Source organism: Lepidochelys olivacea (assembly GCF_965140295.1).
Source record: "Lepidochelys olivacea isolate rLepOli2 genome assembly, chromosome: 17".
Taxonomy (NCBI): Eukaryota; Metazoa; Chordata; order Testudines; family Cheloniidae; genus Lepidochelys; species Lepidochelys olivacea.
Genome location: NC_140427.1, coordinates 4,193,492 through 4,336,875, shown reverse-complemented (window position 1 = coordinate 4,336,875; position 143,384 = coordinate 4,193,492). Strand labels below are relative to the sequence as shown.

At 46.8% G+C, this 143,384-nt stretch overlaps 5 protein-coding genes and 1 long non-coding RNA gene across 9 annotated transcripts in view; 3 read left to right on the top strand and 3 right to left on the bottom strand.

The window, feature by feature from the left end:
• The window catches only part of TLCD3A (TLC domain containing 3A), a 21,135-nt gene extending 1,765 nt beyond the window's left edge, over nt 1-19,370 (top strand). For 2 of the 3 annotated variants that reach the window (XM_084650915.1, XM_084650917.1), the window contains exons 2-5: nt 750-833; nt 3,288-3,495; nt 4,494-4,589; nt 5,297-7,359. In XM_084650915.1, coding sequence (XP_084507041.1) covers nt 750-833; nt 3,288-3,495; nt 4,494-4,589; nt 5,297-5,566 — 658 coding nt within the window. In that variant the 3' untranslated portion in view covers nt 5,567-7,359. Of the gene's footprint in view, nt 1-749; nt 834-3,287; nt 3,496-4,493; nt 4,590-5,296; nt 7,360-19,287 lie in introns of those variants that run through there. The other variant, XM_084650916.1, reaches the window with a different exon arrangement.
• GEMIN4 (gem nuclear organelle associated protein 4) lies at nt 7,861-14,569 on the bottom strand. Its single transcript, XM_084650911.1, has 2 exons — nt 14,314-14,569; nt 7,861-11,244 (listed from the first exon to the last, which is right to left on the bottom strand). The coding sequence occupies exons 1-2, from the start codon at nt 14,321-14,323 to the stop codon at nt 8,057-8,059; spliced, it is 3,198 nt and encodes a 1,065-aa protein (XP_084507037.1). The 5' UTR covers nt 14,324-14,569; the 3' UTR covers nt 7,861-8,056.
• Nucleotides 19,371-23,693: 4,323 nt separating the features above from the next.
• GLOD4 (glyoxalase domain containing 4) lies at nt 23,694-32,410 on the bottom strand. Its single transcript, XM_084650914.1, has 9 exons — nt 32,273-32,410; nt 31,610-31,659; nt 29,890-30,010; nt 28,782-28,926; nt 28,436-28,572; nt 27,597-27,683; nt 27,229-27,342; nt 27,051-27,137; nt 23,694-25,685 (listed from the first exon to the last, which is right to left on the bottom strand). The coding sequence occupies exons 1-9, from the start codon at nt 32,360-32,362 to the stop codon at nt 25,620-25,622; spliced, it is 897 nt and encodes a 298-aa protein (XP_084507040.1). The 5' UTR covers nt 32,363-32,410; the 3' UTR covers nt 23,694-25,619.
• A 22-nt stretch (nt 32,411-32,432) lies between these two features.
• Nucleotides 32,433-36,795, top strand: MRM3 (mitochondrial rRNA methyltransferase 3). Of its 2 annotated transcripts, XM_084650913.1 has the most exons (5): nt 32,433-32,766; nt 34,633-34,877; nt 35,506-35,673; nt 36,126-36,310; nt 36,579-36,795. In XM_084650913.1, the coding sequence occupies exons 1-5, from the start codon at nt 32,498-32,500 to the stop codon at nt 36,591-36,593; spliced, it is 882 nt and encodes a 293-aa protein (XP_084507039.1). In that variant the 5' UTR covers nt 32,433-32,497; the 3' UTR covers nt 36,594-36,795. The 2 variants fall into 2 exon arrangements, with proteins under 2 accessions (XP_084507039.1, XP_084507038.1); XM_084650912.1 differs by having other exon boundaries at nt 32,451-32,766; nt 36,126-36,795.
• Nucleotides 36,796-42,627: 5,832 nt separating this feature from the next.
• Nucleotides 42,628-142,090, bottom strand: NXN (nucleoredoxin). Its single transcript, XM_084650984.1, has 8 exons — nt 141,681-142,090; nt 76,234-76,351; nt 74,052-74,185; nt 73,497-73,597; nt 72,564-72,670; nt 57,833-58,012; nt 53,838-53,962; nt 42,628-43,797 (listed from the first exon to the last, which is right to left on the bottom strand). Exons 1-8 carry the CDS (start codon nt 141,996-141,998, stop codon nt 43,615-43,617), a joined length of 1,266 nt encoding a protein of 421 aa, XP_084507110.1. The 5' UTR covers nt 141,999-142,090; the 3' UTR covers nt 42,628-43,614.
• On the top strand, nt 80,158-85,750 carry LOC311532581. Its single transcript, XR_014714412.1, has 4 exons — nt 80,158-80,976; nt 81,679-81,813; nt 83,720-83,764; nt 85,366-85,750. It is a non-coding gene; the product is annotated as an uncharacterized lncRNA (long non-coding RNA).
• Nucleotides 142,091-143,384: the final 1,294 nt, after the last annotated feature.

The following is a 143,384-nucleotide window of genomic DNA, read 5'->3' as shown; positions in this document are numbered from 1 at the left end:
GTTCAAAGGCAGAGTGTGCGTGTCCACAGGATGGGCACCGAGAAGAGAAGAGCTTGTTCCTGAGTGGGTGAGACCGTGTGATGCTGTGCAACATCCATCTAGAACGGCACAATAGCGTATCATTTCTGACTTGTGCAGAGCGTCTGTTACGTACATCTAGAAGAGAATGGCACATTTCTGGTAACCCCTGTGTTTGCGGTCTGTGCATCTAAAACATCCCAGCATGGGTCTCGGATACACCGTGTGTATGAATGCAAGAGACATCCAGAAGCAAACAGCGTGTTTCAGCTCTGTTTTGTTTGTCTGTGTTGTGCTGTTTCATACCTACTTGTACCTTTAGAATGCAAACTCTTTGGAGAAGGGACAGTTTAACATAGTTCAGCTACTGGGCAAGACCATGTATATTTTAGGAACTATGCATTATTATTTCCAGGGAATGTGTTTAATAGGGCTAGGCCTTGAAAAAAACTGCAGGCCATATCCTCAGCTGATAATAAACCAATGCAACTAGACTGATTTCAATAGAGCGGTGTCCGTTTACATCACACAAGGATCGGCATGTTTCAGACACAAACACTGTGTGTGGGAGGAGGGAGGTGCTATCGCCTTTGAGGCTAGAAGGGTGTAGAGTGGGTATCAAGTAAATATGCACCTTTTTGTCAGTGATCCCTCCAACCACTGAGGCGCTTTCATTCTAGTCATAGCAAGATTAGCAGGGGTATGATTTTTTTCTTATTTGTCAATTTCAGGATGGTGTCTTCTGTTCAAGCTACCATGGCTACTGTTTCTGGGATCATTGTTGTCCTTAATTGCAAGGATGTGGTACATGACAGGTAATTAAACCTCAAATCACAGCCAGGCTGCAATTTTGCAAAGGCTTTACAAGAATCACTAAAGGGGGTGCTGGTCAGGCCGCTCGTAAATAGGTTTTTATGATAAAGAGGAAGGGTGTAAAGAGTAGCTAGGAACAAACTTCCTGTGTTCTCCTTCCCTCACATTTCAATTGCTGGAGGAAATGCGCCAGTAATGCCATTCTTTGAAAAGCGGTGGCTTTTGGAGTGCTCTCAGACACTGTTATACCATTCTCTTTGAAATCTAAATGGGGTAAGGGAATCTCCCCCATCACCGATGCATTTTAGATTTTAATTTGCTCAGCTGGACAAAAAGGAAAAATGAGGACAACATCATTTTCCCAACAGATATTAAGCCGGGGGTCTCAAACTCAAATGACCACGAGGGCCACATGAGGCCTAGTACATTGGCCCGAGGGCTGCACCACTGACCCCCACCCTGACTGCTGCCTTTCCCGCCACCACTCCACCCCTTCCATGAGGCCCCGCCCCTGCCCCACCTCTTCCCACCCCTTCCCTGAAATCCCCACCCCAACTCCGCCCCCTGCCTGCCCCCAGGGGGTGCAGGAGGGGTGCAGGGTGCAGCAGGGGGCTCAGGGCAGAGGGTTGGGGTGCAGGAGGGGTGCAGCAGGGGGCTCAGGGCAGGGGGTTTGGCTGCAGGAGGGGTGTAGCAGGGGGCTCAGGGCAGGGGGTTTGGCTGCAGGAGGGATGTCGCAGGGGGCGGGTCCAGCCTGGTGTGCACCGGGGACAAGGCAGGCTCCCTGCCTGCCCGCCCGGCTCCCGTGCCGCTCTAGGAAGTGGCCGGAACCTGGGGGGGGCACAGGGGTCTGTGTGTTGCCCTGGCTACTCCTCCAGGTACCTCCCCCGAAGCTCCCATTGTCCATGGTTCCCCGTTCCCGGCCAATGGGAGCTTCGGGGGAGGTACCTGGAAGAGCAGCCAGGGCAACATACAGACCCCCGTGCCCCCCCAGGTCCTGGACGCTTCCCTGAGCGGCGCAGGGGCAGGGCAGGCAGCCTGCCCTGACTCTGGTGCGTGCCAGGTCGGAGCCGCTCTAGGTAAATGCTGGGGGGGCAGCGGTGCCACAGGGAGCTGGCGGGTCGCAGAAAATAACCATGCGGCCCGCGGGCCACGTGTTTGAGACCCCTGATCTATAGGCAAAGAATGATTATTTCATTACTGGTACCGTGGCCCTTCTCAGAAGCCCTGACCAGGACTGGGGTCGCATAGTGCAAAGTGTTGTACAAATACAGAGTTACCGTGGACTGTAATGCTTTAGTCTAATTTTGGTTGTCGCGTTACTGTAGGGGGGCTGGGCAGTGTTGGTGGCCTGCTGTGATGCACAGGAGGAAGTAGATGAGCTGATGATCCCTTCTGGCCTGTGCCACTCCTCCTCTGAAATAGGAATGGAAGGAAAACATTTCTTTAGACATCCAGACACTAGAGGCTGTTCAGGCCTTGGAACACAGTCCTGCACAGAAGTTATCGACCAGTAACATGCCAGCAGTTCTTTGCAAGGCATCGGTTACAGTTATTCTACGTTGTGCAATTGTGACACCACGATACACTGAGAACAGGCTGCAACATGTGGCTGTTTCCCCAATAACCACACATCCTGGGGGATTTTATTGCCTAACTAAAATACTCTGCAGCTCTCTCAAACCTGGCAGGCAGAGATCTCAAAAGTAACTCCCAGGGATTAACTCAGGGATCCCAAAGTGCTTTCCAAACAGTAATGAAGGGGGACTAGGTAAGCACTCTTATCCTCATTTTACTGATTGAGAAACCAAGGCACAGCAATGTTACAAGCCCATTTCTACAAGCCACACTAGGGAACATTTACTAGTGCCCCATCTGAATTTGTGAGACTGCTTCTGAGTGTAAGTGCCTCTCCCTTCAAGCAAGGGCTGACGAGCTCAATCCTGTAAGGTGCTGCATCAGGACCAGAGCACTCAGAACCTGGCAGGACACTGGAGCTGCCTGCTAACCTGCGGCAATGCTGAGGTAGCTTCTCAGCTCGTTAGAGCTCAGGACTCCTGGGTTCTGTTCCTGGCTATGGCACTGAAGTGACTTGGGTAAGCAGCTTTGTCTCTGAAGGCCTCAGTTTCTCTGTCTGTACAGCAGGAGGGTGGTACTTTCCTACCTTTGGGGAAGTGCTGTGAAACCCTCTGACGGGATGTTCTGCAGGCACAGCCTAGCTTTTGAAGTAAAGGTCGAACAAAACTGTCATGGAAATGTGAGCAACAGGGTAAAGTGGGTGCTCGCAGCAGGGGTTGGCCTATTAGAGGCAAGTTTTCCTTTGGGCCTTGCAGACAATGGAGATAAACCAGCCTAAAACTGGAGTATCACGCTGGTGAGCCAGGCGTCTCGATCTCCTCCATCTTCCAGCCTTCCACTTGTGCACGAGGCTATAATGCGAGATCACTTCCTCCCCTTAGGTACTGGCTCGCAGTAGAGTACGTTTGGGTCATCGTCCCTTACATGATCTATGACGTGTGTGTCATGTACCTCTGCCACTGGCATAAAAGCAGAGACACCTTGGAGAAGAAGCATTCGCTGGCCAGTGTGAGGAGCTTCCTGGAGAAGGATCGCCTCATGGTGACGCACCATCTCTTCATTCTTGTTGTCCTCACGCCCGTCGCGCAGGTAGGGGAAGCAATCGGGATTACCACTCTAACCACACATAAGACAGACAGTGAAGCGCTCACCTGGTCCCAGACTGGGAGCAACACCTGGGCACACGGTGCCCTCAGTTGTGGTCTTTGTTGATTCCCATTACCTCCTGGGTGGTCTCTAAACACCGGAGTGAAATCCTGGCTCGAAAGACATCCATGGGAGTTTTGCCCTGGATTTCACCCTGGATTGTCCCCCACTGCAGTAGCCGGATTCCCCACACCCAGCTCCACCTCATCATCCACTTCACTCTGCTCTTGAACCCTCCGTGCAGCCCCATGATCTCCCCCCATCAACCATTGCTCCAGGGCACCTTCTTCCACCTGGGAACAGGGGGGCTGGAAGAGTTTGTATAATGGGGATTCTGAGAGCCACTGACCCAAACTATAAACCCTGCATATAATAGAAACCACAATCAGGGGGTACCGCAGCACCCCCTGCACCCCTAGTTCCAGCACCTACGCCTGGGAACACAGGGGACACCACATCTCTCCCATTTAGGACATTTCACAGACTGACTAGTAGGCAAGACTCTAAAGATGGGACAGCCAAAGTCCTCCACCTCCTTTCCCAGAGTCTACAAGCAGCACATGCCAAGCTCTGCTCCTAGACTTATTCTGAACTTATCAGGACTGAAACCAGTTTAGTCTGAACATAAAATTTAGTTTCAATCAGTCTGTGTACCTTGGATCTGTATCTGTCACCATCGATTAGTATCCTCTTCAACGAGCTTAGAAATCTTTGCTTCCAAGTCCACCTCCTGGGGGGAGCCATCTGGACCCAATAGAGAAGCTGCGATCCCCATGGTAATCCATAAAGTTACCTTCCTTCCAGCTTTGTTCAGGAGGGGCATGAGCCAACACCACTGAAAGTACTGGGAAGCCTCCAGTTGGCATCAGTGGGAGTTGGACTGGGCCCCACTTGGCCACGAAGGAGAAGGTCCCTGCACTAATCACTCTGGTTATTTCTAGTACCTCAGAGGAGAGCTTGGAGATTTCTTCGTCGGTTGCATCTTTGTGGCAGAACTGAGCACTCCGTTCGTGTCACTGGGCAAAATCCTGATGCAGGTAGGCCTGGCCCACATGTATCTTTAAAAAGAATGGGGTGGGGTGTATTGTTTTACCCATGTTGCTCTCCTAAATATTGGGATCAAAAAAGCCTTAATAATAAGAGCAAGGTTACCTGGGAAATCCAGCAGTGGTTCTCAACCTTTACCACCCCGGGACCCACCTGGAACTGCTTTCCATCGAACTAGGAGCCCTCTTTCATTTAACATTGTGGGAAACGCAGGTGGTCAGGATGCCCACAGCAGCTGTTTGGGATCCACACATCCGAAAACCCCGGTTTTAAGACCACACTGGCTTCCTAGTTCCCACTTGCTTCCATCATACTGTAGTCAAAGATGGATGGACTAAGTCCTCACTAACGAGTCACCAGCCAAAGAGCAGCAGCTCTCCTCACCAATCCTCTTTATTTAGGAAACCCTTTGTCATCAGTCACCCTGACCACCTTCCTCCCCTCACAGGCCATCCTGTCTTTGTCTCGTCCATCGGCTTCATCCAAAGCTCTCTGGAGCCAATGAGAGTCTTTCCATTGTCTTCTCTGTGTACTAACTCAGGCCCATAGATTGTAACCTCTTTGAAGCAAGGACTGTTTCCCTCCATGCCTGTACATCTCCATGCATTACAATACTGCAGGGATAATAATCAGTTACATAGACATGGACATTCACTCTTTATATGCAGCGTTTACCCCCCCCTTGTTTCTTTTGCAGCTAAAAATGCAGGACACGCTCCTGCACAAGGTGAATGGGATTCTCATCCTGGTGACGTTCTTCCTCTGCCGGATTGTCCTCTTCCCGTTCATGTACAGGGCCTATGCCAGGCACACGGGGATCCCCATCTACATGGTGCCTTTCCACATCCCCATGCACTGCAACGTGGCCAACGCCTCTCTCATCGCCCCACAGCTCTACTGGTTCATGCTGATCTGTAAGAAGGCTGTCCGACTATACAGCAGTTCACCGTCTGACAAGAATAGATAATTGCCGGCAGAGGCTGCAGACCACAAGGTTTGAGACTAAGCCAGCATCCTGGCTCTTCTCCCAGCTGCCTTGCCATTAAAATCAGTGTTGTCGGTACCAGGTTGGGACCGGAACATCATTGCCCATTAGTATTAGGAGGCCCTTTTACTTTAAAGCAGCTGTGTTGTCTCCGCTGCAGTTCAGGGAAGCAGCACCAGCCTGTTACAGAAGGACTGTCTTTCTGTAACACTCAAGTGTCCTGTGTCCTTCTGTCTGGGGGGGAACCCGGCTAGTGGGAGCGTTATGTAGGTGAAGTGCTAAAGAGCCTCGCTGTGGTCAGACTCTCTAGCTATTGGTCAATGAAATGCTAAAGAGGAGAGAGGGGAGCCAAGAGGGTTTGTTATAAATATTCTGGTCAATTTAATAGGTGACATTGGCATTGAAAGACTACGGCACAGACCCAGACCTGGCAGCAGTGGGTGCAACGCCCCCAGAAGACACTGGGCCAAATTCAGTGGTGTGTGTAACCTGTGGGCTGTCACTGGTGTGATTTAGCATTTAGTGGTTGTGGAAAACCAGGGTGTCATACACACTGAGGGGCAGGTTCACCTCGTTCAGGTTCGGAGTTATTCTGATTTACAGCCTTCCAGCTCAGAGCAGAATCTTGCCCTGGGGGAACAGAAAAGGGGGTGATATTCTGAACAGTCTGCTCCCCTTATGCTGCCCTTGTGCCATGGCTGAATTTGGTCCATTGCCTCTGGGGAAGTTTCTAGTTGCTGCTAAGCACGAGTTTGTCCCTTGGCCACACTCCATGCAGACCTAAGTGCCATGTTTCCCCAGGTCTGGGATTACACAACCACTAACTCAGCCCTGGTGAAAAGAACCAGAGAGAAGAAACTGGAGCTAGGAATTATAGGTGAAATGCAACAAGCTGCTGGAGGTGGCAACACCAAAACAGTGGTCACTGACTGACACCCCTAGTCTAGTCCTACACCAACGCTGACTTGGGCCCACAGTATCTGCTGCACTGACTGACTGTTTCCCCTGACCCTGCTTAGTACCACACCCCCTGCAAGACTGGCCCCAGACTGCAGCACTTTGCTTAATGCCGAGAACCAGATCTTTCTGTGGACTAAAGACCCTAGCAGGTGCAGAAGCAAAACACCAACCGCTCTGAGCACAGACCTCTGATGGACAATCACCATATGCACAAGAAACACCAGGATAGTCACTGGCTCTTTGTAACCTTTGGTGCTAGCACCAACGGGCTGCATTCATCCCTGGAGAATAACTCCACAGAAGCGAGTAACTCCACCAGGGGCAAATCTGGACCTTACTTATCTGTGGAGCAGGGAGTTTACAAAAGGATAGGCTGCCTTGTAGCTTTCATTCAGCCGCTGCACAAGAGCTGAAGACTGTGTTTGAAAGCACTTAGCTCTCCAAACCCCAGTTCCTTCAGGCATCAGGTCTTACGCTGGACATAGTCACATGTTCCTGGAAGATTAAGGGAATTGGTTCTTTCCAAGCTTAGCTCTAACAATGTGTCACTGCAATGACTGATGGATTAGTACTGTGTTTTGTTTTTATTATTATTATTAACTACAAAGGCCAGTCAGATGGGTGGGTTTCCACTTTGTCACATGCTCTCAGAGTTGCAGGCATTCTTATCATGCTGTTTTTGTTACAAATAATTTGCCTTATGTAACGGAAAGGAAAAAAGCCCTTGAGGCATTTTAAAATTTGCACTAACATTGCGCCTACTCACTACAATGCCTGTCGGAGGGGGGACCAATAAAGACCTCTTTTCAGAGCCACTACATGGTGAATCTGTCTTGTACAACGTGCACTTTCTGTGTAGAGAGGCTCTAGCTGGCTGAGGGGGAGTCAGGGTTACCAGTCTGAATCCAGCTCAGCCCAGAAGCAACCCAAATTCATTACCAAGCTGCTAGAGATTTAGGGGTGTCACTTAATTATCCCCAGCAGGCAGATGGTGATGTCACAATCTGCCCATGAGGATCTAAGCCCCATTTGCTGACAGTATTAGCAGGGGGCCCAGTTACTGAATAGCCAATGGAGGCTGAGCTTCTCTGGATTAGAGTTACAGGGCTGTAGGCCTGGTGCGAAACTCCTTAACAGCAAACACAGTAACAAGACATTAAGGCAGATTGGAGTTGCGGGTGCAATAGCTGAAGAGCAAGTCAAGAGCAACTAAAATGGAGGCTACTTTAGCTGGCAGGTTTCAGAGAGGATGCAGACATCAATTTCTAAATGCACCATGACACTCTCAGGCACGTTAAAAAATACAGCTACAAAACCAAGTCCAAAAGAAAAGGTTTATTATAGATCTTACAAATCTCCAATTAACTTCTCCTCATCTTTGTAGGGTTTAGGCTCTGTTCAACACTGGTGTGTCTCATTCTGTCATGCCTCTGAACTTTGATGATCTGTGGAGCCGAGACACGCCGTTTTGCTCCAGGTGTAATCTGTGACCTGCTTGCCACCTGGGGTGGCTCACAGCTTGCTCAGCTTCTGCAGTAACGTGGCCCGGAGCTCCTTGTTGCTGACATTGTCGGTGATGGACTCCAGGAAGTGCTTCTCGTTGGCTTTCCTGAGCGCGCTGCTCAGGGACTTGTCGGAGGCACTGAGCGTTTCATACTGCGAGAGGATCTCCAAGGCCAGGACCAGGAGCGGCTCACCGGAGCAGTCATCCGGCAGCATGGCCACGACATGCAGCACATGGCAGAACACCTGGATGTAGATGAAGGACACTTCCTGCGTGGGGTTCTTGTCGTCGGCAGAGTGCCAGTGAGAGAGGGAATCCCTCTTGACAGAGCCTAGCAGGTCGGTGAGGCTGCTGCTGTAGAGTCTCACCACGTGCTGCCAGGCTTCTGCAGGCAGCCAGCTGGAGCAACTGGAGCTGCATAACAGCTGGAATCCTCTCAGGAAGAGCACAGAGAACTGGAGATAGTGGGCAAAAGGCCTGAAGTTGAGCAGCGGCATGTACTGCACGTACTCCAGAGTATAAGGTACGTGAAGGACCTGCCTGTGTAGCAGGCTTTCAATCACCTGTGTGAGTCTCTTCCATTCGCTGTGGCTGCACCACGGAAGGACCTGTATCAGGGCCACAAGGAACCCTTTGCTGAACAAGTTGACTTCTTCTGGGTTGTCCACATCAACGGTGAGGAGAGAGAGCATTTGCTCCCTCAGCGCCGTGGAGATGCAGCAGCACTCCATCCAGGCCAGGAGCCCGCTGCCTGCCCCATAGGCCGGGACGGGGCGGGACGTCCACTCATCCTCTGAGAGCTTGCAAATTTCAAACAGGGTAGCTGGGACTTCGTTCTTAAAGTGGTCCCCGAAAAGCTTCTTCAGCCGGAGACCAACGGTCCAGTCCAGCAGCTCGACCTTCCGGCGCAGCCAGGCCAGCGACTGGATCCACACTTCTGGGGCAGGGGCAGCTTTCTGCCCCAACACCTCGCAGAGCTGAGAGAGAGTGGTGGCAATCAGGTCTTTGGTCTCCAGCGAAGGGCAGTGCTGGTCCCTGAACCGGTGCCAGTACTTTGTGTAACCATCCAGGAGCTTGCAGAGGCCCAGAAGAAGCGGGAAGGGGTAGCAGGACTTGAGCCACTGTTCCTCTGGACCAGGCTGGACCTCCAGAACCTTACTGAGGATCTGCAAGCTCAGCTCGATGTGAGCAAAGTCTGATTTCAAATGGGGAAGGACAAAGGCTTTGGTCACCTCTGCAGGGGAGAGGAGTGGATGACCTGAACTTGGCTGCATGAGAAAGGTCAAGAACTCTAGAAACTGCTCCTTTTCCTTAGCGGAGGAGAGTCTCCCCCAAACAGTCTCCTTTAGACATCTCTCTAGCAGGCTGCCCGACCGGTTTGGGTCGTCTCGTGCCTCTTGGAAGCTCAGTGCTGGAAAGGAGCACAGAATCTGTGCTAGGAACTGGTGTGTTCCCAGGTTGACGACAGCAAGGTTGCAGACCTTCTTCACCGTTGCCTCTGGGTGGAGCAGAGCCAGCCTCGCCACAGAGGAGACAGCCTTGGTGAGACCTTGATCTGATGCACTCTGCGTGATCTGGTTGAAAGCCAAGTTCAGCTCCTCTTGAAACCCTTCCATGAAAGTCTTCAAGTTCAAGGACAAGCCCTGCCCACCCCAAGAAGCCAGGACGCCCGAGATCACCTTGTTCTTGTCAGGTAGTGGAAGCTCAGTGTAACACTCCAGAATAGTTTTGACCACTTGGCTCTGCAGCTCCCTGCTCTCTCTGTTATCGGCAGACAGGCTAAAAGTCACGGTGGTCTCCAGCAATTTCAAGACCAGCTCTGGTTTCTGGAAGAGAGCTCTGTTTTTAACAAGACAGGTGACCCAGTCCTTAGAAAAAGCCCAGGCTTTCTCAGAAGCAAAAATGGAGCACATTTCTGTGTGCCGGTCCATCCTCTTCTCGATAATTGCCATGGCAACCAAAGCCATGACACTGCTATCTGAATTCCTGCCTTTCAGCTTTGGATTGATCTTCTTGAGGAAGTCCACAATGATCTGTCCCAATTCTGACACCATTTCCTTCTCATCCTCGCTCAGGTCTCCGGACTTGGCATAGGAGATCAGGTTCTTCCCGAAGGCCGTGAGGCTGTCAAGGAGTCGGTAGCTTTCGTAGCAGATCTCTTTGTGGTTGTTCAGCACGCACTGCAGCTCCTCCCCCCAGCTCTGGAGCAAGCTACGGAGGAAGTTCAAGCCAACAAACAGCTCTTCGCTGGACAGCTTGACTACGGACAGCAAGCTCACGCTCCTCTCGGCCTCCTTCACTTTCTCCTCCAGACCCCTTCTGTTGTACCGGTTCTCGCTGTCATCGTTCCAGATGGTGACGACGGATGCAATCTTGTCTAGATATGCTTTGACGGGCAGCGAGCTGGACTCACGCTCTATCACCGTGAAGACCGACAGCAGCTCCACTAGGTTGGCCAGAGCACAGCACTTCATCTTGGGGAGGACGATGCTCCCGGAGATCTGCTTTAGCCCATCGATCAGAACTGTCAACAGGCCAGTGGCTATGCGGGGGCTCTGCAGGGAGAAGGGGTCACCCTTGAATCTCTTTGCAGGCTGACAGGGCTCATCGGGAGACTCGGACAGGTGCTGATGGGCCAGAGTGCTGAACATCAGGATCATTTTGTCTTGCTCACCCTCCTTGTGTTTCATTATCTCCCACCAGACGTCCAGGAAGAAGGCGGCGTCCACCAGGGACGTCTCGTTCACAACGTACTTGACAAATAGCTCGAGCTCCCGCTGACGCACGGCTGCAGGCAGTGCCAGCAGCAGCTGCACGAAGAGCCGTGGCGCATTCAGAGCCTTGAGCAGCTCGAAGAGGACGGTGTGGTTTATACGCGGGATCATGCTGCCCACCGAGAAGAAGACATCTTCCTTCCACTGTTGGTCAACTGAGGTGGAGCCCGCAGAGGACAAGGGGCAGGGAAGGAGGATTTTGGCCCAGATGATGATAACCGCTTTCTTCTTCCACGCATTGGGTTGGGGTGGGGAAGAGGAACGGCTGGTGCATATTTCCTTCAAGGCATCGGTTATAGGCTGCCCAACCAGGGGCCAGTCGGATTTGGCCAACTCTGACAACGCTTTGGGATGATACAACTTTGTTGCTAGCAGGAATCCGCCATGCAGAACGGTTGTTTCCTCACAGATGTTCAAGGGTCCTGTTTAAAGAGAAGCACACACAGACATGGTAATGAATGCAATTCAATCTGAGAGGAAAGATGCTCTTGTAATTAGACCGGGGCTCAGAAGAGCTGGATTCAATGTTCTGCCACAGCCTCTTTGTTTGACCGTAGGCTAGTCAGTCTGTAAAATGAGGAAGTATTACTAGCCCTTCTCCCATCTTTCTAAAGATAAGAACGGCCACACTGGGTGAGACCAAAGGCCCGTCTAGCCCAGTACCCTGTCTTCCGACAGCAGCCAGGGCCAGGTGCCCCAGAGGGAATGAACAGAACAGGTAACCACCAAGTGATCCATCCCCTGTTGCTCATTCCCAGCTTCTGGCAAAGAGAGGCTAGGGATACTATCCCTGCCCATCCTGGCTACTAGCCATTGATGGACCTATCCTCCATGAATTTATCTAGTTCTTTTTTGAACCCTGTTATGGTCTTGGCCTTCACAACATCCTCTGGCAAGGAGTTCCACAGGTTGACTGTGTGTTGTCTGAAGAAATACTTCCTTTTATTTGTTTTAAACCTGCTGCCTATTAATTTCATTTGATGACCCCTAGTTCTTCTGGGTCACCAAATGAAATTAATAGGCAGCAGGTTTAAAACAATTAAAAGGAAGTATTTCTTCACACAACACACGTCCAGTCAACCTGTGGAACTCCTTGGAACTTCTTCTGTTTCATCTCCTTAGACTGCAAGCTCTTTGGAGTGGGCACTGTCTCTTTCTATGTATACACACAGCACCTAGCATGAGACACTGCTATAATACAAACAGTTTACTTAAACTAACTGACACTGAGGAATGTTAATGGATTGTTACGGAAATGCTGCAAGGAAGTAAAAAATTCAACCTTCCATCTTATAGGGGGAAAAACAACCCTGCATTAACCCTTAATGCAGCAAGTCCACCAGATCTGGGGATTAGAGAGACGATGTGATTGTCCTGAACTCCAAACAGGAGCCCAACACATACCAATTACACACAAAAACACGGTCAGTTTACACACGCTGCAGTAGCTCCTTCATTAGCATAGGGCAGCCTGGGAGCGTCAGGGAAAGAGGATTACACACGCATGCACAACAGCTTGCAGGGAAAGGGATGTTTTCCAGCTGATGATTGTTGTATCAGCCTGTGTTTCTATAGAGCCTACAATCCCAAAGCAGTTTACAAATTAGACAGCACTGAAATGAAGGTAGGCTAGAGGCAATGAGTACCAACACCCATGCATTGAACACACTACACAACAGCGGGGGGTGGGCTCCGGACACCAGTACAAACTCTTCCTCTTAGAAAACGTGCCATGGGATCAGTATTGCCCACACAGCACAAACAGGGCTCTGGTTTCTAAGATTGCCAACCCCACCACTTCTCTCTCACAGACAAAGAACTTAAGATTTCTAACCCCCAGAGGAAGAAGGAATCTGTGAAACTGCCCCTCCACTGCTGTGGTGGCAAAAGGTGCATAACGGGGGCTTCTGGAGGGATAGAGGAAGGAATTTGGTGGCCCTGCTTCCTAAAGTCTCTGTGTCTGCTTGGCACAGGCCCTGCTCTGGTGTTGTACATAAATACAGAATTGTGACACTAAGTCTTTCCACGGCACTTTCCAAGAGAGGATCTCATGGAGGTGGGGGAAGCACTGCTGTCAGGCTCACGCTCACTAGAGGCACAGACAGGTGAAGTCACTCACCCAAGGTCACACATCAGCAGTACCTTCAGACCAATGTACCAGCATGGTGGAATGTTGCACAGCTCTAAAATGCGAGCTGCATTCCAGCACACCCCTGCAAGGATCCTGCATACACACGCCCACCCCAGAGGAAAGGCTAGGCCTTGCTTCCAGGGAAAAGTCACATCTAGAAGTCCTGTGGCTAAAACACTGCCACAAGACAATCATTGATCTGCATTGATCATGCTGTACTCTGCAAATTCTCCTCCTAATACAACATACCCCATTGGTCTAAAGCTTTGGGCTGTAAATCTCCAACGCAAAGATCAAGGGGGCTGGCACTGGATTCCCACAGTAGGTGGGGTTGCCGTGTAGGATGCTGGTGTGTATTTTTGTTACTGGATTTGAATCTTTTCTGTTTACATTGCCTGCTCACAGAAGGTTCATTGTCCCCTCCGAACAGTTTCCAAACAGCGTTACTGGCCGTGATATAACCTTCTATGAGAATTGTGGACCTCTTGTCCAGGCAGGTTAACCCTCTGCTCCTCACACACTGTCAGAGAGGCTGTAGCAACAGCATAAGCCACAAGAGAAGGAGCAAGGAGGGATCTGCCAGTGTCTCTCTCTCATGCATGTAGATGGAATCGCAATCCCTGAAGCGCACCTTTTTTGGTACATGCAATCGGGTGTACAAACAGGGCAAACGATTCTCTCTCGGGTCTGATATCTGCTAACCCCCTAGCTGACTCCTCAGCCAGCCGGTGCAATTACTTAGCTCAGTCCAGGGTCCCCATTTAGGCGGGGAAGGCTGGTGCCCTGCTGGGATCAGCAGCCTTGTATAATGCAACTCCGCGGGGGCGCACTCTTACATCAGGGGAGCTTGCCCAACCACCGGCCCAGAATAGCTGGGATACCTGGCGCCTACCCAGGCCAGAAACGTGGGAACGACTTTATAGGGCGGAGCTGTTTATTAAACACCCGGCAGGTGAGGCTGGTTTAAGGTGCTGTGTGTCGCCACACGCTCCCCCTCCCCCGCTGCACGCTCACACCCTGCCACGCGTGTCCCAACACAACACGCCCCACGCACGGCTTAACGCACACACACACGCGCTCCACGCGCGTCCTAACACCCCCCCACGCACGTCCCAACACGCCCGCACCCACTCCACGCGCGTCCCCCCCACGCACGTCCCAACATGCCCGCACCCACTCCACGCGCGTCCTAACACCCCCCCACGCACGTCCCAACACACCCGCACCCACTCCACGCGTGTCCCCCCACGCACGTCCCAACACACACACACCCGCCGCTGCCCCAGGCAGCGGGGCCAGGCCGCCCCGGCGTCCCGCGGGCAGGAGCCGGGGACAGCCGCGCCGCCAGCCAAGCACCCACCTAGCTCCATGGCCCGGCCTGTCCGCTGCTCCGGCGCAGGCGGCGGCGGCCCCGGCAGGGCGAGGGCGGCCCCGGTCCCGGCTGCCCGAGGCGGCGCTTGTGAGCTCGGCGCGCCCGGCTCTGTGACGCTCCGGCCCAGCCGCCGCCTGCGAGCCACGTGGCCGCGGCTCACCCGGGGCTCCCGGCGGCGAGAGGCGGCACAGCGGGCTCTGCGGGCGGCTGCGCAGCACTGCACGGCGCGGCCTGGGATCGCAGATCAGTGCCCCGCCGGTAAGATCCCGCCCGCTCTCGCCCGGCTCCTGGGTTGGGGAGGGGGATTTCCCCCCCAACCCCGGTTCTGTGAACTAGTTACATGCAGTGGGGCCTGTTCAGTGACTGTCTGGAAAGGTGACTTGAAACTGAAACATTAATACACGCTTTGAAAGCACGCACAGTGTATGATAAAATACGTGTATCTGAAAAAGTATAATAGATTTGAAAAGCAGGGACATGGACTAGCTTCCGTCTACAGTTGTTGTTTTTTTGTGACCATGTCAGTGCATTCATTTCGGTGACATGGGCCTACCTAATAATTTCAAATTTGAAAGCAAAGTCTAAAGCAGTTCCCCCTGGCAGCTCCTGATGAGCTGGGGGGAAAGGCTTCAAGACCAGACTGTATTTACATTCACACCTAATCTACTTAGGTATCCAGCAAACAGAGCTGCATTGCCTAAGTGATAGATTTTGGCTGGGGTTGGGTTATAAATCACTTGAATGGGAGGGGAAGGGGGGTAATGAAATGGTGTTGGTCTTATTGCAGGAGTAAAGGGCAGTAGAACTGTCCTTAGCCTCTGCTGATTGAGGGCATCAAAAGAGAGGGTGGGGACAAGGGTTTTGCTTGATAGTCTCCCTGAGTCACAAGTACTGTTTGACCTGCCCTTCTCTCCCCCCTTTAAAGACAAAAAGAACAGGAGTATGTGGGGCACCTTAGAGACTAACATTTATTTGAGCATAAGCTTTCGTGAAGTAGGCTGTAGCCCACGAAAGCTTATGCTCAAATAAATTGGTTAGTCTCTAAGGTGCCCCCCGTACTCCTGTTCTTTTTGCAGATACAGACTAACAGGGCTGCTACTCTGAAACCTGTTTAAAGACAGCTGATTAGGCTCCAGAGCTAGTCTTTTGTTTTGTTAAGTGACCACTGCAGCTCAAATCAGGTCAAAGTGCTTAGACCTGCTGGGGGACAGTGTTTCTGTGGAAGAGATGGCCCAGTCTGCACTAGCAGCGAGGTTCCCCCCCTCCCCCGTAGAGCTCAGCTGAAATCACAGAGAGCTGGGTGGAACCTCAAGAGACCAACTCGCAGAGGTCACAGTGGCAGGTGGCAGCAGAAGGTGATGGCGCAGGGCCTTTGGCAACAGAGCGATGGAGTGAACTGTGGCACAACGCATAACAGTGGCCAGAGCGAACAGTGAGCAGCTGGAGGAATGAGCAAGGTGCCTTCTTGCCCCCCACCTGGGAGGTGAACTCATGTGAAAGCACCTCTGAACTCTGAGTCTCCACTGACGAAGGACAACACCAGTGAGTGTTAATGAGGCTGTTAAGAATGCTGGAGACACAACACAGTTCATGCGAACACACAGGGCTGCGACATCATACTGTCTATTTAAGCAAGAGATACCGCCCACTACAAACTGGAGGCCAATGTTAAGTGCATGGTCACTTGTTCATCCTGAAGCTGAACACTGATTCTGAACAAGAACAGCAAATGCTCGCTGTCTTTCTGCAGGAAACTCCACTGACTGGCTAGACGCGTGTGGTGCAACAGTGAAAAGACTCAACAGTTCAAAGAATGAAGAACTCTCACCACAAAAAAAATTTGCATACATAGCTGATGAATACACCGATGCAAATGGGCATCAAGTATTAAGTCACTGTGTACGTTATCTTGAGGTCAGTGATAGGCCAGTAGATGCATTTCTAGATGTTCAAGTTATAGAAGACACATCAGCTGCATCTGTGACAACCCACATCTTAGAAGAGTTAAATGCTTGTCAATTGGACCCCAAACAGATGGCTGCTTGTGCATTTGAGAGAGCTGCAAACTTCTCTGGAAGACATGGTGGAGCACAAGCTTTGCTCAGAGAAAAGCATAACCCTAATCTCTCCTGTACACACTGCAGAGGCCATCTACTCCAACTAGTGCTAGTACGAGCTGCAGACTCTTCAAAAGACATTTAAAAAGCTATAAATTTAATGTTTTCATTATATTCTTTTTTCAGCAAGAGTCCAAAAAGACTGAATATCTTGGAAAATATAGAAGATACACTGGGACTGAAGTTCAAATTAGTCCAACCTGGGAAAACTCTCTGGCTTTCTCATGAGCGATCCTTGGATGTTGTCTTAAAATTACTCCAGATACTATTACTGGCTTTGAAAAGTATCTACCAAGATGGGATGGATCTAAGTAGTGAGACTGGTGGATTACTTTTGCTACTACATTCAGAGAAGACTACTGCCATTCTCTCCTTTGTAAGTCTACTGTTAAAACCACTTGGGTCATTAAACAATGGCCACCCAGGCATCTGCTACAACAGTAGTAGATCTTTGTCCAGCAATAGAAGCTACATTTGGATCAATCAGAGAGCTATCCACTGAAAAAATACTGGAAGAACAAAGACTTCAGTCCAGAAGTTGAGTAATGAAGGCATTTATATTGAATCCTTAAGTGAAGAGGACAAGAAGTGTTTAAGACAACTGAAAAAGTACACAGACTTGATTCTTAAAAATCTACAACAGCGACTTATAGATTCTACTCAACCTCTACGTAGCTTTTACAGATCCCTGTCCTATAAAACACCGACAGTTGAGTGGAGTGAGGCACTACCAGCAATGGGGCTGCCGTGTGCTCAGGACAGAATAGAGAATTTGAACACACAGTGGAATATCGTACGACGAATGAATGAAGATTTGACTTCATCTTCTTTATCATCACTAGTGGCTTGACCCAATCTTTGTGCCATGTTTCCTGGGATGAAAGAAGTAGAAATTCATCTCTTGCTACTCCCAGTCACAACAGCTACAGTCGAGCATTCTTTTGCCTCGAGTGAATAGAATTTTGTGTTCTGAAAGAAGTCGCCTTCTGCCTGATCATGTAAATGAACTAATGAGCATATCAGTTGAAGGAATGGAAGTACCGGACACACAAGAAGCCACCAGAGATGAACGCATTGCATTCAAGAAGTTCATTAACAGAGTTATGCAAAATTATAATAAGAAACCAAGAAGGATGTAGACATAGTGCTTCATAGAAGGCTTGAGTAGCCAACTTTAATATTTGTGATGATTTTAAAACATGAGTTAAATCTAATTAAATGGTCATGAAACATTTTTCAGTTTTTACTATGGTGCCATAGAGCCACCTTAACCCTCACAGTCTCACCCCTCAGCGGCCCTGACTCCCACCCTGTAAATTTGAACACCCCCCCCCATTTCAATTCCTGGGGGAGACACTGGTTGGGGATCCCCGTCAGCCCCTCTGCTGCTAAGGCCCCCCCCAGATCACGCACCGAGACACTGAAAATCTTCCCCTCCTAAAACTCTCAGCTCCCTGCTCCCCATCTTGACTTACCCCGGCTGAGTCCTGGAGAGGGAGATTCGCTTCCCCAGGACACTTCAGATTTCCTCAGCATGTGGGGCCGGGAGCTCTCAGCTTCTGCGACTCAAAGAATCCTGGATACCCCTGAGACTGGGGGGCGGGGTGTGTGTTTAGAGCATCAGTTTTAAATGGAATGAAAGGGGGCTGGGAGAACCACCCCACTAAAGCCGGAGTGTTCAAACCTTTTGTGCCTAAGTTGAGGCATCTCAGTCAAACCAGCCTGGTTTTAGGAGATGCTGAGCAAACTCGGCCACTCTTATTTAGGTGATCCTAGCTTTGAAACAGAGGGCCCAGGCCTCTTAAGGAACTTAACTTAAACCTATTAGCAGCCAGCAATTGATTAAAGTACTTCTCTATAACCAATGGTCATATTTGCATTGCTTAGCTAGGTACTATGACAGGGCACTTTATAAATATCTATTTTAGTATAGGACAAAAACTTCCACTGTTTACGTGACTGTCTCATTCGGGGCACAAAAATTCAGCATGGGGATATGGTGGGGTTGTGTTTGTTTGTGGTTGTTTTCCAGTATTGCTAAACTCAAGGCTTCCAAAATCATGTCAGGCCCCATAAAAATTAACTTTAAAAATAATAAATAGTTGGGTTCTTTTTATTTTCCTTCTGGATTTTTAAATGTTTGAGTCACATCTTCAAGTTTTTCTCCACAATGATCAGGGATAGAAATTTACATTTTTCTACCCCCTTCTTAAATGAAAGCTGAGACTGGGATACTCACCTGACTCCAGCAGCTGGGGCTTTAAGAAAAAACACCAAATAGTAGAACAGTTGGCAACACTGCTTCTTTCCTAGGCAAACTGCCAATACATAGGCACATCGGGTTAAATTCCTCTTGGCAGAAAGCCAGAGCAACCCCACTGAAACCCAGACTGACACAGATAGAGTTAAGACCAAATTCCTAGCTAAATTTGTTTTCTTTGAATAATTGCCTTCCTTTGACCTTCTTCCACATTGGTTACAAAGGCAGACTAAACCTGTCCATATGTTTAGCAGATTTCTGATGAATAGATGGCCACACATTTTACAAACCAGCCATATTTATAAACGGTCTATATTTTTATACCATGTTCATCACAGTAGAGAGACTAACTGCTATACATAGAGAGAAACAGACCCCAAGAGCCTGTCTCCAAAAGGGAAAGTAATGCTCGGTCCAAGAAGAATTGACTGTAAAAATCTGTAAAATCTGCTAAATCCCCCAATCTGGGATTAATTTTAAGGCCATTTGAAAATTGTATTGCTCCTGCTACAGTCAGTTGCACGGTCTTTCATTGGGGCATTTAAAAAAATCTTACTCTGCTGTTGCAACTCTCCTTCATTCCAGTTGTCGTGGCCTGGGTCAACCCTTGAGGATCTTGGCAAGCCCTCTACAGCGGAAGAAAGGAGCAGTCCTGACGCTGAGCTCTCACCATGTCTCAGGAGGAATTTGAGAAAGCTGCTGCTATGGTCCGGGAAATGAAGGTGCCGATCTCAGACCAAGAAAAACTGGAGATTTACAGTCTCTACAAACAAGCCACCATTGGGGACATCAACATCCCCTGCCCTGCTCCAACTGATGTAATAGGCAAAGCCAAATGGGAGGCCTGGAATGGACACAAAGGGATGAGCAAGGCTGATGCCATGAAGAATTACATTGCAAAAGCTGAAGAACTGAAAAAAAAGCACGTAGCTAAAAATTAAGTGTTCACAGATATCAGGCAGTCATGTGGCATTAGCAGGCTTTTGACCCAACATCCCTGTTAGGGAGTTTCCTCTCACCCCTTAGATCAATGTAGAGTAGCTGCCAAGCCAATACAACTGTAATCAGCAGCCATGGAGTGTATATGACTGAAAAAGTTGTGCATGGCCTTTGAAAGTCTATACGAGTGCGGAAGTTCATTTTAGGATAAGGATCGTTCAATCATTGTTTATGATTTTTGGTAAACTCTTACCGATACTTAAGAGGCTTACTTCACAAGCCAGTGTATTTGCTTAAAGGAACACCCTCCCTTTGAAAAACACATTACTGTCTATCAGTGTTGCACTTATCAGAGTTACAAGTGCTGCTCAAGCTTACTGTACATAAAGGAACGTGATGGGCTGTTTGACTTTGTGCATTGGACAGCACTTTGTACAGTTTCTCCCCTACTAAAATGGGCCTGTGGAAACCAGATAATTAAATAAGAAACCACATTGCCAATATGTAATCCTGGGGTGTGGAGAAGACACACCACAGGCAGCCTTTACAAGGTCAAATGTTGTGCAATCATTAATCCAGAACAGGCCAGGATTAATCTAGACACAATCTCTCCCTCTCCACTTTAATTTCCTTTTAACGCTTCAGATTCTGTGCTGAAGCTCAGTTCCTAACGAAGCATATCAGTTTAGCAAGCTAAAGCGATACAACCCCATGGCAAACCTTTGATTTAGAAACCATTCCGTCTCTCTCTCACTGGTGCCAGGGTGGGACGTTGTTACTAGATATATGCAAATAAAAACTGTACGATGGGGGCTCATTGAGAAGTCAGCAGCTCTCACTCCCACTATAAGTTAATTGCTATGGCAAAGATTGTGATGACATTAGAATGATGATGCCAAGGACCAAGAAACTGATGAATTCCTCACCATCCCAGTTGCCCTTTTCAGGTACTTGCCCCTCTAAACAAAACACAGGATTACTTCCAAGTGTGTTATTTACAAAACCTTCCATGTGCCCTTCACACATGCAGCACCACGGCTGCTGCTGTAATGGGTAGAATTCCATTTTCACTTTACTTTACAGCAGCAGGTTGGGATGTAGACAGCGGTTGGCCACTCTGCTCTTCTGATTCAATGGAACTTTTTCCAACGAGCTTAAACTCATCTACTACAGAAGACAGAACGGTCTTATAGACCAGCCCAGGCTGGGGAATGAACTCTTCCACCAATTAAGGAACCACACCAAACCTCACCATCTTCTGCCCCAAGTGCAAGGTGTATTTCTTTGACCTGGCCCTCTGTAACAAACCTATAGTAAAGTGGCATGTATTTAATATATAATTGAAAAAAACAGACACCCAAACCCCACTTCACTGCATGCACGCTGCCCCTGCTGAGATGAGGAAAGAAGAGACACATGACAAACACCAGTGACTTTGTGCATGACTGGAATGTGTTTAGGCCCAAATCCACAAAAGGTATTTAGGCACCTAATTCCCATTGATTTCAAGGGGAGTTAGGCACTTAAAGACCTTTGAGGATCAGGCCTCCAACTACATTAAGGAGCAGGCTTTAGGACAATATATAGAAGAGTGTACAGAAGGAACTTCGTCATTGGCACGGATGATCACACCCGTTAAATTTTTACCAGTCATGAAAAGCTGGATTTTAAAATTGAACTGCAGTCAGTGACAGCCACATTTCATTGTAGTCAAAGTCCAAGTTCAAACAGCAGCCACCTGGTTTGAGTTTAATAATAAGAAAGTCTCCATTTCACTTTCCTGGCTGTCCTGCCAACTGTGTCTTTTAAAAGGTAAATGATACAAAGATAAACCCAGAGCTTAGCCTGAGATTGTTACAGCATCCAACACATTATTAAAATGAACCCACCTCTTTGTTGTGTGTTTGTACAACACTTAGGAGCCTCGGGCCCTTGTTTGTGGGCACCAGACACCATCACACTGATGTATATAATTTCATACTGGGCTGTGTGAACTGATAGGTTGAGATCCAACCATTTGAGAATAAAAGCGAGCATGCTACTCCTGACACTGGGAGTACATTCAGATCCCATTTCAATACAAAAATTAGAGCCAGATCATTACAGTGTCATGCACAGGGTCTGAAGCTTTGTGTGTGGTTAATGCATCTTCACATCATGTTATGTTTTAGTTGTATGGTATTTGAGGCACTTCAATCCAGGCAGAGCTTTTCAGGCATCTGGCAGCACTGCCTGGCTGAGATAGTCAGGGAATTCTCCTCCCCATTGATTGTTTCAGGCACTCCCCAGCATTATGATGTCATCACATGCAGGACCCAGGCTGTGACTCACCCTAGAGGCACCACAGAAGGGGGGCTCAGCAAGAGAAGGAGGGGGCTGAGACACCCGGAGCATTCACTTTGCAGAGATAGTTACAGCACGCTGCTATCTGAAAGTTCACACAACTGTGGAAGTCCATTTCAGTTTAAGAATAGGCCAGCCAATGCTGAAGAAGTCTATGAAACTGTTACCAATAATTCAGACTTAATTGATAAACTACAAAAGCGTATTGGCTTAAACAACACCCTCCATTTGAAAGTGACATTACTATCTGGAAACGTTGCACTTAACTGAGTTAGAAGTGATACTTAAGCTTACTGTACATTAAGGAACTTGATGGAAAATATTGCTATTGTTTTGACTGTATTTGATAGCTTTCCATAGTCAGCTGCACCCATACTGAAAAGGGTCTTTGACACTATCCCTTTAAAAGTGAACAGATGTAATAGTAGGTTAAGACAATATCCAGCACATGCTCAGAACTAAACAGTTTCAAACTGGGCTTTGAGAATGTCTCAGTGAACAACAGCTGAGATCCAACCCTCCAGAGATAAGTTTGAGCATATTATTCCCAACACCTACTGTATGTTCACAGTCCATTTCAATATGAGCATTAGACAAATCTGTAGTATTAGGCAGAGTGTGAGGCCCAAGGGGTTTGGTGCATTTTCACATCACAATATAAATACAGATGTTTTAACTGAAAGAAATTCCAAGCAGTCCTTTCTCCTGTGTAGATCATAGACCTAGACAGGATGATGCAGTGACTTTTAGGGTTCTGATAGTACTGCACACTGCAAGAGAAAAGGGTAATAAGTTTTGTCTTACAGTAGAGGACCAAAATAATTAGAGCCTCGGATTAACTCTTTTGATGTGTGCATTCATGAAAGCAGGTTGAAATAAGAAACCACAGCAAAAGAAATTTAACACACTCCTCTCTACAGCTTCCCTCTTCCAGGCCTGTTACCCCTGTATATAGCAGATTATGTTAAACAGTAACTATTACCTGCAAATGAAATGGCAATCTGCACCTGGCAGCTGAGGCAAGCGGAAACATTTACTTCAACAAATATCATTTTTGTTCAAGTGTTTCCTTGTTATCCAGTATAATTTGCACAGACATAAGCTCCCATGTACTCCAATATAATCGTTAGCCTTAGCTCTGGATACATTAAAGTCAGAGTGTGCATACAATGTAATCTAAACCACACCTAAATTCAAAGCTCCCTCCCCATACTGAATACCTAGTCTCACGTGTAGTATCAATTACAAAGAAAAAGGACACTATTAGAATAAATTCTTAAGATATCAGGGGTCAAAGTGAAAGACCGGTAACAAACTTAACATTACCACTATTAAAAACTGAGGGGGAAAGGATAGTAACGGGCCCACTATTACTCCAACATTGAGCTACTTTTTCTTTCAAGTCTCTCGTTAAAGTTGGTTGTTTTGTTTTAGTTTTACAATTGCTACCTAGTTGAACTGAAAAAAGTTTAGCCCAATCTTTCAGAAACAAAAAAATACCGAGAAGCTGAATGTTAAGAGGCCCCTTTCTGCTTAAATCAAAGACTAATTTCAAATATTTTGGTGTTTATTATGTTAAGAAATTGGATGAAAGTAAGTGGGTGACATTTGCTTGCTAGTTGATTTTTGCTCACTTGTTTTTGTAACACAAGAGGCTAATTGAACTTTTCCCAGAGAATTATTAAAAACCAGTAAGCATATGCAACAAGTATATTGTAGATATTTATTCAGAACGTGCCGATTCTACAGTTCCATCAGCAACAGCAGGCATTCAAGTCAGTTCAACCCAGAAGACAAGTTGTTAAATTAACACACTTAAAGCTAATTTCAAGACAGCTATCCATTTGTCACTTTACTCTTCCCCTCTCCCAAATAATAAAGTCTGACTGGCTCTAGTTTGGAATGTCAAGTGTTTGGTGCACTGCAGTTAGCAGATAGATATAATGCAGCTTAAGGTGCATGGAAGCCATAGGACAGACCTAGTCCAATAAGGCCTATCAGGGAATCCTCAGCTTTTCACATTCTCCAAAATAACCTCATTTCCTCTGGCCTGAAAGGATGGTTTGAGACAGAGCCAGGATTTTATGCTGAGTGGGGAAATGGAAGAAGAGTTACACTGGCAGTACAGAGACAAAACACAGCTTTTGAAGAGGTAATGAGCATATTTCTCAGCTGTACCAATGAAGTCACACATTTTAAACTCTGTATTGGTTCTTCCCAAATCAGTTCCTGCATCATTCTTTAGAAATTCTGACGCAGGAAACATACTGGTTAATGTGTCTAAAAAAAAGTCTAATTCCACCCATTGATTTTGCCCAGTATTTTGCCCAGTATTCTATGTCGCACTTTTGTGTCGTGATGGTTTGAAAGCTAAGAAGCTTGGACTATGTATTTTACCTTCTGTTGATTCAGGCATTTATACTATGCTCATCACGGTGCTCTCATTAGTACTGCAGTGATTTATTTAATGTTTATCTGGAAAAAAAGATAAGCTATGCTCAAACATTTTAATCATATGCCAGCTAATAGCAACTGAGCTATCCACCTACATTTGGCTTCAGGGAGGTTTTTCTCAGAATCAAAACCTAGATGTCAGCCTTAGGGTTTAGATAGGGAAACTGACCTGCATAGCTACAGCAGGACAGCTATTCCACTAAGAGCTAGATATTTATTATTATAATTATGCTAATCAATTTTCCCATGTAGACAAGCTCTCAGTTCCAGATTTAATCTATGTCATAAAAACACAATACTTGCATTGTTCACAACAAACAGTAGCTAACCAAAGGCTTTTTCTTTTCCATGTGCAGCAGACTGAGCATTGCTAAAGCCACTGACCGTACAAAATGTTCTGTAACATACACAACTAGTCTATTTGTTATTATACCACCATTAATGTTGTCCCTTTCACTTCATGGCAATAAGTTCTGGAGTTGTCCAATACATTTTCCATGAATGGAACCAACCATCAATATAACATTTACTTTATTCTTTAACCTATACTTTATTCTTTAACCTATACTTTGCTTTGAAAGCAAGTATTTCAACACTTCCAAAGAGCTTTTTTCCACCAGCTCTGAACCACGAATTTTTATTCGGTTAGGTTTAGCAGCATGAATTATTTGGAAGAGAACTGCTAATTAGAATAAAATACCATAGTTTAATCTAATTAGTTAGTGTTCTGATCCTCCCCCTTGCCAGCGTTCTGTTTTAGCGCATACAGTAAATTCATTCTGGTCTTATTCAGCAGGGTGAATTTGAAATGGAGTTATTCTTCACTCCGAAATCCCTGCAGAAAGATAGCTCAGTACACATCCTGCAATAGATATATGCTACCTAAAATACCGAAAAGATGCAGCTAATGTCTAGGCTAAACTCTGGTCTTTCTCAATCCAACAGGAAAGAGAAAAGCTTGAGAGGGTGTCCTATTACAAGTCCATGGCCCCCATGTTATGAAATCAAGTGCTCAATCTGTGCATCACAGCACAACAAAACTTTCCCACTTTTCTTCCATAGACTTTTGCAAGGGCATTGCACACTCTCTCACTGAATGGGGACAACATGACTGCAAAACCGGACACATTTTACAGGTGTTCAGCAGCTAAAGGCATCGTTTATGAGACAATTCTCTTCAACTAAGCAGAAGTCTTCTGCATTTTGTGCTTAGCAAACCACTCGTCACTTTTGTCTGCTGCCATCGCCTGTACAAATAGAAGTGAACAATTTGTATAATGATAAAGTTATTAAAACAACAGCCATTTACAGAAGCAAACACGTCCAGGATTCTGCTTGGGTTAGCGCCAGTCAGTCGACTGGATGACTGCAGTCAGTCGACTGGATGACTGCAGTCAGTCGACTGGATGACTGCAGTCAGTCGACTGGATGACTGCAGTCAGTCGACTGGATGACTGCAGTCAGTCGACTGGATGACTGCAGTCAGTCGACTGGATGACTGCAGTCAGTCGACTGGATGACTGCAGTCAGTCGACTGGATGACTGCAGTCAGTCGACTGGATGACTGCAGTCAGTCGACTGGATGACTGCAGTCAGTCGACTGGATGACTGCAGTCAGTCGACTGGATGACTGCAGTCAGTCGACTGGATGACTGCAGTCAGTCGACTGGATGACTGCAGTCAGTCGACTGGATGACTGCAGTCAGTCGACTGGATGACTGCAGTCAGTCGACTGGATGACTGCAGTCAGTCGACTGGATGACTGCAGTCAGTCGACTGGATGACTGCAGTCAGTCGACTGGATGACTGCAGTCAGTCGACTGGATGACTGCAGTCAGTCGACTGGATGACTGACTTATTCACCAATAACGACCAACTCTTAAGTTAATCTGTGATTACCTAAAGCAAACAATTCTACCACACTGTAAATGAAAAACAATGCTCTTTGGGAATCACCTCCGGACTTCAGTACAACAAAAGCAACAGACACTCCCTGCAACAATACATGTTAGTTTCAGAAGCAAGTTAAAAAAGGTACGGTGAGTGACTGTCACTGCTGCACCAGATAAATGTATCCGACAAAGTGATTTGGTAAGACACAGGCATGACAGGATCAGTGTCTCCTGCTCTGAAACGTCCCTTTTCTTTTCACACTTTTCCTGAAACCGCTTGTCATTTCTGTAGCAGCAGCCCATTATCTTGTGAAGCTGTTCTACTGCACTGAGCTGATTGTAGTTACAACCAACAAGCCACTTTCCACTGTTACTTAGGTTGATTTGTAACTGATACTTTGCACTTCTAGCATCGTCCATTCTGCAGCCCCCTCTGAAGTGAGGAGTAACACCCAAGTGGCCACCACAAGAACAGGGAAGGAAAATTCTTTCCAGGATACAGAGGCAAACCCCCAAAGCTATTTGGGATTTTTAGCATCTGAAGAACTGCATGAAGCACTCATCTGAAAGACCCCTTTAGAACTCAGTGTAGCTGCCTTTGAAGGACTAGAAAGGCACTGGACCGTGTTGGGATTTTAAAACATACAGGTAGTCTATGCATTTCTATCCTGATGCTCAGACCTCTCCACCAACAAACAATACAGAGAATATATTACTTACATCATCTAACAGCTTGTTGCCATTGGGATCCATCTTGGAAAGCTCTCTAAATGCCTCATCTCCTACAAAGCAGATTTCATGGTTGTCCTAAACCAGATTTAACAGGAGAGAAAGTGAAATTGCCTGAGGGGGAGACTGAATTAAAGTTTATTCTGTCTCTATTTCAAACATCACTCACGGGATCAGCCAGGATAACCACTTGCACTGTTGCTTTTCCAGGGGTGTCCAAGCTAACTAGGGGCGTTAAAATCTTCTGCTTCTCCTTCTTCATCAGTGCTTCAATGTTTGGCAACTTAAAAACAAAGAGTGAGCTGAAGGTCAGTTGTGTCATATCAGGCTGCGATCATTTACTGTACCCAGTACTCACATCTCCATCACATTCTCACCAAGAGAAAGTTAAACACAACTTTCATTTGATGTTATCGTCTTGTTCACATAGTGACGTGAGAGACCTTCAAGTGGCTATCGGTATTACCATGAGTCACCCTCCACATGGCCAGCCCCCATAATATGGGAAAGGGCCAGAGGAAGAAGGAAATCAGTTACCTCTTCCTTTGGGCAAGAGAAGGCAATCCGCCCAAAAGCTGTGGCATGATCCACTGCTCCGCCAATGCCCTGCAGCTCCAATTTACACTGAAAGAGAGGGATTGAAAGAGTCTAGCTTGCAGGGAAACTAATCTGAAGACAAAAAAAGAATTCATACAATTTTTATTGCATTTTTGCATGCATGCCAATCAGCGTTACATAATAAGCTAATCATGTCAAAGCCACATATGCTTATTTCCCAGTGCATTAAGGTAGTAGTGACCTCTGTCATCTTATTTGAAAGAGAGGCTATAAGCATATACAAAAAACAAAAGCAGAATGATTCACCCTGAGTATTTGATAAATTTAGTCTGACTGCAAATTACTGAATGGATAATCTCATGTTCATGTTAACCTCTTTGTAGAAAGAGCAGCTAGGGCCCCGATTTCCCTTTTCACTCAAAATTACCATATTTCATGGTATCTTAACCTTTATGCCTCTTTCCTGAGCAGTTGCAGCTGGGGTTCTCATTTTTATATGGCTATTTGCTTGCTTTAAAGAAAGGCCCTACATATGAAATGAAGCATGGGCATTATTATGCCTATACTTTAAGTCTTTTAGATTAAAAGTTAAGAGCAAAACTACTAACAAATTTGACAATTCCACCTTTTTACAGTATGTGCTTAGCAGGGAGGCAGGATCGCAGACACACTGAAAAAGCAAACATTTAGAAGTTTAGAGAAACAGCTGTTCTCAGTAAGATGGTTTTATTTATTTATTTAAGGTTCGGTCATTATGAAATGAACCAATCCCACAACATACTATTTTCAAAGAATGGTCACTTCTCTAAACGACTAACCTGGTTATCTGCATAGCCTAGCAAAGCCCTTTGCTTTTCCTCATTCGTCTCATAAATTTTCATTCCCAGCAGATCAGACCAGTAGCTAACAGACTTCTGCAGGTTCGAGACTGCCAAAGTTACTTTTAGCACGGGATCTGCAAGATCGTAATAGTTTCCTATTAGTGGTGTGTATGTTGTCGTTTTAAACTCTAGGTTTTTGTGCTCATGATAATGGGAAACAAATAGTAACAACATGAGGCAGGCACACTTTCCCATAAATCTTGGGCAAGCCAGATTTGCAACCTCTTCTGATGTTCCAGCTCTCAGTCTCTGATGAGAAGAGAAAAGGGTATGTGTGCGTTACCTTGCTGTGGTTGTTCTTTGTCTTCCAGGTAGAACTTGTATCCTCCTGGGGCTTCAGTTTCAAATATACCCCTTGCAACTTCTTTGAGTGGCCATCCCATCTTCCTGGCATTGCTCACTGCCTGGCTGGACATAAGAGTCATGCCCTAGCAAGGATACAAAGCACAAACATGCACCGATACACCTGTGCAAAGATGCACCAACACCATCTTTTTGGTCAGCTGATAGATCTCCAAGTATCAGCACAGAATCCTAATCTTCATCCATTGCCAGGAACAGAGCAATCATCTATGTAGTCTCTGCTCCGTACCCCGGGGTAAAACACCTACTGGTGTCAAGGAAACCTCAACAGCCCAGATACTGGTTCCTTGCCCCCAGCTTTTCAATTATCTTCCTCCAAGAGAAAGCGGAGAGAGGGGGCAATAATTACACAAGTGGTCTGTAGTAAGAGTTGGAGCTATCCTGAACAAGGGCCTAAACAGCCTCTGAGAGGCTGGTTATCTTGCCTCTATAAAAACAACTCTGTCTGTAACACCTCTTACACAACAGGGAAATATGAAGCAGAGAGATGGAGTTTAATAGGCCAGATCCTGGCTCTACCGGTTTTTGCAGAGCTCACCAGAACAGCACTGACCAACTGGGTTTTGCAGAGGCAGTGGCCAATTCAAATCCAGAGTTCTGCCACCTTAGAGAAGAGTGGCTTCCATGACCATCCATCCATCTCTGACTCCGGGGGGGAGGAGAGAAAGTGAGTTCCTCCTTGGCTGGAAGTCCAGGGAAATAAAAGGGATGCTGCAGTTCTCCAGAATGATCTATCAGAAAGCTCCAAATTTTGCTGTCAGTGAGGTGGGGAGTGAGGGGCTCCCTGGAACAAATACAACTGCACCTCCCTGCCCAACTGCAGCATGAGCACAAAGCACCTCTCCCCACTTCCTTTTCCTTGCACAAAAGACATGCAAACAGCACCTGCAAGACTCCCCTCAGGGAACAAAAATGGATAGGGAATCAAACAGTATCAGGAAAGTGCATCCAAGACAGTCTGAATGGACTCCGAGCCAAAAAGCTCACAACAAGAACAAAAGAATGTTAGGACAGCAAGTGATATTTACCAGAAAGTCACTGCCGAGTCGATACTCTCCAACTCCATAATTGTAGGTCAACTCTGCAACAAAGTGATCATCTTCGGGCCCATAGCCCACCATTGTTTTGCTCCACTTTCCATCATAAGGGCTAGGACAACCATCACATTTATTTGTAGTCAGTATCAGACACAAACAAAGAAACCCCCCACACAAGTAAGAAGTGCCTCCGGACAGGAACTGCATTACCAGTGGTCTAGCTAATCCAATATCCTACCCCTGACACCAATCAGTGCCAGATGCTTCAGGGGAAAGTACAGAAACCCATACCATACAAACTTTTATACAATACTATATCACTGAAAGAGCATGCCAGTCGGTGCCGACTTCATGTCCTCAACCATGAAAGGATCCTTATAGTTTTATCCTCTCCTATCTAGTTTCTTACGTAACAGCAGATGCAGCTCTCCTACAAATAAGTCTAATTTTGTTTTGAAATTTACTAAACTATTTGCTTTGATAATATCTTGCACCAGCGAGTTCCACTCATTAATTATTCACCATATAGAAGTCATTTTTTTAATATGAGTTCCGGCTAACAGGAGCCGGCACTATGACTAAGGGATTCCCACAAAGTGTGATAGAAAACAGTAACTTTCCAGTAAGTTCTTAATTTAATAGATTCCAAGGCCAGAAAGGGCCATTGTGATCATCTAGTCTGATCTTCTGTAAAACACAGGCCAGGGAACTTCCCCAAAATGATTTGTAGACCACAGCTTCTAGCAAAACATCCAAACTTGATTCCTCTTGTGGAGGATCCACCACAACCCTTGGTAAATTGATCCAGTGGTTAATTACTCTACTGTTAAAAATGTATGCCTCATTTCAAGTCTGAATTTGTTTAGCTTCAACTTCCAGCCACTGGATCATGTTATACCTTTGTCTGCTAGACTGAAGAGCCCTCTGTTATCAAATACTTGATTCCCATGTAGGTACTTATGCACGATAATCAAGTCACCCCCTTTACCTTCCCTGCTAAGCTATGTTAATGTGTAACTAGGAAGGCACAACTGCACAGCCATCCAAAAGAATGATTAACAGTAGTTTTCATATGATTTGATCCATAATTTGATCCATAATCCAAGCATAGGAACTGCAACTATAGTGCAAGAGCTAGGATAAAATTAAGTGCCCTCAAGGTTCATGTTTCAGAGCATAAGCAGCTCACCAGGTGGAGTCAAAAAGCTATTTCCTCATCCTCATATAGGCAAATTGTAAAGTTAGACAATATATTCTAAGCTCTTTCTTTTTGAAAAGAAATGAAAGGCCACTGGCGGTAGCAGGATATTTTATTTTAACGGATTTATTTTGACTTAAGATAATAAGATGCCTACCCAAGGCACTAGGCTTCCTAATATCATTTACAAACACAATAAAATAAAATCCCAAGAGCATAAAGTATAATTTCCAATCAGGAACCAGTGGCTCAGATCAAAGGTATTTAGGCATCTAACTGCCTTTGAAGATCTGGGCCTCCATGACTACGTAGACTGTTGATCTGCCATGGCAATGCTTATGTTCCAATGTAAGCACCACTGACGCAAGAAGATACATTCTTCCTTCCTTCAAATGAAATGAGCAATGTTTAGGAAGCATGCTCAAGGGTCTATAAGTAAGCCCATTGGGTTAGTCAGCACCTGCAGATGTTTTAGTTTAGCTAGAGATTACAAAGAGAAATAACGGTACATACCCATTACAAGTAGCTTTGCATCCTTCCTCAAATTCTTCATGTCTTAGAATCTGGCAGATCGAACACATGCAACAAATAAACCCTGCTTAGTCCTTAACGGGAAACAGACCTGAGCACACCCCAACAGAACGCTTCGGGCACATCCGCCTCGTGACCAAAAAGCCCGGGTTTGCGGGGCTAAGAGTAGCAGCGTACACGTTCAGACGCAGGCTGAGCCCGGGCTCTGGGACCCCACAGAGCGAGAGCGTCCCAGAGCTCGAGCTCCAGCGTCTTCCTCACCACCGAGCGGCCTGATAACCTGAGGGGAGTCAGCGGGCACAGGCCAGGCGCGGGTGTTGAACTGCAGCGCGGACACGCTCGCACGGGGCGGCCGCCCGCTGCGGAGCCGGGCTCTCAAACTTCACGGCACCGCGACCCCCCTCCCCCCGCCGCCCCCGGACAACGGGGTCACTCCATGACCGGGGGGGGGGGCCCGAGCCGCGCTGGCCCGGGGTGGGGGGGGGGGGCGCGGAGCTCGGCTTCAGCCCCGGGTCCCAGCAAACCTAACGCTGGCCCTGGCGACCCACGGAGCCCCGCAGCGCTCCCCGCGCCCCGCCCGGCCACAGAACGGGGCAGCGGCGGGCCGGACGCAGCCGGCTGAGGGGCCCCCGCCCGCTCACTCACCCTCATGCCCAGCAGCTCGCGGTAGAAGCGGACGCTCTGGCCGCGGTTCCCCACTTTGAACACGAAATGCAGCGCGCGGCGGGCTCCCATTTCCGACTTCGGCCCCTACTTCCGGCGCGTGGCGATGACGCAAACCTCCCAGCCGCGGCCGAGTGAGGGAGCCGCGGAGGGTCACGTGCGCAGCCGGATATCCGGCGGGCCGGGGCCGCTGGGGGTAAGGGCAAGATGGCGGCGCTCAGGGGCCTCACTCTAGGTCCTGCCGCTGCCTTGCTCCGGGCTGAGCCGGGAGGAGCCGGGGCGGGCGCGGCTGCGGGGCGGCGCTGGGTGCGGGCGCTGCGGCGGAGCCCGGTCCGCGTGCTGCCCCCCCGCGAAGAGCAGAGAGCGGCCGCCCCGGCCGGGCGGGAGCCGAAGGGAGCCCGGCCGGCCCCGGAGAAGAGCCCGGCCGGGCAGGAGCTGCGCTACGAGAAGGCGGAGCCCGGAGACAGGAGGCTGGGGTAAGGCCCTGCGGCGCTCCCCGGCCCCGCAGGATCCGCTCTGTGCGAGAGCCGCTCGCTTCCCCTCCCCCGCCCCCAGACACGTTGCCATGGCAGCAGTCACGCCAAACAACGTATGGGGACCTTCCCCCCCCCCCCGCCCCCGTTTCCCTCCGCTACTGACAGACGCGTGGCACAGCCGGCCCCTTGCCCCCCCCCCCGGGCTGCTTCCAGCTTGGGCCCGGCCAAAAGCTACCTGCTGGCAAGGCGTGTAGGTCGGGGCTGCTTTAGTGGTGGTTAACGCATTGGGCATTACAGCAGCAGCGTAGGCATGATGTAATTGGCACTGATGATCTGCAGCCGCTAGCCCGACTCTCTTTTGCAGTTGTACCTATTGTAATGTAAGTATTGTGCAAAATCTCATGGTAGAAATCAGAGTTCCTTTCAGATGGTCAATGCAATAGTCAGACTTACATCCTCAAGGCTAATAGTTTACTTATCTGCTAAATCACAAAAAGTCTCCAAGTGATTAGTGCACATGAGTGAGGTTTTTACATTTGGCTTCAAGTAATAATTTAAATTGGGTTGCTACCAACTGTGGAGCATGCAAGCTCCATGTTTGAGTGTATGCATGAACCCTGAAAGGAAAGCAAGGCACAAGTTCAGCTTAGCTTCACTCTACACCTGTCCCTTTTCCTCTGCCTTGTCCCCCTCACTCTGCTTCCCTTCAGTTTTCTTTACTTTAGCTTAAAAAAATAAGCCTGGAATGAGCAGGATGTTTGCTGCCTTCACATTGTTCCCTCTGCTCATGTTAAATCCTTTTTTCTACCTAGTGTCTGTTTAGACTGGAAGCTCTTTGGGGCAGGGACTGTTTACTTGGCTGTTTTTGCAGCTCCTAGCACAATGGGGCATGGCCCTTGGGCACTGCTGTAATAAACATGCTATATGAAATAATGGAAAGAGAAACTGAGGCTAGTGGTGAAATTCACAACATCAGAGCAAATCCTAACAGGAGAGGGAACAATGTTCAAAACCTCAGCTGTTAGGGAGCAAACTTTTTAAACCAATAAAATGAAGGAAATCTAAAGTTATATATGGCAAGAGCTGAACAAAGCCTTAATATGCTGCATTGTGAAATTCTTTTGTCAGCTCATGGGAGAGGCACCAAGTTTCTGACTCTGGTGTTTGCCTGCCAGTGTATGAGCCTTCTTGCTTTTGCATTTTTCCACATAACTATTAATATTTCAGCAAAAGCACTTGCAAATAATTTGCTAACAAGCTACTCTGTGGTCAGTGTCGGTTCATAAATCCCTTAGAGTTCTCAACCCTTTTTTGAATGATATCCCACTTTTTTTTTTTTTAATATTGGCAGTGGTCCCTCCCCCTTTAGAATAGCGAGGACGCTGCCACCTACTGTTGCTATTGAGTTTGTTCAGGAGATACCAAGCAACTTACATCAAAACACAAGTCAAATGGTACTATAAAAACACTCGTTACCTGTATTAGTGCTTCTGCTGTCAGTCCTTGAGAGATCTGGGCTTGTTCAGTACTGGAAAGCAGATCTATGCAAGGCCCCAAGAAGGCTTGCTGTGCAGCCAAGGCCCCCTAGAAAGTTTGGCTCCTGCACCCCCTTCAGGTTGAGAACCATTGCCTTAGACTGATCCTGCTGTAGAGATTAATAAGGGTGAGCATAAGGGATCCTATACAATAGCAGTAGTAGCTGCAGCCACTCTTAAATATGTATGTGGACAATCATTGGACAGAAGGAATAATATTGAGTCCAGGAAAGTTTTGAGTAACATCCTCCACCTGCAAGTGGCAAACTTCAAAGCTGACCAGAGATGTTACTAACATCCCAGCAGTTTTAACGGGTCATCTTCTCTATAGAAAAGTGGTGACTATTGCCAAGTCAAAGAAGTTTCGCGATCAGCATGGGAAGATTCTGCTGGAGGGTCAGAGACTTATCAAGGATGCCCTGGACGCTGGAGCAGTGCCCCAGACTCTCTTCTTCAGTACTGTGGCGCACCTAAAGGAACTGCCTGAGGAAAAGCTGAAGAAAACCACTCTAGTTAAGGTGAAGTTTGAAGACATTAAGAACTGGTCTGACCTCATAGCTCCTCAAGGGCTGATAGGTAAGTTTGCTTTCGAAATAGTAAACAACGGGTAGCTGCACTTAGCAGTTATTAAAATAAATGTAGCGACAAATACGACTTGACTGTCTCGTCACTAGCCCATTCCTGTTACTCTGCCAGTGACATGGTGTCAAGTGGAATTGGCTAGAAGAAGGATTCCTCTGCTTCCACTCAAACTGACGTGATAGACGGTCTTGTCACTTGCCCCTCCGCTTGAGGAGGGGACTACATTTCAATAGACCTTCTCAAAGCTTGGAAGATGATTGGCACTCATGGTGACTCTGAGGCCTCTGTCTAACTGACATCCCTGATGGTGCCTGGTGATACAGGTATTCTGCTGTGGCGTGTGGAAAAATGGCACCTATGATCTCTGAGCTGATGATGCCCATGAGGGGGGGTGTTTTGTTTTTTTTTAAATGATGCTTTCATTCTTTTCTTTACTAGGAAAACAGTCTTATGCAGACTCCAGCAGTACTGCTCCTCACCCTATCTTCAGTACTTCCAGTTCCACCACAAAAGTATCAGTTAGATCAGAAGTGATTAAAACAGATGCATCCCAGGGGCAGTGCTATGTCAGAAAAGCCATTGAGTCTCATTTGCCAATGGGCCTCTCCCTTTGTTTCCTCAGGAATCTTTTCAAGACCTGACCATGCCAAGATGACTTACCCAGCTGTCCATCTACAGAATTTGTTGCCCCTGTCCCTTATCTGTGACAATCTCCGCGATCCAGGAAACCTGGGGCCAATACTGAGATCTGCAGCTGGAGCAGGCTGCAGCAAAGTGCTGCTCACCAAAGGTAGGCCTCTCCTTCTGGAGAGCAGGAGTCTGTGATGACTTCAGCTGTGGGGTTGGGAGAGTTTAATGAAAAATCAACCATTTGGAAAAGTGATGAGATTTCACTTGATATGGATGGAAACACACAACAGCTCACAGTGTGTTGGACCTTCTGTGGATACTCCTGTGATACCTAGTAAGTCTAGGGGCCTAGAACAAAGGCAGGTTCATAAGTACAGCATCCCATCAATAACTCTGCATACTGAGGGAGCTGAAGAGAGGTTAGCTTTCCAATTTGTGTGGTGCTAGGGTACCATAGGCCCATATAGGCCCAACAGCCTCCTGGCTGTTTCAGATGATGGCTTGCTCCAGGAAGCTTTTAAGCATTCTCCTTTGATGTGCTTTCTCACTAGCATTGAGTGCTGAATGCATATGCTTATGGAGATCTTGCACCTTCACTGTTTTCTATTACAGGCTGCGTGGATCCTTGGGAGCCCAAAGTGCTTCGTGCAGGCATGGGGGCTCACTTCCGCCTGCCCATCATTGCCAATCTGGAGTGGGAATCCATTTCCCACTATCTTCCCACAGGCACGCAGGTCCACGTGGCCGATAGCCGCGACCCAAGAACACAGGACAAGATGGAGGATGTGTCGGGAAAGGTCAGCAGCTATGGCTGGGTTTCCAGACCTTACAACTTAAAGGCTCAGATAGGCAGAGAGGACTTGGCTTTTGATTCAGAGAGCGAGGAGGAGGGAACAGATGAGGCCTGGTTCCCAGAACTTGACAGTCAGTGTTACCACGAGAACTGGACACGGGCTCCAGCAGCAGCAGTGGTGATAGGTGGGGAGACCCATGGTTTGAGCACAGAAGCTCTTCGGCTAGCAGAGAGCACGGGGGGAAAGAGACTGATTATTCCTGTTGTCCCAGGTGTGGACAGTTTGAACTCAGCCATGGCTGCGAGCATCCTGTTGTTTGAGGGGAAGAGACAATTGCAGTTGAGGAAGAAGCAAGAAAGCAAAAGACAGACTTTGCCTGCCTTGGGCTAAACTGTGCAGGAGACCATTCAGCACAGAAAGAGCCTCTTCTTTATGTTCCCATGCAGGCAGCTTGCAGAGGAATCAATAAAATTACAGGTTTTGCAACAGCTATTCAGTTTATACTTGCACAGCTGTTAAAACAGACCTGCCCCCAAGAGGTCCATGCCCATGTTCAACATCCAGCCACTCCACAGCATGCCCACCATCTGCACTTGATGCCCCTTAGCATTGGTGGAACACATGAAGTTTTGAGCAAGGTGCCCAAACTTTGGGACTCCAAGGGCCACACTTATCGGCAGCTGCCATCATCAAGGTGTAGGCCTTGGAGAGAGTAGGCCTTTGCACCTGCTGCTGCCCTGACTGGTTCCTTAGGAATGTCATAAGGGGATTAGCAGAGAGCCATTCTTAGAGGTAGCTGTCAGACTTAGTGATTGCTAACACAGCCCTTCAGCGATTCAGTGAAAGTCCCTACCAAGCAAGCTTAAGTCCTCAAATCCATGCCTGCTCACCCGCCTTTGAAATGAGGGTGGGTTTGGTGCCATCTATTGAGCAACAACACACCCTCCCTTCCTTGATTCTGACCCTTGTGCACCAAGCTAGCTCTATAGCACAAGTAGGTTGCACTACTCACATTACTGGGACTAGGAAGCGCAAAGGAGAGGTTGTGCATCATGTGTGTCATTTACAGACAGTTATCCTAAGGGGACTCTTTCCTTGGGGTGGGTGAATCCCCCACCCTGAAGAAAAGGGCAGGTGGGAGTCTCTTACCAGGGCCCTGCTCAGTCTACTCTGCCACAGAGGTTCTCATATTCACTGTAAGGCAGAGGATGCCTGTCACGCTGCACGGCTGGCTTGCCCTTAACGCAGCAGAGATTCTTACCCTAAACAGAGCTTCATGTGGCTTTCCAGGGCCATGGGGGAAGGTAAAAGAGCTAGTGCAGCGGGGATGAAGTGTAAATTGTATTGTACAAGGGCACGATATATGGTTCTCACAGAAGAAAAAACACCCCTGGCTTCTGTTTTTTCAGTAGGGGACAAACCTCTGCATTGAAGTCTCAGCAGCTGGCAGTAAAATCCGTTGGAATGTAGTGTCACGAGCTCTGTAACCCTCTCACTGAGGACATGAAGTGGCTAATCAGTTACGGCAGGGGGCCCCCGGCTGTGTGAATTGCAGTAGCTGCTCTTTGGAATGTAGTTCTCTCCCCAGGCCTGTTTGTTCAGGCAGCCTCATGAGTTATTTAAACAGTTCCGGTGTAATGGCTTTTGTCTCTTCCTGCAGTGCTGTTTTGGGCCAGGTCCCTTCCAGGACAATCCAGGAAACTTTCCATTGTATCCCTTAAAACTACTGCAGTGGTGGAGGTCCCACTGCAGGTGCTGTCGTGGAGGGCAACAGGCGATGGTATTTTTCCCCCTTTCCCATAATCTTGGGCCCTGTTTATCTAGAAAGAAACATGGTGAAAAATGTGATAAAGCACAGACAGCTGTTTGTGTTCATGGAAATAGCTTAAATCAGTTCAAAAGCTCCCTTCCTCTCCTTGCCGTCAGCAGGATAGGCTAACAGGAAGGCAAGAGAAGTAGCACATGGGAGGGGTGCAGAGTCCTGACATTTGAAAAAGGTGAAACATACCCACAAAACTCTATAGATCAAGTCTGTCACGTACACTGTTGGTCTGTGGGAAATCTTGTTACCCTTGCAGCTGCAAAATTCCTACTGTGACCTTTGTGCCCCATCCAGATTTGGCAAAGGAAGTGGGAGGTGAACACAGCTGCTGGTGCAGGAGGACAGGAAGTTATTCCAGTTAATGGAGTTCCTCAGTAACATCAACACTGGCTCAGTAAACACCAACCCTAGCAAGAAGCCAGGGACAAACCAGCAGGATGTTAGCCCTTAGAACAGCAAACACAGTGGGGGTACTTGTAGGTGATACAGGCTTCTCTGGGTGGCGCTTTGTGGCACAATTAGGGTGGTGTGCTGTCCCTGCAAAGACTGTCAGTTTTCCAATTCTGCCATCAAACATTCTTGGCTAGAGTTTAATCCTCAGCTTTAGCTATGGACATCATGTTCTAATTTAAAGCAGAGGTTAAGCCTTCTGCCAGAAGGTGGCAGTATTTGTCATGAATGCATCCTGTGTGGGGAGCAGTTGTTCCTGGGTGCCCCTATGAGAGCACAGATTTAAACTGTGAAGGAGGAGAAGAAAGAGGCGGTGAGGAGGGAAAGAACTGCGGAATGAGTCCCATTCTATAGGAAATGCCTTGGGTCTTCCCCATCCCGTAGACAGGCTCTGGGCTGTGCAGAAGGAGAAATCCAAATAGATTCTGGAAAAGCTCAGGTTTCAGAGTAACAGCCGTGTTAGTCTGTATTCGCAAAAAGAAAAGGAGGACTTGTGGCACCTTAGAGACTAACCAATTTATTAGAGCATAAGCTTTCGTGAGCTACAGCTCACTTCCTCAGATGCATATCGTGGAAACTGCAGCAGGCTTTATATATACACAGAGAATATGAAACAATACCTATTCCCACCCCACTGTCCTGCTGGTAATAGCTTACCAGCAGGACAGTGGGGTGGGAATAGGTATTGTTTCATATTCTCTGTGTATATATAAAGCCTGCTGCAGTTTCCACGATATGCATCTGAGGAAGTGAGCTGTAGCTCACGAAAGCTTATGCTCTAATAAATTGGTTAGTCTCTAAGGTGCCACAAGTCCTCCTTTTCTTTTTGGAAAAGCTCAGTAGCTCCTGGCCACCCCCTTCAATCTGGGAGCAGGAGGTTGTATGGTGGCAGGACAGTGTGCAGTAAGCCTGACCCTGGGTGATTACATGTCAGTGGAATTAGGCTCTCCAGGCTCCATCACGTCCTGGCACAGAGGAGCAGCAGCAGGAGTGAGTGCAGGAAGCCCTGTGGGAACTATGCCCCTTGGTGCCCTACACAATTGCTCCAACTTTTTTAAACGGTTTGTTTAGTAGACAACCTCAGTGCTAGCTCTCCTGCTACAATTCCAGCTGCTGCTAAGAGATCCCTTTCTATCTTATCCCATATTAAAAAACCTAATTTTCAGAGGCTGTCATGATCATACAATGATTTAGCAGTGGGCCACCATTTCCTTTGGCTCTTGTATTCAGTAATAGCACAGAGCCATCCTGGGAACTGGATGCTTGATAAATACATGGAGAAAGAATGTGGTTGTTCCTTTGGGCACATCCTAGAGTGACCGATCCAACCTTTCCTTTGTTAGAAGGGAGCATTTAGCACAAAGGTATTGCTATTATCAAGACTGAAAGTGCATCAGCAGGAGATCAGCTCGTTCTTCCGAACGGGACGCCAGCCCTGGCCAGGGGAAGAGCCAGGTTGACACAAACATTTACACTTCACTTTAGCCCTAGTTGAGGAGCTGCTACAATCACTTGAACATACATAGTATTAAGTGATTTTATTTCATGGACTCAGCATTACACCTACAGTCCCGCTCTGGGAGCCTGAGCAGCGTCGGCCAGAAGGGGTTTTTGCTCCCAACCTAATGTCTAGAATCTGCCAGTGCATGAACCAACAATATCCCATTTAAGCACCTTATTTTGATTCTCATTCAAACTGCATAGACACCATTCTCTCCCTAAAGCACCAGAAGCCCATGCTACGTAAACAGAACATGCACTAGGCGGCAGTGGGATCTGGAATCAATTACCCTGCTCAGGCAAGCCTGTTCTCAGCCACTTCTGTGCATGCAGCTTTGGTCAAAACTTCAGGACTGGAGAATTTCTCACTCACCACCCCCCTTTCCCCCAGTGAATTTTAAGGTATTTTGCTGTAGATTCCACTTACAATCATGTATTTTGAGTGATTCAGGGCTGTGAGCACCAGAGAAAGGTGCCTGATTAGCAGCTGTAGAGTCAGAAATCCTCTTGAAGCACCAACTGGGGGCAGACCTCCCCACCCCACATTTTGATTGCCACGTGGACAGACCAGCCTGAGGGCCCAGTGGAGCATTCTAGTGTGCAGGACTGTTTGGTCACACCCAGCAGCTTGGGACCAGGCTCCTGGACCTTTCTGCTGCCCAGTGTGCAGCCTGGCCTTTGTGACCTGGACTGACTCATCTCATTGGTTGTTGAGCAGCCTGCAGCGGAACAGGCTTCAGTTCCTCCCCCTGGCTTGGAGTCACACGTGAAAGGCTCGATGTGGTATTTGTACAGCATCTAGCACAATGGACATTAGCACCTTCATCAGAACCCAGATCGGTGCCACCAACAACCAATCCTGAGCCATCCAATCCTCCTGCTTAATTATCTGCAGTGTTTGTCTCCAACTCAGCAGCCAATGCTGCTGCTTTTTGAGTTATTCATTGCCTTGTTCATGATCACTACATACAACTCAGGCCCTGAAGCACTGTCTGTGCAGTCTAGATTGATACGACTCCTCACTCACACACAGCCGGCTGGTTTTTCAAGCTCCTTCCTTAGCAGGTTGTTGTACCATGGATAAAAGGGGAGGCTACAATCCTGCCATAAGTGACAAATGGGCTGAAGGGGAAAGCAGCAGCTTGCACGCCCCCAGCTATTCAACACGCACAGACCACCACATGGCTCCCCAACTCGCCCCTCCCCACGGACGCATGTCAGTTTGTTAAAGGAAATGATCACCGACAGAGCTACATGACTGAGGAAATGCCTACAGGGACTCTCAGTCCAGCTTTCAGCGACTGATTTGTTATGAAAGGCAGCGTGGTCTGGCAAATTAAGCAGGGGCCCGCAAGTCCAGGCAGCTGGCCTAGTGCTGCTCTACTTCTTTCTTTCCCTCTCTCTCTCTCGTCTGTAAAGTGGGGACAATAGTGCCTCCTTCAAGAGGGTGAGGACGCAGCCACTAACAACTTCAAGGTAATCCCTTCTCTCCAGGTGTGCGTTTGCATGTAAGGCCTCACTCCAGACATCACCATTTCGTGAGCCACCCAACACACAAATGTTCAACTCCCCCCCACCCACAGACTGGGAAAGCCTGCTGGGATGAGGCCACCAACTCACTACAGATGTTGGGCAAGTCACTCCCCTCCCAGTAAACTGCTTCTCCCTCTGTGAAACAAGGCCAACAACTAACCTACTGCCTGGAGGTGCCCTAGGACTTAGTGTTGGTAAGGCACGGGGACCTACCTGGATGGAACAGGCGGTAGCCGCACATGGCATTGTTTCCTGGTTAGCGGTTGTCTTCCATTCCTCAGCTGTTTGGAACATGCACAGCCTTGATACGTCTCTACTATACATATTCTCACCTTATAGCTCAGATTCCACTGGCTTCTGGGAAACACCAGAGCCAGCTAATACTGTTACTGCTTGGTCAGCGTAAGGAAAAGAGCTAATGGATGAACTAACCAGTCCGGGAGAGGCCACAGCTCCAAAATACACGGTTGGTTGGAAGAGCCCAGCAGGGGCTCTAAGAGGAGGTTACTTACTGTAACTGGAGGTTCTTCGAGATGTGTGTGGTCCCCTATCTGGATTCCAAAAGCGGGTGTGCATGCGCGCCACAGTAGTGTCCGGTGACCCGCTCCAGCAGAAAACCTGGACTCTCCAGCACTGGAAGGCCTGGTTTAAATGCTTCTAACAAGGGGCTACGTGGGATAAACCCCTAAGCTGCAGCATTCAGGAGCCATGTTCTAGTTTAACAACAAACTCTTTGCATGAGACACAGCACCAAAATCTACTGCGGTTGGCTGGTTCCAGCCACAGACAGTTACAGCAGCCCCTTGGGCACAGAAAGGCCACAATGAGGACCCCAAACCAAAAACCTTTACTCATGTGTGTCGGTGGATCTGCATACTGGAGTAACGCCTCCAGGTCTCCACTAGACACACTTCTTCCTCAGCCCCCCCGCCCCCATGGCCAAACCCTCACCCCAGCCATTACGATGGCTTTGTTGTGAGCGGGGCCCAGGGAATCTGCACCTCCAGGAACCAGGTGACTGTAACCATTTTATTACAAAGTTCCAATCACCATGTACAGTTTTTACAACCTCAATTTTCTGGGGGCTCAGCTGAGCTGCTTGGGGTTGTGTTTAGAACAGCACCATCAAGGCTGGGCTTGGGAAACAGCTACAAAGAACATCTTAAACAACGAATGTAGGGGGAGGACATTTCTTACCAGGGAGAGGAAAGAAACAGAGGGAAGAAAAAGGCAAGAGAGAATGAGAAAATGTCAGTGAGAACAGCAGAGGAGGATCAGGGCAGCCCTGCATTGTTTCTCCTTTTGGGTCAGGAGTGTATGGGGGTACATGGGATTTCCCCCAAATGCATATGACTGACACTTAACTAAGGCTGCTGTGTGTTTGGTGGGGAGGTGGCGGGCGGGTAAATACAACCTAGAAACTGGAGTTCTTGAACTAGGAGAGAGACCTTTGCTGCATCATGACCAATCTGCATTGAGCTTTTCAGCAGTTACACTTCTCCTTGGCACTGTGGGCTCACTGATACTGACGAGGGAAAGGAGGTTGGGTGGCAAAGTAGAGAATTCTCTTATTGCTTCATTGGCATTGTCTGTCTAGGAAGGGGTGGGGAGAGGAGAGAAGGGTGAAGATGAGAAGGGAGAAGAGGAGGAATATAAGAGCCCCGAGAACCCCAGTCCACTGCCTGATGCTTAAGTTGGCAAGAACATCATGCAAAACGTTTGCCTACTAGCTAGTGCTGTGTATAAAATAACGATATGGTAACGGTTCTGGCCTGGTTATTAGAGAATATATCACCATGAAGCACAAGCAAAGTCTCCAAATGCCAGCAACTCCCTGCTGAAAGTGCATCTCCAGGAGTCTGCTTCGGAGGAGGATTCATTGCGTAAAACAAGGCACCACAGGAAGGCTGGGTACTGGGTCGTGCGAGAGAACACGCTGAGCACTCAGCTAGCGGAGGAAGAGACCTAGTTTTAAATAATGTCTGTCGGTGCTGAAAGCCCCTCAGATGGGTTCAGGTTTTAGCTTGTCCGCTAGAAAGTCGCTCACAAAGGCTTCCACGATCTCAGGAGTGATTTCCTCGACATCCATCACATACTTGGCTCTGGCTGACATGTCCAGGATGGTGAGCAGGGGCGCCGCTTCGGGCAGGTTGGTGTAATCCCGCAGAGAGTCAGTCATGTCGTCCTGAAAGCCAGCAAGAAAGAGCCCATAAACAAAGAGAATGAAGCCCAAGGAATGGAGAATTGGCTGGTGTAACCCAGCATCCAGGCTGCACATTTCATGAAGAACTCTGGCCCTGCACAATATGCTTGGCTCAGTGACCAAGCCAAAGGGAACAGCACCCCCCACCCAATCAAAGCCTGGAGCCAACCAGATCCAGAGCAGATGTCCTGACCACAGCAGATCCAGAGAAATGTCCTGACCCGGCCAGAGAGCATGACCCAGATGACATCATCACTTCCACCAGCTCCAGCTGAAACCCAACCACCACCTGGGGAGGACCAAGATCAGACTTTAACAGCAACATCAGCTCCAGCCCAGCTCAATAAATTTCTCCCCCCGCCCCCACCCCGACCCCGACAGTCATTATCATCTTTGTTACCATCTGAGGGACAGTTCAACAGGGGGTCGCCTTCTAAAAGCGCTCTCCAGCTAAAGGGAAAGGAACAAGGGATGTGGTTCAAATGAAAGCCTTTCCCAACACTTTACACTGCAGATGCTTTACCTGTTTTGCCTTCTTTGCTCTATCTTCAATACAAGGTTAACAGGATTGTTAATGGTGTGTTTGCCATGGTGCCGAGCTGGCGCAGGTCTCTGTATCTCAACCCCAACCCTTGCTGAACACTGCTGAATGCTGGACAGTGACTGGGTTATGCAAACACCTTTAGTCCGTACGTTCCATCTAACCTAACACAACACCCCTTACCACTTAGCTAGGATTGAAACTCTCCAGCAGGCTTCCCTATAAACACAGGAAAAGCCACGCAGCAGACCAGCGCATCCCCCCAAGACTGGCAGGCTTGCTTCACCCTCCACGCTCCCGGGATCATGGAGTGTAACTGACGAGCAGGGAGCAGCACCCTATCCTGGCTGCTGCTTGCTGCCTGCCATTAGCTGCACTGCCACGAGTTCCCGCTGGGCCAGGGAGGGCTGTTCCCACGCGGCAGGCTGGCCACTGCCTTCTGACGACAGCACTGCCAGGTGTTCATCTTCACCTGTCTGGTTCAACAGCCCACTCTGCCCTTCAACTCCTGCAAAGCACTCAGGGCGATCACGCAGCCGAGCGTATCGTCCCAGAGGGAGGCAAGTTACCAGTACTGAAGGGAGCTCAGAGAAGAGCAGGAATAACAATCATGGAGGAGGGAAGATGAAAAGACCCAACTATGTGATGCCTGAGGGGTGGAGGGAATATAACCACCTACATGTGTTTGGCGTGTCTAAGCCCCAAGGTGGGAGAGACGCTGATTGTCTAGGGCAATCCTAGGGGATAGCTAGGAGCAGAGGTGGGAAAGAAGGAAAAGTCAGCTTTCAAAAGCCAGAACAGTACAGCTGAGGAATAGGCCCTTCGAAGAAAGTGGTGGAAGCCTCACTGCCTGAGCGATTTAAAACTGGACAAGTCCTGGAGAAGATCTTGCAGGAAACAGATCAGTGGTGGTGGGGAAATGGATGAACGTGACAACCTGACAAGTCTTTTCTACCCCGAGCCTTGGATCCTCTGATCTATTTTCCTGAGACACAGTGAAAGCCAGAACAAAGAGAACAGCTCTCTCTGCAGGCAAGTTCCCTTCAAACACACCTCTCTGGAAAGGCCTTTTGCTAAATGCGCTCTGTTGAAATTCTTAGCAGCAAGCCCTTGATTCGGACAAACAGCCAGGTGTCTCCCCCCAGTTGCCTGCACTTGATCAGTGTGCTTGAAGATAAAGGTGAAGAGCTTCTCCTACTGTGGCCTGGTTTCTCAAGTCAAAAGTGCAGAACACAGAAAAAGCGTCTCTCCTCCAGAGCAGTCCTTATCTGAGCCAAGGAAACCCAAATCCCTAGAGAGCAAGCAGAAGGAGCCCCGCTATCCCAGCATTGTGCCTCTCCTCCCATCAGGTCAGTCTGGACACTCCCCTGCATCCCCTCCTCACGCAAATACCTCCCTGCTGTCCTCCATCCACCTGGAACCCCTTCTAAGAGACCACTGGGCAAGCATCAGCCTGGCCTCATTCAGATCCCTTCCACCATGCAACCTATTAGTAGGGAACTTACTGAACTACTGACTCAGGAGCCCTGGTTGCTAAGTGGACATGACTAGGTATCATATGGGCTTATTTACCTCACATCATCCAACCCCACCCTGTCCTCTCTCTGTGTTCCCCTCTTCTCTGAGGTGATGCTCGCCAATATTAAGGCTCACTCTGGGGCTCTGTAGCCCTGTTCACTACTGTGTGAGCCAGAGGGCTGGGAAACCCACTCACAGGGCCCCATGCCTGTAGTGACATAGTGTGCTGCTGCGTGAACACACGCACGGCAACGTGCACCAGCAAAATGGGTTTTCGCCCACCCTTATCCTGGGACAATTTCTGTGTGTAGATGAGCCCTACGCTGCAACTGACTGCTCCGCCATCATCTGGAATACAGAGGTGCAGCCCAGAGAGACTACAAATCCCATCATGCAGTGCTCAATTAGGTGCTGTGCTGACTGCTCAGAAGAAGATGGAGCAGCTCCTCTATTTAATGACAGTGGCCAGCGTTTACCCCTGGGCTGCGCTATGGCAGTTAGCCAAGAGGTGCAAAGCATGAGATGAGCTCATTTCTATGCCCGAACTGTAGCCCCCCAAGTCCTGGACTGAGCCACCTTGGTTCCAGCATTCCTAGTGACTATCAAAGGGAGACTCACTCCGGCAGTGATTTCACGCAGTGCACGGGTGGCCTGATGGAATGAGGATGGCTGAGCCAGAACGTAGGCTTTGCAGCACCCTTAACGGAGACAGCTGTACTGTGTGGGGGTGGGAATGACCTCCCTGGGGCTAACTGTCCCTGAGTACAAAGCCCAAAGAAAGAAAAGCGGTAGATGCAGGGTAGGGTTGGGGGCTGCAGGACAGTTTCATCTGAGCCTCAGCCACTACCAGCTCTGAGTAGCAGCTGGGCTTTGTTTGCTCTCCTCTGCCCAGAGCTGTCTGTCACAAGACAGGAGAGAATGAAGAAAGCTCCAAGAGCAAGTCAGTGCCACCCAGGCTACCGAGATGAAAACAAGGAGCGAGAGGTAAAGGCCCCCTTCCCCGAGGACTCCAGAATGCTCCCACCCAGCATGTCCTGAGAGAATGGCCTGCCTGCCCCAGGCTACAGCTCAGAAATCCAATCTCAGCACAAAGCCATTGTTTCTTTAGCTGCTTCAAATGTGCCCTGTCAGCTACACACCAGCCTCTCGGTGACCCATGAGGGCTGGAGGGATTTGCTCTTCAATTCTCAATGCTCTGCTTAACACGCCCACCCTGGCCTTGCCAGGGCATGAATATACACTCCCTTCCACCCACCCCTCCCAGCCACCACCATGCACACGCATGAGAGAACAAGAGAGATGTTAGAACAGTCGTGCACGTACTCGCACGACCTACTTCAGCCTCAGCCAGCTAACGCTGTTCCCTCCCTCCCTTCTGCGCACAGCGCCTCCACTGCCCACTCTGACCTGCAACTGACTGCAAGGCTGGGACTTGGGTGGGCCAATCTCCATGGAGGGCCAGGGCAACATGCATCTCAAGTGGGAGGGATGGAGTGGGCACCAGGTGGAATAGCCCAAGTCCATCTAGCAAACTGGTACAGAGTTCGTCACCTTGATCAATCGGTCCATCACCCCTCACAGAGAGAGTGCAGATCACAACACGTCATTCGTGTTGTTCTAGCCAGTCCTTCAGCCACCTGCTGGCCAGGCTGTCAGTGGCACCAGACACCTGATTGGCACCAGACACCTGATTGGCACCGCAGCCCAGAATCCCTGAACGATCCGCCAGCCTCAGCCTCCCACTCAACACACAGTGAACCTGTGGAACTCCTTGCCAGAGGATGTTGTGAAGGCCAAGACTATAATAGGGTTCAGAAAAGAACTAGATAAGTTCATGGAGGATAGGTCCATCAATGGCTATTAGCCAGGATGGGCAGGGATGGTATCCCTAGCCTCTGTTTGCCACAAGCTAGGAATGGGCGACAAGGAATGGATCACTTGATTACCTGTTCTGTTCATTCCCTCTGGAGCACCTGGCATTGGCCATTGTCGGAAGACAGGATACTGGGCTAGATGGGCCTTTGGTCTGACCCAGTATGGCCGTTCTTATGGGATTAAAGTCGCGCACCACTGCACCAGACTAATGTTAGTACAAACTGCAATTTTCCTAATGGCCTTGCTCTTTGCGTAACCTAGTGGTTACAGCACAGGACGAGAAGCTTCCAGGAGGAGATTCCAGGTTCTATTCACCATTCTGCCACTGAGTCACTATGTGGCCTTGGACAAGTCACCTCACCTCTCTGTGCCTCAGTTTCCTCCTCTGTAAAACAGGTTAGTACTACAATGAGCTGGCCAATGTGTGTACATAACTGCCCTCTGCTGGATGGTATCAGAACAGCTCAACGTGTGAAAAAGGTTCTGTACTGAGAGCTGCTTATGGAGAGTCTCCTTTAACTCAAATGGTAAGGGCCTGTGCTTTTGGAGCAGGGGAATTTGAGTTCTTTCCCAGCTCTGGGTATGAAGATCTAAGTAGCTGTGGTATACTGCGTAGTACCAACCATCAGATTGGTTTCAGTACCAATATCGCTGTGGTTTCTGAAATGCTTTGTGATCATCAGACACAAGGTGCCAGAGAAGAGTAAAACACGAATGCAAGGGTGTGAAATGACAAAGGCACAGAGCCAAGCAACAGACGTGACATCTGTGCTCGCAAAAGGCCGACACAAGCACACAACAAATTAAAGAACAACAATTCAACAACAACGTATTTTGGAGAGAATCCTGGAACAATAGAGCCTCCTCCAAGATATCCCCAGACACACGCGGCGGCTGTAATGAATCCAACCCGAGGGCTGGTTGGTGTGGGGGTGTGCAGCAGGGGTTGCATTCATTTTGGTCAATGCGTGCAGGGAAATCAGAGCTCTGGGGAAAGGGTAAAAACCAATTTGTCACTGCCAGAGCTGCAGAATTACAAAGCCAGGGCTGGGATGATTCATTTCTCGCTCCTGGCTCCAAGCACCATAGTAGGATGCTTTTTTCTGTGCTCCAGTTAACGCGGCCAAACCTAGAATGTGCAGCATCTGAAATTGGGCCTTTTTCCAGAGTCGTTTTTTCAACAGCGGTAATAAACATTTCTTTAGTCAGCTGGGTTGCACTTAGCTGCGGCCAGCCGCGCAAGGTAATTTATAATGCTGGCTCCCCTGGTAAGCTGGGGGTTTCGAGAGCAGCCAGTTTGATGGTGGATGTGGCAGGGGAGGGATGACTCTGATCAGTCTCTGCAGCTTTGTTTCTGCGTAACTGCTGAGGGCCTTCTCACCGCATTTTCTCAGACGTTTCTAACCTGCGCTTCTTCTGACCTGGAACCGGCTGATGGGCCTGAAGATGAAGACGGCTCCCGAGTCATAAGAGCCAGCCCGGATGCAAGGCATCAGGAGGTCCCACCCTTTACTTGACTGTCGCAAAACCACCGCAACCCTTTAATAAATGCAAATGGGCCTTGGAGAGAAGTGGGTGGCGCCTGCACAGGCCACATTGTGAGCGGCAGAGCTGCCCCCGGAAATGCAGGGATGGCCACGGAGCCGGCAGTCGGAGCTATTGAGAAGGTGATGAATGGGACATTCAGGATGCCCCCCCACTCTTAGAGGCTGGGAAGCTGGCAGCAGCATGAATAAGCATCAGTGTTTCAGCTACTGCCAGTGAGCAAGAGGGCCAGGGGAGAAAACGCTCCAGAGGCTACGGGGGAGGGGTGCGAGCGCAGCACCGTTCGAATAGATGCCTTTCCAACAAGGAGGTTATTCAGAGACCCGGGCTGAGGGGGCAATGTTAGTGGGGCAGATGGCCCTGGGTGGGGACGGGTACAGCGTGTGAGAGAGATGGACGTGTGTGTCACAGAGAGCAGCGCACGCCCCTGGAGTGGGGGAGGGAGCCACAGGGGTGGGATAGCGGGCTCCCCTCTTGGCGCAATGCAGCTCAGGAGGGAACTGGCTGGCTCCAGGCCCCACGCAGCTCTGAGGGGAGCACTAAGGGCTGGGCATGCACACGGGAACCGGGCACACACACGTACGTTACACAGCCATGGGAGGCTTTGCACCTGCCCAGCCCTATGCTGCGCGATTTTCCCTGGGACAGCCGCCTGCTTTGAGAGCCTGGAAGGGAAACACAGACCTTTCCTCCTGGACCCTGCCAGGGGAGTTAAAGGGCACTATGGATTTTCCAATCCTTGTTTAAAGCATGTTTGTAATTTTCAAGCTTACAGTGACAGCATGACCTGCACAGGCTAGTAAAGGGCTGATAAGAATCTCTCTTCACACTGACTCCTTCCACTGGGCTTCTAGGGTCTCTACAAACACCAGCCACCCAGTGCAGCTAGGGAAACACTGTCTCCACTGGACACAGGAGGAAACAGACATGGAGTGTGAAAGGTCACACAGCAAGGCAACGGCAGAGCCAGGAGCAAAACCTGTGGCTCAAATGCTGCTCTCAGCCACCCTCGTGCCAGCCAGTGAAATTGCTGGGGTTGTGCTGGAGCAACTGACCCAAACTGAGGCCTAGGCATTCCCAGCACTCAGCCCTATGCTTGCTGCTGTTTCACTGACCACAATCACCTACGCTTGCAGAGAAGCTCCCAAAGGCAGGATTTATCCCACTCCTCTTGTTCACCCACTGAATGCCAGATCACTTCCACCTGGCCTGCAACGTGCTCTGCACGTCACATCACTCTGAATCTAGCTCAGTGATCCCCACAGGAGCTGCATCCTCTCACACCCAGACTGGAGTCAACCCCTGGTGCCTGTGTCAGAAGCAAAAGCCCCTTTCCTACAGTGGCCCCAGGAAGTGGTGGACTGGAGGCAGAAGATTTCGAAGAGTTTGGGAAGAATCTTCTCACTCAGAAACTATTCGTTCCTCCGCCCCTGGCACTCTTGGAGTTTCCTTTCTCCTCTGCACAGACAGAGCACTCCAGGGCACTCCATGAAACCAAGCCCGTATCTGCAGTACAGACTGTTCTAAAAAGGCTAGCCTGGCTCAGAGGGGAGCTGATTGGGGCCAGTCAGTGCTGGCCCTGCAGCAATTGCTTTGGTCAGCTGCCAGCTCACCAGGGAATAAGATTTAACTATTGATTCCAACCTCCCCTCGGTGCTGCTGGGGTGCAGCAATAAAATAGGGCCCTAAAAGAGCACCTCTGCACGCTGCACTATGCCAGGGGATTGTTGAATGGGGTCAGACATACCTGGCAGCCAGCAAGGACTGAAAGAAAATGCTGGTTTGCATTTGTTCATCTCTTTGCCTGCCCTGCCAAGTTTCCTGTCTGTGCAATAAATACAGAGGGACTTAGTATTAGAAACAGCAACCAGCAAACCTCCAAGAGTTCGGAACCTCCAAGAGTTCCATCCAGCAGCCAAAAATGCAGCTGCATGTCCCGTGCGCAGACTCTCCTAGGAGTTGTGGGGCGTCCTGCCTTTGCTGCTGTATTTCGGCACTTCCACTTCTAGACGTGCCCACAAAGGTGCAAGGAAGTGAAATACAAGTGGGATCAGGGAAAGGAGCCTGGTTCTCCCCCGCCTTCCCGGGCTCCTGTCAGTCTCTGGGGAAGGTTCAGGTCAGTTCTTTTTAGATCTACACCAGCTGACCAGTTTCTAACATTCAAGAGGTGACCCGGAGACTTCCAATGCATTCTCCTTCAGTGCCAGCCCTGATAGAGGACTACGCAGAGCCCAGGAGTCACCCAGCTCAGAGCCCGACAGAAAGCTGGAGACACACTAATCTCCTGGAGTCCCCAGTTGCCTACGTTCATTTTCAGGACCATGAGAGAACATCCGAGGCAGCCTGCTCAGTCCATGGAGCAGGGCCAGGAAGAGGGAGGGTCTTTGCTTTGCATTCCCCTGCAGAAACCTCTCTGGCCAGCTGAGGAAGGAATCACATTTGACCAACTCAGCCAGAGGACTGATGGTCACCTGCCATGCAGAGCTGTGGAGAGGGTGTAAAGGGAAACCTAGTGTAGCCCTGGAGTCGCCAAGATGTGATCTACAGACCTCTTGCACCCAGCACCGGGGGAAGCACAATGCACTGACAACACAACACTGAGCAGAAACCAAGAGAATACACCCTCCCCGCTGCCAGCGAGGCTGTTGCAGCATGTGATGGAGCACATAGCAGGCTGCCAGTACACATGGTACTCAGCCAGCCAGAGGTACCATCTGCAAAGCCTCTGAACAGCAGGGGCACCTCTGGACACAACACCCGCCTGTCCTTGCGGCTCCAGGCGCGCTGCAGAGCCAGGGAGGCAGCGCTTCCCTCCAGGACACCAGGAGCACGCTCACTGCCCCTTCTCTAGACAGACAGAAGCTGGACCGCAGAGACACATCCATCACGGGGCTGTCGGCTCCACTTGGGAGCTCTCGATAAATCTTGCGCAGGAATGCCTCCAATTAGAAGCCACTAGAGCACACTTCGTTACAGGGCCACGTTCAACAGAAATGGGCCAGTTTGGCTCCATGCTCCAAAGGGATGTGCTGAGCAATGCATTTCACACACACCCCCGGCCTGCCCTATGCCTGATTAGCCCGCCATGTAAGTTTTCTGAGTGGCTGCGGGGGGTACAAACAGACAGCACAATTAAAAAGTGCCTCTCAGCTTCCTCTCCCAGTTAAAGCACCATCTCCCTGGGCATCTCCTCTCAGGGCACTGAGTCCCCAGAGCAGCGCAGTCTGGGTGGGGGGATGCAGGGCTATGGACAACGTGACATCACTCTCAGATTCAAACACTCCCTCCCCATCAGGGGAAGCCTGTAAATGTTACGTCTTTAGTCCAGTCATTGAGATGCGGGCTCTGAATTCCCTCAGTACCAGCGGTGTGGTCTCTACTCCTCGCAGTGGGTGGCAACCTCTACTCCCCCTGCTCCCTTCCACACCCCACAGACAGAGGGAGAGTGCACGCTGATTGCATCCAGTCCTCATCCAGCAAGGGCAAAGGCAGTAGTGACCCGTATAAATGAGAAATGGAGAGCTCCTGTCAGCTCCCAGCTAGCCACGCTGCTGAAAAGCACAGTAAGACTGTTCCCCACTGCCTATTTGCTAGAGCTCTGTCCTGTCTATCGATGTCTCCAGGGAAGGGTCTCTTTCTCTCTGCTTGGGAGATTACTGCACAGTCTCATGCGGCTTGAAAGTCAAGAATGGACAAGTCACACCAGAGTCTTGCATTGAGTGTCTCCAATCAGTTAAACACCACCAGAGAATCTAGAAAACCCTTGATTCTGTCCTCAAAATTCTGCCCTAGCCCCCGGGCTGTCATCGGAATACAAGTAACCTGTTCATGCAGTCAGCCCCAAGCCATGTTATGTTACCACAGGCCTCATTTGATAGTCAAGAAGAAAACTGGCACAAGAGGAGTTTCAAAGCCAACAACCCCTGCTGTTGCGGCGATCCTGCCAACCCCACTTCCCCATTTGTCTTAAGGGCAAAGCATTTAAAGAATGCTAGGAGTGGCACGCTCCCTTTGGCTGCTTGGAAATGTCTGGGGTTTGTTTGAGTTTTATCGAATAGAGGCCTGAAGCTGGGAAGTTTGTGTTCCCAAAACACTATTTTGATTGGTTTATTAAAAACCAGAGTCTAGTGGTTAGAGCCGGGGTGCTGGGAGCCAGGATTCCTGGGTTCTGTACCAGGCTCACTCTGTGATCTTTCACAGGTCACAGCATTTCTGTGCCCCAGTTTACTCATCTGTACAATGGGGACAGGTACTACATTTGTGTATTCATTCATGTCTGTACAGTGCCAGGAGATCCTTGGGGGCAGGTGCTCCAGGGTGGGTGGGAGGTCAGCTCACTCTTCACAAGACGTGCAGGAAGCCCCCAAATTACTTTCCAAAGAGAAGCAGATGCTTGTGTAGCTGATAAAAAGCCTGGTCCTGCAGGCCTGCCCCACACAGAACTCCTGGCCTCCCAGGAATTGCAGGTCTAAGAGCTGAAGAATTGGGCCCTTAATTTAAAAAGCAGAAGAAATAAAGCCAAGGAAGTTCCTCTCCCTCTTACCTCTCCTGCCACAAAGAACAGCAGCGGCGCCTCCTCGTCTTTGGCTTTGTACTTGGCAATGATTTTTTCTGCTATCGGCTGAATCAGTTGTTTAGCTGCCTCCGACTCCCCGTCATCCTCCGAATCTGCAGGGCACAGGCAGCGGGAGAGAGAAAGGCAACACAAGAGGGAGGTTACAATCAAATGGATCCAAAGACACCATGTTACAGGAGGCTTTATTCCACAGAGAAAACAGGAGCCAGAACGCATGGCAGCAACTTCAAAGCCAGCGTGGCCTTGTAGCAATCAGGGAGCAGCTGAAACGTACTTTCATATGAGCCTGGGAAATAAATCCTAACGGCGGAGCAGCTCCTGCTCCTAAAACATTGCAGCATTTGCTCCCCTGAAGCGCAGGGCCAAACACACACCGAGAAGCTGGTCAGCCAGTTGAAGACCAGAGAGCACGCTGATCTGACGCTGCCTGTCCCCCCCTACACCCATCTCTCCACCTTGGGATGACTGCTCAGGCACTTGCAAGTCTCTACAGCAGCAGCCCTATGGAATGAGCTGTGATTTTGGCAGAGGTACAGTGGAAAAGGATGAGAACATCAATCCAACACCAGCCACAAATGAAGTGCTAATGCTTGGTTGGAAGGAAGAGACAACGCGTCCTTGCGCAGCAACTAGACAAAAAGATCTCAATGCGGGGCAGCTTTCAGTATCAAAACATAGGAAAAAACAGCCCCACCATAAACGCCCCCAGACATGCCTCTTGGTAACGGTGCCACCGCCGAGCTCTCAGCGGAGCAGACTGCCCTGCTGCCAGCACAAGACCGACCCTCCAGCTGCTTTGAAACAGGCAGGAGGTGATGCTGAGAGAACTCCCACCCCACGGCAGCAGGGAGCTCTGTCTGCCCTTGAACAGAGACATGGCCCACCAGACACAGCTTCTCTGCTCCCACCCCCCATTCCCTGGCTTGTTTAAACAGCAAACAGCTTCTAGAGCTATTATCTGCAATCTCTCTATGTGAGAGAGAGCAATGGGGGTGGACTGTGATTGATTTTCTACACAAACTCTACTGGCTAAATGCCAACTCAGCTCTCTGTGCTGCGGCTGACCTACTCCATAAACTTGTCAGTTATTCATAACTGATGCTCCATTGAACCAAATGCTGCAGCCTAGAACCCCTCCCCAAAGACCTAGAGATCCCAGCCCTTTCTCCAGAGCCTGAAGCTGCTCGGAGGCTCCCATTATTTAGGGGGTATCACCCTCCTCCAGAGTTGAAGCACTGAGCTATAGGACCATAAAACAAAGTGCAGTCACTGCTATCCAGATGCCCGCAAATGAGGGCGTCTCAGTTTCAAAACACTGGTGAATCTAACTGACTTGGGGACATACAGAAAGAGGGCGTCTAGTGACTGGAGCCAGGCGCTGAGGGAACAATGACTCCAGGGTTCTTTTCCTAACGATGCCACTGACTTGCTCTGTGTCCTCGGTCAAATCTCTTCGCTGTTCTTTGCTCCATTCATCCGTCTGTAAAATGTAGAGTTAATTTCCTGCTTTTCAGGACGGCTGTGACACTTAATGAGTGTTCAGAGTGTCTGGAGAGGCTTGGTTAGAGAGTGTTAGCAGAGTATTCATTAAACAGAGCACAAACTGCTCCTAAAATGCTGGGTATGTGAAAGGACATAGGAAGTCTCGGTAAATGCCACCTCTTCCCTGGAACTGCTGGAGCAACAACTGCATTGTGCGTGGCAACCTCAGCCCAGCCAGCCAGCACACAGCTGCGGCCCAAGTGACGTCCATTCAGGTAGTGTAGATATATTGTGTGGATGTGGCCCACAGAACACAGAAAGCTGCGTATGTGGCCCACAATGGTAAAAAAGTTGAAATCCACTGGTCTAGGCAATACCTGGAGACGAAGAAGATTCAGTTCTATTAGAAAGACAAAGAGGAGTCCGGTGGCACCTTAAAAACTAACAGATTTATTTGGGCATAAGCTTTCATGTGTAAAAAAACACTTCTTCAGTCAAATTAGAAAATTCAGTGGGTTGGATTTAGGATCTCTGTCTGCTCTGAAGCCGGCTAACCAGCTTCGATTTCCACCTGGCACTCTTGCATCCTGTAAGGATAATCAGGGGGTTCAATAGTGATTATGTGCAGTGCCACACAGAGCCGCCTGCCCCACTGTAGGTTTGTGGCATGACATTGCAATAGCACGGTGGGGTTAGTCTGTCCCATGGGGGGTGGGGGAAATCACATCTAGGAGCATCCCCTAACACTTCACGCCGAGCTCCCAATCTCCGTCAGGGAGTCTCCTCCCCACAGATTGTTTGCAGACAGATGTTAGAAAAACTTTACTCAGAGCAAGATAAAAACAACTTTTCCCAGGTGTGTTTCTGTGCACTGACAGCCTCACTCACACAGAGCCCATCAAGCTTTTCCTCCCAGCAAGGGGGCAGGAAAAAGAGCAGGGGGCAGAGGGGTTTTCACTCTGCGTTCATATCCCATGCTGGGTTCCACTGAATAAATAATCAGGGTCAAAAGCAAGGCTGAAAAGGAAAAAAAATGAAGATACAAAACCCATATTATGAATGCTATGGAAAAGTGTGCTGTCCATGACAAAGGGCATGGGAAGAGGCAGGGAACTCCCTCTAATTCCTCCTTGTCCCTGGATACAGCCATCCCACAGCATAACTACAACACTACACTTCAATTAGGGATGAGAGAGAAAATATCATAATGCCACTATACAGATCCATGGCGCACCCACACCTTGAATACTGTGGGCAGTTCTGGTCGCCCCATCTCCAAAAAGATTTAGTGGAACTGGACAAGTTTCAGAAAAGGGCAACAAAGATCATCAAGGGTATGGAGTGGCTTCCGCACAAGGAAGGACTAAAAAGATTATGGCTGTTCAGCTGAGAAAAGGGGGGACATGATAGAGGTCTATAAAAACACGAATGGTATAGTGAAAAAAGTGAATAGAAGTGTTATTTACCCTTTTACACAATACAAAAGCCAGGGGTCACCTGATGAAATTAATAGGCAGCAGGTTTAATACAAACAAGAGGAAATATTTTTTCACACAGTGCACAATTAACTTGTGGAACTCATTGCCATGGGATGTTGTGATGGCCACAAGTATAATTGGGTTCACAAATTACTCAATAAGGCAGGATAGGTCCAACAATGGCTATTAGCCAAAATGGTCAGGGATGCAACCCCATGCTTGGGGCGACCCTAAACCTGAGTGCCAGTAGCTGGAAGGGGAAGACAGAGCGGATCTCTCCAAAAATGTCCTGTTCCTTACATTCGCCCTGGAGCTCTGGTACCGGCTGCTGTTAGAGATGGGATACTGAGCTAGATGGACCATTGGTCTGACCCAGTGTGGCCATTCTTATTTCTACCCCAGAGGAGGAGAGAATTGGTCGCTTTTGCTATGATCAGTGACTCCACCCCACCCTGATTGTTCCAGTGGGTTTGTGGTCTGAATGCTTTGAGCGGAGGTAGATCAAACCAAAATGCATCGGTCATTACCCATGGGAGTTGTTTTGGGATACTGTGACCCAAGAGCACCCTCTACATGCTTCGTCATGCAGGTAATAAAGTTAAGATACAAATAATACCCTGGGGGCTGGAGTTTGTTTGTACAAAATACATCACAGCACACACACAAACATGAAAAGGAGTACTTGTGGCACCTCAGAGACTGACAAATTTATTTGAGCATAAGCTTTTGTGAGCTATAGCTCACTTCATCAGATGCATACTGTGGAAAAGTATGGGTGTGTGTGTGTGTGTGATATAATTATATATCTAATACCAATGGGAGGTGTGTGTTATAATTATATATCTAGTACCTCGCTAGCTCCATTGCCAAGGAGAACATCAATGGGTTGGTGAACAGCATCCCAGTGATATCTCCTCCAAAGAGACACCCTCCGCAACTGATGAAACCCAAATAATAAGTGAAGGAATTAAAAAAAAGAAAGAAATCAACAGTGCTCCATACCTACGAAAAGAACGAGGCATGGGCCCTCATTCAGCTGGACGGCGTTGGAGTCGGTCAGCTCCAGCACAGGCTTGGGATGCCAGGGGAACTCTCGGCATTCAGTGTCATTCAGCACTTCCACCCGCCCCTGCCGAGTGATCACATCTCCCTTGGCGTCCAGGACGATGAGCGTGGGGATACCTGCAGCAGAGGAAGAACAAAGGGATGGCTCAGGCACAGCAATAACCAAATGGGGAGGAGGGAAGGGGGCTGGGGAGCTATGAGACAAGAGTTTGTATTAATGTCTGTCTTTCTGGTGGTTAAACAAACAATATCTCATGTTTCTACAGCACCTTTTGCTCTCAAAGTGAGGGAGTGCAGGCTAGAGCCTGGGGGTCAGGACTCCTGGGTTCTATTTCTGACCTTGCGAGGGGAGTGTAGTCTAGCGCTCAAAGCAGGAAAGCTAGGAGGCAGGGTTCTGTCCTCAGCTCTGCCACTGATTCACCGCATGAATTTGGGCACATGTCATTACAGCTTTGGTGGATCTGGTCACTGCTCAGCAAGACAGATAAAAATCCCACACAGGGATCTTTCCTGCCAGGCTTCTTTACACTTTGTAAAGTGCTTTCAGATCCTTGGGTGAACGGTGCTACATACGTTATGTACAGGAACCGTTGAGCTGCCACTCAAATACAACCACCTCTGGGGTGGATTATGGCAGCTAAGGGCCTGATCCACAGCCCAAAGAAATCCACAGGAGTCTTTCCATTGACTTCAATGGGTTATGATCATGCTGTCAAGTATCAGGGGGTATCCGTGTTAGTCTGTATCCACAAAAACAACAAGGAGTCCGGTGGCACCTTAAAAACTAACAGATTTATTTGAGCATAAGCTTTCGTGGGTAAAACCCCTACTTCTTCAGATGCAGGGAGTGAAAATTACAGATGCAGACACGAATATACTGACACATGAAGAGAAGGGAGTTACCTCACAACAGGATCATGCTGTGCACAGCAGCCCTACACAGTATCTATGGAGGAAGGTGGGTGCAATTGTTTCCATTATAAAGCCTTACAATTCAGTGGCCATTAACGGCTATCAAACTAGGCTCTGGGATAAGTGGCATTGCAAGGCCTCAGAAAGTCACAGTCCTTAAGATGGTTGAAGATAATCTGTTCAGTTGTGGTAACAGACTACGGCTGCGTTCCAAACTAACACACACGCGACTGGGTTTAGATGCTCTTGCATTCTTGCAATTTCAGCCTTTGCCCCAGTAATGTACGCTGCTGACGTTTACAATGTGACAAAAGGCCTGATGTCTGAGAAGCAGCTGCATAGCAGGAAATATATGAGCTTAATAAGGATTTTTACTATGGATCCCCACTGAGCAGGGAGAGAACGCACTTCCTGCCCCCTGCAGTGAAGCAGAGCAGTCCTGCAAGGACTTCAGCTCATAAAGCCTGAGCGCACTGTTTGTACTTATTAATGCCATGTCAGACGCTTTCTTAGCTTGGGCCCTCTATCACTGGCCTTGCCTCTGGGGAGCTGGAACGCAGCAGAGGGAACAGCGATGTGCACGCTAAAGCTTCGCTAACAAGGACACGCAGTAGCAGAGGAGACCCACCAGCAGAGGCCAGAATTAAAGAGAACCAGGGACAAAAGCACCGTGCCAAACATGGCAGCAGCACAGGTGGGGCACGAAGGTACATGACAAGGCTTTTAAAGGGGAAACTATTTATTTAGAGCCATCCCCTGACTCTTCTTCCTAACTCTTTTTTCCTCCACATCAGGCCATTGTCTCCCCGCTGCCACTCTTCCAGCTCCAGTGGGGCAGAGTGAACAGGCAAAGGGCAACAGTCAGTCTGAGGCCACCACCTGCTTCCCAGCTGTTACAGAGCAAGGCTTCCTTCATGTAGGGCCAGCATAACGCTCTCCCACAATTCCCCACCCCAACATGGCACATCTAGGTAGCTCCTGGAATCGAAGGGGCAGTTCACAGGTGCGAGAAGCCAGAGCTTTTCACTATTTCATGGATTACAAATACATTTCACAGGCAATCATTTCACATTTTATTATTCCACAGCTGACCACGAGGCCATTCGAAATACTCTCCTGATGGGCTTGCACATTAAATTCCAGCTGCGCATGGTTCCCTCCAACAGTTGCTTGTTGTGCAGACTTAAACCCTGCATAGCAGCATTCGTGGTTATTTGCCCCACATAGCACCAAAGGCCCCACACTGCCCACACAGAAGGAAAAGATAGCCTCTGCCCCAAAGAGCTCACAGTCTAGGAGAGGAATGGTGGATTCAACAAGCAGACAAGGGAACACACAGCAACTGAGAGAGGACTGGGTCCTATAAGCAGTGGTTCTAGGCACCAGCTGCCTACCTTTGGTAATCAATAGCTAAAAAGGTTAAAAGAACATCTCCCTCCCCTCCCCCAAATCTTCTTTTCCTGCATTACTGCCACACACTGAAGGAATCTGTTAAAACCAATGTAACTTGCATCACTTATGCTGCTGGCTCTGCTCAGGCCGTGGCACTAGGCTGCTCTGCATAGTCTGCATCGTGTCGGTTTATAGTCACTTTTGCTTTTAGGTCCTCGGAGCAGAGGGAGCTGAAAGTTCATCCTGGAGGCATCACTTGTATGGAGACTGATTTCACTGTTGGGGACTCTGGTTCTGGAGGTAGTGAAAGTGCCTATCACTTGCTAAGGACCAGTCTCACCAGGCGCTGAATGCCCTCAACTCCCACTGAAGCTAATGGCGATGGCAGGTGCTCAGCACTTTGCAGGATTGAGTCCCAGTGCTGCAAGCATGGGGGAGTGAGATGATATCCTTTCCAACATGTGGCCGCAGCCCCTTTCTGAGCCTGATGGGAAAGTGTTTTATTGGGGGAAGGGGCGGAACCACAGGTCTCATGAAGAGGCTGCCGACAGAATGATGGTAAGAATTCACAGAGTGAAGGCTGAGAACTGTCACTGTGTTACAGAAACAGGCTGTGCAACTCTCTGCTTTCCCTGCTCTCAGGCATTGTTTTGGCAGACTGTGATTTACGAGCTGGGTGTGACTGCAGTGAAAGGAAACACAGATTCCCCCTTGGGTGGGAAGAGTTCCTTCTTGGCCACAGCCACAAACACTATCAGGAGAGTGTTATTATCAATCTTGCAGGGGCCCAGCTTCCCTTCCCACGGCTCTGTCCTGAGTAATTTACGCAGCGCTGGGCTCATTTCACAGCCCTTTTTAGTTCCACACCCAAACTGGGTGAAACTTTCACAATGAAACCTGAAACTCACCTCACTGGGTCTCTACGTTCCATGCAGCCTGATCAACCTCACTGAAATGTAAGGAGGCGTAATGCAGTCCTGAAATGCTCCCTGCTGCTTTCCAGCCTTCTCCGATGTAAGGCTGAGACTAGTCTCTTGACACTTGATGACCTTGGCCCAAGATCAAAATTATACTTTCCTCCTCACTCCCCCCCCAGTGTCAGTTTCCAAAGTCTCAAAGACCAAACTCAAGCTGAACAGGTGGTATTTTGCTGAAGCAGTAGTATCCCAAGCTAAGAGAAGTATAGTCATTGGCAGTATGCTTTGCTCTTTGAAAGTCACCTCAGGATGAAAAAGGCATCAGCTTGCAACAGAATAGCATGGCTGCAAAAACAGGAGGGAAGGGAGATCCCCTAACACACTGGTGCTGGCCTGCAGATCTCTGTGGCAGGAAACCTGGGACCCAGTCCTGCTCTTCACTGAAATCAATGGCAAAATGCCTTATTGAACTCCAACAGTGCAGAAGCAGAACTTTGATTGGCTGTTCCTCCTCCTACAGGATTGATATCACGTTACTCCTTTGAGCAATTCTTACCTTGGGAAGTGGGGAGAATACACACACTTCCCTACATCAGGGAAAGTGGGAGGGTCCGATAAATGTATATAGCCACACAACCCAGCCAGATTCATCCTTGATCACAGACATTTCCTGGAAGCCAACAGAGCTGCATCAAGAATGTCCCAACGTTCTGGAACCAATATGGATCCTGCTAATCATGACGGTAGTTTGGGGGATGAGGGAGGGAAGGTTCTGGTGCCAAGGTAAAGGTGTATGATTGTCCACACAACTATATACTTGGGAAAGGCCAGTCTTACAGGGAAAGGCTGGTGGGAAGTCTATTAAAACAAGCACTTGGAAAATAAAGTAAAAAAACCTCCTGACAATTGTTAACAGATTTTTTTTCTCCCAAGGATTAGTGCACTTAAGTTGCTGTGGATGCAGCTTTATAGATATTTTAATTCATCCTGCCTGGCTGAAGCAGATGTGTTAAAGAACAGTCTTCCTGGAGGTTACGAGCACATATTTCATTCCTACAAAAGTCCTATAAAAATAAAGGCAAGTTCTGCTTCTAGTCCCCACGGCAAAGAGCGCTGTGCCCCCTGCTGTGCTGAACTGCTCACTCAAGTCCAACTGGGCTTTGCCCTTCTACAAAGTCTAGGCAAATGTTTTATTCAGTGGGGCATTTTAAAGTGTCTGCATACACCTGGTATATCGACTCCGAGTGTTTATCGGCACAAGGCTATGTTTTGGTATAGGACTGGAATCCCTATCTGCGAGTGATATTTGCAAACAGGCTCATTGTCAGAAATTCAAACAGGTTGGATTTAGACCAGTTTCAGCCCTGGTGGAAGCCGGTGCAACTTCAGGACATTCAATGGACTTCTGTCTTTTTACGAAGGGCTGGATTTAGTTCAGTCTTAATGATCCAGGACAAATGATCAAAAAATGCATCTTAATTGAAAAAACAGAAGGCTGGCTGGCTGGGAGGATTGGCAGTACAATACAGAGCCTTTGACCTCCAAGGGCCAAATTCACCCCAGTGTAAAACAAAGTGAAGTAAAAGGAGTCATACTAGAGATTTGGTGCAAATCGCCAATTCAAATCCAGCCCAGAGTGGTAGTGACTGGAAGTTGTTACTACCTGACTGTTGTTCAGTGATCTGAGTTCCAAGGTCTCACTCCAGCACTTCATAAGATTCACCCTCCCAACTAGCCCCCAAATACTAACAGAGACGCCCCAGAGACTGAAGAGCCCTGGCCATTATGGAGAAGCTTGTTTCACTCAGCACTGCCAGTGTTGCACCTGATCTGTCTGAGAACTTCAGTCTTCAGGTCTGTGAATTCAGCACATTTCAACACCAACAGCTTAAAAAAAAAACCCAAAACCTGATCACGACCACCAATCTTTAACTACAACTATTCATTTCTGCTAGCAGGGAAGCGCCCTGTTAAACATAACAGCCCTGAGTTCCTCAAATGCCTTTAAATAGAAAACAGGCACGTTCCTCAGTTACTTGCTACCTTGACTAAGTTACTGGCTAAACTATATCTCTCAGGGGTATGAAAACTCCACACCCCAGAGAGACATAGTTAAGCCAATCTAACCACACGGTGGAGACAGTGCTAGGTTGACAAAGAATTCTTCTGTCAATCTAGCCACTGCCTCTTGTGGGGGTAGATTAACTACAGCAAAAAACCCTCTCATCACTGTCCTGAGTGTCTACACTGAAGCCTACAGCACTGCAGCTAGGCTGCTGTACCACTTAAAGCATAGACATAGGCCTGGTCAACACTACGAAGTCAGGTTGATGTAAGCTGCCTTGTGTCGACCTAGATGTGCACGTGTCTACACTTAAATTTGTCTCCCACCACTGTAAGCGCCCCATTACGCCGACATAGTAACACCACTTCCCGCAGTGGCATTGAGCCCTGGTAGATGTACTGAGGTCAATGCAGCGGGAGTGTAGACAGTGCATTACTTATGTCAACCTTAACAGTCCTCCAGCAGCTGTCCCACCATGCCCAACACTGACTGCTGTGCACAGAGTTGTGAACTCCATGGCTCAGGGACCACAGAGACCAGAACCATGATCGTCCAGCTTGGCGAGCACATCCAGCAGCTCTCCATTGTTGTATGAAACTGCTCGGCTGACCCTGCTGGCTATACGCCCCGGCTTGGAGCAGAGCGGAGATACTGGATCTCCTGGGCCAGAGGGGAGAAGAGGCTGAGCAAGCACAGCTATGGCCCAGCTGTAGAAATGTGGACATCTCCTAGAACATTGCATGGGGCATGCAGGAGAAGGGTACGACAGGCATCAGCAGCAGTACCGCGTAAAAGCCAAGGAACTGCATCAGGCATATCTGAAGGCCTGGGTAGTGAATAGTCAATCTGGTGCTGAGCTGCAGACCTGCCTTTTACAAAGAGCTTATTCCATATTTGGCGGAGACCCTCCTTCCCCCTGCCCCGCCCTGCAGACCACCATGGATACCTCTGAGGAACCCGATTCACAGGCCTCTTTCTGTTGATGCACTCTGGCAAAATGGTCTGGTGCCAGAACAGGGACACGTGCTGACTGTTGCTCCACTGCAGTTCAAGAACCCCACTGCTGCAAAGCCTTCCGCTCTGTCCTGCACACCCCAGAGAGGCACCGTCCTGCGTAGCAGGAGTTGGTCACCGTCCCTGCACCCTTGTGTGATAACAGCTCCCACCGCAGATTTTCCAACCCCAAAATGATTTCCCACTGACCGGTAGCAATCTGGCATTGCACGTTGTCACAGCGTAATCACCACTTGCTTCTCCTCTGTCAGCGCAGTTCTCATTCTGGTGTCCCTGTGTTGGAGGGCTAGGAAGAGCTCAGCACACAGATCCAGGAACGTTGCTTTGTGCATTCCCAAAGTTCTGCAGCCACTGCTCATCATACCAAGTCTGCATTAGGATCTGATCCCACCACATCATAACGTTTCTCAGGCCCAAAAGCTGCATTCCACCACCTGCAGCTGCTCCAGGAATGCCACCAACACCTTTGAATTGGTTCTTGCCATGTCCCCAGCAATCTGTCCGCCAAGAAGTCATCATGCTCCCTGCTGATTCAGTTCCTCTTATGGTGCTGCAAATACCGGAGGATCGTGTGTGCTATTCTTGCAATGCTTATGACAATAGGGAAGAGCAGGGCAGGCTCCATGCTTCTGTTAAAGATGACAGACAGCGAGGAAGGCTGTGCGGGTTCATGGGATTTTTTAATAAGGCACAAAAATTCTGGGATATAGAGGATATTATGGGATGGAGATAGTTGCCCCCTGGGAAGTTGACCCTTTGCGCCTAGTCACCCATGTACAACTGGTTTCTGCTCCACCATGATTTGCCAAGACTTCCCAAAAGAGAGTGTGCTGGCTGGAGGCAGGCTGCACACTGGGACACCTACCCATAGTGCACTGCACTGTGCATTGACGCAAGCGCTCCTGGTGAGCATGTGCAGTGCTGATGCAAGGAGCCAAGTATGTACGCACACAAGCGATGTACTAACCATGGCAGCTTTAGATCGACGTAACTTGTGTTGGTAAAACTTTGTAGTGTAGACATGGCCATAGCCGTCATTTGGCCTAACCTCCCCCAGTCCCAGAAGAGCCCTGAGTTTTGGCTCCACATTTGAATGTTAATGCTCGGATCCTTGAAGCAACAGGACCTGTAGCGTTCACTGCCTTGATTTTTATGGCTGCCCAATGAACCAGATGACTGTTCAGTCTGCGTAAGTTTCAGTGGTACCAAGGCTACCGGAGCTGGGATAAATCAGCCTAGGTCCATTGACTGCAGTAGAACTATGGCAATCTACATCAGCTGAGGATGTGACCCACAGTCTTGGTACCACTGAAACTTACACAGACCAGACAGGTTCCACGAACGACTCCTTGTAGTTGGCTTGCAGATCAAGGCAGGTATCTTTTTGCATGAGGAAGCCCAAGGCATGGCTGAAGTGGCCAGAACATCCCATTCAAACACACGAGGGACCCCTACAGTTCGAGCTCCATTTGCTGGGTTGGAAAGCAGCTAATAAGCTTCCAAGAAGCTGAAGAAAATGCTGCTGCAGATTGTGCCCTGCTGCTCCATTTCCCTGGACAGCCGGGAGAGCTGAGCGGACAGCCGGGGGAAGAGATTATTGTTCAAATGAGAGTGCAAGGTTTGAGCAATGGAGCCATTCAGGAATGAGAAGAGGCCAGCTACCAAAACAACAGGAACCACCAGCAGCTGGGACTCAATGAAAAGAGGGTGGGGGGAGGTCTCTCCACTTGGGAAGCCTGAGGAAGGAACAGCCACTGTACAAACCTGTCTAGTGAAAGAGGAGGAGGAGACCTGCAGGCTCAGTGATCTCTCTGAGCAACGCATGGCTGCTTCAGGTGCCCATCTCGACCTGTCTAAGACAGAGTGGACGGGAGCTGAAACGTTAGGTTCTGGAAATTCAAAAGGCTTCACAAATAACCCAACACTGGCACTCTCATCTGGAAAAATGTTTCTTCTTTGTCTCCCAAGAGAGAGAAACAGGGAAGGACAGAGACAATTTAATATCAGGGCTGCTAAGAGTCAAGGAGCCAGCATTTTGGTGTCTGGTTCTCACCACTCTTGCATTGATCTATTCGCTATTGAGTGTCTTGCTCCTCCCACACCCAGCAACCTCCTGTAAATTAGAATTGGCAAATTCAGACGAGTCAAACGCTCCCAGCCGGGTCTCGTGCATTTCAGCCCAGGAGTCTTGTTCCAAAGACTTCCCAGAACCATTTTCAGAGTAGCGGAAAGCAAGTGAAGTTACTGCCACACTCCTGGACCTGCATGCACACATATGGAAAACTGCAGGCTACTCACACATCTTTGCATTCTAAGCATTTCACTATGAAATCCATGGACATTTGTCTGTTCAACATTTGCCTGCAAACCCCAGCGAGCAATTACATTCCCCTCATTCCAGCCCTAGACAGCGCAGCTTTAAATTCCTTTATACATACTAAGGCTGTACACCCTAGGTTAGCAGGAAGAACAGCACATTAACCTAGCTTGGTGGATGAGTTACAAATCCCAAGGTTATGCCAAGAAAATTATTTGAATCACAGAAGGGTTTATTCATCACCTGATGGCATTTGAGATAGCTGCAGAGGGTCAGGTCAGAAAGCGAGCGAGTAACTGGGAAACTCACTTTGAGCCTTAAGCTGTGAGAAGGAGAATACCCTGACCAGTGACGTCAACAGACACAGAGGATGTGACACATCTCACAGGACTGGGACCTTTATCTCCTTAGAATTCCAATCCCACCCCAACTTGCTCTGCACTTTGATCTCCTCCTCCAGATCCATGTGACACTGCTGAGAGACTCCCAGGCGCATGTCCTGTGTTAAGACACTTACTGGATTCAATTCCCAGCTCTGCCACAGACATTTCTGTGTGACCTTGGGCAAGTTACTTAATCTCCTCTCTGAGATTCCCTTTATACAAAGGTAAAGATCTCACATTAGCTCTGCTGACCAGGGAAATCTAAGGGCCTGATTTTGACTGTTGGCCTCATTTTAATGGCATAATTCTGCATCTGCAGACAATGTGTGTGCACTGCTCATAGCATTTAGACCTCCACTTGATTTCCAGGCATGATCAGATAGCAAGATATCCAAGTGCTATGAACCGAATTACCTGCAAGTGTAAGACTACACCCAGAAAATCAGGGCCTAATTTAAAGAATAAATTGTTTCAGTGTTACTGTTTTCAGGTAAACACACAAGGGGATTTCTGGATTTTCAATCTGACAGTGTCCCTTTAACAAGTCTAAAATACACAGTGATTCAGTTTGACAAGACCAGAGCCCAAATATAGCTAGTCATAGTAATTGTTGGGTGAAAAAGAAATGTAGGTCACACCCATTCATCCAGACCACTGTGACAGCTTTGGTATATTCCTGCTGCCGAGCCCTGTCCCTTTGCTACTTTCATTAGCAATCAGGAATTCATCCCTAAGAAATATCCCGTATGTGACTATTCATTGTGGGTAAGAGCTGAGACTATTCAATCCAGACATCTGCTCCTGGGTCCAGATTCAAAATCATACTGAGAGACAGGTAACGACGTAAACAATAACAAGGTACCATATTTTCAATACTTACAAGTCAAACATTTTATTGTGATCTCTGGATACCGAACGGCTCTTAGCTAGATCTGTAACATCGTCTGAGGAGTTGACAAAGGAGCAAGCTGGAACAAAAGGTTTCTGAGACAGAGACAATTTTGACTGAAAAAAGATGGTGATGAGAAAACAACCCAGAATGAAAGATGGGAGAGTGATTTGGACAAAGAAATTGATCGGGATGAGTTAGTCTCTATGTGGGAAAGGAAAGGGGATCGACATCTTCAGTTTGGGTAGCTCATAAAGAATATGTGTAAAAGTAACTGTACAGATGGTATTTGATGCCTGTTAAGATTCTTCATATTTTTGCCACTAGGGAGGTGCTGTATTGGATGGGTTGCGGGGAGAGGGGAACACACTTGCACTTGTGATGGTTGTTTCCAGGAATTAGTCAGTTTTGGGAGGAAACTATTAAACAGATTCATTTTATCCAGCTTCCCCTCGACATCCCCTGACCGGTTCATGTAATGCTCCAGTGAGGGAGCTACATTGTAAGCAGAATGACAAATTAATTTATTTGTTATTGTTAGCAGCAAGACCTCATATTGCTCATTATTGGAAAACAGACTTCTCCTCCAATGGAATTGTGGCATAGTCAAATATGGACTGTCCGTGTAATAGAAACGCTTTCACACAAGGTGTGTACACAAGAGAAGAACCAAAAAAAGGGAACCTTCGTCACCCTTTTTAGTGTGCTCAGAGAAGGAGAGCTTCCCAGCCTGAATCCTTACCCAGGTTCTTTGACTATTAACCTGATCCTGAATCAGTAACAAGTCATGTGCGATTTAATATGTTCACATTTTATTGTAACTTCATAAATAAAACTTAATAAAGTTTTCCCAAAAACACACTGACTGCAGGCTCCAGGTATTCCTCAGCCAGCAACAACTGGCCCCTGGGAGCTAAAACCCCCCCCAGAAAGCCGCACTTCTGGTTAAGACTGAAGAGACCCTCTATGAAGGATGGCAGAAGAGGGAGAGAATTAAAGCAAACTCATCAAGGACAGTCCATCTCCAGCAGTGTCCTGTCTCTGTGTGGAGGCCCTTCAGTCTGCAAAGGGCAGTAATCTCCCTCCCACAGGACTGACCCACTGCATGGCTGCTCAACTCGGACAATTCACAAGAACTTTTATTTCCTCTCTCCCGCTTGGAGTGGTGCTTTTATTGCCCTGCTTAAAACACAGCATATTTTCACCTGGTTCTCAGGTCTTCCCCAGTTCTTAACTGACAGCTTCCCCTAGCTAGTGTGTCACAAAGCTCACAGAGCAACTGTGGGGGAGGGGACACGGAGGAAAAGAGAATTTAACACCTTGCCCAGCACAACTTGACACCATCACAATCCTATGGCAGTCATATCCTATCTGCAGAGATACAGGCCTGTGGTATCCAGGTCAGCGTCTTCGGCATATAAACTCAAAAGCAAACTTATTTCACACCTGCTAACCCCTGTGTTATACATCCCTCACACACATACCATCAGATCCTCTTTTAGTTCCCAGAACAACTTTTTGTCAATTCCTTTGGCTGTGATAAAGCCAGACTTTATTAACAGGTTTCAGAGTGGCAGCCGTGTTAGTCTGTGTCCACAAAAAGAAAAGGAGGACTTGTGGCACCTTAGAGACTAACCAATTTATTTGAGCATAAGCTTTTGTGAGCTACAGCTCACTTTATCGGATGCATTCCTTTGAAGGTACAATCATGAAATCAGGGGCGATGGTGATAAGTGTCTTATAAAAGTTTAGATTAAGAATAGGACAGATTGGACTCCTCAATTAGATTTTACCCACTAGAAAAGGGGTTTTTCCCACGTGACTAACATTTTACAAAAACTCAGTGACAGAATTTTCTGTTACCACATCTGATAATATTCTTATTCTAAGATGACTGGCAAGAGAATCTGGGTTTTTTTTTAACATCTATTAGTTATGGATTTGTGATTATCAGAAGCAAAGTTCTGTGTCCCATAGATAAACTAAGCGAAGCATTTACAGCAGTGCTTGTTTTGTTTTGTTTTTTGTTTTGAAAGGAAAAAAGAAGTTAGACCTGCTATCCCATCTGTTGCGACTAGCAGGGTTTTTGCTTTCCTGAGTCCAGAAAGGGACACGTTTCCCTACAATAACTTTAAAATTGTTCCTGCCCAACTCGGCAGGAAGAGAGAGATTTTTGTGTTCGCTTCTTGCGAAAGGCTCTCAGATACCAGGGTGATGGGCAACCTGGTAAACCTAGATAGATGGACAGACAGATTTTTAAGGAAAGCAGCATCTCCCATAATCACTGCCAATCCAAAGGAGATTTGAGGGGATCAGTGGGGATTTCTAACAATCCAAAACCTCTCTCTAAATAAAAATTAGTAAGAGAAAATCCCCATTTGTTCATAAAATTCATCGCTGCTTCTCGTTCCGTAGGAAGAGTGAACTGAAGGAGGCAATTTACATGAAGCTTGGGAATGGTGCACACAATGGGGAATTATTTCTGAACAGCCACAATGCAAAAAATGAATAAATCTCAAGATAAATAGTGCTGGATGCCCAAGCAAGTTAGTATAGGTGGGAATGGTTCACCCACCTGACTCCACACTAGGAGAAAGGCATTCAGGGAAATCCAAATAAAAGCCCAATAACTCAGTATTTGTATTTACATTTTTTCCTGGCTTCCTCAATGCCAAAGGGAGCCAGTTATGGCAGCAAAATAACAAGAGATCTGGTCATCTCGCTGCATTCCTCCACTCAGGAACTGAATGAGTTTGAGAAGACAAGATCTTGTATTATTTCAGCTCTGCGAATGGGCTCCTGAGGCCATCAAAGGCTTGTGAAACAAACACAAACACTACGCTGTGCAGATGCCTGGTACCTGCTATCAGACATACTTGCAATCCCTCAAAAAGGGCCATACCAGGCTTCCCTTCTTCTGGGATGAAGAGGGACAAGGCAGGGCTGCTAAGGGTTATACTGATAGGTTTCTCGCTGGCCCCTACAGAGTTCTAAAACAGAGGTATGACTAACTAACAAGAATCAGAGAGAGCAAACACAGAGCTCCTCAGCACTACCGGGAGCAATGCAGCATTGTCAGAGTTTTATGTGAAACAGAGGGAATGTCAAGGGGGCGTTCAAAGAGTAAAATGGAAACACAGCAGCAAATATAGCTAGGGATATCAGTGACGAACAACATGACTTTTAAACTATACCAGAGGTCTGGAAAACAAGACCAACCCAGAAAAGTCAATGATAAGGCAGCAGAGGAATAAACTGTTGGTAGCTGTAGCAGTAGTTCCTTCACATCCACATTTGACAAAGAAGATTTTAACAACACATCCCTCCAGGATGTGCTTGTGTTTACTAATGAGGATAAGCTGGAGGAGAGACTGAGGTAACAGAGCGGGAGGCAATCATTTGGCCAGGACACTGGGAGAGGTGGGTTACACCTGCAAAGGCCAAGGATGAAACAGTTAAACCATTCAACTATTATCTCAATCCTGGGGAAGTAACAAAGGACAAAAAAAAATCCAGGGATGGTATAGTCCCAAAGTGTCTGCAAAGGATAACTTAACTTCTACAGGCAAGATTCTGCCTCGGTATGTATGCAAAGCTCAAAAGAGGGACATTTGGGGCAGTTTATAATGTATGGTTTGGAAACGTGAAAGCCAGCATAGATTTGGGAAAGGCAGGCCAGACCAGACAGAACTGATTATTTTGTTAAACAGAATAACTGTTGGTGCAGATGCAAAGAGCCAATTATTTACTCTCTCCTGATTTTCAGAAAGCTTTGGATAGCGTTGACGTGACAGTCAGGGTTAGGTAAATTACATTTACACCCACTTTATGGCCCATGGATGCTGCCACAGTGGTGTAAAGGGGACTTAGCGTAACAGAGTCAGGCCTTGAGAGACCCTGTGTAAGGGCAGGCCCGTAGCTGCACCTTGGACCACCCTCGGCAACTCCATTCCCTTCTTGGTGTTTGCATCTCTCAGACACTTGCAAGCTGTCATCAAACAACTTCTCCTGAACCATCACTTACCCAAATTATCCTTAGTTCTTTTCATCTCCCATCATAAATCAATCCCTTCAGTCCCCTACTCACAGGGAGGAAACATGCATAAATACTGAAAACTTCCCTGCTAGCTAATAGCCCCATTTATCCTTCCCTGTACTACACCCTCTAGGCAAGACATCAATGCTGTCCTTTGTTTACTACAGGGTCAGTGCATTACATCAGTTACATTTAGAGCTCCTGTGAGTGCACAAAGTCTTTGGAACACCTTGAAAAATACACACACAATCCCTCTCTCCCTCCTGCTCTTAGCAGCCAAGGCCTGTGTAATTCTGAAACTGACACCCGGAAGAGTAGACGCAAAGCCATGGTTTACATCAAACATGCAAATCTTATGTCACTACCGCAAATCAGATGCCATCTTCCTCAGTCTCTACAGAGAACAATGGCCTGAGTTCCCATCACATAGAAGAGTAAGAAAACAACACGGAAACCTTAAAGAAAAGCAAAACAAATAAATAAATCAATTAGGGATAAAACATAAGACCGGAAGGCTCCAAATTTCCAGGAGGAATTATTAGGTTACTTTTGAAGTTCCATTTTGGCTAACAGGATGGCAGGTTACAGTAGGAACATTAGTCTGCAGAGAAGAGAGCTCTGCCGAAGGCCCTTTGCTTTGCTGTTTTCTTGTTTTATTTAAAAAGAGGAGACATTTAAGAAAAAAATGAAATGAGAGGAGCGGGCAGGAGTGATTTTCATGCCAGGCTTGAGGTGTTTCCTACCTTGTATGCCGTAGAGCCGATTGAGGCGCGATCTTCTGGCTTCATCAGCGTATGGCACAGCTAGCCAGGGCATCTCGCTGAAATACTGCTTGAAAGAGTCCTCTGACCTATGCAATGGAAATGGAGGTCAAATAAATGCACCCTCATTACCGTCCTTCTGCGGCCCTTTTTCCTGTATAACCCTTTGCCCATACGTGTCCCAGCAGACGCCTGACACTTCCCCAGAGCCCACCTGTACGCGGGGCAGGCCAAGTTGCACCCACCCAGGGGGAGACTGCATTGATTTTAAAGATGGCGCCTCTCCCAAAGAAGGAGCTTGCAGCGAGTTTCAATTTTAAGAGATTTAAAATCTCCTCAATTCTGACAGCTGCTGCTCAAGGGTCCCGCAGACCTCGGGCTTGTATCCAGGGCACGCAGGAACCTCAAAGCAAAATGTCAAGCAAGACCACCTCAAGGATTGTGGGCTTGATCTTGACTTCACCTCTGCCCTGGCTAATCCATCTTTCCCCTGGCTCCTTCAATCTCTCCCCTAAGCCAGCAGGGTGAAGGTATCTCATGCTACCAGGTTGGGGTGTAGGGTCCTTATTATCTGGAAGAGCCCTGTCCAGCCCTGCCTCCCTCCCACCCCACATTTAGAGCCCGGTCTCCTGTGTATCCAACAGCACTCCAAGGGACAAACCCGATTGGTTTCTCTCCTTAAAGCAGGTGTCGTATCCATTAATACTTGGAGTTTCTTCCACCTCGCGGGTACATATCAAACAGCTGAATGTACCACAAAACCGTACTGATCGTGATCTGCTTCTAGTAACTCCCAACTCTCTCCTTGCTTCGGGGCATGAGTTTCTCCAGTCTGGCCTGCACACTTGCCTCGTCCCTCCAGCCTCTGCACCACGGCACAGCACACAACTCTCCAAAGCAAACAGCAGACATTACCTGTCTGCGCTAACGAAGACGATCTCAAATTTCTGCCCCGTCTCCTTGATTTTCCGGTAGGACTCCACCAAGACCCTCGTGAGGCTTCGGCAGGGCGGGCACTGGAAAAACACAGAGGAGCACATAGTACCTGGACACCAGGGACACTGCTCTCATTGAAGTCAATGGGCCTGATTCACTCCACAGCTTCCCGCAGCAGGGGAACAGGGAGCTCCATGAGGCCCCCACGATCCCTGCTTTCCCAGGGGGCCAAGAGGCAGTCTCGCAGTCTGCCAAGTGGCTGGGCCTGCTGGATAGAGGGCACTGACTCAGCAAGTCACCAGTGCAACCTCCGCCAGTTACCTGGAAGGGGAAGGTGGAAGAACCTGTCTGCTCAGGGTGAATTTCACCTCGGGCACAGCTGCCCCTGCAAAAGTGACTCTGGCAGCCCAGCCAGCAGAGGGCACGGTTATCTAGCATGAGGAGCTGCAGTCAGGGTTGAGCCTTCCCACAGAGCTGCCACTCACCTCCAACCCCTTCCATTTACTCCGCGATGGAGAGGTGCCAGCTACTCACCCAGTGCGCAGAGAAATAGACCCCCACGTGAGAGCCCTCCAGGGCGGTGCTGTCCAGCGACGGGCCATTGTTTCTGAGCAGAGGCCCTGCAACAACTTCACTGAAGGGTTTTGGTCCCCAGGGGAACTCGAGCCCTAGGGGAGTTTGGGATGGGCAAGGGGAGAAGGCAGAGAGAAGAAGAGTGAGAGCCACATCTAGCCTTTACACTTGAAATGGCTTTACTGAGGCCCTCCCCCTTCTCCAAAGGCATCTAGCTGGGCAACCATGCAACAGACAGGAGCCGGGAGTCCTCTTAATCCATCTGCACCGATGTCTTTCCATGGAGACATCCTCTGCCACCCAGATACTGGGCCACATCCCCGTGGGGAGATTGGCACAAAACGTTAACCAACACATTTATTCTGAAGGGAAAACCACCCTATGAAACACCCACTGAGGGACGCAGAGGAGAGCCGCCTACAAAGGACCATATTCTCTGCCCCCAAACCTGGCAATCAGGCTTTCCATGCGGGGGACCCCAGAGTCACCCCCTCTCAGGGTTCAGCCACTACTGCAGTCTCAGGGATGAAGTTGTCTATGCAGCCCCGGGTTTGTCCCCCTCCTCCCCACAATGGAGTGCTCAGCCAGCAGACCTATGCAGCTGCAAATCTACTTGCTGCCCTTGCACCTCCATCCCCAACCGCCCTACGCAGGACACCCCAGAGGAGCCATGCTTTGTATCAAGCAGAGGGTCCACATTTCCTACGTAGGCTCTCAGTATCCTCTTCCCCGCTCTCCCCTCCCGCAAACACCACAACTGCACCACTTTCTACTCTGGATAGGACCCTCGGTGCCCACAGAGGGGCAGGATCTGACCCTTAGGGATCCCTGTGCCTTCTAAGCCGCAAAGTGCGTTTGCGTGCATTCACCCAGTCTCTAGATGTCAGAATGCTCTCTGGGAACAATGCAAATAGTACTGCTTTGGGTGGCCAGGTCATTGCTGTGGTCTGCGGTTCATTCTTCCCTTTAAAATGAGTTTGGCAGAGCTCTGCAGGCTCAGGATCTCTCTGCTCATGGCTGGGGTGCAGGCCATGTACTCTGACTATTCATCTTTTAGAGAACAGGTCAATCTGCCCATCCCGCTCCTCACAGCCATTCTGCTTCCTGAACAGCTAGCATTTTAAAACAATTGAGAAGCAGCTGGTATAGCCTCGGTTACTGCAGCTCAACTCCCACCTCGGTCTCTCTCTTTTAGGAACAGCAGCAGGCTTCCTTAAAGCTGTCACCATTTTCATTTCCCCCACACAGGGCTGCTTTGTCCATAGCTTTATGGCAGGATAATGGACACACAGGTTTCCTTACCCATCTAAAAAAAGCGCCCATATATTCTGACTATTCCTGCTGCCAATTCCCAGAATAAGCAGCCCATAAATTCAGCCAGAGCTAAAGAAACATTACCAGATGGTTTCAACCACAAATTATACTTAGCCTCTCATGCTGCACGGCTCCAGCCCCCTGTGTTACACCTAGGGGCTTGTTTTCAGTATCTGTCATTCCCGCACCAGGGAAATGACAACCGCATGGAATGCAGAGGCACATATGCTGAAAGGTCAAAGGTGTCCAGGCAGATGCCCCACTTTCATTTTGTGTAGGGACTACAAATATGTGCAGCAATATTTGTTTGTTTTTATCACTTGCCGATTCAGAGAACGCAAGGTCTGGTATAAACACGCCGCATGGTATGATTTAGAAAAGAAAACTGTAGCTTCTTTTCGGCACCATCTGTAAGTAACAAGGGAACTGTTCTGTCTCAAACTGTATGGGGTTACTAATATACGCAACACTCACTACATGAGAACAGCACAGATTTTAAGTGATGAAAAATGTGGGTCCTCAGTTTGTCTGCCTGTCCCCCCCAGTGAAATGCGTACCGCAGTGTTTCATTTCATCTAACTTTTCCCTCATTTGCACTTCAGACAGAAAACCTAGAAGGGATGCCTTTGTTCGTTAAAAAATGAAACCCTAACTCTAATGGGAACAATGTAGGGAATTTCATGCTGAAAATAATCCAGTGCTTTGATGAGGCAAGTCTGATGATCTTCATTTGTTTCCATTTTTTGCTTCCAGGCACACTTTGGAAAGGGAGCTAAAAGAGAAGCGAACTGTTAGCCGTCGTATGGGTGTGCAGTGCTCCAGGTCTCACCTTCTGGGTCATCCCGGATCACCAACAAGCCGTTTCTGCACACAACCTTCCCCGTGGAAGCGTCTATAAATATCAGCGACGGAATGTTGGAGACTCTGTATTTGTTCCATAGTTTTAGCTGTAAAAGAGGGGGGGAAGGAGAAGAAGAGGTAAACTCTAAGTAGCTTGACCATTAATACTTTTGAGCAGCAGCATCTTACAGGCCAGTGATCAAAAAGATGCAGAAGATGACAGAGCGGCAGTTTGTAGCAGAGCATCCAAAGGTCTCACACAGGAGCCCAGCTACTGCTAGCCTGGTGACCTCAAAAGAAAATGACATCGTGTCGACCGGAGCTAAGTCTGCATTCTACTCCCAGCTCTGCCACGCACTTGCTATGTGACCCTTGACACAGGAGTTAATCTCCCAGTGCCTCTGTTTCCCCCCGTGTGGAGTACTTTGAGATCTCTGGCTGGAAGGCACTGTAACTGTGATATGCCACCACCCTATGAGGCAATCCTGTTTCAGCTGCTTCCTTCCCTCCCAACTCACCATTCATTACACTAATCTCCAGTCCATGCCCAAGACATGTTCACACTGAAAACATGGCTGATATACAGAAACTTGGAGAGATGATTCTGCCTAGGCCCTGCTGCATTTTGGCCATCTTGATTCGCAGCCTAGAACTCCCCACACAACTTCATCCAATGCCAATAACTGAAACACACCTGGTCACACACTTCTCGTCTGGCATCATATTTCTGCACATAGAATTTATTCTGCATCTGAAATGTGAATTGTAAAAAACCACCAGCACTAGAAGGAACTATAGAAAGAGGAAAATAGCTGCTGGCAAGGCATAACCTGCAGGTGTACACGGGAAGCCTTCTGTAACCACTCCAATGCATCTTCAACTGTAACTAAAAGCCAGGAAAGGCTGTGGTCAGAGGAGCTGATCTCAGAGCTTCGAGTACCTAAAACATTCCAATCTGAGCAGTTCACTTACATTTTTCCAAGGCACTTCAACCTAAACAGCCCAGTGATGTATTATCAACCTCTTAAATGCAATCAGATCACAACACAGAACCAGAGAGGACAGAGGAGAGGGGAGGGAAGGAAATGAATCATTAGTTTCCCACATCATCAAATAATGTGCTGCAAACTCTCCCTGGCGCCATAGATATTTATGACATTCATTTGGGCCAGTGGAGAACAAAAAACCGCAATGGAAGAACAGCAGAATGGAGCCTCAATGTTAATAAAACTCACAATTACACTACTTCTGATACTTTATGCTGAGTTATTTTGCAATGCAAAATAATGGATCCAGAATAAACCTTAAAGCACATGCTTCTATATTCTGATCCATCTTATTATTTTATTTATATCAGAGTAATACTCAAGTCTCAGTTGAAATTTGGCCCCCATCATGTAAAGCATTGTATGATGGAGACGGTGAAGACTCTGTATTGTGCTAAAAGACAATCCCAGCCCTGAAGAGTTTACAATCTAGTGGACAAGACAGATGAAGGGTGTAGGAAAAGGATGCAACCTCGAGCCAGAGTGAACTGGGTGATCTAGCTTTTTATATGCTTACCGACACTCTAGCTAAGGGTGCTAATCATAGGAGACATTTAAGTTTTAATGCCAGTATCTCTATCGCTCTTCTGGAACTTGTTTCTGTGCAAAAATCTTACTGTGTTTTGAGAAACTTGACAAGGCTATCAAAATTTATCCTACCTGAAACTTGTTATTTGATGATCAAAGTCCTCTAGGTCACAAATATCTAAAAAAGATGCATATACAGAATCATAATTTTTTTTTTTAAATCTCCATTTATTAGGACCTACAGAAAACAGACTCATGTGCCCCTGCTAGCACCATTTACTAACACACACATTCCCAGGGCTAAGCTGACGTCATCGATGATGCTGATGCACAAGCTAAATGGATTTGGCCACAAAAGCTGCAAAGACTTTGCTAAATGCAAGTCAGCCATGTTAAATTGAGTTTGGTTCAAAACACAAAGTAAATCCAAGTTTGTGAAGTTTAAAGGGATCTTTACAAGGATCACGTTTTTCAAGCAGCTATCTAAAAGGTTGTTGCAAATAATAAAGAGATTACAGAAAGTAACTGGAGAGCTCTCTATAAACAGCTGCTCTATTTTGTCATGTCTTTGCCATATTCAACAGACTCCCCTCAAGGCCCTGTAGAATGCTGCTGCAGCAGCTTTCCTTTCAGGGGGTTGCTGGTAGTGGTCTCTACATTATGCCCAACCAACGGTCTCCTAACTCAGCCATTTATAATCTATAGAGTTTATATGTCCTGCACATCTGTGGGTGCTGTATAAATAACCAAAGGTATCACTGCAGAGCAACCCGAGGTTCTGGGGCTGCACATGCTACAAGGCCACAGGGGGAAGGAGGGACTGAGCTTGGGACTCAAACTCAGGTCATTGTTATGGTCGTGCCGGGCATTAAGCACAGACCCACTGGATCCAGCTCAGTTATGCACAAATCTCAAGCAAAATAAGAAAAATCAGTCACAATGGCTGACTTTCATGTTGAATCCACACAGCGCTGTGACAGTCCCATAGCTTCAACTCAAAATCATACATCAGTCCCTGGTCCACTCCAAACATCTGCGAACCTCATCAAAGCTGGGTTGTGCTTAGACCCAGCTGTGAAAGAAGCTGAAACCTGGTAAATTTCACACCCTGTTCAGTGCAAGCTGAGAACATTTTGCACAGCTCTGCTTACCTACCTCAATTCAGCGGTCTGTGAAGTATAACCAGCTCAGATTGGTGAAGAGCTCTGTGGTGATAATAATAAATAAATCCCTTGACAAACAGCTAGATAAGTCCAGTTAGTTGGGCTATAATTTAAATGCAGCATGAGACACGGATGAACAAACAAGACAATTGCATTTAAGAACACCGGAATGTGCTGTCATATAAACCCAGTTATGAAAGGCTTGAATAGCAAATTAGTGGTCTCCAAGCACTAACTATATTAATGTGAATGTCTATATCAGAAAGTACATGAATGCACTGTTCAAAGTCTGAGCAGTTTGATTTGATGATTCTCCTGTGCATTGGGAAAGCTGATTGGAAATGAAAAACGCATGCACTGAAGGATGATTGCCAAGATTTACCACCATTCCCATGGCAATGGGCTCTTTCTATCACGCTCCGCTTTCCAAAGCAGATCAGACACTTCTAAGAGAAAGTCAAATGGCTCATTTTACGGCAGGTCTGACCCGAAAGTACATAACCTTGATGGGAAACTGGGTTTTTTCATTTACTGCTTATTTCTGTAATTCAAATTCCCTCAGATTCTCTCCTCTCCACTCGAAGAACAGGATAGATTTTCCCCCCCTTTGTACAAAGAAGAAGATTCTGTGTTTTGTTAAGAGTTGAAAGGGAATAGTGGGTTCAGTAAGTGCCAGATTGCATCAGCTTTTAACCTTACAACTACCCAAACTTATAAACAGCCTTCTGGTGGTTGGAAACTTTCATTGTTAAAATCATAGTGAAACATCTGGAAATACAGACAGAAAAGAGATTCCATCAGTACTGAGATATTACAGAGGTGGACGGGCACTACAGAAAAACCAAGGACTGATCAGCATTTGATATAGAACAGTAATGTAGATTGAGAGATGCAAGTCCAGAAGGGCCCACTGTGATCACCTAGTCTGATTTCCTGCATAACAACGGGCCAGAGTATTTTACCCAGTGATTCCTGCATCAAGCTCCTATCTTATGGCTGAGCTAGAGGTTTAAGAAATACTTCCAATCTTGATTTAAAGATGTCAGGGATAGGAGAAAGCACCACATCCCTTGGTAAATTGCTCCAATGGTTAATTAACCTCATAGTGAAATATCTGGAATTTTAATTTGTGTAGTCTTTGGACAATACCTTTCATACAAAAATGAAGCCGACAGAAATGACTGGCCTCCAGCATGTCATGCTCTGACTTGATGCTGCTTGGCTGAAGACAGAACATGGAGTGCTGGGATCCTGTAGCATCAGCAGGCCACACAGCTGTATTAAAGGCGAGAATGGCTGCAACGTGTTTCACGTTATGGAAATTCCCTCTGGCCTCCTTAGATCCAAGCAATTATATGGATGGCCTGAAACTGAAGGGAAGATCTAGACCTGAAGCCAACGTTTGCACGAGCCTGTGCAAAGTGAAAGCGCAGAGCTTGGCGAAGTCCTAGCCATTAACTGACCGTCTCTACAAGGCTGTCAACGTGGCACAAGCAGACTCCAATTACTGGCAAAGGGTCTCCTCTGCCCTGCTGGCACAGGAAGTTGGCTACATTTATTCTGAGCAATTTGGGATTTGTGATCCATACAGGAAGGCTAATGAAAGAGAAAGAAAAGGCAGTCACAGTACAAATAGGTGAACAATCGCCCCTGAAAGGACCATCTATTGTGTTAGGCATGGTGAATGGAAAGCCAAATGTGAGCTAATCGGAAACCACAGGAAGATCAGAGGATGCTGTAGGAGAATGCTGCCTCAGCAACTTTTAAATGCAGCTTTTCCTGTCTTGAGGAGAATGACACTGAAATAACATGCTTCTTGCTCGGAGAATTTGATCATACATTTAAAGAGGGGATTCTTTGCTTCCCAACAGCTGTTGCAAATCTGAAGGATCAAGCCAAACCTAACACAGATGTGGAATTAATCTACACTCTTCAGCCTGAAACCAGTTGATGCTTACAGACTGCTCCTCACTCCCGATTCACACTGTACTCCTGGTAAGTTAAACAGTCTACTCCACACAGAAAGCCAGTTGGAATAGGAGCTGCAAAAGCATTCTCTTCTCAAGACACCACTGACACAGAGTGACTGGTTTATACAGAAATATACCTGGTACCAATGTTCCCTCTAATTTTTTCATTCATGTGTGGAATGAATTTTGTTATGTGCACTAATATGGAGGTGACGTGTGGCAGGGGTAGGACTGAGGGGTTCGGAGTGTGGGAGGGGACTCAGGGCTGGGGCAGGAGGGTTGGGTGCAGGGGGGTGAGGGCTCTGGTTGGGGGTGAGGGCTCTGGGGTAGGGCTAGGAATGAGGGGTTTGGGGTGTAGAAGGCGGCTCAGGGCTGAGGCAGAGGGTTGGGGTGTGGGGGGGCCGGGAGTGAGGACTCTGGGGTGGGGCCAGGGTGAGGGGTACAGGCTTCCCTGCGGCTGTGGCGGGGAGAGAGAAATTCCACGCAGCCCCCTCTAGCTGCAGCAGCCCGGGGCCGGGGGAGAGACACCTTTCCCCGGCTGCGGCAGCTCTGGGACTGGGCCGGGGGAGAGGTGCCTCTCCCCGCCTGCGTGGCCCTTGATAGCTTAGAGGGAGCTTAGCCTAGTACCTTGTACAGGAACTTAATAGAACAGTTCTGCTGGAAAACCAAGTTACCAGTTATGTAATCTGATCCATAACACAAAGTCATCAATGGATTTAATTGGCAGGAGCTCGGAAATCGGGACCAGAGTTCAAATCCTGAGTTTACATACAAATCACTTAACGTTTCAGTGCCTCAGTCCCCCTTCTGTCAAACAGAATGAACATTGCAGAGTGATGTGATGCTTCATTAACTATTGTTGGTAAGTATCAGAGGAGTAGCCGTGTTAGTCTGGATCTGTAAAAGCAGCAGAGAGTCCTGTGGCACCTTATAGACTAGCTTATGCTCCAATACATCTGTTAGTCTATAAGGTGCCACAGGACTCTCTGCTGCTTTTATTGTTGATAAGGTGGCTGGAGAGCCTCAGACTAGAGGCATTATGGGAGGGCAAAGTATTGCTATTGGTTGCTATGCTACTGCAGTCACTAATCATTTGTTCGTTTGTTTACTCCATCATGGCGATCTGAAAATGGACCAGCATGAAGTACATGGGAGAACTCTGGAGCTGGACACAAAAATCAGATCACAGGTGTTAAACTAAACACCCATGTAGCAGGAAACTTCTCTGATCTAAAACACATAATGGCTGGGGGACAGGTTATAAACCTACCAGGCTACAGACTGAATAAAACCAACTGGATTGGCTCTCAAGGAGAAAGAGGACTCTCATTTCCCCAGTGGCATGCTAGTAGGAATGGGAACGTCCCCCTCCACTAACAGCTGCAGAGTGCTATTTTTGGTCATGCTAACTGACGTCTCAGCCCTGGTATCTGCATGGGATGCATTAAGTCACTAGTGCAAACTCTGGGCAGGGATGGTTACCACTGATAAAGAGAACATGAAACTGCTTTTCATGCATGCAGAACTCCAAGCATGAGATTTGTTCCCACAGGAACTTGGTTAGCGGCAGCCCACTATGGCAACTGGTGTCCGTAACAAGGGTGTCTTCGCTGCCCTGTTAGCTGAATGAAGCTGTGCTAGATTCCCCTCCTCAAACCGTATTAGGATAAAGACTTTTGCCTGTCTTCATTCAGGTCAGATGAATGCTCTGAGAGGCATTTGCCCAAGTAATATCATCATATATACTGCAACCCAGGCTTCTGCCCTAACCCTGGGAAATTCAAGCAGACAAAGTTAATTTAAAAACTCAAGGGCAGATCTGTCAACAATAATGAGAATGTGTTCCCAATATGGAGAGCTGCTGCTTTCCATTAAACGAAAAGCAATGCAACATTTCCTTCAAATTCTCCTTTGGAGGCAGTGCCTCCAGAGTCTTGTTAATTTCCTCTGAAGGCCCCTTAGAAGATCCTGTTTTCCACCACCCTGACAACTGGACATACTTCAGGGAAGCTGGGTTTAGGTTTTTCCTTTGGGGAGGTCAGTGTATTGGTAGTAGTTTCTAGTGAGCAGATAAATTAATTTGATACTTCGAGATTGTGGGTGGGGCAGTTAAAAATTCCTCTAAACTCCTCTTACACAGAAGTGATACTGTAAATTAAAAATTAAAATAAAACGTTTCCCCCCTACAAGCACAATTATACTGATACATCTTAGAATTGTTTAAAGGCACATTGCCTGTTAGTTTAATCCCCCAAATCAGCGGGGGAGTCGTGGTTTACAAAACCTAACATGGAAAAATTTCTGTTTGGATTTAAACTGCTCCCTGCAACATCTACAACCCAAACACAGCAGCAATGAGTGATTACCAAGAATCCGCAAGTGAAACTGACGAGCGTAGGCTTACTGTCAACATGAGTGAGTTCGAGAAGTAAAGCAAGAGCATTATAATGGGCAAACCTGTTTCAGCACGAGACCAGAAACAGGGAATGGGAGAAACTTGTAATCCACCTTCCCCCTCACACAACAGAAAACTACTGGGGAGGGGATTCCTAAGTCATAAACTACAGGTTGAGAATTGCTGGGGTGGGACTTCTTGCCAGCAATGCAATACAAGTTATTCTTCACTAGGACACGAACAACAAATCCAGTTCTCTCTTCTTCCTCTCTCCTACATATGCTATTTGGACGGGGATCGTCATTTTTCTCTCCCGTAAAAGACAGACAGACAGACAGACATGAGCTCAACTCCTGTTGCTCTCTCATTACAGGGCCATCAGCTGTAATACCGAGAGGTCTGTTTGAGAAACATACAGGTATTGCTCTGCTGGAAAAAAGACTATGGCTCAGGCTGCTGGAGAACACAGGCTGACTCCGACTCTGTCCTGTGGATTGGTTCCAGGATGCTGAGACATCCTCAACTGTTCATGACACTTCATTCTCCGTCAATGCTGCAAGATGAATGCCCTCCCCACGTCCTCACTCACTCCTAATGCTAACTCGCAGCTTATACATTGTGTCCTAATGGATTTACAAGTGCACGGGGGCTACCCCGATGTTGCACGCAGCAGGTGGGGCACTGCAGGCCAACGGGACATGCCCTCACCCTGTCAATTCAAATCCAGTTAACACCTGTCCTTCCAATTCAAGCTTAGCTCAGAAGGGAAGGACTTCTCGCACTTCCTTCACAGCTCCCCACTATCTCCTTGTGTAGCTGAACCTCCTTAATCCAAATAGAATGGGGGGCATGACATTTATCTAGGTAGAAAGGGGGACTTTTCAAAGCAAATTATGCCTGCTGGAGGACTGACTTTAGGAAAGACAGAGTGCTGAATACATGGGTTTGGATACATTAGTTTTTACTCTGTTGCTAGTTATTTCTCTCTGAAAAACAATGAAAACTAATTGCAAAAAAAACAAAGTACAAGAGACAGAGATTTCCTCCTAGAGCATTAATAAACAGAGGAGGAGGCATTTGGACCTGTAAAGTGCAATATACAAGATCAATGTAAATGATTCATAGATTCTAAGGCCAGAAGGGAACAGGGTGATCATGTAGTCTGACCTCCTGTATAGCACAGGCCACAGAACCTCCCCAAAATAATCCTAGAGCAGATCTTTTAGAAAAACATCCAATCTTGATTTTAAACTTGCCAGATATGGTGGATCCACCATAGATCTTGGTAAATTGTTCCAATGATTAATTATCTTCACTGCTAAAAACTGTGTCTTATTTGCATTCTAAATTCGTCTAGCTTCAAATTCCAACCATTGGACTGTTTTAGACCTTCCTCTCCTAGACTAAAAAGCCCATTATTAAATATTTGTTCCCTATGCAGGTACTTACAGACTGTGATCAAGTCATCCCTTAATCTTCTCTTTGTTAAAATAAATATATTGAGCTCCTTTAGTCTCTCTCTATAAGGCATGTTATCAAATCCTTTTCTCACTTTTGTGGCTCATCTATGAACCCTCTCCAATTTATAAACTTCCTCCCTGAATTGTGGACACCAGAACTGGACACAGTATTCCAGCAATGGTTACACCAGTGACAAATACAGAGATAAAATAACCTCTCTATTCCCGCTCAAGATTCTCTTTTATGCATCCAAGGATCGCATTAGTCCTGTGACCATTGCATTGCACGGGGAGCTCATGTTCAGCTGATTTTCCACTACAACCCCCAAATCCTTTCCAGACTCCCTGCTCCCCAGGATAGAGTCCCCCATCCTGTAAGCATGGCCTACAGTCATACTTTTACATTTAGCCATATTAAAAACGCATGCTGGTTACTTACACTTAGCAAGCGATCCAAATCGCTCTGTATCAGTGACTTGTCCTCTTCATTATCAGCCACTCCCCTAATTTCTGTGTCATATGCGAACTTGACCAGTGATGATTTCATGTTTTCTTCCAGGTCATTGATAAAAATGTTAAATAGAAAAGGGCTGAGAACCGATCCCTGCAGGACCCCACTAGAAATACATCCGAGGAGGAGTCCATTGATGATGATCAAGGTGTTCCTGTTGCTGTTGTGTATGGAGCACTGAGCAGCTACGGGTACCATCTGTGTGGCATGGTGGGTGTCTCTCCCTCACCCTCCACAACCCTTGAGAAGACATGGGCGAGCTGAAATCAACACTGTGAACAGTCTCTTATTCCACACAGGAATTACAATCAAATAATGCGTGCCTCAGCAGCTCCTGCTGGGAGCTTCCTTTCCAGTGCCATGTTCCAGTGTCAGACTTTGTTCCACCAATGTGGCTTTGTCAGCTAAAAAATGCTAAACAAAATAAATAAAAAAGCCCCCACTTCTATTTGTATTGTCTCCTTTGTCCTACCTCTGATTCTGCTTCTTTGACCCATCAGCATCCCTGCAAATGTGATCCACAAGTCAACTGACGAAGTCATCATTTTTGCAAAGCTGCTGGATGGCGAGCATACAGGGAGTCACAGAAGACTCATGTGTCTGCGTGCAAGTTTGCACCCAGAATATTGTTCATTTTGTAACTGACAAACAAAACAACGATTTAAAGACCAAAGGTGGAAGAGAACAATTAGTGTAGGCTTTTCTAGTTGATCCCCTCGGCACTAATAGTGCAGGGTTGTTCCCTATACCTTTTTTAGAGGTTTGTCCAGTCTAGTTCTAAATGTCCTCAAGTGACAAGCCTTTGACCACCACAATCTGAGTCATCTTCCATCCTTCCACCACAATCTCACTGTCAAGTCATTTCCTTTGATGTTCCACCTAAATGTCTCTCTTTAAATCATCCCATTGCCAAAAATCATTCAACTCACTGACTCAGGCCTTGTCCACGCTGTGATTTCAAACACTAGCACAGCTGCACTGAGGCACATCCCTAGGATAGATGTGAGTTACACTGGTGCAGCCCATTCCAATTTGGAACGCTGCCTGGTGCAAATCATACTGCCCTCGTGTAAACCCTGTCTATACTAGGAGTATTTATCAATGCAGCTACACGGGTGGCTGTAATCCCAGTGTAGACTAGGTTCATCCTAGCTAGAGCCAGATTGAAATCTCTTTCTCCCTTCCAGCATACCTAATCCCGTTAACACTCCATCCTCAACCACCGTGTGGTTCCATCCTGACCTTCTGTTACCCTGCTCCCCCTCCACAGGCAGCATACAAGCCATATACATTGCCAATTAAGCAACCCCAATTACCGTGCTTTACAATTTCCTGCACTAACAACCAAACCAACCAGAGCACTTTATCTGAGGGCAGAGCAGCACATGGCCACCAGGCTCCGGCAGACATTCCAGAGCGTGAGCATGAGCTGCCTCCTTTTTGCAGGATACAAATTGCACAGGCTGACAGACTGGATTTCCTACAGCCCATAGCTGACATGAAAACATCCAATTTGTTGAGCAGAGCTTGTAGTGACTGAAGAGTGGTTCACATGACCTACGGAGTGTGAAAGCCTCAGGGCTAGAAATGGAGAGCAAAAGGGGGCCTGGTTTGTTTTATGTTTTCGACTTGTAAAGAGAATTCAGGGCTGGTGAAAGGTGCTGGATTGACAGGCTGATGGTCTAGGCTGTACCCAGAGCAAGTACAGTGCAGGCAGCACCAATGCAAGCTTCCCCCACGCTGCCCCGCCAACTCTGACCTATGGAGACCATTTTACGCAGGCCGCACCCAACAGCCATTCGATAGCGAGGGGTCAACCTTTCCCTAGGGTCAAGACACTGGGCTAGGACTCAGGCAACTGGGTTCAATCCCTGGATCTGCCAGAGACTTCCAGAGAGACTCTAGGCAAATCACACTCCATCTCAGGTCCTGATCTGTAAAATGAGGATAATCCTTCCTTTCTTCCATCCTTTGTCTCTCTTGTCTATTTAGATAAGTTCTTCAGGGCAGGGGCTGTTTCACTAAGCATTTGTGCAGTCACTGCGGGACATGATCTCAATTGGGGTCTGCGTAGACCCTACTATAATACAAAACAATATCAGCAAATACAGACCTGTGCTTCAAACACAGACAGATGGGGGGCAAAGAGTCACTCGGCTTTGTCTTGGGCATGGATTGAAAAGAAAAGTTCCATGTTTACACAAATATATTTGATCAAAGACTTCAGGTCAGACTCTACTTAGGAAAAAAACATGGTTTTGTTCATGCTGCAAATACCAGCAGGCTGCACTGGTTTCCTACCAGTTCCTAGTAATTTCTGCTTGCTGTATGGCCCATGAAACCTAGAATGTCTGCATGTTCCAGAAACAACAGATTTACTGATTCCCCATGGTACATGAGGAAAGCAAGAAGTTATATATACAGTGTAAGATTATTCAGCAACTTCACATCTTACTAATCTTCTAAGTGTATGGATGAGAGTTTGGTCAGTGAAAAGTTTATGGGGGAAACCTATAATGGGCCTATTAATTTGGTTGCCCTCAGAGAGCGTCCATACATTGTGGAGACAAAAAGGCACCACAGAGCTCAGCTGCACTGGCTAATCCACATGAGTTAAGCAAAGCTCTCCAAATAATGGGTGAGAGTCAGAGACTGGAGAATAGAAAGAAGGAAGAACTTTTAACACTAGATAAATAAATCAGATATCCACATGCTAGAATACACACTTCACTTCAGACCATACATTTCTAGGAAGGGCATTTTTCCGTCGCAATCAAGCTTAATAATAACGTTTTGCATTTATATTGTGCCTTTTATCCAAAGATCTCATGGTGTTTTACACTCCATTGCTTAAGCATCACAACCCTGCTGTGAACTAATTAAGCATTCCTTCTTCAGAGATGGGTAAACTGAGATACATGGATGCAGTGACAGTCACACAGCAAGTCAGTGGCAAAGCTGGAGACAGAAGCTAGGCGGTCCCTAAGTCACCCTGCTTTACCCACCTGACCACAATCTTCAAAAACATAGATTTAAAACAATTAAGATGGAGAAAGTATCAGAGATTGTGAGTCACTAGCCTGAACTATTATCTCATGTTTTCTGTGATGTTGTCACTACCACAATTTCACATTGGCATGGGCATAACTAGAGACAGGGCAGTCCATGGGAGGGGCAGAATAAATGAGTCAAGTCAGATTTCCTTATGTCCACCCAAGCCCAGCCAAAAGACACCACGATATTTCAGTCCTCCGGGCTTCATTTGGCCCCTAAAATACAATTTTCCTAAACAAATAAACCACCACCAGAAAAGCAAGTTGGGTAAAAACCTCAAACTTAGATGGTGCCTGAAGTTTGCAATTCCACGAAACTCTGCGTGAGCATTTAAGCAGCCTTTGCTAACCCAACAGCAATAAACTAGTCAAGATGATGAGACTCTCCTCACAAGATGCAAACTGAAGGTCAGCAGAAGAAACGTGGTATTTGAGTATAAATTACAGGCTCAGGTGTCGGTCTTGTACATGTTTCATGGCGGGGCCATTAGCTGCTCACAACTGCCTACTCTCCTCTCAGTTCATCACTCGTTCCCACCCCCCAGGGAGGTTACACGCTGCTTTTCTGCACGCCCAGCTCAGCAGACCTGCAGCTCTAGAATGCTGCCGTGGAAAAGGAGTCAAAGTTACAATGAGACACACAAAACCCTTCTCCCTGGAAAGGGGAAAGAAGCGAGTGGAAAGAAGGCACCAACCATGGCCCACACACCTGCACAGAGTCCTGAGTGGTAGTAAGCGGGCAAATAGCAGATGTTTCCAAAAGCCTGTGCTAGCTGAGTTAGGCAACAACAGCTGTCAGTAAAGTAAATGACGGCCAATTCCTCCCACTGAATTAAAATGGGGGGGGGAGGGTTGTTTAGCTCTTTGGGAACGGCCCCTCCTTTGTTTGTGCAGAGCCTAGCACATTATGGGCACTGCTGGGGACAAAGATAATAAATAATATTGCAGATTCTGTGAACAATGTAAGAGCAGATGGTGCAGGTCATGGGTAGTGGAACATGGAGCCTTTTACATCCCAGTCACTGGTTCAAATTTTGTTCAGGGCAGTGGTGGCCACCTCACGTTCTCCTCCAATGGCTGTTTGGTGGTTCACAGTGGAAAGCTGGCTGTATCACTACAATTGCCATTGACTGGTATCTTTGTTGGCAGTCTTGGCACAGGTCAAAGATTGAAGCAGAACAAGAACTGAATTCTCTCTCCCACCTCTAGAGAGGGGACAGCTGCAGGAGAGAGACACATTGCCAGGGAAGCTTGCACTGTGGTTGCCCCAACAGCACCTGTTCTGGGGATAAAGAGGAACTTCAGTCTCCAGGACTGTCAGATAGGCCGCTTTCCACCAGCACCCTTGTGAAATGCTCTGATCCATATGAACAAAAAGGATTAACATTCACCCGTTAATGATATAGGGCTGTGGGATATATTTCGCATTTGAACATGACTGTAACCTCACTATTGTTTCCCTACCAGGAGCTGGGAAAGCACAAAGCCACACAGCACAGGGAAATAAAAAGCAGCAAGAATGGAGCGAGTTTAGATGGTGGGAGGAGAGGATACAGGGGAAAGAAATACAAGACAGATGGGAAAGGGCATCAAACGTGGGCCCTATAAGTTATGCCCCTAAATGACTAGTTCGGAGTAAGAAACAGCTATATAAACAGCAAATGTAATAAGAAAAAATAATAATTTATCCATCTCTCTATGGGGAAAGGATATTTTTCCATATGTTCATAGGAAAGGGTAGTGGTGGGGTGGGGATTTGGGATGCCAAATATATAGTAAGAGTCTCCCAAGGTCTCAAGTCTCATCTGTCATTCTTAATAGGCCAGCTGCCAAAATGACCTTCCATTGCAGCATGGGTTTCCTATCTGCAAAGTTTGCTTTTGCCGCTGCACTGGCTTGCAGGCAGCCAGCATCAAGCACAGATAGCGATCTCTGGGTCCAGGCCTCACAATCCCAAGTCATTAAGAAACAAACAAAAATGTTTTAAGCATGAGCTTTCAACAGGGCTCCCACCAAACTCAAAGGCCTCCAAAATCCACAGGGAAGCTGGGCTTGTTTTCAATGCACACAATGAGGTACTACTGTGGGTTTGTTTTTGTTTTTAGCAGCCAATCCAGAAAGAGTACTTTAAACAATCAGATCAGAAAACCTCTCACCGAGAAAGCAATACCATGCTTGTTAGTCCTTTGATGAATCCAAGGCTGGCTAGGACTTTGTGGATGTTACTGAGCCACTTTCCCTGGAGCTTCCCAGCAGCAGCAGCGGTAGAGGGATCTTTCCAGGACATTCAGACAACCAGCATGGAAGTTATTCCACATGACCAAACCTCCATGACAGTAGCCTGCCTTGTGTGCAAATGCGGTCTACAACTGCACAATGTGAAGGGGATGCTAAAATGCACAGTCAGAAAATGTTGGAGAACTATCAAAAATTAAAAACAGCCCGAACACGCAAGACCAGCGCTCCTGAGCAACACGCTGGTATCAAACAGGCATGGACACATGGAGCCCCAACGCTCCTAAGCTATCCTACAATAATCCTTGTACAGATATGAAATAATTGAACCTCACAGCCCCTTTGAGAGTCAGCTGTTGCTCCCATTTTCCAGGTTAGCCAAGTGAGGAACAGACTAGTGACACACTGCCTCCAAACGCCACATGGTGAGTCAGTGACAGAGCTAGGAATAGAAGAACCCAGCTGTCTGAACCCCATCCTTCCTCCCACAGCCCAAGCACACTGGAGCAACCCTATAACAGCAAGGAGGGACAGAAAATATGTCATTTTCAATGTTCCAAGGGGTTAAATGATACAAGTGACTTATTCCTTAACACACCCCGGCCAAAGCATACGGAGAATTAACCATCTGTTCTTAGGCACTCTCTGGTGAGCTCTGGACCCCCAACTGGTAGCACTACCATCCCGGCCGATCCCTTCTGTGCTCCTGAAGATGTTTACAGTAACACACAGGGCCGCGGCTGCTCATCTGTTCAAATACGCAGAGTGCGCATGGGCTGGGGAATTCTCTCTCTGAGCCATTAAAATCGTTTCCATAAACATCTCACCACTGAAATGGCTTCAGGTGGAGCTGTAAAGGATGCCCTTTGCAGAGCTGACTCTGGGCCTCAAATTCTCTTGCCGTTAATGGACGTTGCAACCACAACTGAACCCCAGTGACGGCAGTGGTCAGTGCTGCTGCAAGTTCCCATGCAGAGGAATCCTTGTCAGGCTAACCGCTAACCAGAAAGCATGATGGATGACTTCATGGGCCAAGACTGCCTGGAAAATGCTTTCCTTTCCCATATCACCGCCTCCTTCCCCACTTCTCAGAGGAATCAGCAGGGCAGCAATTGTGGGCCATGGAAAATAATGGGAGAAATCTGCACCTTAGAGTCTAATGATTTGAATAAGGCCCAACAAGCTGCAAATTCTTACGAGTGAGGGAATTAACCATTGGAACTGCTTGCCTAAGACCATGATAGATTCACCATCTCTGGCAAATTTTAAATAAAAGGTTTGTATGTTTTTCCAAAAGCTGGGCTTTACTTAAAACGAGAATTAGTTCAGGGAAGTCCTATGCCCTGTTTTATGTAGGAGGTCAGCCTAGATCAGTGGCTCTCAACCTTTCCAGACTACTGTACCCCTTTCAGGAACCTGATTTGTCTTGTGTACCCCCAAGTTTCACCTTGCTTAAAAACTACTTGCTTACAAAATCAGACATGAAAAATACACAAGTGTCACAGCACTGAAAAATTGCTTACTTCCTCATTTTACCATATAATTATAAACTAAATCAATTGGAATATAAATATATAAATAAACGTACATTTCAGTGTATAGTACACAGAGTAGTATAAACATGACACTGTCTGTGTGAATACATTTTAGTTTGTACTGACTTCACTAGTGCTTTTTCTGTAGCCTGTTGTAAAACTAGGCAAATATCTAGATGAGTTGATGTGCCCCCTGGAAGACTTCCACATAGCCCCAGAGTTACACGTACCACTGCTTGAGAACCACTGGCCTTGATTACCAAATAAAATATTTATTTATGGTTCCTTTTGCCTTACAATCTATACATACACTGATTGTTTCAGAAAGCCGCACGCAAAACTACTTCCCTTTTCTTTTTCATCCTGTGTCCAAAAGTAAAACTCAATCCCTTTTGCAAAGAGGCTGCAGCCCAGAGACTCAAAGCTGACAAAAGACAAGTCAGTGATGTCTAAATACGAAAATATCACCATACGTCTAGCACTAGAGATTAATCAAACCCATATGTTAAGAAACCAGTCCAGATTAATGTCAAATACAGTCTAGATTTAATGTTTACACCTGAACAACGAATGCATGTACACAAGGGACTAGATTCATCATTTATTTTGTAGACAGCATGTCTCATAAAACGCTCCCCTAAAACTCTTTACAGAATTACCGGTAACTACAATTACCTAGAAAGGGAGCGGTATAGGGCAACAGAGCAGAGCTGTTTTCAGCTGAGCTCTGGAAGGAGATGGAGAATTGATGAGGCAGACAGACAGTAGGAGACTGAACAAGATGGAGTTACAGAGAAAAAGGCTCTTGCTGATGGGAGAGAGAGGAAGCCAGTGCTACATGAGCAGACATGGGGACCAGAGACAAGGTCCATGGGGTGAAGGGGTTTATGACAGATACACACAACGTGAACCTGGGACCACTAAATGAATGAGAAAAGCATTTGGTGGGTGCCAGACGAAAGGGGAGCCACTGCAGAGACCTTGGTGCAGCTCAAACAAAGCCTCTGCTCAAACAAGGCTCAACTTCTGAAAATACATGGAAGGCCAGATGCAAAGCAAGCTGAGGAAATCTTTTCCTGCAAAGCCCAAGCTGCCCAAGGCCCACAACTCCAGACAGCAGCTATAAACAGGAGAAGCAGCAGTACACGAGGGAGCAATTTTATCTTCTCTATTTTAAACCTAAGCAGCATGTTTTACAAGCTCAAAACCAATTAAAAAGAAAAAACTGGACAGCTATGAATCAGCACCAAGGTCAGAACCTTCAGCGATATCCTGACTTCACTCTTGGAAGTAACAATATATCTCCAGGAGGGGCGAGTCCATCTGTAGGAGTCTGTCATTCAGGGTGGAGTCATTTAACCTGACAACAGGAAAAGCAAGAACTGATCCTGCAACATGTATGATTCCAAGTGAGCAGAGACTCACTGTGGCCCTGTAGTTTACGTGGAACCTTAGAGCAGAGCAGAGACAGCGGCAGCGATTTGTACTGAATGAGACACTCATTGCAATAACTGATGACAACACAAATCCCATAGGGCCATTCAAAATGTCAGATAAGATGTACTCTGCATTCATTACTTCTTCTTAGGCTCATAGCCAGCTGGAAGGGGTGGCTCACAGGCTGCAGCACCAGGATGGAAATTCCCTGGAACCATCGGTTCAAATCTCACTAGTCAACTCCATCCTTCTGAAGTAGAGCCCCGTGCAACTTTCTGTTGGGATGTCAGTTTGAAGAGAGGCCTTGTCTGTTCTGTGGGGATCCAGAAGGTTTTGTACGAGATTAACACTTGGTCATATGTTCTTGTCCAAAACATCTCCTCACACTGCTGGGCACTGGCTGCTGCTCTCCTTGGAGGTGGCCACATTTCAATTGTTGCTGTGTGAACAGTTTGTAAAGCGTTTTGGGATGATGAACATCACTCTAAAACATAGTTATTAAAACTGTACCCAGGCAACTGATCCACAGAGTACAATAATGTGGTTTTAGAATCTTAAACAGGGAAATGCAAGAATAGTAAGGGGGAACACCAGTATTGAAAACACTGGAAAACAGAGCAAGAGGTTTTTCAGAGTTTTACTTGATTTTGCAACATACCAGGAGAATGCTAGTTCCGCGTTGTGGTGACAAAGACTGCAGGTACTGGATGCTTTCAGAGTATCAGGGAATGGAAACATGTCCACACTACAAGGGGAAAATCCCCTAGAGCTTGTGAAATCACTTATTCTGTATATAGATACAGAATCTTTAGTCTCTGCTCTTATCAACTGTTTGAGATACATGCACAGAGACAAGTAAGGGGAGCTAGAAGTCCACATTCAACCCTCTGAGCTCATACCTGACTTGATACAGTGGTGACAAAGCAATCTCTTTCTGTTTCAGAAGGATTTGAAAGACAAACTTCTGAATAACAGGGTTAATGTCACTCTCTTGTTCAGAACTGAGCGTCAAAAGCTTCCTATTGACCCAATTCTGTGAAGCCCCGAGAGCCCTCCACTCTCACTGGACCCTTTGGTTGCTCTGTACCTCCCCCAGCATTGAGTTTCCTCAAGGGGACCAAAACACTATGAAATGCAAACTAGTGTCCTTCCTCACTAATTATGATGAGAGCTAAAGACATGATCTGAAGATCTCACTTATGCCAAACATCCCTGTAGACAGGAGTCTGGTAGATAGCACATATCTGCACTTTCCAACCCCAAAGGTGTGCTGCTTCCCAAACTGACGGAGGAAGTCTGAGCAAAGGTTGGCAGAAAAGATTCCTCGGAGGTCGCCTGAAGTTTAGGGCTTTGGGTTTGTATGTGGTTTCTAATTGCTTACACAAAATCCCTTAACATCCCGTAACCAAAACACAAAGCTGAGGAATGAGATCTTTTAACACAATCACCACACACAGAGAGAGTGTAAAGAATACAAGTATTGCTTCTTTCTCTTTTGGTATAAAGTACATGAAATTAAGGTCTAGTCTACACTGGGAAATTAGGTTGGTATAACTACGTTGTTCAAAAGTGTGAAAATTATCCACACCTCTGAGCAACACTGTTAAACCAACCTAACCCCCCATGTAGACAGTGCTAGGTCAACCTAGCTACCATCCCCCAGTGAGCTGGAGTACCTACACGGATGGAAGAATGACTCCCATTAGCGTAGGTCGTGTCTGCACTGAAGCACTGCAGCTGCTGTGTTTTGAGTGTAGACAAGCCCTTTGTTAGGACGCAAAGATCTGGGAACAAGAATATCTGCAGGAATTGAAACTGACTAATCTGCTTGAAACCAAAGCAGTTTTTTCCAAGGATCTGTTCTGAAAGCTCAGGGCATGGTCACCCCCTTCTCTACCCCCTTCTCTACCCCTCAGTCAGAACTAATTAAACGCATCAAGATTCAAATTCCAACATCTTCATTTCATTTGGCAGCTCTGCAGTTAGACTATTAACTCTGAGCTTCTCTCTCTCTCTCCCGGTCATTTTTCAATTATCTTGCTTCATCTTTATTCCGTTTCCAGGAACACTTAGCAACAGGCTCTTGCAATCAGCAACCAACAGGCTAGGAGCTGAAGGAGAGATTTTGCAGTTAAGATGACCTTTTACCACACACATGCAAATTTTAAAGAAAGAATTTGACCTATGTGCTTTCTAAGTCTCTCTCTTGGTTACATTCTCCCCTGGTTTAAGTCTTTCTCTTTAAAGGCACAAGCACCAGAGCTTACCCTTTCTCATTGAATCCTATTGATATGAAGAAAGCTTGCACCCCGCCTTCACCTTGTATTGTAGGATTCCGCTTTATCTCTCATCTGATGGCCAGGGGCCAAATAGGGCTAAAACCAGGCTGCGGAATCTCCCCATCTGGTGGCGGGACTGGCTGAACACTGCCTGTTCCTACAGCGGAGACCACTGCCTGTTCCTACAGCTGAGATTCAGACCAATATCCTGATGCAGCTCCACCAGCTCAGCCACAAGAACCTGCTCTTATAGGGGGGACAAGACCCCAGTGTTCTCCTGCACAGTGACTTTTATTGATAAATGAAGAGTCAGCAGCTTTCATTCCAGAGCACCTAAAGTGCATGCCAAGAGCCAAACGCAGCCCATAGCATCCAAAGCAGCATCCCGCGGTTGTGCTCTTAGTGATTAAAGCCAAATGACCTAGTCAACATGAAGGTGGGATGGTCCAGTGGTTAGAGTACCAGTCTGGGATTTAAGAGACCTGGGTTCAGTTCCCTGCTCCCACCAGACTTCCGGTGTGACCTTGCAGAAGTCACTTAGGGTCTCTGTGCCTCAGTTTCCCACCTGTAAAATGGGGATCCTTCCATTAAAGATCAGACACTACAGTAATGGGAGCCAGACAGATAAGAACTGTTTGCTGGAGAGCAATTATCTGCTTGCCAGGAAGATACAATCCCGAGCTGATAAAGTGGCTGCAATTATCTTCAGTAAGTGTGTAGATTAGATGCTGCCACAGAGCTCCAGACAAAATGCCAGAGCTCTGGGAAAAGGCCCTTGCTGTCCCCAGGTTCAACGTAACCCGAAATATAGTGTGGCCTCATCTCTGACGCTCCCCACATGAGGTAATTTCATGAGAGAGACATAAACAATGAGATCACTGTCAGTTAATTGTAGGTTAAGACGTAATTATCACACTCTTCATGGTAAGGCTTCTCTAATAGGGGCGGCTGTTTAAAGTCTGTGTTGGGCACAGAAGCAACAGAGCATAGGATGTCTGAAAAGTTATTTGTGTATGTGTGGGGAGAGGAAGGGAAGGGAAGGGAAAGGTGGCTGTTTATTACATTTCCAACCATCCCCGATACCAAGACATAGGAACATGTACAGGTAAAGTGCCAACTTGTTTTTTCTACTCTTTAAATTGAGAGTGTGAATTTAACAGTGGCTAAATTGTCAGCATACCTCTGAAGAATACCTCATTTCCAGGTAGATCACTGCTTTTAGTCCCAACGTTACCTATATTCCTCACAAGTTTGAAAAAGTTGCTCTTACCCTTGAAAATTATTTTCATCAGAAACAGCAAATCTGAGGCTGCAGAATGAGTGGTTTAAAGTAAATAAGAAATCCCAGAATATGTTAAGGTTTGTGACCGAGTATCTTTTGGGTGCCTTCATCACACATCCCATCCCACCTTGGCTGATTGAAAGATACCAGTGACAGAATGACAGTCCTAGTAACAGAAGCCCTCTCTTTAGTACACAAAACAGGCACATGTACATTAACGTAGAGGATAACACAACAGCATGATTTAATTGATCTACATACATCTATTGGAAACAATCTTAACTCAAGCAAATGCTGGTTAATACAAGACAGTGACGTCTCTGGCTCTCCAGATCTGCACCCAGCAACTGATGGAGAGAGGAGAAAAACCAGCTTGGATTCACCAACTTAAAATTCCCTAGAACATGAATTTGTCACATTCCTAGTCTGGACCCAGTGTCACTTGATGGAGTAACTCTGAACTGGAAGATAATCTGCATCTGCAATGCATTATTCTAGTAACACACTGTATCCACTCTACTGTTCCACTAAAGATGCTTTATACTTGTGGGCAGGGTATAGTTTGGGGAGTTTAAATCCGCTAGCAATATAAGCAATAAACCCTCCTTCTCCCCATTAGTTGACAAGAGTTAATGGATCATCACTACTAATGTATTTTTTAGTGTATTTGATAAAGTGCTCTGGATATGAATTAACACTTTGTTTCTGGCACTCTGCCAGCAGGATTCATGCAGCGAGTCCTCTCTTCCCCAGTTAGGGCTATTTTTAAAAATTAAACAGATTTTTTAAAAAAGTCCTGAAAGTGTCTGGACAATGAAAGGGGAAGAAGTCCCTGATCGAATCCACAGGAGAACTGATGCTGGTTGTTGGCAGCAGAACCAGAGACCCCAGTCTCCACACTAGAGTGGAACAGCTTAGACTACTCTTGATGCAGGTGCTTTTTGCTCTTACAGAAGAGCCCCTGTATCAGTGTGAAAACAATTAAGCAAAGCTGCCCCCCCCCTTTTTTTTTTTTTAATTTATACCACAAATCAGTTTCCTTTCAGAGGGCAGATGTCCATTACACACATTGAGGCACATCAAAGGGCAGGAAAACTTAAAAGAGAGCCATGCCCCTAGTGCGCATACACACACTGCTGCTGTTTCATTCCTGAGCATGGTTATATTCATCAGCTGTTTCTTGTCCCAAAGCTTTTGACCCCTCTGTACCACATCTCAGACCAGACAGCACAAGGGAACATTTGGTTCCACTCATGTTCCAGACCAGAGAAAATATGGGCCTGCATTTTTGCTGCTATCACAGCTGGGGCTCTGGAGCACCTGGCCTTCTCTTATAGGGAATAATACAGACTTTATCCCTCTGGGATAAGAGCAATAAACTTTAATCTGCCAAATGTGGGGCAAAGTGTTGCTGTTTAAACTATGAATGAGAACAGCTGAGCCCACGGCTATGAAGGGTTCCATGGGACTCTGGCACACAGGGCTTACGAGGGCACCACAGGGTCTCAGAATGCTAGAGCCCAGGATCACCACGAAAACTTTACATTTAATTCCGGTAATACAAGTTTTCTGTAAAGCACTTCTGTGCTCTGCTTTTGTGTTCTAGCATTTGCTCCACTACTGTGATACAGATAGATACAGCACTAGGAACCTACGCCCCAAAGAGAAAAACCCAGCATGCAACAAAAACTGTCAATCAGTCCAGATCAAAAGACTAAAAACCGGTTCCACTGAGTCCTGATCCAAAGTCTACTGAAGTCAAGAGAAAGACTCCCACCAGATTCAGTGGGCTTTGGATCAGATCCCTAATCTCTACATTATTCACCAGGAATTTTGAAGGACAAGGTGCTATAAATACAGCTCAATTTACCACATGGCAAAATAAAAGTGTCAGTAGATCAGTGAGGTCAGTGCCTGATTACGGGAGACTGGGACCCTAGGCCACCAGCAGCCACCTAACCAACACGCGCTATTAAATAACAAGGCTAGAAGGAACAACGTAAGCTATGATGTGTCCCTGTTGCTAACCAGCCCTGAGGGAGATGAAATGGCCTTTCAATTTACACCCTGTTAATAAGGTTCTTCTTAGCACTGAAGCTACACTTCTGGTTCTGATCCACAGAAGTGGATCCACACAACCACACAACCGTCAGGGAGTGGTGCACTGTAGTCTGGTTTGACCACAAAGCTTGTTTGTGCCAGTGTGTGTTTAAAAGCCTTTAACAACAAAGCCAACCTATGCTATCCTGGAAGCAAGGGACTTTTCTGTATTTAAAACAAATATTGCTTTAGGGAGTTTCCTGTTGTTGGAAATGAAAGCCCAGTTGTTGCCGCAGCAGTCAAAACACCCCCAGGGAGCCCCATTCTTTAGAAATCATGGAAACAAAGGTTAGCATATCCATCAGATGCGAAAGGAACTTCTGTTCCATTCATTTGTGTTTGGTGAGTGAACACATGAGAAATCAGCAACTTTTCCAGCCTGTGTTGTCAGCGTGCCAGCAGCCTTCAGCAAGGACGCTTCAGACACTCAGAGGGCTCACTCATTAACAAAACAGCACTAACAACATTAAGTGGGCATTGCACAAGTCTGCCAGGAATCTTTCACCAGCCTCTGAGCGTAGATTGGGAAACCAACCCAAAGAGGCAGGCAAATGAGGACATGCATGTACAAGTGTGGCAGGCAGGGAGCAATTTACATGACACAGGGAAATTGACTACAGACTGGCAAGTAGGAAAAGCCCATGTTATTCACTTCTCTCCCTCCAGCCCCTCCATAAGCAATCACAGCTTCAGAACTCAGGTTTCAGAGTAACAGCCGTGTTAGTCTGTATTAGCAAAAAGAAAAGGAGTACTTGTGGCACCTTAGAGACTAGCCAATTTATTTGAGCATGAGCTTTCGTGAGCTACAGCTCACTTCATCTGAAACTGAAGTGGATCCAGATTCAGAAACATCCTGGTATCACTGAATGACCTGCCCAACAAAATCTCTCTAGAGAGTGAAGATTTTCCCTCTCTTCAGATGTGCCTCAAACAGGGTCCATTTTGTTGTGTGTAGGGTCAGAGACCAAGGGCAGATAGGAGTCTAGGCAAGATATTTCAAGACGACTTTTTGGATGCTGAAATGGCCAATGGGCTCTCTTGATAGCACAAGAGTAACAGAGATAATAATACCACCTGCCTCTTACATAGCATTGGTCATTAGCAGATCTCAAGGTGCATTACAAAGGAGGCTCAGTATCATTATCCCCATTTTACAGTTGGGGAAACCGAGGCACCAAACAGTGACATGACTTGCCCAAGGTCACCCTGCAGGCTAGTGGAAGAACAGAGAACAGAGCCCAGATCTCCTGAGTCCCAGTCGAGTGCTCTAGCCTCTATGCAGTTAAAACCTGCTCTAGCCAGCAAATGGGTCCAGCCAGCATCATAGGATGGGAGTCAAGATTACAAGCCACCAGCACTGAGAAGTGAAACCCCAGAACTACCACCTAGAACTGAGTGGTAAATCCACATACCACAACAGTTCATCTGATAAAGAAGATGGCGTTAGTTGCCTCTCACTCCAGGAAGAATTTGATGCCATCTGTAATAAGTATGGGATAAACAGTGTAAACCAGCATTGCTTTGGGACTTACAGACTACCTTTTCCCTCTGTCTAAGGGATGTACATTTAGCAGTGTGTGCATTTCTACTGATGAAATGTGACACAGTGTGTAACTATCTGAGAGGAGCATTCTTCAAATGCATAAACAACAGGAAGACAGCACAATACATTGCTAACATAGTAAGAATATTTCACACTCCTGTGGTAGCTTTCCTCTGAGGAACACAAGCCCTTTCACAAATTAAAACTCTGAACATCCTAAGATATTAATCCCCTTTTTAGAGATGGGTAAATAGACACACAAAGGGGTATGGTGACTTACCTAAGGTCATAAAGCAGAACCAAGAACAGAACCCAGGATTCCTACCGCCCAATCCCTCCGTGCCCCGAGCACCTACATTAGAAAGACAAGATGGAGGGAGGTCATATCTTTTATTAGACCAACTTCTGTTAGTGAGAGGGAGAAGCTTACACAGAGCTCATCTCTCTCACGAACAGACGTTGGTCCAATAACAGATATGGCCTTCCCCCACCTCATCTCTAATATCCTGGGACCATCAGGGCTACAACAACACTGCATTACATGACACTCCTTCCACAGCAAACTGGGATAAAGTGCAGGGTGCACTGCATGATGATCACAAGGAAGTCTGTGCATCCTTCTATTTAATGCCTTAGCTCCTAAATCATCTCTTCAGCTCACAATCCAGGTAAGCAACATCAAGCTTTTTAACTCCACTAGATGGCAGTACAAAGAATATATTTTGCTTTGGAAATGAGAGAGCCCCCGCCCCCATCCTTTCTTTCTCCCCAGGTTGGATGAACGCTGCCAAAAGTTTTCTGGAAACTTCTTCTCCCTGCAGATTTGAAGGGATTTCATGGCACAGATTTGAGCTGTGATCTTGGTATGCAGAATTCTGCCCAGAGGAGAGAGAAAAAGCAGACAACAGAAATTCCTTTCACCTATGTGGAGACTGATTCATAAGCGAGGAAACTCCTGGCTCTGTCCAAACCATTCCCCTTCACACTAGGGCACGGGCTTGCTGACTGCAAAAACATGGCTCCTCACGAAGATTAAAGGTTAGGAGCCCCAATATCCTACCAGCCAGAGGGCCAGCTATAGCCTCTTCCCTGCTCTGCCTTGGCATCACTCTACACGAGCTCATGGAAGAAAACCCAACACCCAGACATACAGGCACCAGCTATACAGTGATACCCAGACCCAGAAATATGACTTTCCAGAAATATGCTCAACTGGATATGAAGTCCTGAGCCTCAGAACCATTTTCAGTTACTCAGAAGTTGCACCGCCGTTGCTCAGTGCAGCTTTCCCTGCACCCTGAAGTCCCAATGCCGCCCCCCAGACCCAGCATGTGTGATTCTTTAGTACCGTGAAATCCCGCAGGACAGCTGCCCAGACCAAGTGGCATATTCTCCATGACCATGAAATCCCTGAGACTGCAAATCACACGGCGTGCTACATTCCGTCACCACAATTCCCTGAGCACCCATGGGCAGACCCAGCTCTGCATTCTCAGACACCCCTACCTCCCCCAGGACTGTTGCTTTGATCCAGTGGATTCTCTCTTACCCCGAGTCCCCAGGGCTGCCATCCATACCTGGTGCTGCATTATCTCTCTATGAACTGTCTTTTGTGCACTGTCATACACCAACAGTCATCTCATGGACAGGGACCCTGTCAGCTGTACCAAATGCCCTTGGCCTGGGACAGCTTTAGGACAGTTCACTGGGAAATGAGCCATCAAATTTATTGCATTTAAATCCCAAACCCTGGGCCTAAGGTGTAATGTGAGTGATCTTATCAGAAACCCCAAACCCAGAGCCTTTTCCATTCACAGTAGTTCCAAGACCCCACAAATACAGAGCAATAACTCACAGGCTCAGACTCTTACACAGGAGCTGGGGAAGGAGAGGCTGCAAAGCGGGTAGTTTACAGTTCGGTTGGGCCTGGACTTCGTTTACTATATGACTTTTAAAACAAAAATTGGACAGTCCCTACGTAAAAGGATAAATGGACACAAATCAGATATTAGGAATGGCAATCTACAAAAACCTGTAGGAGAACACTTCAATATCCCTGGACACATACTAGCACATTTAAAGGTCGCCATCCTGCAGCAAAAAAACTTCAGGACCAGACTTCAAAGAGAAACTGCTGAGCTTCAGTTCATTTGCAAATTTGACACCATCCGCTCAGGATTAAACAAAGCGTGTGAATGGCCGACCAGCAACAAAAGCATTTTCTCCTCCCTTGGTGTTCACACCTCAACTACGGAAGAGGGCCTCATCCTCCCTGACTGAACTAACCTTGTTATCCCTAGTCTGATTCTTGCTTCCATATTTATACCTGCCTCTGGAAATTTCCACTACTTGCATCTGACGAAGTGGGTATTCACCCACAAAAGCTTATGCTCCAATACGTCGGTTAGTCTATAAGGTGCCACAGGACTCTTTGCCGCTTTTGTATTTGTGGGATAATCTAAGCACTATACCCAGATGTACAGACACTCTTTTCTTAAGCTGTGTATTATAACATTTTTTAACATTGGCTTTATTAAACAGCATTCCCTTTGGGAGGAACTTTTGAAAGAGTCCACTTACCACTAAATGCAAGATCAGACAGAATTCGGATGCGGTCTGTGAAACAGAAAACTCTCAAGTCCCCCAGCGCCCGCTGGATAAAAAAGAAATAACACTCAGAACAGTTGTCTCTGAGGACAGGGCCCCAGTTCCAGGGATACACTAGCAACATTACTGGCATACTACGGCGGGCTAGGAAAAGGGAGTGGGCAGGCAGGCAAGAACCTGTGGGCAGGGCTGGCAAGACATACCGAATAGGATCAAAGAGTTGCCAAGCTTTAATGTCGCCCGTCCATCCCCCCTCCCACAAAAAAAAAAATAGCCACCCACCTGCTTTGCAAACTTCTCTTCAATAGCAAATGCTGGAGAGAGAGACTTTTCTTCACTTGTGACATAACTCCCCGGAGGGACTGGCCACGTTCTCACTGCCCTGGCCAAAAGCATAGAGCCCTGCAAGGATCAGCTTCTATTACATCCCCCGTCCCTGAAAACAACAGCTCTGCACTGTCCTTGACCTGCCCATAAAGACACAGGTTTGTCTACTCAGGGGAGTTACACTGGTGTACGATAAGGTGTGAATTTAACACATTATAGTTACATTGGGACAAGTCCCCTGGTGCACACTTGTGCACCTCCTTCTGGTTTTAGCGTAAACCCCTTCCAAAGCAATATTAGCTAAGCCAGGAAGAGCCCCCTCTTACACAGGAATAAGAGCATCCACCTGGGGAATTACACCAGTATAATTATACCAGTATAACTGGTAAAACTTTCCTATGTAAACAAGTCCAAGGACCAAAACACTCCCCACACCCTGCTGTGCACATGCATGCATAGTCACCCCCAGAGATCCCATACCCATTGGATGGATGAAGGATGCAAGCACGGAGGTGCTCTTGGTCATCCCCTGGCGGCTCTGTACCAGTCAGGCCTGGGATGACTAGTATGAACTTTTCCATCAATTATGGCAAATCATCATCTTAACGTTAACGGAGCAGCTAAACCTCTTCAGGCCCATCCCGGGAGTCCTCTCTGAGTGAATTACGGACAAGCGGCAGAGAGGGGTGGGAAGCAGGATCTCAGCTTAACAGGCCCCTTCTAGCTGCCCCATCTGTCTGAATTTTTGCCAACTAACTGAGGCATGAAAATTATTCCACCTCCCATCTTGCTGAGAAATTATGATCAGAAGTGAAATGGAAAGAATCCTAAGGTCTTGGCCATTGAACAGAGATGAATCCCAGGATTAAGATGAATAAACAGTCACATATTGATTGAAATGCCTGAGCCCTGTCTGAACATTATAAGCTTCTGATCAGTTTGTTAGTGATCTCGTCTTTTGAAAAGTGGAGCCCTTCCCTGCGCCCAAGGTTTCTTCTGTCCCAGCCAAGTGTTGGGGTTCAGACTTTGCCAAGGGAAAAGCTATGCTAAGAGATCTGATTAGACACCTGGTATTTCGGGGTGTACAGTTGGCTGAGAACCAAAGAAGATGGCATTTTCTTTCAAGATATTTTTCTGCAAGAGTCAGCGTTGCTAGGTTACATGAAATCACCATTATGGATTAGCAAGGCAGGGGGAAGTAAAACAACCTATGAGAAGAAGGACAAGAAGCCAACAATCCAGGAGGGAAACAATGAAGAGATTGCGCAGAAACCATCCTGATTGTGGGGTCTGACAAACCTGGATCTGCAGGGGGAAGAGGAGGGAAAGAGAACGCTCACAAACCAGCCCATCCTTCATGTTAGCAAAACACCTACCATTTTTCCAGCCCGTTCTCCCCAACAGCTCACCTTGCCCAATGGGGTTCACTGGACTTCAGAGGTATGTCTTTGTTTTCCCCTATCTCAGTTGCCCCTATTTATAGGCTGAATGACCAGGAACAAGACTCTGCATTGTGAGCTGCTGGGAATCAGAGGCGAGATGTCCTGTCCAGTCTGAGGAGGTGAAATGTGAGCGGCACATACAGCAATGAGTACACACCAACAAGACAAAAGACACACACAGCCGAAGTTCCTGGATCACAGCACACTTCATGCCTTCACCCATGTACTGCATCTTGATGGTTTAGATACTGTAAATGCAAGAGCCAGGAAAAATCCATCTTATTTGTCATAACAAACCCTCAAGTAAACAGAAAGGGAAGGCTGAGTATTGGACAGTTAAACAAGCATAGAAAGTGGAGAGAAATATGCAGCACTGGTATTCCACACCCTGCCGGTCTATGCTGTCTCTTGGCAAGCCCAGACGAGTGGCCAGGACATGACGGGCTCAGGGCAGGACTCAGTGCCCTCCATACAGGGCAACAGAAGAGTGAGGGATGGGATACCTGGGTGGGAACCTGCTTGTCCGTATCAAGTGAAAAGTTTCTTAGCAAAAACTAGCACTTTAAGAGTCACCTGCCCTGGTGCTTCCCACTCCCTGCCACCTGCAGACACATGCTAGGGGGGTCTGCCTTGAGCTCAAGGGCTTGCATAAATGCCTAACCCCAGGAAATTCCAGACCCCAGAGAAATAAAGAATTGAGCCAGGTGGTTTATATAACAGAAACCCCACACAGAAACAGCCTGTCTGCGATTTATGGAGTTAAAGGCATTTGCTTTGCCTATTACTAACTGCACAGAGTTTTGCAAGGTGCCTGATGAACAGCGCTATGCTTCAGGGAACAGACGTGTCATGGGCTAGCCAACAAATCAGTGGGACAGTTAACAGGCAGAAGGGTCCGCCTGAACGGATCCTTTTGCAGGAGCAGGGTCCAAGTTTCTGGGCTATCCAGCATTGGAACTCAACCTGAACCCTGAATCTCTTTGATTTTTACCCAGCACTTCACTAATCAAGTGTCATCTCTGTCCCGGGGACTGAACTAGAGACCAAAGAGAAAGTTTTAACCCCAAACATAATGACTTGGGGCTTTGGGTTATTAGCATTTTTTAAAAAAAAAAGTCTGCTCTGGTGAGTTCCCGGTTCCTGAACTCTCCAAAGAGCATAAGAGTTGCTCACAGCCAGCAGCTCTATTGAACACTTCCAGACGCCGTCTGGCTTGCTGGAACCCAGCCTACTCCTGCACTCTAACAAAAAGAGACCCAAATATACAAGATCTGAATGTAGAAGATGGTTTACAAAGTGGGAAGGAAAGGGGTGAGCAACTTCCATGGAAGAGCCCTATTAAACATAATGCAAAATAATTAAAATCTTCCAAGTCTGGACCTACTTATTATAAAATAACCAAGACTTAAGACCAAATCCCCCATTGGGGAGTGGGGGAAAGAGTATGTCCCAAATGCTGTTCTCTGCTATCCCTTCCTCTTCCTACTCTCCAGGGAGTCTGCAGGTGGCAGATCATTTTAACAAAACTCATTTCAAATCTGCAAGCTGAAAAATCTCATCATGTCCTACAGTCTCCTCCCTCACCCTCCCATGATATTATACTGAAGAAGATTCAACCCATAGGTTTTCCAAAGTCTTGGGTTGCTGTGGTGATGTTTTATTTCATTACAAAGGAAAGAACATTACACTCCATTCACATAGACCGTCTGTAAACAGGGAGGGATTCTGTTTTAACCCTCTTTCTACTCCTAGCTAGATAACATAGCACTTTGACAGGCCCTTCCAAACACGGAGAAGATTTACAGTACAGCTAGGGGTCCGTATGGCAAACACATGCTCTGCAGCCCCCAGGCTTAAGGAGTCAATGACAGATACTTTTTAGGCTGGGACACAGAAAAGACATTTACAAGTTTTCACCAACATATGCAACTCCTTTCCACAACTGTCTTCACGAGCATCAGGCACTTGGCATCACTCCTCTATGCCAATAAAAGGCACATCTACACAGTCCTCTTTCCCCGGTGCAAAAACCTATCGCCTATGCTGGCATTCCTGTCTGGTCACTGGGAGGATTTTCTGTACGATTTTTTCACATAAAAGTCTGGATGGTACAATCAAGTCCCAAATGTATTGACAACTTCATGCAAATAAGATATGAATTAGTAAGTGTTTGCATCCGCAATATGGAAAGTGCAGAGGACCTTAGCCAGCTCAGATTAACTGTATTTGGGGAAGAAAAGTGAGTTGATCTTTATTTCCCAAATATACAGTCTCCTCCTTTTTGCATCTTCCATAGGACAGTGCCTTATCTTCTTCAAAGCAAGGCACCTTCATTCATCCCTCCAGTCAGCAATTCTCTTGGTTCCTTCCCTTCCTTTAAGCTCAAAGCACATCCAGATCTTGAAATATTATGTAGCTGACCCATTCCAAACAGCCCTGCTGAGGGAGGAGTGGACGGACCACAGGAAACAAGTTACACTACACAACAGCAACTGACCAACACTCCACAGTCATCACTGCTGCATCTGAGAACAAAAGGTGTTTTCTTCATATTCATAAAGTATCCTTGGGGAATGGTCTATTTTAAAAAATACCTTATAGACGACTTAGTACTGTGGAAACCCAGATTTCGTAATGGAAACACTGACAATCACCTTAACAATAGTGTCACTGTAACATACACATGTATGCTAATAACGGGCTGTCTGCAGCATGCTGCCCTCCTCTGTAAAATATTTCTCCCTCTGGTTCCTAGCAGCTACTAGGCAAGCCCAGGCTGGGGCACTTTGGAGAACTTAATAGTCCATCTTTCATGAAACAGGAGGGCTGCCAACGCATGAGCACTCAGCTGCCAGCTTTGGGCACAGAGAGATATCTGCAGAGGAAGAAAGCACATTAGGGCCATGTGATCAAGGACACCACAGATAGGAAATCAAGGCAACCTCCAGATTAAACGGAGGAAAATAAAAATTAATGCTGAGCAGCAAACTGTTTGGAAAACAAAACCTTACACCAGGTATAGGACAAGTGGCTGAAAGAAAAAAAGCAGCCAAGCTCGACATAACTGCTAGGGGATGCTGCCTGCCTTACCACAAAAGAGGTTAGACTTATTAGGTCACATCCATCCCCCCAAGGCGCCAGACAGGATTGTTCCCCACTGTACATTCTCCAGGTCTAATTTCAAATGACTCTAGCAATGGGGATTCCGCACCGTTTCCCTTGGGAGACCATTGTGCAGCCTAACAATAAAGGCAGCATACTGCATGCTGTAGCAGGACAGACAACAAACCAAATGGTTCTATGTGGCAGCTGCAGAATCTGCTTTTGGGAGGCACAAGATGGATTAAAAGAAGAGCCCAAAGTCATTTATGATGAGAGGGGAAATACTATGTCCTTTCCTTGTAGCATAGCTGTTGCTGGCTATGTAGCCCTTGGATTCTGAGTACTTGCTGGCAAGAAGTGAAGGGAAGGATATTTATTTTAAAACCCACAAGCGGACACTGCAATTCTATTTAAAAAATACAACTGGCATTAATTCTAAAAACTTCCCACCACTGGGCCTGGGATTCAAAACCAGCAAGGGACACACAGGCCAAAACACACTCAGAGCAGACGCCTGCAAAAGATTCCAGGGGGAATAAGGGAAATTAGTTATGTGGTTTAAGAAAAGATTTTACAAAAAAACACCAACAACCCATCAATGTTTCTAGGGGAGTGTTCTGAAATGCACCCATAGCACTCACAGCTGATTCACAAGTGCCAAGGTCTGAGCCTTCCTCTATTTCATCTATGGAGCCAGACTGCAAGTTCCTTGGCTATGACACCATTAATAGCCAAACGCTGCATGGGTTGTACAGTCTGTGTGTTCAACTGCAGGTAATCTAGGGTTAAAGAAAGATATGAGATGGGAGGGACTAAACAGAAGCAGTCTCCTCCCCACCCCCAGCAACTGCAGGATACAGATGATGTTGCATATGGCTCTCCAGTGCCAACTCAGCAACCTCCTTTCAATGCTCCATAGGAAGGCAGAAAAAGTCAAGGTCGGCAGTTTCTGTGCCAGCAGGGGAAATTCCTTCCTAAATCTGGTGTCTCCATAGTTACAAAGCCTCTAGTCCAGCTGTGGTTTTTGGTTCTGGTTTCAGAGCCAATCCAGAAGAAGCCTATTTCCCAGTTCTGGTTCAGACATGGCAGAAGCCTCAGGAGTGCTTTATGCTTCCGAGTAGAAATCTCATGAGAATCCTGCATGCCTTTGGGCCATTTGGAGCTGAACACTTGCGTGAATGGCTTCCTATATTTGAATGTCCCCAAACGCAAGGCCTTGCCTTGATTCAGCCTCAAACCGTAGCCCTGTTCCAAGCCTAACCCAGATCTAAACCTGAGCAGCAGCTCCTCAGCGCCCACTGAAATGAGTCCTGTTCAAGGAAACTCTGGTAATAAAATATATTCTGGTCTGGCGCCTGCAAAATCTATTATACCTTGAACTAATGTAAGGGGAGAAGATGCCCCTCCCAGGGCTACTGAGCAACTAACTAATAGACCTTCACAATCCACCCAGATTCACACTACACACCCTGCCACCAGCTTCAGAGAGCTGAAGGTGCAAATCTGGACTGACATCTGGGTCTTGACTCACACTGTTGTGTCTCTTCCTCCCCCTGCTCCTTCCAAACAAAAAGGATGTGAGGTAAGGCTGGAGTGACAGGCTGGATTTGCAGACTTAACTCTGACTTTCCTCACTTTCCTGGGCTGAAGTCAGACTTGGAACACTAACTTTTTTAACATGATGCTTTGTAGCTGACTCACATGGAGCTTCTGCCAAGAATCTAAATAATTAGAGTGAATTAGACAGAACGGTCTGCCTGTGCATGCCTGGCAACATCTGCTGATTTGAGAGAGCTCCACTAGAAATCGTGTAAAACCCCAGGGCAGAGGGGATGAGTGGAATGTTTCAGAAGAGCTCTCCCTGAGGGACAGGCTCTAGGGCCCTCCCCTAGTTTGGGCTGCCATATTGCTTCTCCACATGGATTGACTGAAATGCCAGCCCCTGAGCCCACGTTTTGTGGGGAAGAAGGTGAACCGGAGCAGGTTCAGAAGGCAAGGGGGGGAAAAGGGAGCAGAAAACTATGCACCACTATTGGCTCAAGACTGTGCAAACCCATTATTATTGCATCCCCATTACAACATTCAGAGCTACATGCCTCTCCATCAAGTTACAGAGCTGCGAAGCCATCACACGTTAGGTCTTCCTGAGCAACCGACGGCCATCTAAAATTCCATAAAACCGCAGGAAAAATAGCTTCCTCGAACCCTTTCTTCAATAGATACAGGAGCTTTGTTGCAACCCAGGGCCTGCACCACTGTTGTGTGTTGATCAAAAGATCAAACAAAATCTATGTTAGACTAAGCCAAAAGCAGACATCTGGTGCTACTAACCTAAACAACCCACAAGATTCCTTCTGACTGATCTGAAAATGTTTCAGCTTTATGCTGCAGGTCAAAAAAGCAAGTTACCACATCTGGGCTGAGAAGCCATCAGAGCCTCTGGCAACAAGGTGCTCTACTGCATGCTTTCATTTAGCCATCAGATACTATCTTGACATCATATTGCAGCCAAGAGACTACATGAAAAGAACACTAAGATTGCAAAGTCAAGCACTCAAAAGTTAGGAAATGCCAGACGTAAGATTGCCCAGGCCACCTTCATTTGGCCCCCTTGTGCATTATGAAACGATACATAATGTCATGATCACATAATATTTTCTATAGGGCCCTACCTCATTCAGTGTACAGGACGGATGGTGCTCACTGAATAAGCAGCTATTCAATACTTGGTTTTGCCCTTCTTATTCAATGTGTGTCCCTAGGCCTTATTTACTGCTTGGTATTCAAACCTGCTTTGAAGACAGAATTACTAATTTCCTTGTGAGTTTTTCTATGGCACTCATCACTATAGTATCCAAATATTTCACAAATATTAATGAATTTATTTTCACAACACTTCTGTGAGATGAGGGGATCATTTTATCCCCATTTTACAGATAGAGAACTGAGGCACAGAGATACTAAGGTCAAAAGTATCCACTCATTTTTAGTTCCGAATCTGAGATCCTTGCAGTCTGACTTTTCAGAGTTCTTAGCATTTCCTATGTTCAAAGTACAGAACTCATTGACTTCCATAACAGCTGTGAGTACTCAGCACTTCCACAAACCAGACCCCAGGGTCTCGGGTCAGGCGCCAGAAAATGAAGAACACACAATCACCTGTGAAAAGTTCAGTTTAATGTGAATTGCCTAGCTTCAGACAGGAACTCTGTGGCAGAAGGAGGGATAGAATCCAATTCTCCAGGGCAGCATTCAACTGCCTTAACCATGTGACCATCCCCCCTCTCTTCCTGCAATCCCCTGCCTCATTCACTACACACCCTTCCAACTTCTGCCACAAATGCAGCAGGGGTTCTATAGACAACAGATTCCTCCACTACAGAACCCTGATTCATCCCCAGAGCATGGTCCAGCCAGTGCACTGAATGGGGCAGGGGTCCTGTGGAATAAACAGTATGTAACTGTGTCATTAAGACTATACTGTAGTGTATATGCACAAAGGAGCAGAACTAAGGTTGCACAGAATTGTTGTAAATTAGATGCACATTTCTTGTTCCATTTTGCTGCTTTTCAGACTCCCCCTTGTTCTGGCTGCCACTGGATTTCAGATCAAGCTTCTAATAAGGGTTAGAGTTGGACTGAATTTTTTTAGCCCATCAGATTTCAACTTTCCAAGCCACAAATAAAATTTAGGCTCAACTTGAATTTTCACAATAGTCTGGCCTGAAGGCCAGGGTTTTAACAACGGATCAGCCAACGCCTCAGTGATGGGAATTCTTTGAAAATACAATTCTTTGACACATCAAATGCTGTGCAGGCTCTCGTTGACAACAAAAGCTAGTGTGTTCAGCCAGTTCCCCAGTCAGCAAACTTAACACATCTTCCCTAAAAACCAGAAGAACCTGTGAGTCACCAACAAGAAAACCATTTTCCACCCAGGCCAACTGTGGTTTTAACTCATTTTATGATGTCAAGGCAAGATGGAGGTATGGTGAGCAGAGGGGTGCGTTTTTGAAATGGATGCACAGGAGTCATATCGACACACAAGACCCTTCCTGCACATTGATTAACTGACCACCCTGGAAACCTGCCTCATACATTTCCATCTAGATCACAAACACTGCCCAGAGCTCCCACAAAGCAGCATCTTTCACATGCTGCCGCCCAGACCATACATAACATGATGTAATACAAGGTCTGTCTCACTTCCTTTTTGAGACAACTTTTGGGAGGTTTTCCCCTTCTTTAGTTACTTTTTAAAATCCTATCCTAAAAAGGGAAATTTTACAAGTTTACAGTCATGTTAAGGAGTTAACTCAAACCCACACAGTCAAGGAAAAATGGTACGACTGAAATGTAGCCCTAGTATTCCACTACCAGGATAATGCAGGACTGGCCCTTAACTCGGAGGATTTATTTGGAAAGTTCCACTTCCCCTTCCTCCCCATCATACAACCCTTTTCCTTAAGGCCCCATGTCCTGGTAACCTAGGGATGCCCGCCATTTGAGATTTCCTGGGGCCATCCCAAGTTTAGTGCAACAAACCCCTATCAAGCACACCGTTAAAATCCCTGAAGGTACTTTAGGTCTCTGTGAATCATCAAACAAAGGGTCACTGCGTTGCGCTACAATGGACAAATAGCTCCGGATCAAATTAGCTCTTCCCACAGCAACTCCACCTTCCTTCCACAGAGCATTCGTCAAAGCACATCGCTGTTGCTCCTAAATTAGGTGGGAGGATTAGGCATTGCCACCAGCTCAGTGATCTTCAGCCCTCGCAGCAGAGCATGCTGTCTCTGCGCTGTGTTCCGCTCCTGTGTAGAGGACACAAAAGACCAGCTCCAAGTATCGAGCAAACGGGCCCTACCCCAAAGTCCCTCACTTAGTCAAAACACACACACAGATCAGGCCCCAGGGGGGTCTAAAAATGGTCATGCTAAGCCTCTTCTAAAGATCCACTTGGCCAATCTCTCCTAATTGCCCAAACCTCGGGGAATCTCTCACAGGCTTCAACCTTGTCTTTAGTTTCCTTGCCTGGGTAGGTTGAACTGAGATCTTTACCACTATTTTGAACAGACTTTGTTTCATGTTTTCTAATTATTGAAAAGCGTTTCCTTCAGGACATTATTTTCAGTTTTGCTTTTCCAGTTACCAGATTAACTAATTTTAAACTCACATCTTGAAAAGTCAAACGTCCACGCTTTTAAGAGCCTCCTCTCTTCCCCCCATTAGGCTGCCAAAGCAGCGGATTAGTCAGATGCCAAAAAAAAAAAAAAAGAGAGAGAAAAGGAGTGATGGTTTCTTGAACTGCTTCCAAGAGAAAATAACCTCCGGCAGATCTGAAGGCTAAAGCAGCTAGAACCCCTGGCAGGGCATCAACACAAATGGAAACAAGAAATTTCATCTTAAAAAAAAAAAGAGAGAGAGAGAGAAAGAGAGACTCTCCCAAACCAGTGGGAAATCCTATTGGGGCACAGATCCTTTAACCTTTTTGTTGCTTATTCCAAAGGCCATTTTACAAATCCCTGCTCCCCTCCCATCTTGTATTATCAGAAAAATCAGCTAGCTCCCACCTCTCCTTATAAGTGGAACACAAGCAGAAGGGAAATCAGTTCATACATGAACGAAAATAATCCTTGGATGGGATTTGATGGGCATATCCTGAGCAGTAGGGTTTGAGGGGGACAAAAACGGATGGCAGCCAGACCACTAGAATTAACATTTTACTGGTTTTCTGACTGCTGTGGTGGGATCTTTAAACTCCACCAAACAAGGTTTTTCCTCCATAATCAAAGAGCGACAGCTGAGACTGCACAGTGCTCCCTGCGTTCTGCAGAGGGAAGAGGAGAAAGCATGGGGTGGGGAGAGTGGCATGTTGAGCCCTGCAAAAAGGTCTGGTCTTGATTAAACTTATTTTCTTTTGTGAAATTCGGTTAGCGGGGGAACCCTACAGTGTTCTTCAATGCTTCTTAACGAGGAGGCTTGGAGCCTTATTATTCACTCACACGAGAGCTGTCAGTGCAACATGCATTAGCTTCAAAACACAGTTCCACACTGCCAGCATTTCAATATCAGCTTCTTTGACGGAAGGCGTTTTTACATTGCTGGATAACATACACATAAAACAACCAGCACTAATAACTGCAAGCTCTTGTTGTTTTTCCTAAACTGCCCATTGTTTCTGTAGCTCTTTTCATTATGGAGCTCAAAGCACTTTACGAAGGTAGGCAAGTGGCATTGTGGTCGTCTGATAACGGTGTGGTAACATTTTAGAGAGACAATATTTTTTAAAAAAGGAAATTTAGAAGAAACTTGCACTAGCTTACTTGGGCGACTTCTTTTTCTAAGTACAAGTTAGTTAACCATTTATTCAGATGCAACACAACCACATTTAACTTTTTTTTGTTTACATGTCTGCAAAGGTAAAGTCTCATCTTCTTTCCAATAACTTTACTCTGTAACATAATAAATAATAATCATAATAACCATCATACTTAGCATTACTACAGCACTTTACATCATCAAATGCTGTACAAACTTTAATTACCCCAAGGCTGATTAGTGTTATTCCCAATTAACAAGTGGGAAAACTAAAGGAGAGAGCTTAGGTGACCAGCCCATTGTCACACAACAAGTCAGTGGCAAAGCAAATATTAGAACTCCAGCTTTCTGGTCCTGTACTCAAGCCATTAGAAATGCTGTCCCTCTACAACTGTTCAGGGATACACACATATGATGCTATGAGGATGTAGTAATTACGCACTGCCCGGGTTATTCAAATAATGCATATTATTTCGGTTGGGGGAGAAAGCCGGTTAGGTTTATGAGATAATATCAATGTGGTTTAAGCTTAACACATGTATAACTTGAACCGCTCAGTGCTGCCATCTGCTTCAACATAAAGCTACATTCTTTTAAGACCCAGCAATCCACTGGAACTTCTGCAGCACAGCAGTGACCTAGCAAATAATGTACATGGGGCAGCAATGGAGAGCTAATTTCCCCCAGATGTTATTGGTGGAAAATAATTAAAATAACTCCCCAAGCCCTCTCAGTGTCAGCACTGAATCACCCCACTTCTTCTGCCTCAAAGGCTGCTTCACCCAAATGACTTAGCAACTGTAGCTTTTAGTCAGCAAAGACATTTAAAAGGTTTACATGGGGAATTTTTCAGGATGTGATTGGCTGACTGAAATATGTTGAAAGAATTTTTCTCCTCAGTAGGATTGACTGAATTTCCCCTTTGACATGGCTGGATGTGAAGACGTTTCTGCTGGCCAATTTAGCTTTTAATAAACAGACATGAATGTAGATGCTCTGGAGACTTCAGTGCCTGTATTTCAAACCCAATTAAACAGAACAACATACAGAACGCTCCTCATTCCCTGACTGCCAAAGAGAAGTGAAATACTGAATACACACAGAATTCCCTACCCTACCAACACATTTGTACAATGGATATTGTAGGGTTGGAATCATACTTTTAAATTCCTCATCATAAGCCCCAAAATGTAGATCACTCCACTCAGGCAAAGAAACCCTAACAATCTCATTTTCTAATCTGGGCTTCAACCATTACAAAAACAATCTGCAAATACCAAGCTTGACTTATTTAATGCCATGTGCCCCCGTCTCACTCCCACCCTCTCTCTTCATAAAATTATTATTCCTTTGTAACTGGATGGGAATTTTGTATTCTCCAAAGCCAGCCTAAGTTTAGGAACTGGGGAAGGTTGAAAGAAACACAAAGTCTTATCTTACAGAAACCCCTCTCTTGCAGGAGAAACATAGCTTTCAATTTCAGTGCCAGATGTTTGCATTGGCTCCTGTGCTGGTGGTGTGACAAAGGAATGGTTCATTCCAGCGCTCCTCTGGTTTCTTTAATAGAACTCTATAGTTTGGTAAAAGGGTTTGTTCTGGGTAATCTGTGTTCTTGAGGCCGGCTGTCAGAAATTTAGATTCCTAAAGACAAGGAGCAAAGTTCTGGATTCGTTTGGCCAAAGGAGGCAGCACTTTGTAGCCACTGCCACTGCTGTAATAAATTTTCCACAGCAGACATCAGGAGGTCTGTACAGTCACTCAGAGATCTAGTGCACCGGGCCAGATTTTTTACAGTAAGACAGGAATATGAAAGATATTCTCTATCCCCTCTTTTACTGTCACTGCAGAATAAACTTGAGATTTCGGTTTTAATGCAAACCCCTCCGCCCCACAAAACAACATTTAGAAAAATGCAATAAGCTTTGGCCAGAGATTTGCGTGAACCCTGTGCACTACCATGTATGCAAGAAACACCCATTTTATTGGACTGGGAAACATCTGGAGTATAAGCATTCAGGTTCTTTAACTGCTGACTGAAACAGCTGGTCTTTGTCTGGGGTTTAGCCACTCTTGAGTAGCTGGCTGCTGCATTCCTCCCTGGCTGTTTACTGGCTGTTGCTTTAAGGCATGCTTTTCTCTGGGGGACCAGGACTTGATGTACCAAGCAGGTAAGGGAGGCCTCTCCTGTGCATAAAAACAGTATGTTCCACAGAGATGCTGCTCAGAGTGCAATACCTGGGCACATGAGGGCCAAGTACCAACTCCACAAAGTACCAAAGCAAATCTCCATGCCAGCTCCAAAAACCCATCCCAGACAGCAATGGAGTCCAAGGAAAAGTCAGTGACCTGTGCCCAAGTTAGCAGAATGATTTGCCCTTGCACCCAACAACATCTACAAGCTACAAGAGTTTGGCCACAATAAATGTTTTCTCACCAACATCTCCATATTGCTCATTACCACACCTGCTACTGCCTTGGAGAGCACATGTGCAGCTTTTATGGTCACAGGGAAGCCAAACAAGGCCAAAGGGGAACATTTCAGGCCCTGCTAAGCTACTGGGTAAAACTTACCATGACAATAAAGCTGAGGTTTGTTTGGCCCCAGCAGCCTGCAGGGCAGGCCATGTCTCCAGCAACTGTGGTGAAAGCACCCAGCCACACCCTGGAGATCCAAGTCACCCTGATCTCAACGCAGTGACGATTTCAGAAATATTTGGAGACTAGGGCTTTGAAACTGGGTCAAGTGGTTAAAGCCTGGTACTGGGGTTAAGGCATCTGTTCCATTTCCAGCTCTGCCATAAACCTGCGCAAATCACTTCACCTCCCCGAGCCTCAGTTTCACCATCTGTAACATGGGGATAATACCCACCTCACACAGGTTGCTGGCAGATCGATTCATTGATGTTCATAAAGCACTTTGGGATACTCAGATGAAAGTCACAAGAGATGTCTACTTGGAATATATGCTCTTTGGGGCAGGGATCGTCCCTTTACTACGTGTTTGTACTGCACCTCGCACAATGGGCCCTTGATCCATGTCTGGGGCCCTAGACTCTACCTTAATACAAATAAATAATAATGGCTCATTATTAGAGGGATGGGAACTGACAAAGGGAGAACATTCTGTTGTTGTCTCCCATTTGCAAAAGAGAAATCAGCTTTTACCCAGATGACTCCACATTCTCAGCCATACAGACTCCAGTAAACTCTCCTGGAGATAAACATCAAAAGGAGAACTCTGGATGGAGGCCCAAGACAGGCAGACTGTCAACCAGAGCCAAAGAAAAACATAAAACATGCGGGGTTAATAGGGCATTTTATTTTTAAAATGGAATAAAATGCCAGCATTCACTGTGATTTCAAGGCAAAGCACCTGGAGGACAGCAACTTCCCGGAAATACAATTTAGCCCCTCACTACTTATCCACTCATGTCTATCAATAGCCCCTGCCCCCTCCACTAATCAACCATGCCAGATTCATCACCCAAGTGTCCACTCTTCCCACAACACCTCTGGGGCTTTCTTCCCCCTGTGTGGGGAACATCTTATCGAAACTAGTGCACAGAGCTGCTACCCTGTCCTCGTCCTTCCAATTCGTCCTCCAGACCAGACCCACTGCTACCCAGGATACTGACAAGAAGCTGCCAGCTGGTAACAGCTAGAAGGCTGCCAGCGGGGACTGCAATATTTATCTGATAGTTTACAACACATAAACTAACCAGCTTGAAACTACCCAGCCCCATTGCCTTCTGCTTGGTTGTTGAATTTTGTCTTAATTTGGCTGTAAGAGATTTGGGGCAGGGACTATCTTTTACTCTGTATTGCACCTAGCACCAAAGGTCACTTATACTGAATGAGGTCCTTATAAGTGTGCACTACCATGCTAAAAATAACTATGTAAATGTAACCTATCTGCTACTGTCATACAAATAATAGTAAGTATTTAGGACAGTATGTGACAAATTCTCTACATGAATGAAAATGCAGGCAGAGTTTAGATAAGAAAATGCAGTTACCCAGGCTGGAATCTGGTCGGGATAACAGCAGCAAAATAAAAGCTAACCAAGATCAAATCTAATCAGGACAAAAATTAAAGCCCCACTAAGGTGTGGCAATGCCATCTAATAGACAATGCACCTAGGGTATGCCAGGAAAGCACAAGGCTGAAGGCAGAAAGAGTCCAACCAATCACCACATCCTAGAGAAAACAATTTAAGTAGTTTAACTTTATCACTCCAGATCTATTTGAGCAGCAGGTCAAAAAGAGCTCAGCTACGCACTAGACAGGCCAGCACAATTGAACCCACTTGAATTTAAGGATGGAAGAGTTGGTGACAGCCACATATATGGACAGGATCTTTTCCCACTATTCCAGTTACTCTCGTAAGGTCTGATCTGACTTTCATAGACTTTAGAGTCAAACTCGCATTGGCTTTGTCATCACTTCATAGAAAGGTTATTTTTTTTCACATCACGATAACTGTCCTAATGGGAAACCCTAATGAAGATAAGAAATTATAGTTTTTATTGCAGTGGAACTAGTTGAGGTCAACCCTATACCTCAAGCCCTTCACCTTCTACACATTGACTTTGATGCTACGTCCAGTATTTGTAAGGCACGAAGCACGGTCATATCCAGGCGCTAGTATAGTAATGTCCTGTTTGTGTAAAACAGAGCTAGCCCTGAAAACACACAGAGAGAGGAAAACTAGCTGCTGGAAGAAGCAGCTGCAATATCGCCAACCCCAAGCATTGAAAAACCATGAGATTTGCTTTTAAAAATCAAGCAATTTTAAAAATAATACATTGGTTTCTTTTCGTTAGCCATTTGTGTTTTGAAACTGTAGTTAGTGTTTTTAAGATTTTCTCCACAATCAGGAGGGCGAGGCTCTCACTTTTAAATCTGAAATGAAAGCGGAGAGCTGCACGTATCCACAGGATTCCTGGGCACCTACTATATTGCAGATTTATAGAGTTTAAGGCCAGAGGGAACGGCTGTAATTACCTAGTCTGACCTCCTGTGTACTTCAGGCCATAGAACTTCCCTGAATTATTTCCTGTTTGAACTAGAACAGATCTTTCAGAAAAAATCAGATCTTGATGCAAAAATTTCCAGTGATGGTAAATTCACCACAACCCCTGCTAAGCTGTTTCAATGGTTAATTACCCTCACTGTTTAAAATTTGCATCTGATTTTGTCCAGCTTCAGCTTCCAGCCATTGGATCTTGTTATACCTTTGTCTGCTAGACTGAAGAGCTCTGTTATCAAATTTCTGTCATAGACTATGATCAAATCACCCCTTAACCAATTAGGAAAAGGGAGAAAAGTGCTTTTAGGGTAAAATTCTGGATTTATATTTTGTTTCTTTAAACCCTTCCAACAGGGTTTAACATCAGAAAAGATCAGTGCAATCTGCAGAATGCGACAATGCTGAACTGTGTAAGCCAGAAAATAAAGCTGTCCCACAAAGGTCACCTCATTCACACACACACACACACACAGGTGAAGGTCCTTCCAGAGCCTACAAGTCTGCATCATGGGCTGGCTAAAGGGACAGAGATGTTAGACAAGGCTTGAGATGGCCTGTAAGTCTTTGGAGGGAAGTGTTTAGTGGATGGGAGAAAAAAATGCTAATACAGCAGCCCACAGCTTTTCCTATTTTTAAAAATCAAAGTTATGCCATAAGCTAGCACTTAAGTCCTCTCTGCCCTCAATTTCCGACCATATGTGCTGCTCTCTGAAACTGCCATATTCTTTTTTTAAAAAACTATATATATTTATTAGGCTCCAGTGTACTCAAAAGACTAAATGTCTCTCTTGCCGTATAATCACAGCAGGAGGCATCCACAGGCAATGAGCCATTGCAGAAATAAAGCTTCGTTTCTCAAAAACATGCATTAAGAAAACCAGTCAGCAAATGTTCCCTCTAAATCCTGTGCTTTGAGATCAGCCAACCAAGCTTAAGACACTAAAACTTACTGCCAAACAGGACTAGGGAATTTGTTACTTATTATACAGTTGAATCCCTTTCTACACTAAATTTCCAATGGGTGCTACAAGATTAATGGATGCAGGGCAGGGTAAGGGATTTGGTTCCCGTTTCTGCTGCACCTTGTCTTGCTAAAGGCATCTTCTAAGCATGACAGTCAACCATGTCACCTCAAACTCCTTGGGAGAGCTGGAAGAATTACTTAGCTTCCCTCTTTTCCAACACAGCTTTCTCAGGAGAATATTTGGAAGAACACATCACACCTTTCAGCAGACGATCACAAAGCACTTTCTTTTATAAGGCCTCAAAACCACCTGAGATACCCACAAGATTATCCCTATTTTACAGATGAAGGAACTGAAGCACAGAGAGGTGAAATGACTTTCCCAAGGTTGTACAATGAGACAGTGGCAGAGTCACAACCCCCTGCTTTAACCACTAGATCACACTCCTGGCCTATGGTACCGTAAATTATAGTAGCTCACATTAAGGGTTGAGAAGAGGGTCTTAAAAGTAGACTTACATGCCGCTGAGTAAACTCCTAAAACATTATTCCATTAAGAAAGAGAGGCATGTAAGGTAGCAGCCAAGAAAGCAGTTTTGTACAGACCTGTCATTGACTACTTGGAAAAGAAACAGGTTAAACCATGGCCCTGTTGAAATAATCTTAGGTGTTACTCAGTATGAGAAGTGCTTTTTTGCAAGTCAAACATCCAGGCAGCACCCCTAGGTTGTGCTCATGGTCTGGTGCCCTGCAATTTGCTCTCTGAATGTCTAAGCAGAGTCCAAAAAAGCCATGTGAAATCAATAGTGTCTCAAATGCCTTGGCAACGTGTCCAATGCCAAGATTCCTCAGGACCATGTGTAAGCGCACAGGTATGAAGAACTGGCCACAGTATTGTTCCTGCGGAAGGACTGTGGTTAGGGCACAGGACTGTAAGTCAGGACTCCTGGGTTCTATTTCCATCAAGGTTTTGTCAGTCAAACCGAAACACAGAGAGACTGCCCATTTACACAATGGATACAGGGCCTACCTCACTCACAAAGGTACTGTGCTGCTTGAAGTGCTGCTTGAAGGCACTATGGAAAGTCAGAGAATGATTATTTGTGAAAAATAAACTGGCTAACTCATGTAGACAGCCACAGTGTCTCGCTGACCCCCCTACCTATAGCCTCAGGACCCAGCCTGGGTTGGAGCAGAAACAAATCAATTAGGAGGTCAAAATCAAAGCCAGTTTGGTTTGACTCAAATGGTGAAGCTTTAACTAGAATTCTCCTTCTCCTCATATTATTAAACTAGCTCATTTATTTCAGATGAGAAGTGCATTTTACCCACCACCACCTCATTCCCTTTTCATTTCAAATACTGCTTTGCTGCATCTTTTGGCTCCGCTGTGCCCAGCACTGGGTTAAAAAAGGAACAGCCAAGTGAAAAGAGGAACAAGCCACAGTATTAGCCCTCAAAGATGCCTGCCTGACCAAGAAGCAGCCCTGCAGCAGTTATTATTTTGCACTGCTGCCCAACCGGTGCAAAAGCCACTAAGTAATTTACTCCTCACATACACATACAGAGGACCGGCCATCACTGACTGCAGGACAATTAACAGGTCAGCAAGGTCACACAGAGTCTGGCAAGTGGACGCTTAACTCCAAGGAAAGTACTCTGCATCTCACAAATGAAACACTCTCTCTATATTTCTAGCACAGCATGGAATCTTTTAACTAGGAGCAGAAGGGGTCGGAACTCAGATTGCTAGCGAACACTAATAAAAGCACCATTTTGCTCTCTCGCTCTCTTTTTTTTTTGGAAGAGTAGAGTCAGAATAATTCTTTTGAACCATCAAAGGGTGGGATGGGGGGGAGAAACACCAGCTGTTGAGATCACACTGACTGAATCTTGCCATTTTCGTTTCAAATATATCACCACGGGTGGCACAGGTCTGCAGGTTTTATTTAAAAACTTTGCCCTTATGCAGTGGATCTCAAAGCACTTACAAACATTTAATTAAAACTCACAACCCACCTCCTCCGAGGGAGGTTTTATAAACAGGCCTGGGCCCATACAACAGCTCACCAGCACAAGCCTCTCTTTCTTCTGTGCTACTTTGACATTCAACTCCACCACAAGAGCCCAGGAGTAACAGCCCTACCGAGCGAGAGGGCAAGCCCCCAAGAGCAGGGAGCAGACAAAAAACTCGAAGAGCAGGACGAGGGGAGAAGAGCATAAATCATTGATGAGAAGGGAGGAGAAAGACTATACAGAAAACAAACAGGATGAAAGAGAAAGCTGATGGGCAGAAGAAGAAAGAAAAAAAAGATGGTGGAACCTATACTGTGACATGATGAAGGGGGCAAAAGGAGGAGGGCATGTGTATGGGGAGGTGCACATCTACTGCACACAACAGGGGGTCCAATAAAAAGGAGGCTGGTTCTGCGTATTCTGGAGATATAAAAGTCAGATGTGGGCACAGCGAGTGGTTTGGGCCCCTTCCTAATTTAAATAATAAGCATCTGCAAAGCTCAGCAGAAAGAGGAACTAGTTAATCCTCCCAGCACCCTTGCAAGGTAGGGGAAATGACAGATTTTTCTGGCTAGTAAGCTGGGTGAGACTTTTGTTCGTTTCATTAATATTAAACTAAAAGCAACTTCAGAGATCTGCCTTAGTATAGTGTCAGCTGCAAGAAATGAACCTCCAGATGCAACGGCATGTCAGTATTAGCCCAGGCTGGGGTAGGAATGCTTCCATGTATGGAAATATATTAGGCACTGAAACCATAAGCATGAGGCAGAGCAAAGTGAGAGGCCCCATCAGGAAATTCACAGGCTCATGTTTAGAAGGTCTAGCAGCCTGGATTTGTCACTAGATCATCAGCATGTGTTATAACAGATTTCATGCTCCTTCCAAGAAGCTCCCACAGCTCTGCTGGAATTGGACTTTGGGGGTGAGACCCTAACCCCATCTGCATGCACTGTACATGGGTTTTAGATTCCTGGGTCAGATTAATCTCATTTGTCTAGGGTGCAGTGCAAGCGGAATTTATACTGATGATGTACTGAGTTCAATTTTGTGCTTCGATGGAGTCTCTCTGGATCCAGACAGAACTAGAATTTCTCTCTCTCTCTCCCTAGCTTGCTTGTGCAATTGCAGTTTGGACCAGTTGCATTATTCTTCCCTCAATTAAAAGAAAAATTATCTTTCTAAATCTCACCCAACTCTTACATTCTTGCATTGAAAGCATGACACAGAGGGCCCCTTTTCCACCTGTCAAACCCAACCCAGTTCTAATCCTCTCCCTGGGAAGATCCCTTGACTCCTACATTCCAGCTGTCAACCCCACCTCATGCTCATCATCTGTGGAACGAGTCAGACACACAGTGGTCTCCACAATGCTGCCATTTGCCAACAGCTACCACACACTAAGATCTCATGATGCCACCATTTTCCTCTGCATGTAGAACAGGGGAAAAAATGGTGCTGGCAAATGATTTTTAAATGGGGACCTCTGCACTCTGGTTCCAGATTGAAATATTGTAAGGTCAGGGTTAGTCACAGTTTAAAAGGCAGAAAAAACATTTCCAGAGAACTCAGTGGAGTGTTCTCTCTCTCTGTAGGTCAAGCTGACATAGGATGCAGGGTAGCTCAACTTCTGCTCCGTTATCAGAACATACACGGAACAAACTCTTCCTTTTCAACCCACCCTATTCCCCCCATCTGACATTCACATCTATGCACTCTTCCCAGGGTCACATAGATGTTTTCCAAGCTCTCCGGTAACCTTGCCCAATCACTCATTCCAGGCATTCATTCAGCTTTGGAGTGAGCACTTCAAGGTCTGTTCTGTCCTCAATTTGCTTTTCTGAGATTCCACTTATGCACTTCCATCCCCTCCTACTGCTGTAATTGGGCTGGAAACATAGTTTGTGGTTGCTGCAGTTATTTTGGCCCATATCATCTACACGACATCATTTGGGGCTTTGGGTTTCTTAATCAGCTCCTCTCCTCCTAAATTTACAATCTATGGTCCTTCTTAAAATGCACTCTTCTACAGCTCAGGCAGAGAGGCAGCAGCCTCTTGCATTCTGCTGTACTTCTTCAGGGGCTCCGGAGTGTTTGTTTTGAGACGAGGGCTGCAAACTGTATTCCCAGCAGGAGGTCAGACTAGAGCATTGCAAAATCTCAGCCTTTTGTCCTGATGCAATCGGAATGAGAACAAGTAATTCTGAGATCAGACCACCAACTCTCAACATCTTCAATTGGTTTCAACTGTTCACAGTGTTTTAATACAGACATGAAAGTATTCGGCAGTTACTGCATATTTTTAATCCTCTGTACTATACAGTAAGACATTACATTTCCTTAGGAAATCTCAGGCAGATCTCAGGAAGTGCAACTAGTTTATAGTTGGGCAAACACGCAGGGTATTCACACTGTAGTGAGGGGTACATCCATATGCATTATTCATTAACCCCACTTCTCTGCCATTAGTGAATTTAGTATGTTTATGTCTATTTCTCCACCTCATCGGCTCATTTCTCAGCTTCTCCATTGCCACACTGCTTTAGTTCCTCTGCTACTGTTTTAACTCTGCAACTGTGTTACCTGCCTCTAAAGTGTTTGGAGAGCCAGCTGGAAGATGTAGCACCAAAAGGAAGTTGTATTATAGGAAAGAGCGTGATATTCTTGGAGCATTAAGAAGAGTAAAGTTCCCCCCACTTTAGCATTCACCAAATGCCACTATCTGGTCTTGTTCTCTAATTCCGAATCAGGTTGTCCCTCGCCATGTTTTCCCATGCTCTTTGCAGATCTGGTTTCAGGACTTCTAATGTTCCCCACAGCACCAGTCACAAAAGCAGGCAAGGGATGCCCTGCACAAAAAACATCTAGCTAAGGAGGATTGCTGACACCAATACCTGCGCCTCATTTCCCAGGAGCTAAACAAACCAGAAGTGAAGGATAATGTTGTAATTTTGGCGCTGAACTGGGAAGTCCCAGTCCAGAACTGGGAACTAAATCCAGATTCCCCAACAGAGTCTCTGTGTGATCTTGAGTCACTTAATTTCCCTGTATCAGTCTTGTCTATTTAAAATATAGGGTTTTTGAGGTAGAGTTCTATTATCTGCAATGGCATGGCTTTGTTGTGTGACCTTGGGCACATTCCTTAGCTCTCTGCGCCTCAGGTTACTCCTCAGTGAAATGGCTGTAATAATACCTACCTCTCAGAAAGCTATGAGATGTTACTGAAGTTTGTACAGATCAGAGGTGCTCTGATTAAAGTAGTATAAAACTTTAATGCTGGTTAATGCAATCTATTCCAAAAGAAAGAACTCAAGACAGACTATAGATACAAAAATAATAGTAATGATAATAATTTCAACTAGTTTTACAATATTTGAAATCACTCTACTTTGTCTGCTTTCCAACCTAATTATTCTCCTGTTGAGATGGCATTAAGACAAAGACATCCACTGATGTAGAGAACAAACATTTCAATCAAAATTTCAAAGATCCATTCCATTGTGCTGTAATGTGTTATAGAACTGGTTAAAAAAGGCAAACTATAAAGTCTTAGTTATTCAATATTTAATCCAACCTAAAAGCTCAGCAGTCAGTTTGTTACCCACTGAAAGCAGGAGGTCTGAAATTATCCTTGGAGAGTTCAAAGCTGCAGTTAATTCAACATCTCTACTTTGTAAAGCATCAAAATCACAAATTCCCATAGCGTGTAAGCTTTTTAAAAGAATGACAAACCGTTAACTGCCAAATCAAAGCAGCAAACATAAATCCACACAGCTGACAGGAGACAAAGTTGCATTTTGAAGAGTAGTTAAAAATCACTTTGGAATATTTTCCTTGGAACTTTGGTCCAGAACATGTGGGTGTGAGAATGAGAGTATGGGGTTGTAGGAGAGAGAGAGAGAGAGAAAAAAAAGAGACAAAGAGAGAAAGAGAACATGTGTCTCATACACAAGAGAAGTTCTAACTATCCAAAATGCGTTGACAAGCGTTGGTCAAACACACTTTTGAATTCAGAGTTCAGCTGGCCACATCACATTTACCCTCTGAAAGCGTTTCAGTTTGCCCATGTCTTTAGATTTCACATCAAAACTTTAGCAACGAGTAACAGATGAGTGTTATGCTGAAGCGGTCTTGATCTGGGGGGAAGAAAGGGGAAGGAGCTGTCCTGATCTGATCACACTAAAAAAATGCAGTATCTTCTGACTACACAGATTAAAACCATACCCCAGTTTCCATGCTGAGGACTTTGCTGAAAAACAAGAATGCAAAGTACAGAATTTCACCCAGATGAAATGCAAAAGAAGTGAAACCCTACCCAAACAGTGCTAGCTAACCTTACCATAGGCTGCTTTATAACATTAAAAGCCTGTTCAAGAGGAAGCATCAAAATACCGAACTGCAGAAAAATTCCTTGATTCTCTCATAACTGGTGTCTGCTAACAATGAAACACTTTGTGGAAGCTCTCTCAGTACTACAGATGGTAATGTTAGATATTTGCCTCAAATGTTTAAAATAAGAGAAAATCTGCTGTATTTCATATTAAAATTGCTCAAAAATTTAGGGCTATAGTTTAAAAGTCACGACCCTAAGGCAATACAAAATGTATGCCAGCTTTCATCCCGAACGCCACAGAAGCCACAGGGTTCCATTACAGGACTTGATTGTGTGTAACAGTAGTTAAAGTTCCATTATTTTTTACCAGTTATGAACCAGAGAGCATGCTTATTATTTCATCATAGTATGGGGGGCTTTTAGATCGGGCCCTATATTCTCTGTGATAGCCTACTGGAGGAAAACAACGCAGTGCCAGCATGTAGGCAAGATATTTAAGGTACAGTTTTGCCTCTGGGTAGAAGAACTAAAGCAGCATATGGCTGGATATAGGGTGAAATCCTGGCCCCATTAAAGTCAGTATGGATTTTTGCTATTGATTTCAGTGGGACCACGATTTCATAGAATCATAGAATCATAGAATATCAGGGTTGGAAGGGACCCCAGAAGGTCATCTAGTCCAACCCCCTGCTCAAAGCAGGACCAATTCCCAGTTAAATCATCCCAGCCAGGGCTTTGTCAAGCCTGACCTTAAAAACCTCTAAGGAAGGAGATTCTACCACCTCCCTAGGTAACGCATTCCAGTGTTTCACCACCCTCTTAGTGAAAAAGTTTTTCCTAATATCCAATCTAAACCTCCCCCACTGCAACTTGATTTCATCCATAGGCCCTTCTTCTGCAACCAAATCCATACCGGTGGACACTTGATAGGATTTAATTGCAGGAATAATTGCATGGGAATAAACTGTGATAAACCAATGCAATCTCAATAAAGTTGAAATCTTGAGATCTGCAAACTGAGAAAACCAAACAAAATCATCAACTTTGCATTTTTTAAAAATGTGTTTGTCATCTCCACATCTGGATTAAAATGTCACAATGAAAAACAGCACATAGGCATCTCTTGGCTGCCTTCATACATCACCCATTTCTCTGTTCAGAATCACGGAACAAAGCAACAACAACCACCTGCTGGTGCTGCTACCACCATGTCATTCACTGGGATGTCCTCATGCCAGGAAAGGAGCACTATTTTAAAATATACGTCTCCATGATCCAAAAATTTCACAGCCCCTCTGCCCCTCACCAAAAATACCAAGTCAGACAGCAGCTGAGAGTGACTCTGTGTGTGTGTGTGTGTGTGTGTGTGTGTGTGTTTTACTTTGAAACTCAAAAGCTGCTTATATGATTTACGAAATCTTTTGTTAAAGACATCCTACATCTGGACTGACCGCTTGCTCCCCAGGTCTCGGCCAGATGTGATTTCAAATGGCAAAGTTATAAGCCGCTGAAAATCATGGTTTATACTGAAAACAGTTGTATTTTTCATAACTGTATAAACCTTGATTTAATTATTGTTTATAAAACTCCACCCTTTGTCTTGAGCCTGAAATCTGTCTCTACCACACGTGACTTCTAGCTTGCATATGACTGCTCACGCGCACACAACTGGGCACTCACTGGCTTGTTATGAGAGGGTGGCTCACTATTGCCAGGCTTTGCACACCAGTCACCTTATGAATCCTGAATCGTTGCAACCATTTGTTATTGTAGGGTGTGTCATATGATGGATGGCCTTCTTGCACAGATTTTTTTTTTTTAAATTTGCTTTGAGAAGAAGGAAGAAAAAAAACCACCTAAATAGTGAAAAGATATTTGTTGTAAAAGATGTTATGGAGCAAGATTTGCAAATGTGTAAGAGAAGTAGGTCACATTTCTTATCTACTGACCTCAACAAGAAAAGGAGTACTTGTGGCACCTTAGAGACTAACCAATTTATTTGAGCATAAGCTTTCGTGAGCTACAGCTCACATGCATTCGGTGCATCCGATGAAGTGAGCTATAGCTCACGAAAGCTTATGCTCAAATAAATTGGTTAGTCTCTAAGGTGCCACAAGTACTCCTTTTCTTTTTGTGAATACAGACTAACAGGGCTGTTACTCTGTGACCTCAACAGTGAGCCTCTATTAATATGCCATGGGTGGCGTCCCTAAAATGCAGCATGCATGTTCCGGAGTTATTGGCATATTACTGTTAGCCTTATTTTATCACTTCAGCCATGACAAAGAAGAAGAATGAGTTCCTTTCCCTTGCCTTAGAGCACAAAAGTTTAAATTTATTTTCTTTAAAACAGAAAAGAGACTGTATTCTCTTGGCCACGGAGCACATTAAGAGAGGCCCCATTTTCATACTAACAGAAGAGAAAAATAAAACCCAGGCAAACAAGAGCCAATGCTCAGGACACTGTGTGCCCAAAGGGAGCATCTTTAATAATGTTTCATTTCTGTGTGTGTAAAGATTAAGCACTTCACTGAAGAGATTCCTCCTCGCCCAGCACCCACAACTCAATATTCAGATGACACCACATCAGTTGTCATTAAACACTTGAAGACGTTCCATTAGAACTAAGAGTTGCTGTTTAAGTTCTTGTTTCTTAATTGAACACAGGTTAGGCCGGCACAACCCCCATGGAAAAATCTGGATAAAGACACATAAATATGGTATAAAGTGATCAGTAAACAAGTGAGCAAAGCATGTAATTTACATCTCTTTCTTTAGCATCCAGTGGACATGCAAAAGAAGTGTAACTTGCAATCCAACAGTGCAAGAAAGGGGGGGATGTAGCAGGAAAAGCAAGTAAGGAGAAGGAACAATAAGGAACAGCCTCCCACCCAAAACACATTCATTTACATTCTCATTAGTTGTTTTTCCCACTACACACCCACTTCTTTCTACCCTTCAGCACCTAAGCTGCACGTTAAAGGGGGGGGGGGTAATATATTTACTCAATGGAGTACATGACCAACATTCTAAGAGGATTCTAGGTGGTGTGCTGTGACTCCACACCTCTCAGTCACCATCAGGTACTTCCTGAAAGGTGCTGAAACACGTGACCCCTACCTAGCTCCCTCTCCAGAGAGAACCCCTGACCCTCAGCCACTTCCTGCCTGCTAACACACCATGGCCCTTGCCATACCAGAATTCAGAATGGACTCTGCTGCTCCACCTAAAGAGGTGAGATTCTTGATATTGCAAGGGACATTAGCAATCAAGAGGACTTGCAGCCAGATGGAACAGGGAATAGACTGGAGAATCGCACCATCGCCAGGAAAAGGCAGGTCTACATGATTGGGGACTCATTACTGAGAAGACTAGACAGGCCTGTAACAAGAGCTGATCCAGAGAACAGAAGGGTGTGCTGTCTGCCAGGTGCTAAGATACGGGATGTGGACCTGAGGCTGAGGAGAGTCCTAACTGGACCGGGAAAGAATCCACTGATTATCCTTCAAGTGGGAACAAATGATACGGCTAGATTCTTGCTGGAATGTATCAAGGGAGACTATGCCAGGCTGGGGAAGACGCTTAAGGAAATCGAGGCTCAGGTGATCTTCAGTGGGATACTGCCTGTTCCTACAGAAGGGCAACAAAGGTGTGACAACATGATGATGCTCAACAGATGGCTCAGGCAGTGGTGCTATAAGCAGGGCTTTGGGATGTATGGCCACTGGGAAGCATTCATGGACAGAGGACTGTTCTCTTGGGATGGACTTCACCTGAGTAAGGAGGGAAATAGACTTCTAGGATGGAGGCTGGAACAACTGATCAAGAGAGCTTTAAACTAGGAATTCGTGGGAGATGCCCAGGTAATCTCCATGCCAGATTTTCTCTGTGAGATGGAAGAAAACGAAATAAGAAAGGATACAGCTATGGGTAGGAGAATGGACATAAGGCGGAAGGGCAGCATACATACCAATCTAATAGGTAATATTGACAGTAGAATGTCTGTGCCCAATCAGGTAAAGAATGTGAGCGAAGCCACACAGCAAAAATGAAGATGTTTGTACACTAATGTGAGGAGCCTCGGCAACAAAATGGAGGAACTAGAGCTACTGGTGCAGGAAGTGAAACCAGATATTGTAGGGATAACAGAGACCTGGTGGAATAGTGGTCATGACTGGAGTACAGGTATTGAAGGGTATGTGCTGTTTAGTAAAGACAGAAATAAAGACAAAGGTGGTGGAGTAGCACGGTATATCAATGACGAGGTAGACTGTAAAGAAATAAGAGGTGATGGAATGGATAGGACAGAGTCTGTCTGGGCAAAAATCACATTAGGGAACAAAGCTACGAGAGCCTCCCCTGGGATAGTGCTTGGGGTGTGCTATAGACTGTCGGGGTCCAATTTGGATATGGATAGAGACCTCTTTAATGTTTTTAAAGTAGTAAATACTAATGAATTGTGTGATCATGGGAGACTAACTTCCCAGATATAGACTGGAGGACAAGGGCTAATAATAATAATAATAGGGCTCAGATTTTCCTGGATGTGATAGCTGATGGATTCCTTCACCAAGCAGTTGCTGAACCAACAAGAGGGGATGCCATTTTAGATTTGGTTTTGGTGAGCAGTGAGGACCTCATAGAAGAAATGGTTGTAGGGGACAACCTTGGTTTGAGTGACCACGTGCTAATTCAGTTCAAACTAAATGGAAGGATAAACAAAAATAGATCTGTGACTAGGGTTTTTGATTTCTAAAAGGCTAACTTTAAAAAATTAAGGAAATTAGTTAGGGAAGTGGATTGGACTGAAAAACTTGTGGATCTAAAGGCGGAGGAGGCCTAGAATTACTTCTAGTCAAAGTTGCAGAAACTGTCAGAAGCCTGCATCCCAAGAAAGGGGGAAAAAATCATAAGCAGGAGTTGTAGACCAAGATGGATGAGCAATCATGTCAGAGAGGTGATTAAGAAAAAGCAGAAAGCCTACAAGGAGTGGAAGATGGGAGGGATTAGCAAGGAAAGCTACCTTACTGAGGTCAGAACATGTAGGGATAAAGTGAGAAAGGCCAAAAGCCATGTAAAGTTGGACCTTGCAAAGGGAATTACAAGCAATAGTAAAAGGTTCTATGCCATATAAATAAGAAGAAAACAAAGAAAGAAGTGGGACCACTTAACACTGAGGATGCAGTGGAGTTTAAGGATAATCTAGGCATAGCCCAATATCTAAACAAATACTTTGCCTCGGTCTTTAATGAGGAGCTTAGGAATAATGGTAGGACAACAAATGGGAATGAGGATATGGAGGTAGATATTACCACATCTGAGGTAGAAGCCAAACTCGAACAGCTTAATGGGACTAAATCTGGGGGCCCGGATAATCTTCATCCAAGAATATTAAAGGAACTGGCACATGAAATTGCAAGCCCATTAGCAAGAATTTTTAATCAGTCAGTCATACGGTACAACCCCTGAGTTTACAGGAGAATTGCTAACATAGTTCCTATTTTTAAGGAAGGTAAAAAAAAGCTATCCAGGTAACTACAGGCCTGTTAATTTGACATCTGTAGTACGCAAGGTCTTGGAAAAAATTTTGAAGGAGAAAGTAGTTAAGGACATTGAGGTCAATGGTAATTGGGACAAAATACAACATGGCTTTACAAAAGGTAGATCGTGTCAAACCAACCTGATCTCCTTCTTTCAGAAGGTAACAGATTTTTTAGACAAACGGAACTAAGTGGATCTAATTTCCTTGATTTCAGTAAGGCATTTGATATGGTTCCACATGGAGAATTATTAGCTAAATTGGAAAAGATGGAGATCAATATGAAAATTGAAAGGTGGATAAGAAACTGGTTAAAGGGGAGACTACAGCGGGTCACACTGAAAGGTGAACTGTCAGGCTGGAAGGAGGTTACTAGGGGAGTTCCTCAGGGATCGATTTTGGGACCAATCTTATTTAATCTTTTTATTACTGACCTTGTCACAAAAAGTGGGAATGTGCTAATAAAGTCTGCAGATGACACAAAGCTGGGAGGTATTGCCAATACAGAGAAGGACTCGGATATCATCCAGGAAGATCTGGACGACCTTATAAACTGGAGTAATAGTAATAGGATGAAATTTAATAGTGAAATGTCAAGTGCAAGGTCATGCATTTAGGGATTAACAACAAGAATTTCTGTTATAAATTGGGGATGCATCACTTGGAAGTAACAGAGGAGGAGAAGGACCTTGGAGTATTGGTTGATCACAGGATGACTATGAGCTGCCAATGTGATATGACCGTGAAAAAAGCTAATGCAGTCTTGGGATGCAGCATGCAAGGTTTTTCCAGTAAAGATAAGGAGGTGTTCGTACCATTATACAAGGCACTGGTGAGACCTCATCTGGAATATTGTGTGCAGTTCTGGTCTCCCATGTTTAAGAAGGATGAATTCAAACTGGAACAGGTACAGAGAAGGCCTACTAAGATGATCCAAGGAATGGAAAACCACGATATGCATCTGAGGAAGTGAGCTGTAGCTCACGAAAGCTTATGCTCTAATAAATTGGTTAGTCTCTAAGGTGCCACAAGTACTCCTTTTCTTTTTGCGAATACAGACTAACACAGCTGTTACTCTGAAACCTGTCTTATGAAAGAAGACTCAAAGAGCTTGGCTTGTTTAGCCTAACCAAAAGAAGGCTGAAAGGAGATATGGTTGATATCTATAAATATATCAGAGGGATAAATACCATGGAGGGAGAAGAATTATTTAAGCTCAGTACCAATGTGGACACAAGAACAAATGGATATAAACTGACCACCAGGAAGTTTAGACTTGAAATTAGATGAAGGTTTCTAACCAGCAGAGGAGTGAAGTTCTAGAACAGCCTTCCAAGGGGAGCAGTGGGGGCAAAAGACATATCTGGCTTCAAGACTAAGCTTGATAAGTTTATGGAGGAGATGATATGATGGGAAAGCCTAATTTTGGCAATTAATTGATCTTCGACTATTAGTGGTAGATATGCCCAATGGCCTGTGATGGGATGATAGATGGGGTGGGATCTGAGTTACTACAGAGAATTCTTTCCTGCGTGTCTGGCTGGTGAGTCTTTCCCATATGCTCAGGGTTTAGCTGATCGCCATATTTGGGGTCGGGAAGGAATTTTCCCCCAGGGCAGATTGGCAGAGGCTTTGGGGGTTTTTCGCCTTCCTCTGCAGTGTGGGGCACAGGTCACTTGCTGGAGGATTCTCTGCACCTTGAAGTCTTTAAACCATGATCTGAGGACTTCAATAGCTCAGACATAAGTTAGGGGTTTGTTACAGGAGTTGGTGGGTGAGATTCCGTGGCCTGCGTTGTGCAGGAGGTCAGATGAGATGATCATAATGGTCCCTTCTGACCTTAAAGTCTATGATTCTATGAAGGACAGGATGATGAAGGTGGAGTAGTTGGGAGGATGTTGTCCAGTCATGAGTCCACATTTACAGATGTACCCATGTGAGAAACATTTACATTACTGGAGGTTCTCAATGCCTTGTATGACAGTGGGAAATTAAGGCTGTTTGTAAATCAACTCTCCAAAACTCAGCAGCTGTTCATGCAAACAGATAACAGGGTGATGTTAAACCAAAACCCCTAAATAAAAACAAAGACACAGACCAATCTCTCTCTCCTATGTTCCACTCAGTAGCTCCAATCATTATCAGAAGGCAAATCAATTAGTAACAGCTGCCGACAGCTATCCAAAAGCTTAACTGAAGGATGTCTATTCAAAGTTAAAGACCCCAAATACACAAAGCACATAATGGTTTTATTCTTGAGCAAACCCACAATATCACATTCTATGGTTCAGAATCTAAAGGTCTTCCGATGTCTAGACGTTTGCTGATTTCCACTGCACCCTTACATTTCCTGCTTGAAAGACAATGATTGCTATATATTGATGTTCTCCAAATTCAGTTTGTTGCTGCAAGTAGCACCAAATGTTATATCCTTGATAACTGCAGGATTAGCACTATTAACTTATTGTGGTAATAGAAGAAGAGTGCCTGGTATCCTAGATACAGCCATGCCACTGCTACCAATAACACAGGGTTGAGATTATGTCTTGATTTTGGGGGTGTAGGAATTCGAGTGCTGGGGGGAGTGAGGTTTTCAATATTTATTAATGATGTGTTAGAAATTTATGATGGGAGGAGCAATCTCTTCTATGCACTCAACTTTTTTTAAGATGAGAGAAAATTCATTCACTGTCAAATATTTCAGCCATATTGTTCAGCTTTGTTTCTTTGGGGGATAAAGGGTTAGATAATGCATGTGCCACTATGTAACATCTGTGCAAGACTGACTGGTATTAACCTGGTATTATTCCAGTTATCCCAAGGACAGGCAGCAATGGCTACTGTCGAGAAAAAAGAACCCAAAGCAATTTCTGGGTTCCGTTTAGAATGTTGCCAGAGGCACCCTCGGTAATTATGGTGATAGCTGCTCTAGAATAACCTTAGCAACATGGGGTGGAATATTCACGTAGCCACAGTTAAAATGGCTTGTTCCAGTTACAATTAATCCAGAAGTTTCACATAAGAACATAACTGACTTCAAAGGATTATAAATGTTACAGCTGGCAGCTGTAGGACTTCCTTGGTTTGATGAAACCTAGGACTTGGGAAATGCAAACCTAGGACTTGGGAGTTGCAAATTCAAGTCCTGCTCCAATTCAAACTTTCCATGTGACCTTGGGCAACTCTCTCTGTGACTCAGTACCCTATCTGTAAAATGGGATAATGCTACTTCCCCACCAGGGCACTGTGATAACAACGTTAAAATGTTGTGAGGATTAAAGATTGTGTCGGTGCTCTGTTACAGGGGCTGGATAAGTACCCAAGACAGATAATTTGTTTAAATGTATAAGCGGTAAACATCCAGAACCATAGGTGTGTTTCACAGTCATTACCAACCACCCAACTTGGATGGATCAAAACACACACATTTAGCCCCATTTCTTTTCCTTATGAACTGTCCATTCTATGCAACAACCTGTCCTATGTGAGATCAGTCATATTGTCTGGCATACTGCACAAGTGCTATTTTATCCTTACAATCATTAGTTATTATTATTTTATAGCACACACAAATACACTAGACTCTTTACAGAAAAATAAAAACTCACCACTGGTTGCCGCCCCTTCATGTTTTTATGTTTCTTTTGTACTTAAAAGCCAAAAAACAAAACCCCACAAAACCCCTTCAGCATTTTCCTTCCAACAACAATAACTTTAAAAAGAAAATTTGGCATCTTCTGTATCTCTGCCAAGCTCACTACAAGGCACAAGATTCTTCCAGCAAGCACATTCTAATTCCATACATATATAGGTCTAACACTGTTGGTTAATAGTCAACATGGATAGTGCTGATGAACACATCAGGTTCAGTACAAATACCAAACAAGGTCTGATCCTGATCTCATTTAAATGTAAGAGTAAGATGAAACTTGGCATTGATCTTTTGAAATGTTTTAAAAAACCTCTTTTACCACAACTATTTTCTTCTCCCACTGAGCAATGATCAAAATGTAATGCTAATTACTATGCACATTTACATGGCACCCATCTCCGTAGCAATACTAGTACTGGTATAATGAGTCCACCCTGGGCGTTCAGAAAAGACCCCAGGGAATCTCTCTAATGAGCACGAAACCAGGACCCTAGATGTCCTATTATTATTATTTGTGAGCAGCTGAAGCTGTGTTACAGGCTTTATAGAACACGACACAGTCTCTGCCCCAAAGACCTTACAACCCTGGCAGTTGAGTCAACTACCCATGAAGAGGATAGACTCAGGTCTAAGGCACCAGACTGTGACTCAGAGGGTCCAGGTTCAACTCCCAGTTCTGCCACACATACTTGTATGACCTTCATCAAGTCACAATCTCTCTGTGCCTCCATTCCACATTTGTAAAATTATCTTTGTCTGCCAAGCCTATACAGCTGTCTTGTTCTGCATGTTCGTACAGCCTCTAGCACAATGGGCCCTTATCTCAGTTGGGGCTTCCAGATGTCACGGTACCATACATTTTTTAACAAAATTAGGGCCTGCAAGGTGCTGAACACATGCTAAGTGCCCTCAGCTCCCACTGGTGTAGAATCGGGCCCTTGTAATAAATGATACTTATGAGAAAAACAGAAAGTTTGTACTTTTCTGGATGAGTCATATCATTAAACCTACTATTTAAAAACCCACCAATTAGACCAGGAAACTTCTAACCATCTGAACTAGAGGTTATAAATCTGCTGTTTAGAAATTTTATATCCTGTCATAATTGCCCTTATAACTTACAAGTACATTCTCCGTTAGCCATAGCTTAAACTTTCTCCAACGCTACATCACATCTGTTTAGTTTTGAAAATATACAGCACAAGCTTCAATTACTTTACATGCCACACAAAGACAAGCCAGAATAGCTCAGGGATTCTTGGGGTAAGATTTTCATATCCAGTAATCTTTTTATTTAATGTTTTCTCACAATCTAAGAGATGGGAGGTCAAGTCAATGCCACCTCCCACTTTTACAGCTCCCCCAAAACCTAAATATATTAAAGGGGAATTGTTTTTTGTTTTGTTTTTTTTAAAAAGAAAATATGCCACATGTAATTCCCACCAGCTAAAAATTCTGTTTTCTGTAGGGAAATGCCAGCTACTAATTGGAACCATCTTCCTCTCATGCACCAATAGAAAGAGGAGCTGCAAACTGCCTGGAAAAGCTGATGCTAGAGAAAACTTTTCAAAAATTGGAATGGGAATTGGAACTTCCATTTCTCTAAAGGATGAAGTTGCCCTCCCACTCCATCTTGTTAAAGAAGGCCCTGATCCTGCACGCGCGCGCACACACACACAGGCTTAGCTTTAAGCACAGGTAGTTCCCCTGACTTTGACGTGCAAGAACTGGGGACTTCAATGGGACTACTCAGTCATCAAGTTAAGCCTGTTGTCTATCCATTTGCTGGATCAGGACCTTAGTGACAAGTTCGACAGCAGATGAGCACAAACCAAAATTCTAGGTCCCAACACGCATAAAATTATATTTGGGAAGAGGGCATCAGACTTGCAACCCAGATTCCACTGGACTTTCTCTTTACAATGAAACTTTCACCTAAAGAACAGAGAAGACTCCAGACAGCGTGGAATTCAGAGACCCTTAGCGGAGATAGGAGAAGGCTGTTTAGTCCCAGGTGCATGGTGACAGAGGGCTCCTGAATCCAAACACTGAACTTCAACCCTGGAGCCAAACACCTTTAAGAGATTTGAAATCTGGTCTGAGCTGCAAGGCATCCAATCTAATCTGGAATTTATAGGTAAGAATTTTAATCAAAGCCCAGATGGAAATCTTCAATTGGGAACCCGCTCCCACTCCAAAGTGCACAAACTTATTATTTTCTTCTGTAAAGAGTACACAACCACTAGTGTAGAGGAGCCTCTCATCACAGGGCACAGAAATAACCATAACTTTCAGATACTCAGGTGTAGTTATAGTCTAAAAAGATGCCTAAAAATGATACTGCAGGGCTTCTTATTCATTCACTCTCAATGAATTTCAGAGCATAATATTTTTAGCTTTGTAAAGAGCAAATTTTCTTATCTGACAGTGCTGCGTACTCAAACCAGAATCTTCAAATCCAGTCTTGGCCATACTGCCTCTCACAAACTCCAGCCTCTGGGTTTGTCAGTGTCTTATTTTCTGATCTTTGTCTGTCTTTTAGATTAAACTGCTCGGGATAGGGACTGTCTGCATCTTGTACAGCATCAAGTATTTCATCTGCACTTAAATAAACAGTGGTAATTACTATCATCATTTGAATCCAGCTGATGTTTTTGTTGATAATTCATAATTCAGGATAGAATCCCGCTCACATCCCTGGAGCTGAATTGGCTTTGTAAAGCTAACAATAACCAAGGGCCCAGTCCTGCAATCAGATCCCTTAAACCTGTACAGAACCCCAGTGAAGTCAATTTACCCCACAGAGGTAACACTGTTTGCCCATGTGCCTCAAATTCCAGGTCTGGGGCCTGGATTTTTAACACTAAATTGTATCTGCTCACTTCACTGTCAAACACACCCAGGAACTAAGATGTTTATCAAGAAAATACCATTTTTATATAATGACTTTTCTAACTGCAAACACCCGCATCATAATTCCTTCCCTTTCCCCTTCCCACACCACATATGAAAAGTTTACTTTTTGCTTATATATGAAAAACATAAACAGCCTCAATTCTGTGCAAGCAAAGATTCTGTCCCACTCCCCTAATGAAGGGCAGTGGATTTTATTTTTTCACATTTATGCAATTTGATAAAATGCTATTTACACATTCCTCCTAGATATGGCTTATAAATTGACATCTGATTTAAACACAGCAAAATCAGCAGCAGGCCTTGGTATTAAAAAACATAACATTCCTTTTATAAACACCATCTAACCTTGACTTATTTCTTCTAGAAGGATCATAAAAGCCATCACAAACCAACCACCACCAGTACTTTGAAACTGTGAAATATTATACACATACATTAGTAATTCCCACATATCAACGACTTATCCAAGGCCTTCTCTACACACAAACATGCATCAATTTAGTTAAACCAGTGCAATCTCTTGTGTGGACATTCTTATCTCAGGTTAGCTGAGACCGGTTTCTAATCCACTTCAGCTAAGGCAAAATAAGTCTGGCTTAAACTAAACCAAGAGTATCCACATAGCCTCTGGCATCAGTTTAGCTAGTTTGAAATCATATCTTAAACTGGTATGACTGTGTATCGACAAGCCCAGAGTCTGAAGAGCAACCCTGTGCCAAAGTGATGGGCAATTTTAAGTATTGTCTAACCTTACAAATAACTCATTCAGATGAGAAAAGGAGTACTTGTGGCACCTTAGAGACTAACCAATTTATTTGAGCATAAGCTTTCGTGAGCTACAGCTCACTTCATCGGATGCACCGATGTAGCTCACGAAAGCTTATGCTCAAATAAATTGGTTAGTCTCTAAGGTGCCACAAGTCCTCCTTTTCTTTTTGTGAAAACATTAACTGTGGTTTTATATGCGAGTTCCATTTTCCTCTAACAAGAGGGGCTTTTGAGGGATGCGCCAGTGCGTGGGTCACCTCCGTGGCACTGAAATCACTCCGTCACCCTACCCTCCTCCTGCCACATCTCGGTACAAAGGGAAACAAAGAAGCGATCCCTTCCTCCCTTCCTGAAAGCCCACATAGGTAGACGTGAAGCTTAAAGCAGGCAACTTAAAGCCCTGGCTGGGATGATTTAACTGGGAATTGGTCCTGCTTTGAGCAGGGGGTTGGACTAGATGACCTTCTGGGGTCCCTTCCAACCCTGATATTCTATGAACTCCCATAGACCATTATGGTGGTGTCACATTTGCAACTGACCCTAAAGCAGATGCAGCCAAAACTAGGAGGGCTCTTGGTACAAGTGCCCAGCCCCACAGCAGTTCCCGGCAAGCGGCCCATCCACGTCTGAAGTGAACCAGGAAGGGCAGAGACTTCTTCTCTCCCCCAGAGCCAGCTGCACCCCGGGGCATGCCAGGGCCCAGGGCCGGCTCTCAGCTCCCATGCAGGGGGTTGCCCGGACTGCACCCCGGAGAGGGGGACCAGGACAGGGCACCTGCTCGCAGGATGCTGCAGCCCCACCTGGACAGGGCTCTGCTGCGGGGTCCCCAGCCGCGGGGGCCGGCCGGCTCCGCAAAACGGGGACCCCAAAGAGCGGCTGCCGCCGGGCCAGGGGGCAGGAGGCTGGGCCGCAGGAGTCTCCTCAGGGCAGTACAAGAGCCGCACGGAGACCCGGCTCCCGACAGAGCTCAGGCCGCAGCCCCCGCTGGGAGCCGGCTGCTCTCCCCCGGGGGCTGCTCTCCGACAGGCGGCGCCGGCCCCGACTCCCCTCGCCCCAGCCCCCTTCCCCTGGCGGCCGCCGCCCCTCTCCCCCCTTCTTCCTCGGGGTCCGTGGGCCTCTGCGCCCCCCGGCCGGTGCCCTGCCCCCCCGCCCCCGAGTCCGTCCCCCCCCGCCCGGCCGGTGCCCTGCCCCCCCGCCCCCGAGTCCGTCCCCCCCCGCCCGGCCGGTGCCCGGTCCCCCCCTCGCCTCAGCCCCCCCCGCCCCGGCCCGGCCGGTGCCCTGCCCCCCCGCCCCAGAGTCCGTCCCCCCCCGCCCGGCCGGTGCCCGGTCCCCCCGCCCCCGAGTCCGTCCCCGACCCGGCCGGTGCCCGGTCCCCCCCTCGCCTCAGCCCCCCCCCGCCCCCGCCCGGCCAGTGCCCTGCCCCCCCCTCGCCTCAGCCCCCCCCGCCCCCGCCCGGCCAGTGCCCTGCCCCCCCGCCCCAGAGTCCGTCCCCCCCCTCGCCTCAGGGTCCCCCCCAGTGCCCGGTCCCCCCGGCCCGGCCGGTGCCCGGTCCCCCCCTCGCCTCAGCCCCCCCGGCCGGTGCCCGGTCCCCCCCTCGCCTCAGGCCCCCCCGGCCCCCCGGCCGGTGCCCGGTCCCCCCCTCGCCTCAGGCCCCCCCCGGCCCCCCGGCCGGTGCCCGGTCCCCCCCTCGCCTCAGGCCCCCCCCGGCCCCCCGGCCGGTGCCCGGTCCCCCCCTCGCCTCAGGCCCCCCCCGGCCCCCCGGCCGGTGCCCGGTCCCCCCCTCGCCTCAGGCCCCCCCCGGCCCGGCCGGTGCCCGGTCCCCCCCTCGCCTCAGGCCCCCCCCGGCCCGGCCGGTGCCCGGTCCGGCTCGCCCGGGCGCTCTCACCTTGCGGCGCTTGTCGGCGAAGGGCAGCGCCAGCCAGGGCATGGCCCGCACGGCCTCCTGCCACTGCTGCTGCTCCTGCTCCGCCGACACGAAGACGATCTCGAGCCGCTGCGCCCCGGCCGCCGCCGCCTCCCCCCTGAAGCGCCCGTAGAAGGCGGCCAGGCTGGCGCCGACCTGCGCGCAGGGGCCGCTCAGGCTGCAGCCGAAGTAGAGCCCGACCAGCGAGACCCCGCGGGCGGCTAGCGCCGCTACCGCCACCTCCTCCCCGTCCGGGGCCACCAGCACCTCGCCCAGCACCTCCGCCAGCGCGCCCGCCATGCCCCCCGCGCCGCCGGCCACCTCCGCTCCGCCAGCCCCGAGCGAGCCGCAGCCAGCGCCGGCAGAGCCGAGCCCTGCTCTGCGCCCGGCCTGCCCGCCAGGGGGCGCTGCCGCGCAGCGCTGCCCGCCGCCGCCGGACGGCCGAGACCGCGGCCCCTGGAGCCTGGAGGGGCCGCTGGCCGCCCGCCCCCGGAGCCTGCCGGTCACGGCCCCCAAATGCCCCACCCCGATCCTGCAGCTGGAGAGCAAACGCACCCACCCCCCAGGCTCCCGCCAGCCGCAGCCCCCCCGACCTACCCCCTGATCCTGCAGCTGGAGAGCAAACGCACCCACCCCCCCGACCTACCCCCGATCCTGCAGCTGGAGAGCAAACGCACCCACCCCCCAGGCTCCCGCCAGCCGCAGCCCCCCCGACCTACCCCCTGATCCTGCAGCTGGAGAGCAAACGCACCCACCCCCCCGACCTACCCCCGATCCTGCAGCTGGAGAGCAAACGCACCCACCCCCCAGGCTCCCGCCAGCCGCAGCCCCCCCGACCTACCCCCTGATCCTGCAGCTGGAGAGCAAACGCACCCACCCCCCCGACCTACCCCCGATCCTGCAGCTGGAGAGCAAACGCACCCACCCCCCAGGCTCCCGCCAGCCGCAGCCCCCCCCCCACCTATCCCCTGATCCTGCAGCTGGAGAGCAAATGCACCCACCCCCCAGGCTCCCGCCAGCCGCAGCCCCCCGACCTACCCCCTGATCCTGCAGCTGGAGAGCAAACGCACCCACCCCCCAGGATCCCGCCAGCCGCAGCCACCCCCCCACCTATCCCCTGATCCTGCAGCTGGAGAGCAAACGCACCCCCCAGGCTCCCGCCAGCCGCAGCCCCCCCCCCACCTATCCCCTGATCCTGCAGCTGGAGAGCACACGCACCAACCCCCCAGGATCCCGCCAGCCGCAGCCCCCCCCCCAGCCCACTCCATGATCCTGCAGCTGGAGTGCAAACCCACCCACCCCCTGGGATCCTGTCAGCCACCTGGCACCCCCTCCCAAACCTACTCCCTGGATCCTGCAGATGGAGAGCAAATGCACTCACACACACACACACACACACACCCCCGGGATCCTGCCAGCCCTGTTGGAAGATGGTTACGTTTAGGACCCTGATCCTAAAGACACTTGGGCATGTGCTTAACTTCACTACAATTAGCAATCCCACTGAAACTACTCACACTAGTAAAATTAAGTACATACATATTTGTTTGCAGGATCAGGGCCCCGCCTAAGTAATTTAGATTTTTACATGTATAAATTTTAGGCAGGAAAGAGCCAAACAACTCTACAAACTCTCATGAATACACATGTAAATTACCTGCAAGTTAACTCAGCCAGGTTCCCCAC

What these genes read in the sequence shown, in the direction of transcription:
- GLOD4 (XM_084650914.1), bottom strand. Translation starts at nt 32,362, where the DNA reads ATGGGAGCCCGCCGCGCGCTGCATTTCGTGTTCAAAGTGGGGAACCGC. An exon ending in TGCAAAGCTACTTGTAATGG is followed by an intron (nt 30,011 to 31,609) that starts GTATGTACCGTT and finishes TGGTTGTCCTAG; the next exon opens with CCCTTATGATGGAAAGTGGA. An exon ending in GACTCGGCAGTGACTTTCTG is followed by an intron (nt 28,927 to 29,889) that starts GTAAATATCACT and finishes TATCCTTGCTAG; the next exon opens with GGCATGACTCTTATGTCCAG.
- MRM3 (XM_084650912.1), top strand. Translation starts at nt 32,498, where the DNA reads ATGGCGGCGCTCAGGGGCCTCACTCTAGGTCCTGCCGCTGCCTTGCTC. An exon ending in AGCTCCTCAAGGGCTGATAG is followed by an intron (nt 34,878 to 35,505) that starts GTAAGTTTGCTT and finishes TTGTTTCCTCAG; the next exon opens with GAATCTTTTCAAGACCTGAC. An exon ending in CAAAGTGCTGCTCACCAAAG is followed by an intron (nt 35,674 to 36,125) that starts GTAGGCCTCTCC and finishes TTTCTATTACAG; the next exon opens with GCTGCGTGGATCCTTGGGAG.
- NXN (XM_084650984.1), bottom strand. Translation starts at nt 141,998, where the DNA reads ATGGCGGGCGCGCTGGCGGAGGTGCTGGGCGAGGTGCTGGTGGCCCCG. An exon ending in TCGGCTCTACGGCATACAAG is followed by an intron (nt 58,013 to 72,563) that starts GTAGGAAACACC and finishes CCTCTGCTGCAG; the next exon opens with GTATCCCCACGCTCATCGTC. An exon ending in ATGCCTCGTTCTTTTCGTAG is followed by an intron (nt 53,963 to 57,832) that starts GTATGGAGCACT and finishes TGTGCCCTGCAG; the next exon opens with ATTCGGAGGATGACGGGGAG.